Genomic DNA, 117,418 nt, shown 5'->3' with positions numbered 1-117,418 from the left:
ATGTTAAAACACTTAAAAGTTGTTTTAATAAGTTGGCAATAGCGTCACTAACTTTAAATGCTCCCAAGTGTGAATTTGGAAAAGCAGTGGTCACTTATCTGGGAAAACAAGTGGGTCAGGGATGTGTGAGACCTGTGGTTGCCAAAGTGGAGGCTATCTTACAGTTCCCTACCCCCAGCAATAAGCGTGAGTTGCGCCGATTTCTCGGAATGGCTGGGTACTATCGAGGGTTTTGCAGAAACTTCTCTGCAGTAGTTTCTCCACTCACTGATCTCTTGAGTAGTAGCCGAAAGTTCATCTGGGATTATGAATGTTCGCTAGCTTTTAGTGCAGTGAAAGACCTGTTGTGTAACGCACCTGTACTTCTAGCCCCCAACTTTGAAAAGTCATTCAAATTGCAAGTGGATGCCAGTGCCACAGGGGCAGGTGCAATGTTATTACAGGAAGATGAACATGGTATTGATCATCCGGTGTCCTATTTCTCGAAGTTTGGGTCCTATCAGAAGCAATATAGCACCATCGAGAAAGAAGCTCTTGCTCTTTTACTGGCACTTCAGCACTCTGATGTTTACAAAGGAGGTAGTGCAATCCCTCTTCTTGTGTACACCGATCACAACCCCTTAACTTTCCTAGCCCAGATATCTAACTCGAATCAACACTTGATGCGATGGGCATTATTTGTTCAGGAGTATAATCTCGACATTCGTCATATGAAGGGCTCTGAAAATTTGATTGCCGATGCGCTGTCCAGGACCGGTGGGACTGAAATTTAAGTGATGCACTTTTTTTTTTTTTCTCCAAGTCTGGGGGATAAAAGAAAAAACTTAGTGGTGGGGGTGTTACGTCCATAGGGACATAAGTGATTTTTTTTCTTTTGATTACATTAACCATTGGGTTTACTGTGTGTGTGTGTGTATGTGTGTAGTTTGTGATCTTGTTTCTTTCACTCCTCCTTCCTCTCTCTGCTTGCCAGGCTAATGAGTGCCACCTGACTCCTGTTTAGCTCATTAGCTGGAGTATAAAGGAACCTCCAAGAGCTGCAGTCCAGTGTGAGAGGCTGAGGCGTTCCATCCTTGCAACTGCCATCTTCTAGTTCCAGTGTTGGGATTTTAAGCTCTTGTTTAAACTCTTGTCTACTTAAGTGTTTGTTGATTGCTTCACCTATAGTGTTAAAGTGAAGTTATTGAGAGTTGCAGAGTGTCTGTCATTTTTAGTGTAACTGCTTAAGTGGAAGTGGAATATTTTTCTTGTAGGGAGGTGGATGTCATTTATTTTAGAAACTACCCTTTTTCTCCGGTTTTTGAGTTAGAGAGGAAGTCAGGGAAGTATCTCTGTGCTTTTTCTTTCTCTTTTTGTTTGGTAGGTAAGTTAACACTGAAAACCTTAGTAACTTTTTGTTTATTGTTTTGGCCTTTCCCCTCCTGAAGCCTTATATTTTTCCATTCTGTTAAATATAATACCTCTGGTTGTTTGCTCAAACTGTTGTTACTGAGCTTTCTTGTGTGTCAGCCCTGGAACTTGGAGACGGCAGTTCTCTCAGTCTCTCTCCACCGTTTATTTGTTACCCCCCTTTTCACCCCTAGATCTCTGTTTTTAAAGGGGTACGTAACAATTGTTCTAAGCTTACTTGAACATACTGGCGTTTTTAAAAATTAGGATAATCGTGTAGCACACGTTTCGCAAGTTTTACAAGTTTTACAAGTTTCCAGGAAGATGAAAACAAAGTTAATGTTTTTCAATCCAGGTTTAAAGTCTTTAATCAGACACACATTTTCGTTTGACGCGTTTGCCATTCTAAAACAAGAGTAATAAATTCAGTTAAAATTTGCTGAAACTCAAACTGCCAGCCACCTCAGACTAGGCCTACCTTGTGTTTAGATCACTTATTGTGGCAGGCCTCTATTAATACGTCGATTCATTTTTGCGGAATTTCACCGATATAAAGTTGGTTCGACGTTCTGCCTCGGACATCTTCAATAATTATTTAACGATTTAGCACAATGACAAGAAAAATACTGTGCTGTAATTGTTTTCAAACGTAGAAGAGAACACACCTTGTGTTTTAATGGTTTTAATCTGCCTTAAGGGATTATAACTGATAGACCTTTATAATGTAAAAGTGCAGGAAAGGGACTATCTGCAAAGCGCAAAACGGAGAGAAAAATTCCATCTAAATGCTTCACTTGTGAAATGTATAAATAATAAATGTCAAATCAAAGGGGTGTGTCTTATTATGTGTTCATAAAAGAACATTTAGCTGTTGGATTCATTCACATAACTGTAGCATAACAAAAGTTATTGAATTCAGAATTCAGAAGTTTAAATAAATTCATTTTGAATGCATTTTGTTTATAAATTTAAATGGGCGTGTCTTGTTATTTGTTCAAAGAACAATATTTACAGCAATCTTTTACTATCACATGTAAATCAGGATGCATACTAATGAATTAAATTTGAACCCACACCAGTGATGCGCGGGTCAATGTATTAATAACCCGCACCCAACCGACATTTTCAACTAACCCTCCGGCAACTCAGACCGCAAAAAAAGGAAAATAAAATATTGTACCCGACCCGCTTCCTGACTCGCATTTTTAAAATGTAGTAAATGCTCATCATATGGTCATTGGGCCATAGACGTAGGAACTAGGCAAAAAAAAAAAAAAAAAAATCCTTAATATATTCTAATTTTGTCAAGAATTATAAAAAAAAAATCGTCAATAAGCTCATCATTTGTTCTAAAATAGTCTATTTTTATGTTTCTGTTCAGCAGACATGAGGTTCGGGTTTCGCATTTCTCCATATACGCTCCGTTCACTCATTCCGTGGGGTCTCGCTCAACCCAGAATGGCCTGCTGCCTCCAAAATATGCAAGGAGACATTTAATTGTTTAGTAATAAACTTTGTGTTTTCTGTGTCGCTACAAAGATTAAGTTATACGATGCTGACTTGCCATGAATGCCAGAGAGAAATGCACATTATGGATAACATAATCAGAGATAGCCTATTTATTTTGGTTTTAATATTTTCGTTTAAAAGTAGACATTTCAAGCTTTCTGTAATAGATAGCCTTATATTTCTCAAATCTGTGAGGCACACGCTGAGTTTCGGCGCCCTCCAGGTCACATGCAAGTGATTATAAAATACGGGCAATTGATTGATAAAACATTGATCAAAATTAAGATACAATTTATAGAAAATGTACTCGGTTACTAACGTAACCTCGGTTCCCTGAAATACGGGAACGAGTACTGCGTCGAAGACGCATATGGGAAAAACCCCTTTTTTCTCCTGAACTGAAGCCTTATTCAATCACGCAGTGAAACTGCACAGCCATTGGATCGTGCAGTGCTATTAAAACAAACCAATGGCTTGGCAGCGGTGCTGCACGAACCTATGGCAGCGAAGCCCGCCAATATGGGCGGGGAATCTGGCTATATATTGGCCGCTTCGCCACAGGAATTCAGGTTACTTCGACTGAAGCAACGACTGAGTTGTGCAGCCTTTTTAGCATGGCAAGGAACGCAGTACTCGTTCCCGTATTTCAGGGAACCGAGGTTACGTTAGTAACCGAGTATGTTCCCTTTCAATACTTCTCTCGTACTGCGTCGAAGACGCATATGGGAACCCAGTTCAATCACGCCATGCTAAGAAGGGAGGACGACCAACGCAATCAAACTTGATTTGTTAAACCAAGATATAACAATAGCAACTAGGGGCAGAATAAGCTCAATGAGGTTACGTCTGGCCTAGCCTGATCATCCCGTGTTCGTATCGCCTCAGTAGCCAAGGGACCGAGTGCATACGAGTAGAGTTTGAGCCTTGGGCAAGAATGGCCAAGAGCATGCAAATGAGGAACAAGAAGGTGACCTTCACACAGAAAGTACCCTAGCATGAAGCGCCGGGACGTCTAGATTGTAAAATCTAGCAAATGTGGACGGCGAGCTCCAGCCAGCCGCCTCACAAATTTCTGTGATAGTCACACCACTAGACCATGCCCAAGACGAAGACACTGTTCTCGTCGAATGGGCTCTTACTCCAATTGGGCTTTGCAGGCCCAAAGAAGAGTAGGCTAGCTGGATTGCATCAAAAATCCACCTTGAAAGTCTTTGCTTAGAGACCGGTAACCCTCTGGTGCGGTTTCCAAAGCATATGAAGAGCTGTTCTGATCGTCTTATTGGCGCAGAACGCTCTATGTAGACTTTTAGGGCCCTCACTGGGCAAAGTAGATTCAGCCCTGGATCCTCCTCTGTGTTTTGTAACGCAGAGAGGGTGACCACTTGTGCTCTAAAGGGTGTGGAGAGCACCTTTGGCACATAGCCATGCCTCGGTTTCAGGACGACCCTCGAGTCGTTAGGCCCGAATTCTAGGCAATTAGGGCTTATCGAAAGTGCTTGCAAATCACCCACACGCTTAACAGACGCTAGTGCCAATAGCATAGCGCTCTTTAGCGACAGGGCTTTAAGGCCTATGGACTGTAGCGGTTCAAAAGGGGCCCCCTTCAGGGCTCTCAGCACCGTGGGCAGGTCCCAAGAAGGGACGGTGGGAGGGCAAGGCGGATGAAGCCGTCTGGCACCTCTCATAAATCGGACGACTAAGTCGTTTCTGCCCACCGACTGGCCTGCTATAAGGGCGTGTGACGCCGCTATAGTTGCTACATAGACCTTAAGCGTGGAGGGGGATCGTCCCTTCTCCAAGAGCTCTTGCAAAAATGACAGTATCACTGATACGTCACAAGAGGTCGGGCTTTCACCATGGTCTGAGCACCATGTGGAGAACACAGACCATTTGGAGGCATAGAGGCGTCGTGTAGACGGAGCTCTAGCCTGTGAAATTGTGTCTAGCACACGCTCAGGGAGTCCCGCGGGCTCCCGTCGAGCGACCAAAGGTGCAGAGACCACTTCTCTGGGTGTGGATGCCAAATCGTCCCGTCCGCCTGAGAAAGGAGGTCCCGTCTCAGGGGAACGGGCCATGGGGCTGCAGTCAGCATCTGCGACAGGTCGGCTATCCAGTGCTGATTTTCCCAGAATGGGGCTACAAGCAGAACCCTGCATCTCTGGTCCCTGACCCGCCTGATTACTTGGGGAATCAGAGGGACCGGAGGAAAAGCATAAAGAAGACGGTTGGGCCAGTCCTGGGACAACGCGTCCTTGATCTTGGAAAAATATATTGGGCAATGAGAGTTGTCTTTTGAGGCAAATAGGTCTATTTCCGCTCTGCCAAAGACATATTTATTTCTCCCATATCTTCTGAACTGTCTGCAGGTGGAGTCTCCACTCTTCTGAGGAGACTCCGCTTCTTGACAGCATATCCGCGCCCTTGTTCAGCTTGCCCGGAAGATGCACTGCTCTCAGGGACCCCAAATTGCTTTGGGTCCATTCCAGCAGTCGCGACGTTAGTCTGAAGAGACGCGTCGATGACAGCCCACCTTGGTGATTTATATAAGAGACCACCGTCATGCTGTCCAATCTGACCAGCACGTGGTGGCTCTTTGGGTCTGACAGGAAGCTCTGGCAGACTCGTTGAACTGCAATCATCTCGATGCAGTTGATGTGAAGCCTGCTCTCCTCTTTCGACCATTGGCCGAAAGCGGGTTTCCCTTCGCACAGCGCGCCCCAACCCTTGTTGGACGCGTCTGTGGAGATCACTTTCCTTCTGCAAACCATACCAAGTGGAGCACCCCGTTCCATCCATTGCATGTTCCTCCAAGGGGTCAGGGCCGAAATACAGTCCTGACTCACCTTGATATTCAAGCGTCCGTGACGCCATGCATGAGGTGGAACACGTGGTTTCAGCCAATATTGGAGGGGGCACATACGAAGCAGCCCGAGCTCCAGCACCGGCGATGCCGCTGCCATAAGACCCAGCAGCTTCTGGAATGTCTTTAGGGGTCGAGAAGCACCTATTTTGAAAGAGGCCGCAAGTCGCTGTAGAGCCGCAGCGCATACGAGGCGCCAGAGACAGCCCAAAGGGGAGGACCTTGTATTGGTAAGCCACGCCCTCGAAGGCAAATCTCAAGAACGGCCTGTGACGGGGGGCTATCTGGATGTGAAAGTAAGCGTCTTTCAGATCCAGCGAAAAGAACCAATCCCCTGAGCGTATTTGCGAGAGGATTTGTTTCAATGTGATCATTCTGAAGCGCCGTCTCATGAGGGCACGGTTCAGATGTCTTAAATCGAGGATGGGGCGCAGCCCGCCATCCTTCTTGGGAACTAGGAAGTAACGGCTGTAAAACCCTGAGTCGCGGTGTGCTGGGGGAACGATTTCTATAGCTCCCTTCACCAGCAGATTTTTCACTTCGGCACGAAGAACGTGAGCGTTCTCGTTGTGCACCGAAGTGGTGACCGCCCCGCGAAAGCGTGGTGGCCGTCGTGCGAACTGAAGGGAATAGCCGTGTTTTATTACTCCCATGACCCAATCTGATACCCCGGGAATGGCTTGCCATTGTGAGGCCCGGATGGACAGAGGTTGTATTAACTCGAGTGATTGACCGCCGTGGGGGGACATAGCACTCGTGAGTGTTGTGTGAGGAAAACTGCTCGTTTTGTGAAGGAGTGTGTTTTTTTTTTTTTTGCACTATAACAGCGCTTTGCTGTCTGGGCGCTAACAAGGGCCCATTGTTTGCAGCAGGAACAACTTCGTCGACATCTGGAGATGGACGGTAGAACACACGGGGCAGTTTGGGGGGTGGTCCGGCTGTGGCGAGACTTAGCCCCCTCCTCTTTCTTTCCTGTCGATCAGGATGACGGCGGCGGCGCAGGGTCCAGCACTATCTTGGGCCGGGGTCCCATGCGCTTAGGATGCTGATACCGTCTGGTGGCCGAGCGAGAACGGTGTCGAGGCTCGGGTTTCACCGGCTGGGCTGCGGTGGTAGCAGCTGGCGCTTGCTTAGGAGGCTGACGAATCGGCACCTGTCTGGGGCGACTGGCAGCAGATGAAGCGCGCTTCGGCAGGAAGTGTCGCATTGCCTGGGACGACTTCTGCGCCTCTGTGAAACGCTCGGCGAATCCCTCTATCGCCGGGCCAAAGAGGCCGCTGGGGGAGATCGGTGCGTCTAGGAACTGGGCTCTGTCAGCATCCTTGATCTCCGTAAGGTTGAGCCATAAGTGACGCTCCAGGACGACCAGGTTAGCCATCGAGCGCCCAATGGTGACGCTCCAGGACGACCAGGTTAGCCATCGAGCGCCCAATGGCCTGGGCGGTGCTCTTGGTAGCACGCAGCGCCAAGTCTGTTGCACTTCTCAGCTCCCTGAGCGTGGCGACATCTGGGCCAGACTCGTCGGTGGCGGCGAGAAGTTTGGCCTGGAAGACTTGCAGCACCGCCATAGAGTGGAGCGCCGCGGCTGCTTGCCCTGCCGATGAGTAGGCAAGCCCGGCGAGTGCCGACGTCGTACGGCAGGGTTTGGACGGATGGTTGGCCTTGGCTTTCCATCCAATAGCTGCTGGCGGGCAGAGATGCACGGCCACAGACTCGTCCAGCGGCGGCAGCCGTTCGTATCCTCTTTCATCAGCGCCGTCAATTGAGGTGAGGGCGGTTGAAGATGAAGTACGGAGGCGCGCTGAGTAGGGGGCACGCCACGATTTAGTGAGCTCGTCGTGGACCTCCGGGAAGAACGGAGCAGTTCGCTGACGAGGGGCTTGCTGGCCCCCCGGCAGAAACCATTCATCCAGACGGCTACGGGCTGGTTCCTCTGGAGGAGACCAATCCAGACCCAGCTCATCCACTGCCCTGGAGAGAACGCGGATAAGCTCGGCGTCCATCCCGAGTTTCGAGTGGTTTGGTTCAGATGACATCGAGGGGGCAGGGTCCGGCGAGCCCGACAGCTCCTCAGCATCTGAAGCGGCTAGAGACATGCTGTCCTCTAGCAGTTCCTCCTCAGTCCCTCCAAACAAAACCAGATCACTCGCGGCAGCAGAGGGACACTGGTCTGGCTGTACAAAGAGGACTGGGGAATCCCCTCTGGGTGGAGAAAACGAGGCACGCGGGGGCTGAGCCGGCGTGAGCTCGCTTTCATCCTGCTGCTTTAATCCTCTGCCCCGCCTTTTCTTCCTCGCCGGCTCGCGGGAGGAAGAAAAAGGGAGGGCGCGAGGAGCGAGATCGCTCTCTGAAAAGAAAGCGATTCGCGAGCGCAGAGAGGCGATATTCATGTTCTCGCAATGAGAACATGAATTCCCCGCGAGTGCTGTGTCAGCGTGGGGTTTCCCCAAGCACGCGACACACTCACTGTGCCCGTCATCAGCGTGCAAAGGGGCTCTGCACGAGCTGCAATGACGAGACGGCATTTGCAACAACGCTGTAGAAAAAGGATCTTTTAGAGAAATTTGCTCTTTCAATATATCTCACCGGATGGCCGCAGGGAAGCGATGTATCTGCGGTGGGGACCGGCAGTCGCGTTCCAGTGCGAGGCGTGTCAATGGCGAGCAGTTCAGCGGAGATCAGCGAAGCGATGTGACGTCGTCACTGAAGGAGAAATAATCTGAATTCCTGTGACGAATCGGCCAATATATAGCCAGATTCCCCGCCCATATTGGCGGGCTTTGGCGGGCTTCGCTGCCATAGGTTCGTGCAGTACCGCTGCCAAGCCATTGGTTTGTTTTAATAGCACTGCACGATCCAATGGCTGTGCAGTTTCACTGCGTGATTGAATAAGGCTTCAGTTCAGGAGAAAAAAGGTTTTTTTCCCATATGCGTCTTCGACGCAGTACGAGTGAAGTATTGAAAGGGAACGAAAATCTTTATCTTAACAATCTGATTTTCTACAAAAAAAACAAACATTTATTGTTATTATTATCATCATTATCATTATTATTATTATTAATATTGAAAAGAGCTGAGAATATTTTTTCAGGTTTATTGGGGGGATAAATTGAAAGAACAGCATTATTACATTTGTTACAGTCACATTTATTTGTTACATTTATATTATTTACATCAAGCTTTTGAATGGTATAGTATTGTATATTGTTACTGAAACTTCATAATGTTTCACTTGATTATACATTTAGTCAGGAATTATATTTTTGAAAAAGTCTAACTAGTAAAATGTTTACAGGTTATGTGAAAACTAGTACTACGAGTAGGCTATATACATAAATAAAAAGAGACTTAGTACTCACGTTTATGATCTCTGCTGAATAAAGCACTTCATCCTTTTTTTCTGAGGAAATCCATTTCTCAAATCCTCAACCACATCACATCTTTTCGGGGTTCATTATGTCTTATTCCTCTCATCGCGAAGCAAACAGTAAAATAAAATAAAAAACTTGAACAGTCTCGCTGCTTTTTCTTCTGTGTGTGTGTATTCAAGCCGCGCGCTTCAGTTTGAATCTGAATAGCGCGTTCAGCGCGGGGGCGTGATCACAGTAAATATAATGAAGGGAGACTTGAAAAACTAGACATCGCGTTGTTTTCATATGGATTACTTCATCACAGAATATCTGTTTTGGCAGCACTTGTTTAGTTTAAAATCAGACATGTCAAGCTTTCTATAGATATCTCTCTCATGTCTCTTCTTTGAGTATTCACGGAGTTACAGTTCATTTTAATGACGTGTTTGTACATTAGCCTACGATCACGCAGACAGCACACCTGGTTTGTTATCTTTATTTTAAAAGTGCACAAAGTTCTGTTGTTATTATGTCTGTATTCAAAAAAGTAGACCCTTTACAGATTCGATTGATGTATTAATCTTATCTGTACAATCAAAACTGAAAGTGTAATTTAAGTTCTTTTCGTGGAGAAAATGACTCATGACGCGTATATGCGTTAATCGACTCCAGAGGGTTAAAAAGAGTTTTCTATAAAACAAAACTTAATGAAGTCGTTAAAATCATGTTTTACCAAAAACAGGTCTTCACCTTTTCTCGTGCAGCTTTCATCTCTACGTGCAGACTGAGTCATCTTCGCACCAGTTATTCAGCCAATAAAGTGTAGGCCTATGTATTTCAAAATTGTGTCTAGTACTATATTAATTACAAAGGTTTATTCGCATCCAGGGGCGTGTCTAGGGGGAGGCTAGACACGGACTGTCCCTCTGATGATAAATAAACATTTAAAAGTTGATTGTTTTGTGCATATTTTTCCATCAGTAGCAGATGAGTCTGACCCAACAAAAATCCAGTTTGGCGCTGTTTGACAGTGTGCGCGCGCTTTAGGCTTAGGGGCTCAGAAAAAGTGCATCATGTGAGAATAGAACGCCAATGAAATGTTTACCTGGCAGAGCCTTAGAGCAGTGGCGTGTCCACAAGGGTGGCACAAATGAGCTTTGCCACTCCAGTTGCCACCCCAAAACAGCGTATGGGATCGAAGTGCATTGAGCGGAACATCGTGATTTTGACTGAAACAGGGTTTTTTGAAAGTCAGAGAATTCTGCGACTTGCGACTACGACTTTGAGGTCCAACGCTAAAGTGCCCTCGCGGTCCCGTCTGCCCCCTGTCCTCAATTTCTGCCGAGGGTAGTATATTAATATTTTTGGTTGTGGACGATAAAAATGTCTCCACGATCTGCTTTTGAAGAAATATTGTTGCATTGTGCCGCAGCGCACATTCTATCAGCTGCATTTCTGGCGCCACGGAATTATTATAATACATTAACATAAGTTAAAGCAGTTGCATCTGCTTTAAATCCTTACTATTTATTTAAAAGTTTAATTCGTGTGCTTTTCTGACGTTCGGTTCTTCTAAGCACAATCAAAGTGCGGCACGAAAACGAAAAAGCCCTTCAAACTGTGCCTGATTTCTAAGTTATGTTCTGTGCTAATACTGTCGAAACACACAAGGTTTATTTATAGACTAAGTTGGATATGTCTAAAATGAAAGTAAACCACTGAAAGAGGATGCATGTCTGTATGCATGCAGGTCTTAAAGGGACAGTAGGCTACATGCTGCCGTGTGAATTTAAGGGATAGTTCACCCTAAAATTTAATTTCTGTCATTGTTTGTACGACGCACCAGTTGCACCTCCTAAGGACGGCCCTTGCTGAATTATATGTTACTGATCACTTAACAAAGTCTGTGCCAATGGCGTTTGGATCTCTTTGGAGAAAGTAGTCTCTTTCTTTTTTTCAGGACGACAGGATGTGGTTCTCTGCTGTCTCCAGCTAAGCAAGAAATCCACTCCCACTTGCAGCATCACAAAAGTGCTCCTTTAAAGTTGGGGGGAAAAAACAGAATAAATTCACATCCATTTATCAAAGCTATTATCAACAAGTGAAATATCAGAGACAAGTATCACTTACAATACAATAATAGTTTACTCAAAACATTTACCCCTAAAATTCTGTCATCATTTTTTTTTATCTTCATGTGGTTCCAAACCTGTATGACATACATATTGTACATGGTGTCTGTGGAACGGCATGAGTATAAGTATAAGTGAGTAACAATTCAGGTGAACAATTTGTTTTAAGGGTTATTTCGTCCAAAAAATAAAAATGACGTCATCATTTATTTACCTGACTGATGGTCTCTTTGCATGAATGTGCATTCATGAGACTCTTTTAGCAAAGCAATTCAAGTTGTGAACAATCAAGATGAATAAAAACAAAATAAAATAGAATCTATATGCAGCACCTTTTTTCTCTGAGGCAAATACATCTGTTGCGCTCATTGCAACAGGAAGTGATCCCGTTCATAGGAAGTGATCCCGTTCATCTGTCATTTTGACTGTCATGGCAACCGAAGCTCCAGTCCAGAGTCACATTTTTATTAATCTTGATTTTTTTTTTTTTCAGAACTTGCGTGCAATTCAGAGTGAACTGAACTAATAGTGTTTCATGAACACACAGTCATGCACAGAGACCAACAATCAAGTCAGAATGTTTTTTAAGTATTATGAAAAAGTTCAGTACGTTTCTCACCAAACTCTATTGTATACCTGCAGAACACGTGGAATATACAACACATAATACATAAGACCACTCTGTTATAATTTGGCTTCTATTTTAACAGCTTGATGTTATTCGCCATAGACTGACATTATATAGACAAGCACATTTGGGACATTTTATTTAAATCTCCTTTTGTGGTCTGAGAAAGAAACATATGACATAAGACAAATTCAAGGGTGAGAAAATGTGAACTATCCCTTTAAAGAAAAGCATTTAACTCACTGTAAAAGTAAATATTTTGTTGTAAAAAGAAGTCCGTCTTACTGAAAGATTCCTGAATTCCATGCTGATCTCAATGAGCTGAGGCGGCGCTCTGTCTATCAAAATTAAAATGCATAAATGGGGCAGCAGATAAATAAATGACAGTACAAGCACACCAAAAAAAATCATATCTGATCTGTAGTTCATGCTACCCATGTGTCTCTTGTGAGAGCACAAATTCACTTTGAATGATGAACAATTTAACTCATGAAGTATATTGAGTTTGAGTATATTGAAAAGTTATTTACAAATATATACAAATGAATATATATGATAATATATCAGTTTACATTACATATGAAACAAACACATCATACATACACACACACACACACACACATACATATTATATATATAATATGTATGTGTGTGTGTGTGTGTGTGTGTGTGTGTGTGTGTGTGTGTGTGTGTGTGTGTGTGTGGAAAGATCACACCAATCCAATATATTGACACATCAAGGCACACAGCATTCAAATATCATTATTACATAATATTATTTTTTGAAATACCTTACTTTACAGTAAATTAAGTAAAACACTTACTTTCAGTGTTTTCCTTGTTAAACCCAACATCCCCCTCTGCTCCACTTCGAGTGAAAGAATCTAACGTCATCTCTCTGAGGATAGTGTAGAAGCGCACAACATATTACAGTTTTTTACAGACGCTAGGACACATTTCTCAATTCTTAGGTCACTATTGCAAAACTCTTCACACAGTGAGCACAAAAGAAGTCTATGTGGGCTAACTGAGGATCAATTATCATTGCTTTGGCACAAAATGCATTCAATGACCACATCTCTCAAATTTCATGAATTCTTTTCTCACTCAGACACAACAACTGCCAAAACTCTTTGTACGTACAGGCCAATTTGCACATGCTGTTTTCAAAACTCTTAAACTTATGTTCAAAACAATAACATAATACAAAACTGAATAATACAGCAATTTGCTATTTCTACAGTAATATTTTAATGAAATATATTTTAAATCTTAAAATTAAATGCTATAAAAACAATTGGACAGTTAGTAAATTAGCATTACTATTGTATCTGTATCAGTGGATAGTGTGTATACAAATTATTGTATTTTGGAATTTGCAAAAAAAAATTTTTTAAATAAAATACACAAAATAAAATATTGAGGGATTCATAGTAACATATATTGAATTATAAACAGAGATATGTCCTTGTTTTACACAAAAAAAATATTGTATAATGCTACATGTTGTTAGTGTTTTTTAGGTCATTGTTTTGTGGGTGACAAAGTGTGTTTGTCGGCTGTCAACCTTTGCTAGTGTTCTGGAAGAGTGAGTTGATTTGAGACCTGAATAAAGTGTTTTGATAGTTGTAGTGCATTTTGAATGTGAAATGAACTGCTTTGCCAAGCTGAAAGTTGGTTAGGAGAACTGTGTGAAGAGTTTTGCAAAAGTGACCTAAGTATTGAGAAATGTGTCCTAGCGTCTGTAAAAAACTGTAATAGCTTGGACCCAATTTTTCAACACTTAGTTCACTTTTTCAAAACTCTTCACATAGTGATCACAACTGCAGTCTGTGCGGGCTACACTTTGGATCATTTATCATTGCTTTGACAGAAGTTAAACTCTGCTATCAAAACCTAACATTCCTTTGTCAAAGTGTAACTCTGATGACAAAATGACACATACTTGCATCATATGCATACACTTTCAGATCAGGGGGAACACACTAGTCTACTTTATATAAAACACTGCAGTCTTTGATTTTCACTGTTTATTCAGAAGGCATATTTTCAGGAGGCACATTTTCAAACAACCAAAAAAAGCAAATAGGCCTGCTCAATATTGTACATTGTAGCACTGTACATTGCAGTAACATGAATTCAGATAAAGCAAAATATATATATATATATATATATATATATATATAAAACACTATACTGTAAACACAGAAAATCATGGCAATTGTGCATTCGTGGGCTCATGGATCCCGCCGTCTGTTGGCCTCATCGACATCGCAAGAGATGTCTTCTCCCGCTAGGCACCGGGGAAAATATCCCCTTGCATGTCGAAACCATCCATGGATTGCTGTCACCTGAATGTCACCACAGTTCCATTACCTGCAGAAGAGACATGCGGCGTGTGGGTGGACTCTCTGCCCAGCTTCCCTCACAGTCAGGCCATGGTTGATGACATGGTCCACCAAAGTTGCTCTTATATCATCAGAAATAGGGGTCCGTGCATGGCCTCTTCAAACCTCCTCCTCTTCCTCTTCCTCCTCCTCCTCTTCCTCTTCCTCTTCCTCCTCCCCCTCCTCTTCCTCTTGCTCTCCCTCCATCCATGCTTGCAAAGTTCTTGAAATGGCTAAACTGAGGGCTTTTTGTAGCTGGCTGATAGGTGTTCAGTTTTGCAAGTAAGTGCCTTCAGTTGTGTATTTGAGTGGTAGCAATTACCCGATGTGTTTTGTATTTTGGATACATGTGTTTTCCAAATGGCACTCTGAGATTTCATTTTTGAACGAAGTGTCTTATGTATGAAATAGAGTGTAGTATGCAGGACCAAATGTGTTGCATAAAGGAGTAAGTGTGTTGCAAAATTGCAACTAGAGTGCAAAGCATCGGTTTTGTTTAAGGTATGGGTACATGTGTTTGAGGTATGGTAACAAAAGCTTCAAGTTGTGTTACTTTAGTCTAAGCATGGGTCTATAGTGTTTAAGCAATGGGCAAAAACTGTAATAGCACTTTGTAAAGAATCCTGTATCGTACAGGAAGCCAGTGTAAATTAGTAAACACAGGATTAATATGCTCTCTCTTCTTAGTACCCTTTAAAAGCCTAGCCGCTGAATTCTGAATAAGTGAGGCGGGAGAGAGAGGCCTGACTCACACCCAGATACAATGCATTACAATAATCCAAACGAGATGACACAAAAGCATGCACAATTTTCTCCAAGTCATCAAAAGAAAGGATTGACTTCAACTTAGATATAGACCTAAGATGGTTAAAACGATTTTTAAAAAAGGCATTAATTTGTCGATGAAATTTGAGCTCTGAGTCAAAAATGACACCAAGGTTTTTCACTCTTGAAAGATTTTTCACAGGAAGTAACCCCAGGCAGTCAGTGACATCATCCACACATCCCTTTTTACCAAATAAAATAAACTCAGACTTGTTTTCATGCAGTTGAAGAGAATTATTAGCCAACCAACACTAAACCTCATCCAAACATTCATACAAAGACTCAATGGATAAATGATACTTGCGCTTCAATGGTAAATAAATTTGTAAATCATCAGCATATAAATGATAATGAATGCCATGTTTATCAAAAATTGATCCCAGAGGGAGCATCTAAAGGAAAAACAAAACCGGTCCCAGGATTGAACCCTGAGGAACTCCACACATGAGAGGGGCAACAGATGAAGAGTAACTCCCTAAACTGACTGAAAAAGTCCTATCTTTTAAATACGAAGAAAACCATTCTAAGGCCAAACCCTGAATGCCAACATGGTCTCTAAGGTGATCAACGAGAATCTTATGGTGAACTGTGTCAAATACTGTGGTAAGATCTAAAAGTAACAGAACAACACAACTTCCAGAATCAGGGCCATGAAGAATATCATTAGTGACCCTCAAAAGAGCTGACTCCGTACTATGGTCGGTTCTAAATCCTGACTGAAATCTATCCAAAATGTTGTTCTTAACCAAAAAATCATTAACCTGTGCATACACAATCTTCTCCAGTATCTTTGGAATAAAAGGCAATTTTGAAATGGGATGAAAATTATTCATATCAGATTAGTCTAAACCAGTTTTTTTAAGAAGGGGCTGGATAACTGCATGCTTTAAACTTGGTGGAACAACACCTAATGTCAAGCTACTATTCATAATAGTTAAAATGGGAGACCTGGTGGGCTTCATGTGCACAATTATTTCTTTGAGTTGTGGCAGACAGACAGGCGTAAAACAAGTCAATTGATTTGGAAGAGCAGAGGGTACAATAACATCCTTAGTTACAGATGAAATCTGGGATCTGATTCTAGCAGTCTTATCAATTAAAAATTTTAACAACTTTTCACATGTGTCAACAGAAGGAGAGAGTAATGGCATAAAAATAGGATGGAGTACAGTGTTTACAGTAGAAAAAAGCACTCTAGGATTATGGCAGTTCTTCGAAATAATACCACTCAAACAACTCTTCTAAATCTCATAAGAAACCCGTAGATTATCTTTAAGCCATATACTTACAGCCTTCCTGCACTCTTGCCTGAGAGCACGGGTAGGCTATTACTGTTCAACCAGGGCTGTGACTTGACCTTTTTTATTCCTAATTTCAAACTTCAAGTCTGAGTTTATTTTATTTGGTAAAAAGGGAAGTGTGGATGATGTCACTGACTGCCTGTGGTTACTTCCTGTGAAAAATCTTTCAAGACTAGATAAGCTTCAAGTCTCTTATGGCATCCTAAAAGAATGTTTGACAACTTATCAGAGAGCTGTTAAGGATGCAAAAGCCTACTATTTTTCTACAGTGATCTCTGAAAATGCGAATAGACTGAAAGTTTTGTTTAAGACAATTAATTCGGTTTTAAATCCAACAGAAAACATTGTTCTGGAAGCTTCAAAAGAGAACTGTGAATTATTTCTACACTCTTTTACTTATAAAATTGAGCAAATCAAATGTGGAATTATACATGTTCCATTTGATCAACCTCAAACTACTCCAGTTACCAGTTCTCTGACTAATTTCGAACTAGTTACATCAGAACAAACAGCAGACATAGTCGCTAAGCTGAAGTGTTATAAGCTATTCGCTGGATTCACTTCCTACATGTCTTTTTAAAGAAGTTTTTATGACACTTAATGCCAGTGTGACAGCTATAGTCAACAGCTCATTAGCAAGTGGCATTGTGCCCAGTTGCTTTAAACATGCAATTATACATCCCCTTTTGAAGAAAGCTTATCTGGATCCGGCAATACATGATAATTACAGACCGATCTCCAAATTGCCTTTTATGTCAAAGATTTTGGAGAGAGTCGTCTACTCTCAGCTCTACTCCTATTTAAATGCATTTAATATTTTGGATACATTTCAGTCTGGTTTCAGATGTTTGCACAGCACTGAATCTGCATTACTTAGGGTCACAAATGATATCTTATTATCTATGGATTCAGGTTCGCCAGTGGTCCTAGTTTTGTTAGATCTCAGTGCTGCGTTTGATACAGTTGATCATGATATTCTTCTGAAACGTTTAGAATGCATGGTGGGCATTCATGGGACAACCCTTCAGTGGTTTTCTTCCTATTTAAAAGAAAGGACTTTCTCTGTGAACATGGCCAATTTCTCTTCTGCTTCGTCTCAGTTAAAATGTGGTATAGACAAGAACCGTGCATCTAACAATGCATTAAATTGTTTTAAAGATACTTGCAATTAAATGAGAGCAAAATGGAAGTCCTGATTCTTGGATCGTCCTTGTCCAGTCAACCTGGACTAGTCGTCGAACTAGGCCCGTTAGCATCGAACATACAAGACCCTGTGAGGAACCTTGGAGTAATTTTTGACTCCTCCCTTCTTTTCAACAAGCAGATTAGTGCCGTTGTAAAAAGCAGTTTTTACCAATTGAGACAAATTGCTAAAATTAAATCTTTGCTTTCCCCTTCTAACTTGGAAATTGTAATCCATTCATTTATTACATCTAGGTTAGATTATTGTAATTCCCTGTACAGTGGCTTGCCCCAAAATGCATTATCTCGTTTACAACTTGTTCAGAATGCTGCAGCCAGACTGTTACTTGGATTAAGGAAAAGGGATCACATTACCCCAGCGCTGAGAAACTTACATTGGCTCCCGGTCAAATTTAGGGTGGATTTCAAAATTTAGATGTTTGTTTACAAAGCCTTATCTGGCCTCGGTCCCAAGTACATCAGTGATCTTTTACATCCTTACTCTCTGAATATAGCACTAAGGTCCAATGACCAACTGTTACTGACGGTTCCTCGCTGCCGCTATAAATCTAAGGGTGACCACGCTTTTTCGGTGAGGGGTCCGAAATTGTGGAATAGTCTTCCTCTCTATGTGAGGTCATCTTCATCTTTAGCCATTTTTAAGTCGTCCTTGAAGACATATCTGTTCTCTGTAGCCTTTGAATAGATTATAAATTATGTGTTGATGTTGATAGAATTATGTGTTGTTGTTTTTTAACTGTTTTTAAAAATTTTATTCATTTGTAAAGCACTTTGGCTCAACCTCTGTTGTTTTTAAATGTGCTATATAAATAAAGGTTGACTTGACTTGACTAATTTTCAAAGGAGCCACAAGATCTAAAATATCTGAACAAGTAGAGTTAAACTGATTGACCAACTGTTCAGGTTCCATACAAGGAGACTCAATCAAGGTAATTTAAGGAGAAACTCCAAAAGCTTCTGAAAAATTACTAGCGGTACAAGGAGTAAGAACACAAGAAGCAATAGAAGAAGAAACATTCATAATCTGAGTACTACATGGGAAAGTAGGGCTAAAAAAGACAGTCTTGTGGTCAGAAAAAAAAAATAGTGTCTGCAATTTTCATCCCACTAACTGAAAACCCCAAAGACAATACAAGGTCAAGTGTATGACCACGCTCATGTGTTGGACCAGAAACACACTCTAATAAATAAATAAAAAACTTACTAACATGGGGCTTTGAAGGGCTTAAATTGTTTAAATTTAACTAATTAAAAATCTGTTTCAACCATGGTAAACAGTTGATGTGTTGTGGGGTGTAATAGCGTTTATACACATAATCGCCATGAGGAAAAAAAATTAGAATGGGTTAACTTTCCACCGCTTTCCTACTTGGAGGCGCGACTACGGAGACCATAACATCTGAATATTTACTTTATATAGCTTAAGTCAACATTGGACATAAGGGAAATTTCCTGGCTTACTAATCTAAAATACGGGAAAATTTCAACATTCATCTTTCTGTTGCTATCCCTCTGCTGACAGCAAAATTCGTAATGTTACTAAAAAACTGCTGCATTAACTAAGGGATTTGTGAAGCTAGGGCTAACGTGACTTCGCTTACAGATTGGCATGAAATCGTGCTCTCACAACAACCACGCTATATTAAAAAGACCAACATAATGCTAAGGTTGCTTTCAAGTAAGCAAAACGATGTTTTGAAAACATATGTTTCACTGGAAGGGCAAGGGGTATCAACAGGACAACAGTACAGAGACTGACAGGTCCGATCGAAGGGCTAACGGGATATTTTACAGGAAAATACTAAAACGGGAAGACATCAGCAAAAGAGCTCAAATACGTGAGAACCCCGGGGGAAAAAATGGGAGGGTTTACAGCTACTAACTACACTTTTAGTGTTAATGTCTTGTTAATGCTGCCAACTTAAAAGCATATGAATTAGTAACGGAAGCATACCAGCAAATATTTAGGACCTTATCTAGTGAGTTCATGACCAACTTAATAGTGCTTGAACAGTTTAAGAAACTCTGTTCCTGCTTGTATTGCAACATATATAAATGAGCAGAAAGCTGACACAGCTGCTAAAGCTGCTGAGTTAGCTGATGATTATTTTGATGCATAAAAGTAGTTTTGTGCTGCCATTTTCATCTTTGAGCAACACTGGTACTTTTGTGCTTATTAAGGGAATTGGGTTAAATGTTTTGTCTGTTCCTTTACACAAAGTAATGTTATAATCTCAACTTGCTTATGGAGAGGTGGTGGTTGGTGTGCGGAATAAATAAATGAATAAAGGAATAAAATCAAGCATAAAAAATCCTAAACATACCACAACAAAGAAGAAATTACAAAACATTATCAAATGCTAGCGAGAAGATTTTACAGACAGAGGAAGGTCATTCCAAAGCCTTGGAGCAGCAACAGAAAAGGCCCAATCACCTTTGCATTTTAAACGAGATCAAGGAACCATCAGATATAATTGATCATTTGAACACAAAGACCTATTAGATTGATGCAAACTGATTAAATCTGAAATATACTCCGGTGCTAAACCATGCAAAGCTTTAAAAGCATTTAATAGCACTTTGTAAAGAATCCTGTATCGTACAGGAAGCCAGTGTAAATTAGTAAACACAGGATTAATATGCTCTCTCTTCTTAGTACTGTTTAAAAGCCTAGCCACTGAATTCTGAACAAGCTGTAGGCGGGAGAGAGAGGCCTGACTCACACCCAGATACAATGCATTACAATAATCCAAATGAGATTACACAAAAGCATGCACAATTTTCTCCAAGTCCTCAAAAGAAAGGATTGACTTCAACTAAGATACAGATCTAAGATGGTTAAAACTATTTTTAAAAAATGCATTAATTTGCAAATGAAATTTGAGATCTGAGTCAAAAATGACTCTTGAAACTCTTTTTCACTCTTGAAAGATTTTTCACAGGAAGTAACCCCAGGCAGTCAGTGATATCATCCACACATCCCTTTTTACCAAATAAAATAAACTCAGACTTGTTCTCATTCAGTTGAAGAGAATTATTAGCCAACCAACACTAAACCTCATCCAAACATTCATACAGAGACTCAATGGATAAATGATCCTTGCGCTTCAATGGTAAATAAATGTGTGAGTCATCAGCATACAAATGATAATGAATGCCATGTTTATCAAAAATTGATCCTAGAGGGAGCATCTAAAGGAAAAACAAGACCGGTCCCAGGATTGAACCCTGAGGAACACCACACATGAGAGGGGCAACAGATGAAGAGTAATTCTCTAAACTGACTGAAAAAGTCCTATCTTTTAAATGCGAAGAAAACCATTCTAAGGCTAAACCCTGAATGCCAACATGGTCTCTAAGGTAATCAATGAGAATCTTATGGTGAACTGTGTCAAATGCTGTGGTAAGATCTAAAAGTAACAGAACAACACAATTTCCAGAATCAGCGCCATGAAGAATATCATTAGTGACCCTCAAAAGAGCTGAATCCGGTTTGCTCTAAATCCTTACTGAAATCTATCCGAAATGTTGTTCTTAACCAAAAAATCATTAACCTGTGCATACACAATCTTCTCCAGTATCTTTGAAATAAAAGGCAATTTTAAAATGGGATGAAAATTATTCATATCAGATTAGTCTAAACCAGTTTTTTTTTAAGAAGGGGCTGGATAACTGCATGCTTTAAACTTGGTGGAACAACACCTAATGTCAAGCTACTATTCATAATAGTTCAAATGGGAGACCTGGTGGGCTTCATGTGCACAATTATTTCTTTGAGCTGTGGCAGACAGACAGGCGTAAAACAAGTCAATTGATTTGGAAGAGCAGAGGGTACAATAACATCCTTAGTTACAGACGAAATCTGGGATCTGATTCCAGCAGTCTTATCAATGAAATTTTTAACAACTTTTCACGTGTCAACAGAAGGAGAAAGTAATGGCATAAACATAGGATGGAGTACAGTGTTTACAGTAGAAAAAAGCACTCTAGGATTATGGCAGTTCTTCTAAATAATATCACTCAAACAACTCTTCTAAATCCCATAAGAAACCCGTAGATCATCTTTAAGCAATTTACTTACAGCCTACCTGCACTCTTGCCTGAGAGCACGGGTAGGCTATTACTGTTCAACCAGGGCTGTGACTTGACCTTTTTTATTCCTAATTTCCAAAGGAGCCACAAGATCTTAAATATCTGAACAAGTAGAGTTAAACTGATCATTTAGGCCATCCTTAAAAATACTTTGGTTTGCAGTCACACTAAAAATTTTTTAAAAGGGTCGGTAGGTAGGTCTATCTTTTTTTTCAAGTTTCAATGTAAAAAAAAAAAAAAAAAAAGTAAATATTGGTGGTGGTGATTACATAGGTATGTAAGGTACCTGTTTGATTTTAGAGACAAGTGTTCATTGAATTAAATTATACCCTGCTCCTCGCACTACTATTATATTCTGCCAGAGAGGACTGCAACTGCAATGCATCATCATTTGGATTACTGTGTTATTGCTCTGTGACACATCTGTAATAAATTGCTATGATTAAGTTTCATGTGTCTATCTGTTTTGTTTATCTTATAGACTGCATACTTTATGCACACACTCTATATTGGTTGATTTGTTCTTTATTAAAAATAAATAGAAAAATCAATGCAATACTTTTTTATTGCACAGTTACATGATTTGTGGGTTTTAAGTCTGATTTTCTATTCAGTTTAAAACACTTTATTGGCATAGTTTGTGTGTAAATTCCCAGGCATCAATCAGTTTCAAGCCAGAACCTGCCCACAACTGGCCCGCATGGGTTTCAAGTGGGCCGGATCTGGGCTAACACTATGTTGCTGTATGGTACCAAAGCATGTGACAAAAAAAATGGCGATCTTTAATCCAGTTCTTGGCCACGTCAGGACCATCATTCTTTGCGGCACTTGGGCAGATGGAAAAGTGATTGTTTGGCCTGGATCTGGGCCAGCAGACCTTTTTCTATGTGGGTGAGAGAGAAATAGTGCAAACTGCAAACACATGAGCTTCATCACTGTTTGTCACACTACTCCGTTCCCCTTTCAGGTTTGAACTGATGGTAAAACTAAGGACATTATTTAATCTCTTTACATTTATTTAGATAGATAAAGTTTGCGATTATGGAAAGTTATGGAAAGGGCCATTACATTTCTGACAAGTGCTCACGGCAGTGGCGTAGCCAGGGGAGGGGCCATGGGGGCACTGGCCCCTCCTGAAAACTGATTGGCCCCCCAGTGTGCCCCCACATTTCTACTGGTCTGTCACTCACAAATTCAAATTATAATCTTTCAGTTTAGTAAATAACTCATGATTGAGTCGCGATGGTTCTCAACGAGGACCAAGAATAGCGAGCTGCTGTTTTCCAACGAAAAAAGCACCTATTTTAAATAGCTTATGTTTTTCGATTAGCGAGTCGTTGCAGTGCAAGAAGTGTTTGGTACTAACGTTAACGTCTTTCGGTGTTAGACAGACCAGGTTCAATGAGGATGTTATCTCCTAGAGCAGACCACATGCAAAACATCGTTTTTTTACTGGTCAATTTTGAGATTTGGGGCTGTTTGTCTTCAGTAACATGTCTTCTTTCAGACTTGTGGTGAAAAAAAAAGTCCAAAATAACATATAGGTCTTTATTTTTCTACACCTTTAGTCTATTTGCGTCTGTAGATTCCTAATAAATTCAGTTGCCGTTCTAAATCACCATGGTGCTCCGCGATTGCTGTCTGCACCCTGGAAAGCTCTCTCTCTAGCTCTCTCTCCCTCCCTTCACAGAAGTTATTGACAAAACGTCATTTGATGACACCCAGAAACATTCTCAAAAAAATCATACATAATTATTTAATGCATGATTAAATAGCAAAATAAATAACTAATACTAAAATAACACTGGACTAATTAAGCTATTCTAAACTGTTTTATAGGATCCACATATTTTACATGTTAAACTAAAGCTACCTTTTTGAACAAGTAGCTTTCTAACAAAGTATGGCTATATGATATTTTTAAATCAATATGCTCAAGATTAATTAGCCTTGACATAAGTAGATTTTGTTTATTCATCAATGCAAATTTACTGCAACTGCTGCTATGCAAATTGAATGGGATGTGGATAATAAACAAAAAAAATTATGAAATTATATTAAATTTATATTAGTTTTATTAATTAATTAATTGTGTATTTATGTCTATGAATTATTAATGTTATTCTGCATTTATATAAATAAGGATATTATATATATATATATATATATATATAAGGCTATTATAAATAAATTATATTATTATTATTTGTGAGTTGTACACTATTCATACATTGGATTATTTTATTTATTACAGTTTTTCTTTCACTTTTGTAAAGTGAAAAGTTAATACAAATTGTATTTGATTTTTTTTTTTTATTTAGAGCAGTGAATAACTGCTATTAAAATATAATAGGGTATTACTGTTTATTACTGATTTTAAAGGTTACTGAACTCTTGAAATGATTTGGATATACAGTTCAAACAACACAAGATTGGCCCCTCTGTATTAATCGTGGCCCCTCTTGTGCCCCCCAGTTGAAAAAATCCTAGAATCGCCCCTGGCTCGCGGTGTTCAGCCAGTCACAATCCGCTGGGTCAGTTGGCCAATCAGAGCAGACCGCGCTTGTGTGTTTTTTTTTTTTTTTTTTTTACATTAAAGCATGTCAACATATTCTGTTACACAAAATAATGATGTTTAAAAAAGCATCACATGACCACTTTAAATATTTATTGTGGGATGAATACATACAGGATTTATATTTGGCTGACAAAAGTCACTGAAAAAAAGCACTTAAAAATGGAGAAAAAACATATAGTATAACACTACTTATAAGCCAGGTATTTGTGTCTGTGTAGCAATGATTGAAATTGATTAATTTTGATTGTTTAGTTATTTATGATTATTTACTTTCTTCTTTGAAGGCAGACTCTATATTTTGATTAATGACATTATTAAATGTAATCAAGACAATATAAAAACACCACAAAAAAAGGTTATGAAACAGACTTCAGATTCAAATCCTTTCACAATTTTGTCTAACAGAAATAATTAACAGTAATAATAATCATTATCCCCATAATCACATTCAGCAATAAAGTTCAGAATGATAATTAACAAGTATTATAGTCTTCTTAAATATAGAATTCTTCTCTCACACCTCCTTTATCAGAATCCCATAAGGACGAATGGACCTCTCCACGATCTCCTTCTCTTTAGCAGCAGAGGTGCCTTCAGGAATCTCGATCAGCCAGTAGTCCTTTCTGCCACACACTTTCCTCATCACTGGATTGATCCTGTTCTGCATTATGACTCTGTATCTCTTCCCGTTCTTTTTGGATGTAAATTCCTTGCTGTAGCCAGAAGCCTGTTTGATGTCATATGTTGAATAGATTCCTCTCCCGTACTGTTGTCTAGGACCTGCTGTGTAATGATATTTCATGATACCTGAAGCACCCTCAATGCTGGTTCCATGATAGGAGACAGGCCACTCGCCAGCCACTGAGTGACTCCTCCATCCATCCTTACCCAGCCAGGCGTTTCCATCAGGGTACTTGTTCAGGACTTTTAGAGCAAAACGGTACCATCCACGTGGGCGTTTATATTTCTCATTACCCCGCTTGCATACTGACTTGTCACGTAAACCTCTAAAATCACAATCAAAGCTTGGCTCGAAGAATTCATCCATGTTAACAAACATCTCTTTGCGCAGACTCATTTGCTTGAGAGTGCTTAATACATCAACTCTCACACCTAATGATGTCAAGATCTCTTGGCTTAACATGGCAGCTGTGATAAAATTGTAAATGTTGAGTTCAGGATTAGAATTCAGGGGTCCCTTTAATCCAGTGAGAGGCTTCAAAGTTGTTCCTGTTAGAGCAGAGAGCGCCTCCAGAACAAGATCTCTGTCCATTGTAGACATGGTTAGGGCAAGGTGCACACAACGTAGTAAATTAAAAGAGCTGTTTTCTGCTCGTCGTTTTGGTGAGAAACTGAGGGTTGCTCCTATATTTATATGAATCGAAAAGAGGAAGTGCATATTTGTGCTTTCGGCTTCGCAGACCATGGAAAGCAAAGTATTTATGCAAAAAAAATGACATTTAAATTTCCAGTCAATTTTTATTTCTAAATAACATGTCAGGGTGCAAGAATATAGATTTAGTTTAGTTAGTATAATTAAACTTTTATAACTCAAACTTTGCGGAGTCAATGCCTCAACACATCAGAGCTGGTTTGGCAGCACAAGAGGGACTTACAAGATATTAGGTAGGTGGTTTTAATGTTGTGGCTGATCAGTGTAATCCTTTGCTTCTTGTAAGTGACAGACATATGTGAACATTGAAACATTAAAATATTGCTCTACAACCACACCCTTAGTGTTACAAGAAAAAAAAAAAACAGGAAGAAATGAGATCTTTCCAAATAAAATCAAATACAAGTACACAAGGGTGAAGAAATAAAATAAATAATAATTTTAGTTAAGATTACTATGAAAAAAAACAGTAATAACATGTTTGCGATGGTTTAAAATGCCATTAAAAATTGGGTATTTCTATACAAAATGAAAACACTGTAAAAGAGGTTGTGGATTAATATTTTCATATCAAGCACTGATAGAATTGTATACGGTTTCCTGTCATTCATGGAAGGTAACCTTTATTTAGCTATATAGCGTGTTATACAACAAAGATTGTGTCAAAGCTTTACAGTGTTAGGCAGGAAAAATGTGTGCTAAAAATGCAAAAGGTAATCATTGCCAATATTTTGCATTTGGCTAAAATAATATGTTCTTTGTGTGGGTTTGCAAGTGTTTTGGTGGACTTTTAATAAGTTTTGTATATTATTCATCCTCTTCATATCGTTTCCAGTTTTCTTCAAACACATGAAGAGACAAACTGACCATAGGCAGGAACGTGTTATCTGGTGCCCTGACTTTACATTTTCTTAAAATAAGTTAAAGAAAGTTTGTAAGAATGTTCCCAGTGGTTCCAAATGGTACACGAGTTCTCTCTAGTGGTATGCAGAGGATTAACTGAATTAATGATTGTTACTTGCAGTTACATACAGACTGTTATTTATTTTTATTTTTTATCAAGTTATTTTTAGTTAAATTTTAAAAACTGTACTGAACTTAAACGTTAAAAAAAACTGTACTTAAATGTTAAATTAAAATATATTTCACCTAAAATTTTACTTTACTTAAATGTTAAGTACAGTACATTTTCATTTAATCTTTATTTAAATACAGTTTTTTAACATTTACTGTAAGTACAGTACAGTTTTTATTTAAATTTTAAGTACAATATATTTTAATGTAATGATTAAGGTTTTTTTTTTTAATGTTCAAACTGCCATGTATTTACAATGTTTAAAGTGGCTGACAATAATAAATATTCTTATTAGGAATAACCATTAGGACTTATGGGAGCCTTTGGTTTTATCTGATTGGAGGTTCTTGGCAAAGTAACAAGCTCAATAAAATCACACCTTTTTGAACTGCTTTAAGGACTGCTCCGCATGTGCATTTGCACTAATTGTTTAAGGTTCATTGAAAAAGAAAAACATTGTTTACACCCTTTGTAATAAAGATCTGTAAAGCTTTTTTAGATTTAACAAAACTGGAATACAGACAGACATTAAATATAAAAAAAGACTAAAACTGAATTAAGAATAATTTAAGGCTAAATATAATTTTTTTTTAAATATAAAACACAATTTAAAAAAAGTTATAAAACTTAACCTATTTCAAACATTGTTCAATATTATAATAGAACAAGTTATTAAGCAATTTTGAAACATTTATAGGCTGTATAAATGTCATTAATAATAATAATAAAACAGCATTAGTCGTTAGAAAATATCAATGTAATTTAAACAGTTTTAAACTGAACTGATTTAAGTACACATTTGAGAGAGTCACCACTGAAAGACTCTCTTTCATCTTGACAGTGCTTTTTATGCAGATGAGGTAGTTTACAGCAACTATCAAACTCCATATTCCACCCCTTTCAGCTTGATTGACTTCTCTGACATTAAAGAGATTCTCATCAAAGTGTTAGTCAAGGCAGAAGTCACTAGTGAAAGAGAACGATTCAGTTCAATCAACTTCTGTGGCATGTGGTAAAAATAAGCAAAAACTGAACTATTGTTTGTGGCTTCAGTGGATCCTGAGCTTGAAGACTTTGGAGAGAGGTGCTTTGGCACTGGAGTACATCAGGTATGAACCCTCTGCTGAGGTAAAGAACTCCCAGTCACTGCATCCAATAGTAGGCAACCGATGGACAGGAACAAAACCCTCATATCCCTGCCATCTATCAGGGACAAAAACAATAAAACTGAAGAAAAAAAACTATTTGCTGCAATATTCATTATAGTTTATAGCACTTATATACTGTAATCCTATCCTATATGGGAGCCCGTTTCTTCCTCAGAACAATAAATAAAAAAAATAAAAAGGTCACTTTTTATTAATTCTTAATTCACATTTTTTTCTTGCGATTCTGACTATATTTATTTTTGGCCTTTTTTTCCTTCCAAATTATGAGACAAAAAGCCGGAATTGTAAGCGATAAAGTCAGAATTGCAATATATAAACTCGCAGTTGTAAGAAAAAAATAAAAAAAAAATAAATAAATATATATATATAAAAATAAATAAATAAAACAATAGTATTGTTAATTATACTGTGATGAAAACACTAATAATAATAATAATAATAATAATAATAATAATAAACAGTTGTGAAATGTAAACTCAGAATTGTGAAAAAGCTTGTCAGATTTCTGTTTGCATATCTTGTCATTCTTGTAACTCAAGTGTAATAAATTAATTTTGAGGAAAAAAAGTTACAAATATTCCCTTTCTTTTAATCCAAGGTGAAAATGGCCTTCCATATTATCCTGATAATATTTAAGAAAATAACTATTGAACACCTTTTACAGATAAGTCTTATACTATAGGCTTACAGTAGTTGTTGTATATAAGAAAATATGATTTTTTTTATGTGATGCCATGACTTTTACAGTTTTACTTATCTCTTACATTTAAAGTGTGGAAGGAAGGATGGGATATATAAAAAAAGTTATATCGCTTTTTCCATGATTTACAATAGGAAGAGTTGACTCTAGTTCCCGAGGTCATAGCCTGTCTGCAAATTTTGTGCAGTTAAGAAATTTTAACAGAATATTAGATTTTACAAGTTGTGGAGTGTATTCCAGCCTTTACGCGTGGTGGTATCAACACAAATGTCTTTTTCTATAACCTTCCACAGAGCGGTTTACCCACCTGAAGTGCTGCAGCATTTACATTTAAAAGAAGTTGTGAGTTATGATCTGTGCATAATGTTTGAGCTCTCAATCATTACCTGTATATAACACTGTTCAAAGAGTAAGATGATCCATCGTAAGAGTTGGCTACGACTAAGAAGTGTTCATCTCCAACAGAAAAGAATTCCCAGTCCACCGCACTGCCATACATGAGGAAATCAGGTAAAAAAAAAAAAAAACATTAGATAAATATTGTTTCAACCCCCAAAAAACGTTTCTAGTTCTGGCCTTACCTGTATGTTACAATGTCTTGGAATTTGAGGAACATCTTGGTTGTCACATCAAGTGCATATATAGTTGAGTTGATGGTATAGAGGCTTGGTCCTCTCTCACACAGCATGTGTCCATTGGCAACAGCTAGGAAGACTCTGTTTCCAATCTGAAACATCTCCCAGTCTGTAGCCCCAAATGTCTACAGAAAAAAATTAAATCAAAAATATGCTGAGAAAGAAAAATAGATTTGGTCTGGTAATAATAATAAAAATAATACTTTTTCCAAAACACTCATGCTGCCATGACTTTTATCATTGGCTTTTTCGAGACAGAACGTCTCGGTTACATATGGTAACCCTCGTTCCCTGAAGGAGGGAACGGAGACGCCACGTCGGATGACCGATGAATATGGGATATCGCTTCGATAGACCAATCTACTTCGAGTGTAAACTAAACGAGCCAATGCACATTGGCATGCAATTATTGCATCCAGCTGCCACTGATCACTGCGTGAGTATAAGAGGGCAGCAGGTGCAATGCATACCAGTTTTTCGCTGAGGAGCCGAGCCGGGAACCCGGCAGCTCAGCGGCAGTACAGCAACCATGGCGACGGGACATGGCTTCTCCGTTCCCTCCTTCAGGGAACGAGGGTTACCATACGTAACCGAGACGTTCCATTTCAGTCGGTCACTCTCGACGCCACGTCGGATGACCGACGAATATGGGATCCCTATCAAAGCGCCGTGGGTGCTGCCCCTTCCAGTGCCCTGTGCGAGCCGCCTGTGCCCCTATTAGGTGTAGGCCGGGGCTCAGAACAAGTAGCTCCACTCACCATTGTCAAAGCACTACCTCACTGGGTGAGATTGGATAACACTGGGAAAACGTAACCGGTCCGCTTGGAGCCGGGACGCTGCGGAAGCCCCATCCTTCCCGAAGGAGGTCTCGGAGGCAAATACACATATAGCATCCGTTTAGGAGTATAAGGAGAAATTTGAAGTGATTAAAACCCTCTTGGGAAGGCAGAAGTCTGCCGGGGAAACACGGGCTCTAAGGCTATACCGTGGACTATACACATACGAGTACCGCTTAGGTCTCAATATGGAGCCCAGCCTTCCATTGTGTCTCACGGATTCATCATGAAGGCCTGGCGCCGGACGTTCCGCCATGTCCAGCTGCCTAGGGTGATGGAGGATCTCAACAGGGTCTACAGTACGGACACTCTGGAGCAGTTTTAGCAAGCCGACACTAACCGGGGCCTCTCAGTGCCACTACCCGTTTCAGGTGAGAACACAGGAGGATACCGGCTCTACACGAAGGCTAAAGAACCTAGCGAACGTGTTAGGGGTCGCCCAGCCCGCAGCTCTACAAATATCTGTCAGCGAGGCGCCACGAGGCAGCGCCCAGGAGGATGCAACACTTCTAGTTGAGTGAGCTCGCAACCTGAACGGGCAGGGCACATCCTGAGCCTGATAAGCCAGGGTTATGGCATCCACAATCCAGTGGGCCATCCTCTGCTTAGAGACGGCGTTCCCCTTCTGCCGGCCTCCGTAACAGACAAAGAGCTGGTCTGGAGTCCTGAAGCTTTGTGTCCGGTCCACGTAGCACCTTAATGCTCGAAAAGGACAAAGCAAAGCCAGGGCTGGGTCTGCCTCCTCCAGGGGCAGCGCTTGCAGGTTCACCACTTGGTCTTTGAAGGGTGTAGTGGGAACCTTGGGCATGTAGCCAGGCCGGGGCCTCAGGATTACCTGGAAGTCAGCCGGCCCGAACTCTAGGCACGAATCGTCGACCGAAAATGCATGCAGTTCCCCTACCCTCTTGATGGAGGCCAGTGCAAGCAGGAGCACAGTTTTCAATGGAAGAAACTTTAGCTCAACTGAATGCAAAGGCTCGAATGGGCCCTGCTGTAGTGATTTAAGCACTAGAGACAGGTCCCAAGAGGGTATACAGGGGGGCCGGGATGGATTTAACCTCCTGGCCCCTCTAAGGAACCTGATGATGAGGTCATGCTTACCCAAAGACTTCCCATTCACAGGGTCATGGTACGCAGCAATAGCGGCAACCTGGACTTTGAGGGTGGAGGGAGACAGCCTTCACTCCAACCCTTGCTGCAGAAAGGATAGCACGACCGCAATCGGGCATCTTCGGGGGTCTTCTCGGTGAGAAGAACACCACTCAACGAACAGGTTCCACTTCAAGGCATAGGCGTGTCTCGTAGACGGTGCTCTTGCTGAAGTGATGGTGTTAACTACCTCTTGGGGTAGGTCACCTAGAACCTCCGCGTCCCGTCCATGGACCAAACATGGAGTTTCCAAAGGTCTGGAAGTGGGTGCCAAATGGTGCCCCATCTCTGAGTCAGTAAATCCCTGACTCAGAGATGGGGCACCCTCTTGGCAAGAGGAACTGGCCAAGGAGGGGCTGTTGAGAGGAGCACTAGTTTGGGGAACCAGGTCCGAGTACGCCAATATGGCACTACTAGCAAGACTTGCTCCTCGTCCTCCCGGACTTTACACAATGTCTGTGCGAGAAGGCTCACTTGGGGAAACGCATACTTGCGTAGGTCCCGCGGCCAGCTGTGTGCCAGTGCGTCCATGCCGAGAGTTCCCTCGGTCAGGGAGTAGAAAACCTGGCAGTGAGAGGTTTCTGGAGCAGCAAACAGGTCTACCTGAGCGGCTCTGAACCGCCTCCAAATCAGCTGGACTGTCAGGGGATGGAGTCGCCATTCTCCCGGGAGCATTGCTCAAGACAGCTCGTCGGCTGTACGACTGAGCAGGCCTGGAATGTGAACGGCACGAAGTGACCTCAGAACCTTCTGACTCCAAAGGAGGAGGTGGCGGGCGAGTTCCGAGAAGCGACAAGAGCGCAGACCACCTTGGCGGTTGATGTACGCAACAGTCGCAGTGTTGTCCAATCGGACCAGCACAGGCTTGCCTCGTAAGAGACCTTTGAGACGGTTCAAGGCAAGGTGTGTTGCTAACAACTCTAGGCAATTGATGTGCCACTGCAGCTGCAGGCCCGTCCAAACCCCTGAGACTGCATGCCCGTTGTATGTGGCCCCCCAGGCGGTGGTGGAGGCATGCGTGTAAACCACAGCATGCCTGGAGATCTGCTCTAGAGGCACCCCTGCCCAGAGGAATGCAAGATCTGACCACGGAGTGAGGGTTTGGCGACAGGCCAGTGTAACTTGGACCCTGTGAGTGCCGCGCTTCCACGCCCACCTCGGGACTCGGCCATAAACCCAGTGCTGTAGCGGTCTCATATGTAATAGGCAGAGCGGTGTAAGTGCCACTGTGGCCACCATATGCCCCAGGAGCCTCTGAAAGAGTTTCAGTGGGACCGCTGTCCTGCTCTTGAACGTATTCAAGCAGGCTAGCACCGACCGCACACGATCCTCTGTGAGGCGTGCTGTCTGTTCGACCGAATCCAACTCCATACCGAGAAAAGAGATCCTCTGCAATGGCGAGAGTTTGCTCTTTTCCCAGCTGACCTGAAGGCCCAACAGGCTCAGGTGCCGGAGCACCATATCCCTGTGCTCGCACAACTGATCTCGAGACTGTGCTAGTATCAGCCAATCATCTAAGTAGTTGAGAATGCGAACACTCTGCTCTCTGAGAGGAACGTAAGCTGCCTCCATGACTTCCGTGAAGACACGGGGAGATTGGGACAGCCGGAAGGGCAGGACCTTGTACTGATATGCTAGTCCTTCGAACGCAAGCCGCAGAAAAGGTCTGTGGTGCGGAAGTATGGACACATGAAAGCACACGTCCTTGAGGTCGATCGCTGCAAACCAATCTTGGGGACGGACGCACCTGAAAATGCGTTTCTGTGTCAACATTTTGAACTGTAGCCGACGGAGGGCCCGATTCAAAACTCGCAAAACCAAGATCGGTCATAACCCACCGCTTTTCTTGGGTACAATGACGTATGGGCTGTAGAGCCCCGTCCTCATATCGGCTGGAGGGACCGGCTCTATCGCGGCCTTCGCCAGTAGGACTGCGATCTCCTTCCGCAAGACAGGGGCATCGGACGCTTTCACTGTAGTGTAGCGGACACCGCAGAGCTTGGGGGGAAGCCGGGCGATCTGAATCGCATAGCCGAGTCTGATGGTTCGCAGAATCCAGCAAGACGGGCTGGGTAGCGCTGACCAGGCGCCTAAGAACCGTACAAGCGGGACCAGCGGAACCACAGCCGTAGCCGCAGTGGGGCAGCGCGGTGGAACACAGGGACCCAACTCGGGCGGCTTGTGAGCAGGCCGGAGTGTGGTGCGAGTGTGGGGTGCAGGGCTCACCTGGTTCCACAGGTTGGCAGAGGGTGCGTGAGTAGGGCCTTTGTTGACGCTCTCGAACCGCCCGCTGCTATCATCTGGCAAAGGAGGAGGATGAGTGAGGTCCGGTGCTTGGCCGTCCGCAACTCTCCGTGCCCTCCTGGGACCCAGAGAGGGAGGAATCTACTCTCCTGTCGAGATTTCCAGATTCTCCGCCTGGCCCTCCTCCAGGGGAGGGAGAGGTGCCTTCACCATCCCCCAGAAAGCAGCTACCTCTCTCTGGGTCACCCGTCCCAGGGCCTCTTGTTCTTCTGCTCACCGCCAAGTTTGACGGGGGCCAGGATGGGAGGGGCAGCCTACCTGCGCCCAGCTCAACGGCACCACTTGGAGGCTGCTGCAGATGCGACGCGTGAACAGGGGCGGATGCAGGGGGCTGCCCTCGGCGACGAGCAGGCTGGGGCACTGCAGCCGGCGGGTGGGTGGAGATAGCAGCAGCTGCCCGCCGGGGCAGGATGTGTCGGATCGCCTCAGTCTGCTTCTGGGCAGCCGAGACTTGCAACACGACAGGGGTAGTGCAACCTGAAGTGTGCAATCCACTCGACACAGGAACGACCGCTGCTGAAGCGCCGTCTCGCCAACACACAAAGCTTCCGAGAGCGTGCTGAACTCGTAGTTCACAGCAGACACAGTTGAGCAGAGCGATACTAACGCTCGGCTCCGAAGCGAAAAGCTGGTATGCAGTGCATTGCAGTGTGCAATCCACTCAGCCTGAGACTTGCAACACAACAGGGGTAGTGCAACCTGAAGTGTGCAATCCACTCGACACAGGAACGACCGTCGCTGAAGCGCCGTCTCGCCAACACACGAAGCTTCCGAGAGCGTGCTGAACTCGTAGTTCACAGCAGACACAGTTGAGCAGAGCGATACTAACGCTCGGCTCCGAAGCGAAAAGCTGGTATGCATTGCACCTGCTGCCCTCTTATACTCACGCAGTGATCAGCGGCAGCTGGATGCGTTTAGTTTACACTCGAAGTAGATTGGTCTATCGAAGCGATATCCCATATTCGTCGGTCATCCGACGTGGCGTCGAGAGTGACCGACTGAAAGGGAAGGCTGCTTACACCATTTCTTATAATTATATGCTGAACCTCAGAAGTTTTTCTATACTAGGTTAAGAAAGTTGTAGTATCTGACACATTTATGGGAAACACAGTCTTGTTGAATTGACACTGACTGCATCCAAAAATTCATGGGATCCATATCACATCACTGTCATATATGACTTTGATTTTGTTAGATAATGTAACATCATCTAAATGATTGATACTAACAAATAAAAAAAAAAAAACTCTTCTTGTTGTTTTTTTCTCCTGTAAAACACATCTGCACATGGGGAAATTCCCATCTTAAACGGCTGACAACATCACAAGCAACAGGTCTGCCTTGTTAAGTCGTTGACTTTGGATCAGTGATTTCGAGAAAATTCAACAATGATTGAAAATGTTTGACATTTTTATGGACTTGAATGAAAGCAGCCATTACTTTTTTCATCTGACTATAAACATAAAATATTCCAAAGAAAATATGACATTACCACCTTATCTTGTCTGTGAAACCAAAAAAAAAAAAAAAAATCCTAGCTGTTATTTTACATACAAAGAAAATTATGAATGTACTACAGTACCAAAATCAAGAGGTAGAAAATCTGAATGTGAGAACTTGTCTTATAAACATTCATATTTGTAAGTTGAAATTTACACTTATAGCTCTGATGTAAAAAAAAAAAAAAAAAAGCAGATTCTTTCAATTTGCACACACAGACAATGATCAAAACACCTGTGTTTTGAATTGTAAGTTTTAGATTAATAGTTACAAATGAGTGCAATGACATTCACACAAAGAAAATGGCATACACAAATGTTTATGACATATACATTCATAAGAATTATATTGCAAGTAAATAAAGTGGAAAATCATTACAAAATTACAAAACAATGAATGATGGACTCATGTAGGAGAGATTCAACCTCTTAAGTTTAGCTACTGATTTATCTCCATAGAAAATGGATGTTGACTAATATTATCAATTTGAAAATCTAATTGTTTTGACTACTTTTATTCATTTTAATGCTTGAAATATTTATTTTGGAGTGTCACCCCAAACAACAAGTTTCTAAGCTTTTCTTGGTTAAATGGAAGAAAGAACTGTTCCTTTAAATGATATTTATCAGAAATCATCTTCCCAAACCCAATACACATAAATAGACATAGACTATAGCCTATCTTATCTTTCCTTTAAAGTAAAACTGTCTGATGTGTTAATTCGTTAAACAAGTAAAATCAATTGTAGTTATGAATGAAACGTTTGTGACAACTGGATTTCAAGCAATAAATCTCTTCAGTAGCAGTTCAGGGTCTTTCACAAGAGATAAAGCTATACTTAAAAAACAACATCAATACTGCAGATGCCCCAAAGTTGATTCTGTTAGAACAGGTGTCAGATAAATTAAAAATAAAATGTTGCTACTGGTAAACACCAACATGAGTCCATCATTCATCGTTTTTTAATTTTGGATTTTCCACTTTTTTTTACCTGCAATATAATTATTACTCTGCAACTGAGGATAGAAACGTACCCCATTTACACCAGTGTTTCCGTTCAAAGTAAATAAGTTCTAGATGATCATCATGATTCAGAATGATCCATTTGATTTTAAGCCATCAGAAAGTACCAGTGCCTTGTGTCCATCACGAGCATGTTGAAATGTCATGCTTTCTAAACTCACCCTTATAGTCTGAAAAAGCTGAAAAGCTCCACCAAGCCAGATGTAGATGGATGAATCTGTTTGGGTGGAGGTGCCATCAAATGCATTGGCCACTGCTAGGAAGTGGTAGGGTCCTACGGTGAAAAACTCCCAGTCATAAGCTCCTGATGTCGAGATGGTTTGGTTCACCTCAAACGTCTTGGTGCCTGGGTTCCACTTATAAACAATGCTGTCAATGTTGTGATTGCCAGTCTCTAAAAGGGGTGACAGGAACATAAGTATTATAAAATAATAATAAATGTGTCTACTGGCACCTATTTTAGGAGCAGTAACAAAATGAAATGCTGATAAAAATGTATGAACTCCATCAGAGGCTCCAAATTTATCAGTCCATACACTACCATTCTAAAGTGTTATTTTTTATGTACTTGAAATAAGTATCTTATGCTAAGAGTGTATTTATTTGACCACAAATATAGTAAAAAGTAGTTTTTGAGGGAAAAATTTTTTATTGTACCGATTTAATAACAAGATATAAATTAGTTTTTGAGAAAAAAAAGTTAAAATTGCAAGATATAGACTCATGCAGTTTCGCTTTTATCTCACAATATATATTTTCACTATATATATATGTATATATATATATTTTTTTTTTTTTATTATTTTTTTTTTTTACATCTCAGATTTTTTTCCATCAGGAATCTGATTTTACATATCACAATTACTTTTTATTCCACTTATGAAATAAAAAAGGTAATTGTGAGTTTATGTCACAATTTTACATTTATTCAGAATTACCAGATAAAAAGTCACAATTAACTTTATTTATAAAAAAAAATCCATTGCAGAAATGGGCTTCCATAGAATTATGTGGTCTAAACTCAGAATTTAGAGGAAAAAAAGTCAGAATTGTGATATAAAAATGCAAAATTGTGAGATGGAAGTTTGGAATTGTGAGACAGAAAGTCAGACTAAAGAAGTTAGAGTTTATATCTCACACTTTCAACAATATTCTTTCATTGTATGGCAAACATATCTTCAAATGTTAAATATTTTGTGATGAACAGATCAAGGAAAGTCATAGGGGCTTGGAAAGACATTACGCTGAGTATGAATTTATATTTTTTCGGTCAACATTTATGGAGTGGGGTGAACTGAGAACCATTTAACAGCATTCTAGGACCGTTATGTATGAGCCTAGTCAGGCACTGATGAATCACTTGGTTCGGCCCCAGTACATCATTGTTGGACCAACCTGTTCTGTGATTAGCCACAGCTAAAAAAGCTTCATTATTAATATGAAAGGCCTCCCAGTCACGAGCACTGTGCGTCTCCAGGGTCTGATAACACACAAACTTCAGCCTCTTATTACTCCACCGATAGATCACAGATAGCTCTCGCTCTCCGTCCACTGGACCCACGGAGTTCGACACCGCCAAGAACATCTGGCACACATACAACACACACAGTGATAAATGAGCCTGATACAGACAAACAGAGATAGAGTTACACTTATCAGTCAGCCCATCATTTGGCTATCAGGAATCCAGCTCGCTAAATTTAGACCCATGTGAAGATCAGGTGGTAGATATACTGCTTAGTATGAGTCATAATTTCACTCAGGTGAAGAGTTTAGTGATGCCTTAACTGATATCAATACAAACTCTGTGATATAATGATGATGATAAAAGTCATAAAGGGCTGCAGGTTTCAACAAAGAACCTTTATTACTTCCTGTTCTTTATAATTCAAGATCTGTGTGATATAATTAAGACTAAACAATTCCACTGCAGACAGACAGGTGTGTAAAAATAATTCATTCAGAGAAAGGGAAAGCATCAGACTTTAAATGAATTTCTGTGATTGACTACACTAGTGATTTAAAGTTATTGCATATGTTTGTACTGAGCGTAAGAAAGACCACATCAAACACACCTGGCTGTTTTAGACTTTGACAACATTATGGTCTTTCCTCACCTTCCTCCCTATAGTGAACTGTTTCCATGCCTGGGCTTTAAAGGTGCTGATGTTCTGGTAGAGGTGGAATTGGCCGTGGTTCCAGCGGTAGATGGCAGAGCCTGGTTTGTTAGCCTGATGAGCCATAGCAGCAAACAGCCCAACAGAGGGGATCTGGAAAAGCTCAATGTCCAGAGTCTCTGAGGTGGTGTAGAGGTCCTGGTAATCGTCTACGTAGTGTAGTCTGTCTTTCTCTGTAGATTGAATAGCATTAAAAAGAGTCATTCAAACAAATGGCAAAATTCAAACAAAAAGCTGTCAAAAGGGCATAACCAGGAGTTTTTTATGGTAATCATAATACCAATCATACCAAAATACCAATCATCACCATTGACACAGTACTTTTTGGTAAAGGAACTGATCCAATATGAGTATGGTTATAAATAATTATAAGATATGAATATTGCATGTTAAAGGTAAATATAACATGACTTTTGCTAAATTAAAATGGCAGACTCTAGCAAACCTAGTTTGTGTGTGATTGTTTAGAATGGTACAGAAACTATATCATAGAGCTCTATGTACAGTATAAAGTACTGAAACAGTATGTATAAAGATATCTAAATATCCAACGTTATTCTCATACAAACAGTAAACTCACATAAAGCCAAATATATTATATAGTATGTATAAGTACATATAAATATACGTGTGTCTGTGTGTGTATGTATGTTCGTATATATATATATATGTGACTATAATATTAAGAAATTTGATTTGACTTGACAGGTCATAATCATAAAAGTTAAAAATAAAGCACTTTTACATATTAATAATAAAAAAAAAAATCTATTGTGTTTTTTTTTTTTTTTTTTTTACAAATTGATATTTAGTTTCCTACCTTGCAACATAGAGTGCCAGTATGCACCATCACATAGGAAAAGACCTCTTTTAAGAGTATCAAACCAGAGTTGTCCCAGTTCTGCCGCAGTGCACGGTGGTTTAGACCCCAGAGTCACACGGACCTCCGTCTCTGAACATTAAAAGGAGAGTGCAAACATAGTGAACAAATATGCATTTGTTAAAAGTAATATTTATTTTTGAATTGCATTAAATTATATTGTATTTTATGAATTTTGTGATTAATTGATTAGTAATATGGATATGAAACAAGTGCTTCAGTGTTTCATTACAGACGAAACAATATGTCTAATGAGCTCAGGCTGTGAGGGTGTTGAAGTATTAACCAGATCAAGTTGCCATTAGCTAATTTAAATTGTCAATACAAATGATAAAACACTGCATTGTTTGTCATGCCAGAGATGTATGCCAGCGTAAACCCACACTCACTTGATCACTGACAGCTCTCACTGCAAGCGGCAGAAGCTCTGTTTTCCTTTCAGAGCTAAACAAGTGTCAGATGTTTAGTTTGGGACCATAACTCAATCCGGCCACAGGTGATGTGTCAGTGATGTGGTCTTTCACAACACAGATCTGTACTTTTCTTCAAAATGTTTTCCATGGCTCCAGTCATGATAGAAAATCATTTTTGTAATGGTTCATTGTAAATCAATGTTAAGATTGGCAACGTTGATATTTCTAACCAACTTATTTTCTCAGTTTTGTTTTATTATGGCATTTAAGCTGCAGTTGGTAACTTTTGAGTCTCTAGCGGTAATAAACAGAACTGCTTGCATGTTGCGGAAGAACATTGTAGCCGGAGCTACTTCTCTCTGTTTATGCCTATGAAGAATCACAAAGGTACTGGGTTACTCCGCTGAGGTACCCCCGAAGCAATCTAAATAGTCCGAATATTGCACTGTCAAGACATAGTTTTGTCCTGTGGTGGTAAGTATGACTTTTATTATTCAGGTGATTGCCTCAAAAACTTCTGTGCCTATATCTGAGTAGCCATTAGCAAAGATGGAAGCAAGAAGGTTACATACTTCAGAGTTTGTCTGCTCCAACTGAATAACTGCCTTCGAAAATGAGAATGTGCACGGATGGATTTCTCCAGGTATTACAGACTACAGATTATAACAAGTGAGTGTCCAAAATTATTTTTGTGTTCATTTTGACCATAGTTGCATCATTTAAAACCAGAAAACAAATATCCTTTTGTTGAATGGCATGCTCGGTGTGCTTGTGCCATCAGATAGCATTTGATTTTATACATTTTTATTTAATGCTATTTACATTTATGCATTTGGTAGGCACTTTTATTCAAAGTGATTTACATTGCATTTAGCATTGCCCTCTCTCTCAAACCCATGACCTTAGCATTGCTGTTTAAGCTACATGAAGGCTATTTAATCCATTCATGTGGATTAGGTATCTGAAAACTTCTGATGGCCGATATATTTTTGCATCTAATGGGAATAGTTCTTGATATAGTTTATCTCCCAAATATGCAAATTGCCTTCCATGCAAAATATACAGAGGAAAGAGGAGGAGACAGAATATTTATATTCAGCTCTCCCAGGTTCACAGACTTTACGAAACCCTGGCCTAAACTTTGATTTAATTTCATTCATATATGCAATGACATGGTTTAAAACGTGTAATGTTTTTTATTAGCATTTACTAGTCTAAAGACTTGACTATGACCATTGTTTTCCTCAAAAATAGTTAAATATGTAAAGTGACATAAGTAACGACAGCATAAGTTTCAACTGATACTCTTGGATATGCTTTACTTTCTTTCCAAACTACAGATAAATGTGTAGATGCTTTAAATGAGAACACACACACACTGATGACAAAGAGATGTCATCTATACAGTAGATGTTCAGTGACAGGGCTGCAGTTCCCTAAACATTCTCCACATTATTGTGGCATTTACAGCTTCTATTGTAACAGCAGTCCTTCAGCTGAGCTCATTGCCTGACCACTGAAATGGTTTGCTCTTGCCATACAAAAACAGTTTTTTTTAAATACCACCAAAGGAATTTATTTTGGTAATCTTCTGGTAAACTCTTTTTGATATAGGCATTTTTCATTTTCTCATTTCTTTTGCATTGGTATCTAATGTAATTGCCTTTGTGGTATGAAAATGGGAGAATTTAATCCCCAGGGATGTTGCGGGGTTTGGGAACAGTTTTCCACTTTTCCATTTTAGAGACCAAGCTGTGAATTAGTGTGACAACATGGATTTGTGTGGCACAGATAAAATTTTTTTGTAAGCATTCATTTCTTCTATCAAAGGGATGGTTCACCCAAAAAAAATGAATTTCTGTCATCATTTACTTACCCTCAAGTTGTTCCAAAAACAAAATATATTTTGGAGAATGTTGGTAACGCAACAGTTTCTGTTCCCTCTTGACTTTTTTCCATACTTTAGAAGTCAGTGGGGACCAGCAATTGTTTGATTACCAACATTTTTCAACATATCTTCTATGTTCAGGTTTGGGGGGGAAAATGATGAGTAAATGATGACATAACTTTTATTTTTGGGTGAACTATCCCTTTAAGTGACATTTTGGTGGTCTATGTGACGGCATGCCTACCATGTTTTTGAAAATGAAAATGAAATATCAATTTTTACCAATATTGTGACTGTCATTTCCACAATAATAAACAGTTGCCCCTAATACATTTTTATAAAGTGGCTACCAAGGACACTGCATGTCAACAAAAACAAATTTTCAAGAGAAATATAACACAAGATGAGTGAGAAAACAATAACAAATCTTGTTTTTTCTTTTCACATGACATTTCCAATTGACTTATAATTTTGTAATTTGTAACAAGTGTGATTGGGTGTGATTCGGATAAATACAATTCTAGCTGTAAAAGTAGTCTCACCCAAAACCTTTAAAATGTTTAATTAAAAAATATTTAAAATACAATTTTCATAATAATTTTCAGCACAATTGTGAATGAAATGGGGGAAAATAGTTCAGGTTGAGGATTTACGGTTTCATTCAAGATCTTTAAAGTCCAGACTTGATCTAATCTGAAGAATTTTATTATGGAGGAAGTCACATTTTCTTATTGTCTACTGAAAGAGAGATACCAGGACTCAGTGATTTAAAGAGTAACAGTTTGTTGTCATGCAACACAGAGAACGCAAATCAGTATTATTCAGCTATTGCATTAAAAAAAAACCTGTTTATTAGAGAGCAAATAATCAGGGTTATGTGCGGTATCTCACCTGTACAGGGTTTCCATGGCACTACGGTCACACTTTCTGTCAATGGCAGAAGCAGCAGAAACAACTGCAGTGCAAGTAGGGTGGATAAGGATGGCACCAAGCTATGCTGTCCTTCCATTAGATGTTGATTTGGCAATAAAAATGTCCTTACAAACTTTTGAGTGGCCACAAAAAAAAAAAGCCCAAAACACAATTCAGAAAGTTGTCTGCTGGTAGAGATGCTTTATGTCCTGTATTCTTTGTTCCTTGAACTGTCCAGAATAGAGTCTGTCCCTCATTGTTTAATTTGAATAAAAAATTTAGTTTAACACAAATGGACCCTTAGCTACTTAATAAAGTTCTTAATAAAACACACAAATAGGTGTGGTTTGCACTAGGTAATAACTCAACACAAAATACAAACTAAATAAAAATTAATGTTTTTCTGTACTACTTCTCAGGAAAGTTCTTCCTTATCCACTTAAATGCTAATAATGAACAAACAGTTCAAACTAGACGGAGCCAAAATACTCAGAAAAGCTGTAATCAAAGTCCCGAACATCCACAAGCCAGTGCTTTCCCCTCTTCTTCCCTTCTGTTCATGTTCGCAGAGACGTCCAGAACGCAGCGGCTAATTCACCTGTGAGCTGCAGGGTCAAATGAGCATGCTAACAGATCACAACTTCAACTGAGAGCTCAAGGGGAAAAAGCCATGTAGTTAGAGAGACATTCAAATGAAACCGTGTCAACACGAGAGGAGGGGCTCAGAAGGAGGTACAGAGGCTAAGAGAAAGGCAGACAGACAGAAAGGGAGAGATTTCCTGCAGTCCTAATCTCAGTATTTCATTGCTTCATAACACTCTCTCCACCCCCCCCCCCCCCCCCCCCCCCTCTCTCTCTCTGTTTTATTTTCTGCCTCTGGGTGGAGTCCATCTCTGTATCCTGATCTTGTTCTCAGTCTCACTTAGTATTTATTTTATATGTGTGTGTGTGTTGACCTTTGCAAAACTTGCTGTAGTGCAAAACTTGGTGCTAGTGGCCATTGCTATGCAGTTGTTAAGGTGTTATGACTGAATTATAAGGCATTGCTCTGCAGTTGCTAGGGTGTTTGAGAAGGTTGCTAGGTGGTCACCTATTAGTCTAAGTTAAAAGAGCCCAACCCAACATGATATTCTGGTCTGTAGATAATATATGTATACATATAATATATATATATATACATTAAATTCTATGGGATTTTCATGTTTCACCTTTTCTCAACAAGCTGCATAATTTGAGGTATCACTCATCTTTGTTACATCCCACAGCCTAGTTTTCCCAGCAGTTGTTTTCGGTCTTTCCCTCTTCTGGTACATCTTGGGATGCTCAACCCACTAACGTTAATAGCTAAATGATGTGGGTTTGACTAATTAGTGAGGCAGGTATTACAGCTCGGGCTCGTCAACACATAAATTACACCCTACAAATAGGCTAAGCTGTGTGTTAAATGCTAATAGTCTACTTAATAGTTACTTGCTCTATAGTTTAGATACCTTACCTGCATGAGAAATATTGATGCTTGCCTTAGCAATTTTTAACAAAGTGCAACAGAACACTCAAGACAGAACATCTAATAGTTTGTGAGCTAATCTCAACAACATTGCAGGCTAAAGACCAGCATGCAGTTCACCTGACTCCCATTTACATTTGTCACTTAAAGCCTTTTTCAAATCAAAGCTGGCAAAAAAAAATAAATAAAAATAAATAAAAAACAAGTAGGAATATTAGGGATGTTAAAGGGGGAGGAACACAACAATTGAAATTCCTTTGTGAGCCTTTGACAAACAGTTCACTTGTAATGTAGTGGATATTAAAGCGCTCTGCTACCAGTTCATGAACTCCTGACACAATCGTGCATATTTATTGCAGATAGGCTAATGAAATTTTGATCCCATTAGAGGAAAATCCATAACAGACTTCCAAGACAGCCCTTTATCATAAAATGGTGTTTTAGTGTATATGTTCTCATACTTCAACTTGTGCTAATTCATACTTTTGATGACTCTGTTTTGGAAGACTCTGACTGTTTTGTTTTTTCCACCCCAGTTTGATATTTCACAATATTTGACCAATTATTTTAAGTTACATCTTAAATTTTTCATATTTTCATGACCAAATTGTCAAATTGATATTTGACAACATTTGACAAAGTTTTAAAAGATAATTTTACATTTGTTATAGCCATATTGTCAGCCCCAATATCTGATGTTTGACAATATATGACTAGATGTTTTGAAAGATACATTGATGCCAAATCATTTCCCCCAATATTTAATATTCAACAGTATTTCAACAAAAAAAAAAAATTAAAGATACATTTGTTATCATTACACTAATAATAAATAAATTTTCACACCCACTTTAATATTTGCCAAAAAAATAAATAAATAAATAATAATAATAATAAGTTTTAATGTCCAAATTGCCATACCAATATTTAATATTGTCAATATTTGACAAAGTTATATTTTTATCTACCTAATGGCACAAAACGTACATTTAGAAACGTGATAGAAAGAGGTGTGTGTCATATTCGTTCTTCTTTGAAAGTTGTTATGGTCTCATGTCTGACCCTGAGGCTGAGCTGTGCTTTGAGCTCCATTTATGTTCCATTATCAGCGCTGTGTGTGAAGTAGGGGTGCTCCGATCACGATCGGCCGATCGTTAATGCGCATCTCGTCAGTAAAGCCGGTTATTTAATCAGCGGTTAATTCCATCAGGTGCGTGATTTCACATAGAGCAGCTGTTACTACACAGAGCCGTTGTTAACTGAGAAGATGGGCCAATAAACGCTGAAAATTAACGTGATTTGCGCATCTTCTCTATTAACAACGGCTCTGTGTAGTAACAGCTGCTCTATGAGAAATCAGGCACCTGATGGAATTAACCGCTGATTAGAAAACTGAAAACTGAAAACTGACGAGATGCGCATAACGATCGGCCGATCGTGATCGGAGCACCCCTAGTGTGAAGTATCAGACATGTTTAGACAGGGAAACTCATCAACTAACTGCAGGGTTTGCGTTCTCATTAATGAGATTCCAGAAATTACAAATATGTTTGATAGGATTGCGGACAGAAGAGATAAAACATAAATAATAAATATAACCATGTATACAGTAGTTATAGCAAAATATTGGCAAAATTTCTTTAAAAAATTCTATATAAAATTATGGTTTCCCTTTCAAATTTTTAATTTACACTGAACAAAATTATAAACGCAACACTTTTGTTTTTGCCCCCATTTTTCATGAGCTGAACTCAAAGATCTAAGACTTTTTCTATGTACACAAAAGGCCTTTTTCTCTCAAATATTGTTTACAAATTTGTCTAAATCTGTGTTAGTGAGCACTTCTTCTTCGCTGAAATAATCCATCCTCCTCACAAAAAGACCTTTGCAGAAGGCTCCTGTTCCTGTGGCTCAGTGGTAGAGCATTGCGTTAGCAGTGCAAAAGGTTGTGGGTTTGGTTCCAAGGGGAACACATGTTAGGTTAAAAAAAAAATAAAAAAAATAATAAATGTTAGCTTTGGATAAAGGCATCTGACAAATGTAAATGATTATTCCACAGGTGTACCTTAGGCTGGCCACAATTAAAGGCCACTCTGAAATAGGGATGCACCGAATCCAGATTTTTTGGGTTCGGCCGAATACAGAATCCACTGTTTAAGATTCGTCCGAATCCGAAACCAAATACTGAATCCTACTCGCATCCTTATTCCATTAACACAGTAAAACACATTAATGAAGTAAACAATGTCCACAGTAGTGTATTTTTCATTTTATTTTAAGTGTTAAAAAAAGATTAGGCATCATTATGCCAACATGACATGTGGGAAAAAATATTTTGACAATTACCATAAGCCTATGCTTACCCAAGTACAAACCAAAACCTTTCAATAAAAGTGCAACAATGCAAAAAAGAAAGTGATTTTCTTTTCTTTTTTAAACCAGAATATTTTTGGTGATTTAACTGAAGTTAATGTTATTGAACATTTACTCAAACATGGATAGTAGGCAGTTTTCTTTTATAACAGTAGGCTAGGCTACGATTAGAACAGAAGCCAAATATTAAGAAAAATACTAAGAAAAATATTACGGAAGATCACACACATCTCCTGCATCATAATTAAATTAACGTAAAACCTCTAACCTTTCCCATGAAATGAGAGTTTCCTTTAAAAAAAAACAAGACGCTCTGCATTAATGGGTGACAGCCGGTTGCGAGTGTGGGAACGAATGTCCCCAGCAGTAGGCAACTGAAAAGTCTTTCACTGGGCACAGAGGTTGGTGGCACACAGAGGTTGATCTTTGCCGTTTTTGCCTGCTGAGGAAATCGTTGCTGGTTTGTCTTCCCCCACTGAAGAGGGTTCTCTCTAAGAGGAATCAAAGGCTCACTGAAAAAAAAACGCTTATTTCCACGTCAGCACCCAATGTGACTGGCTCTGTATTGCTACAGAACGGTCCTCATGTAAACACCATCACATAATCAATGACCATAAAAATCTAAGGTTCTGCCGAAACCGAACCCTGTCAAAAAGCACAGTATTCGGCCGAATCCGAATCCGAATTCTGGACTCAGTGCATCCCTACTCTGAAATGTGCAGTTTTACTTTATTTGGGGGTTTGGGGGAGCTGACCCTAACCCTAACTGGTCAGAAAACCAGTCAGTATCTGGTGTGACCACCATTTGCCTAGAGTTGATCATTCGCATAGAGTTGATTAGGTTGTTGTTGTGGCCTGTGGAATCTCTTCAATGGTTGTGCGAAGTTGCTGGATATTGTCATGAACTGGAACACGCTGTCGTATACGCCGATTCAGAGCTCCCAAACATGCTCAATGCTCAGTGAAGAGAATTCCTCTCCAAAGTGCCAGACGCCATCAAATGTGAGCATTTGCCCACTCAAGTCAGTTACAGTTACAAACTGCAGTCAGGTCGAGACCCCGACGAGGATGACGAGCATGCGGATGAGCTTCCCTGAGACGGTTTCTGACAGTTTGTGCAGAAATTCTTTGGTTATGCAAACTGATTGTTGCAGCAGCTGTCCAGGTGGATGGTCTCAGATGATCTCGGAGGTGAAGATGCTGGATGTGGAGGTCCTGGGTTGGTGTTTACACGTGGTCTGCAGTTGGGAGGTCAGCTGGATGTACTGCCAAATTCTCTGAAATGCCTTTGGGACGGCTTATGGTAGAGAAATTAAAATTAAATTCACGGGCAACAGCTCTGGTGGATATTCCTGCAGTCAGCATGCCAAATGTTTGATCCCTCAAAACTTGCGACATCTGTGGCATTGTGCTGTGTGATAAAACTTCACATTTTAGAGTGGCCTTTCATGGTGGCCATCCTAAGGCACACCTGTGCAATAATCATGCTGTCTAATCGGCATCTTGATATGCCACACCTGTGAGGTGGATGGATCAACTCGGCAAAGGAGAAGTGCTCACTAACACAGATTTAGACAGAATTGTGAACAATATTTGAGAGAAATAGGCATTTTGTGTGCATAGAAAAAGGTCTTAGATCCTTGAGTTCAGCTCATGAAAAATGGGGGCAAAAACAAAAGTGTTGCATTTATAATTTTGTTCAGTGCAGTTTTATTTTTTTATGTGAATAATTAATATTTCATGTATAATTTTTAATTATATATTTTTTTTGTATTATTTTTTTTTTTGTTAGTTTTAAGCCTATCATTGTTCATTTTAACTTAGTTTAGATCTGAAGAAAGCAGATGTGGGAATAGGTGTGTGTGTGTGTGTGTGTGAGCCGATCAGAGGCATAGCTGGTTTGTCAGCGATGACAGCAAACTCATCATATTTGACATTCAATTTCAGTAATGTGTGGGAGGTGATCGCCATAGTCCTGTAAATAAAGGCAACCTGCGGTCTGTAGTATGCAGATGGTGAATCAGATACACATGGAAGCAGCTGTCCTATAATGAGCCCCATCAGCTGATATGGCATTAAGAAAAACAAGAGTTAATCCAGTCTTTGATGCGGTCAGATTCTGCAAATCCTGATTGAGCTTTGCCAAATCAAACACATTTGATGTCTACCTCTATTTAACTGGAAAGTTGTTAAGTGAACACATGCGTTGCCATTCGTTTGGGGTCAATATTTTTATTTCTTTTATATTATTTATTTATTTTAATAAAATAATAGTTGTATTCAGTAATGTCGCATTGATAAAAAATGTACAAATAATACAATTATAATGTTTTAAATGATGTCAATGTCTTTTTTTTCTATTCATCAAAGAATTCTGAAACAAAAAATGTAAATGTTATTTATTCCTGTGATGCAAGCTGAATTTTCACCATTACTCCAGTCTTCAGTGTCACATGAAAAAAACAATTTTATACATACATACATATACATATATATATATATATATATATATATATATATATATATATATATAGTAATGAAATATAGTAATGATGGTGAAAATTCAGCTTGCATCACAGGAATAAATAACTATTTAAAATATACTAAAATAAAAAATCATTTTAAATTGTAAAAATATTACATATTATTGTTTACTATTTTGATTAATTTAAATACACACAGCCTTGGTGAGCATTCTTTCAAAATAAAAATAAATCTTATAAGCCTTTGAAAATTAAAAGTTAAATGGTTAAAACAGTTTTAATATACTGCTTTGTGGACAAAAAAAATGGCAGGTCAAATTATTTTAATTTTTTGTCAAAGCAAACTAAACTGAAATTAAATTATTAAAAAAGGAATTTTACTAATTCGCAGCTTACTCCACTCTACCCGTCTACACTTCAGTTTTTTCCCCACATATTTGACACATCAGATGTGTACTGGAAACAATAACAGATTTGTACTTATTGTTATAAAAATAACAGGAGGGGTTCATAAACCACAAACATTTATTGATTTTATTAGCTTAACAATCCTTAAGAACAGATGGAAGGCAAAAAACACAGAATTTAAAGATTCTTTAATTAAAGTAATGGTGGTGTCTGATGGGGCTGGACAATTCCAGCTTGTTACTACTAAATCTAAAAACCTCCATAAAAGCAAAAAGTGAAATTGAAGAAAACCACTGACCTATCTGTGCATCACCAAATTTCAAAACATTTTCATATTAAATGTGATCAAATGTTTTTTTATAAGAACATTTATTGAATTTACATCCATAGACAAAATCTTTTTTTCTTATTCCTAATCTGTTCATAAAAAAGTAAGTCGATGTGATAGTCTCAGTCACTGCCTCACAATGCATTTTATTAGAATGAGGCATTAAAGCATGCATCGGCATACTGTCAGCAAACCAAAGCTGCATTCCATTGCTTAACTCATGGGTCTATGGACAGGTAACAGGCATGACAAAGAAACCGGCAGCCCAAAACGGCTGTGAATAACAGTTTCGTGAACTTCTTCAGTGACTAATGCTTGGCTCTCTTTAGAACACTGTCCGGTGAATGTATAATGTTTTGCCTTTTTCTTCAAAACCCATTTGTCCAATGCATCCACCCAATAACAGGAGAGGGGAAAACTGGGATGAGAGTATGAAAGCCTGGATGGGAATAAAGTGCTCATTCTTGTGGAGGTAGGGGGGATAGTACACTACAACACTCAGCACAGACACTCTTCTCTTCCTTCAGGAGTCTGAATCCTTGTAAATGTCAATCCTCACTCTCCTGGAGTGTGAGAGTGTGTCTGTACACAGGAGAGTCAGAGGTCCAGAGATTTGCGCACGATCTGCTTAGCTAGTTGGTTGAACTGCTCTCTGTCCTCACGCCACATCTTCGAGGCGTCCACGTTTGCTCCGCTCTCATCGTTGGGCTCTGTTGGAGTAGATGATATTTACAATTATTTAAAGACAAGCATGCACAGGACGCAAATTATACAAGGCATTAAAACGTTCCAATTCTAGGATTTACTACCACACTAGTTCTCAAAAATTCATCAGTCACAGTGATCAGACTCTATATTAGTTTTGTTGTTAAAAAGCCAAAATAGTTTTTAGGCAGAACATGGAACATGTTAATGATGTCAACATCATTTTAGGATCCAATGTGGACAGGGTGATAAAGAAAATCAGACATGAACATCTTTACTTTTGCCATGCTGGGTAATTCCACCACATAGCATTATAGAAATAAAATATCTAGACTGCCTTAGTGCAATAAAAAAAAGAAAAAAGAAAACAGACACTAGAAAAGTAGGATAAACAGCCATTTATAAATTAAAAGTAAATGTTTTAATTGTGGTATATTATATATATATATATATATATATATATATATATATATATATATATATATATATATATATATATATATATATATATATATATTATACCACATTCGATTTCTTCAGATCTAAACTAAGTTAAAATGAACAATGTTAGGCTTAAAGCAAACAAAAAAGTTATATAGTAAAATATTATTCCAATACCTGCTATTGATTTTACTATATTTTAATATGGATTTTATTCTTATGTAAAGCTGAATTTGAGCAAAAATTACTCCAGTCTTCAGTGACACATGATCCTTCAGAAATCATTCTAATATGCTAGTTTGGTGCTCAAAATGTATTTTTATTATTAATTTTGAAGGAAAAAAAATGCATTTACTTTAATGCATCCTTGCTAAATTAAAGTATTAAAGGGGTCATATGATGTTGCTAAAAAGAGCATTATTTTGTGCATTATTTTGGGCGTAAAGCAATGTGTTAACGTGGTTAAGGTTCAAAAACGCATTATTTTCCAAATACTCTATCATTATTTTTAATCTTTGCAACTTTATGGATCTTCTGTATGCACAAACAGCTTTTAACACTTCAAAGACAAAGGAAAACATGAAACTGCATGATATGACCCCTTTAATTTCTTAAAAAAAATATACAAATATATATTTTATAATTAAAATCTAATAAAAGTCTTACAGACCCCAAACTTTGAAAAACTAAATAGACTAACTGCATTTTCCCCATTTCAGAGAGAAAATTATTAATAAACAATAATAAAATCCAACTGTTACAATATAATATTGATGCTTTTTGATTCCAGGAGCCACTTTTAGTCAAGCAGGATCAAGACAGCACAGTTTTGGGACAGTTCAGTGATGATGAAGTGTATGGCGACTGACCAGCGAGCATGCTGACCACAGACAGCAGGATCTTCTCCACGCTCTGCACGGGACTCCACCTCTCAGCGCTGCTCTCATAGCCCATGGGGTCGTCACCAGGAGCGTGCAGGATTGAGATACACACACGGCCGTCTGGGTAGACTGCAGAAAACACACCATAAAGGCTTTTTATAAAGTTCTGCAATAGTAATGTTAATTTCTTTTCATTTACCCTTAACACATTTTTACTGTCTGTTTTAATTGCCGGTTGACTGAATACATTTGAATAAACTTAGGATTTGATTATATATGCATTCTTAATGCGTCTCTTAAGTCGAGATCGGGAATGAACTGGCTGGTTCAGTTCACTGCATTTCATCCCACATACTGAACTACTCTCCCAATAAGTTAAAAAAGGCCAAAATTGGATTAGAAACATTTGACTCAGCCATAACGAACAGATGTTGGGGTCCTTAAAGTATCAAAAGAACATACTGATTAATCTGCGAAGTCAATTAATCAATTAAAGTGTTAGTTCCATTAGTTCCATGAGCACTGAGCCGTGATTGGTTCCCTTCTAAAGACACACAAAGCAATCAAGTAATCCTTTGGAAGAGGGAGTGTATGGGACACAACTTTATTAACTCTGGATCGAGGGCTGAATGACCCCACCCCCGCATGATATCAGCCACCCAACAGCACGGCTGATGTTATCTCCACAACGGAGAACAGTGATCAGAATCTGAAGCGTCCAGCTCTGATAACCGCCTCCAGAGCCCCGGCACCATCAGAGGACTCTAGGCTGCTCTGCTGCTATCTGTGGCCTGCAGGAAGACCTTTATCTGGGCCCACTTCCCTGAGCACCGTGTCCACACATCCACCAGCAGATCGTAAAGACACTTTAGGACTCTGATTCTTAGTCTAAGCTCCTCTATGTCTAATGACTAGAAATGCATTAGAAAAGGGTTCCTGCTAGGGAAAAAATGACATTGCGATATTTTATTTTTCTGCGATATATATTGCGATATGAAATCTAATCTTATTTTTTTTTTTACAAACAAAAATGGGGTGAGCACACTTACATTATCATTTTAAATGATTTAAACATTGACACCATCGTGTCAATTGATCAATATGAGTGAAGGAGAGAGAGCAAGACAGCACTCGTGTTGTTTGAAGACGGCTCTCTCTCTCTATGATGATTAAGCTGTGCAATTAATCCACGAATCACATTCGTTAAGGGCCGGGGAGCAGCCTGACTGTACAGTAAATGAATAACAGATCAACTACGACAGCCTACATCGCACATCCTGCGATGTGACAATCATGGATTCGTACATCGCGATATCGATGCTTAAACGACACATCGTGCAGCCCTAGTTCCTGCTCCTGGAGGCTCCCCTAACACTGCAAATCATAAAGTGGATAGTTTCATCTGCAGAGTGATTGTTAAATATCCAATATATGCACAGCAGGTTTTGTGCACTACAAAATGATAATTTTTAATTTTATTATTATGCTCACCGAGGCTGCATATATTGGATCAAAAATACAGCTTAAAATAGTATTTTTTGTGACATATTATTATGATTAAAAAGAAAAAGTTTTCTTTTTTCATAACTTATATAATTTTTTTATCTAAATATGTAAGAGGGAAAAGCAGAATTTTCCACATCATTACTCCAGTCTTCAGTGTCAAGTGATCCTTCAAAAATCATTCCAATATGCTGATTTGTTGCTCAAGAAGCATTTTTATTATTATCAATGTTGAAAACAGTTGTGCTGCTTAATATTTCTGTCGAAACTATTATACTTTTCAGTATTTTTAATGAATAGAAAGTTGAAAAGAACAGCATTTTTATGCACACACACACACACACATATATATATATATATATATATATATATATATATATGGTAAGTCTATAATATAATATGATGTCATTTTTAACTAATATCCCTAATTGTTTTAAATTAAACATTTCAAGCATTTATTTTGGGGAAAAACTAAAAGTAGACTTAAAATGTAGAGACTGTTTAATGTGCACCCCAAAAGCTGTCATTTCCTTTTCGGTGTTGCTTTATTTGATTTCTATATAATAACTTGCAGGGTTTACAACGATTTGAATTAATTGTGAAAATATTGGTGTTTTTAATGCATGTTATAAGCGTAACAACTGGAAACACTGAATTATGAACACTCTATATTATCCAATTATTATACTAATTACTTATAAAATAATAAAACAATATATCATCTAAATATGAATATCTTGCATAACTGCATCAAGAAACTTGACATTACAATAGGTTAAAATATAAATCAATTAGAGTACATCATAGCAGTCTAACATTCATGTGCCACCTCACACACACACACACACACACACACAGTGTGAATGCCGAATGTTTGAAGCACTCACTGTTTGGATGAAACATGTCACAGGTGAACTTCATCTTGGGAGGGCTGAGGGGGTAATCTGAAGGGAAACTGAGGATGGCAGGGAACACACCGCCCTCAAAACATGTGTCCTCTGGTCCCCTACAATAAGAAAACAAGGAAAAATAATGAAAGCATTAGCATACAACCTCTTAAATCATTTGTAGCATTTTATGCTTTTATGAATCTCTGTGCTGCAACAAAAAGCTAATAATGAAACAAAGTAATCAAAAGCATTCCAGGAGTGACTCTCAAACCCCTCTTACAAGGGGTTATAAAGCTGGATAAGTTATTATTGTATTACCCACAAATCCTAAGCACTTAGAGTTTTATTACAACATTTTTAAAGCACATTAAAGACTTAAATAATGATTCACTCCAAACAGTTTTTCACAATATAATAAAATCTTTAGCATCAGGAATTATATGAACCTACATGGGAGTTGCACAGGAAGTTTCTCAGACATTGAAATAACTTCTGTTCGAAGTATATATCTGGATTATACACAAACGTCAGTCTAAATGCATCTATTTATAAGTATAACTGGAATATGATTTGCAGCCTTTAGCATAAAAAAATTAAATTCCTGTACACTTCATCTTAATCATTAAATCACAGAAATTCATCCAGCACGGACAGCCGTGGCAGAACTTCATGGAATCATCTCACATGTAAATTTCTTTCTTTTTACTTGCCATATCCAGCTGTCTATCAAATTCTGTTTCTATGGGCAGATATTGAATGATAATGAACGTACTAGGGACACTGTTCCTTATTTTGCTTGGCTCTTAGTTTCACTTAAAAACTTATCGGTTAAAACCACTGATCAAACCACCAGTTTGCATTACCGGAGGTCAAATTGTTTGGTCTTAACTGATTTTAGATATCACCACTCAAATGTCCCTTCGACTGTGAATGAATAAAAAGAAAAGAAAGCTGCAAATTGCAGAACCGTATAAAGTGACAGCAAAAACTTCCCCGTGAGAAATATGTTCCCTTTTTAATATAAAAAAGGTGTTCTATTGGATTCTAAGCTTAGAATATGAATGGTTTTGAGGCTTTGCAGACAATATTGTAACTTTTGTAAGAATTGTGCAAAGAAAAATCTAGAATTCTAAGAAACAAAATGCAAGCCCAGAGTTGTGAGATATAACCTCAGATTTCAAACTTTTCGCAAGATAAAAAAAGTGGAGGAATCAGTCAGAAAGAAGAAGAAATGCTCACTAAACAGTCTTTTTTACAGTCGATGGGTAATACTTACATAATAAGAGCCTCCCATTCAAAGAAATTCTCTTCGTTTACAGGCCCTGTAGGGATTAAATAAGTCTCATTAAATAATTACCTTCTTATACAGACAAATCAGTGCATGGCATAAGTAAAATTACTATTGAGAATAATCTACTGTAAAACCAGGTCAATGGAGCAGTTCATTAACTGCCCTAACTCTTACCTGCTACAATCCCCTCTGGAGGGTTGAGGGTTAGTTCTGGAAAGAAAGAAATGCGTTGGACAACTGTATCCATAAAATTGTTCAACAGAAATATGTAACGTTTTATAAGGAAAGACAAGCATTACACTAGAGTAGAGAAACATAACGACGAGTGTATAGAAATTAAATATGAACACGAATTAGGAGTTACACAGTCAGTTTTAGTGTGTTTGGTGACACTTCTGTTAATTTACTGACTGAAATCGTTGTAATAATTCACTCTGCCAGCATATGTTTGGGAAGTTCTGGAAGTATCTACAGCTGCCAGACTGTTGTTACCAAAAATAGTGTAAAATACACCATTCACAAGCACCAGCATTGCACGGCATTAGAGTGACATGACTTACGTTTGTATTCAGCCATGAGTCTTTTTAAAGCTGTTCCAGCCATTGTACAGCCTGCTCTAAATAGAAGTTGCTTTGGCACGATGGGTGACGACAACTGACCATAGACTGACACGACGAGAAATCTTGTTCTTCCGGGACAAAGCGAGTAAAGAACTTCGCGAGCGGAAAAATTTCCACTCGAGCTTCACTTCCGCCTGACGTCACTTGATACGTCACATGCTTTTATTTTGCCTTAATTTTTTCCACCGAAACTGATCATTTAAAAATAATAAATTGATTAATTTTATTTCAGAAAAATAATTTGTTGAGCTGAAAACCGGATTGCAATAAAACTATCTGAATTACTGAATTACAATATTTATTGATAAAAAATATACATAATGCTTATTTAATATTAATTATTTGTAATTGTAATAATATGCATGTATTTATTTATTTATTTATTTTATATTTTTATGTATGCTGCTTGGATTTGTGTTTAACCGTTATAATATCTGTTATTATTTGAAGAAGTTTAATACAAGTTTAAAAAAAAAAAAAAATCAAAACTATTATTGTGATTATATTTCTCTAATGAAAAACAAAATATGAAGATTCATTTTTATTTTAGTCTAATCTTTAAACTCTTTAAATAACTAGCACAATAAATGTTTAATAAATGTTTATTAAGTGTATTTAATATTTATTTGTTTTTCTGTGTAAATAGAGTTTAATAAAGTTAGTTTTTAATCCAACAATATTGTTTGGTTTTAAGAATTTGAAGATTGATAATTTATTAATTAAATATTTACATAATTACATTGATGATGATGATGATGATGATGATTATTATTATTATTATTATTATTATTATTATTATTATACAAGAATAAATAAATGTGCACTTGCTATTTGGTCGTGTACTAGAGTGGAATGACTAGGCATTAGTACACTTACATATATGTAGTAAGAGCCACACTGACCTCTAGCGGAAGCGTCTGAGAAGTGCAGAACTGTTTCAATGGCAACCATCACAGAGTTGAAAACCGGTGAGCTAATTCTTACAAAGTGAAAAATTGCATCATGCCGTTGGGCCAAGGTTATGATTATTTTGCGTGTTTGTTTTTTATAACAAATCTACAGCCGTCAGGTTTGTTATTAATGATGTTAGATGTTTAAACTTAACCACCAAGTCTCTCCACAGTTGTGTATTCTATTTGTGTGCAGCTTTGCCCAACTCACTTTCGCTCTCTGGCTTTCAAATTAACGATCTGTAGCTTTGCGAGAGACGCTGGAGGCCCGTGGGGTGCTCGGGCAGCTGAAGGCGAGGATCCGGGCGGAGGTGTTCCGCGCGCTGGACGATGAGAGCGCGCCGCGCCCGCCGCTGTCCCACGAGAACCTGCTGATCAATGAACTGATCCGAGAATACCTGGAGTTCAACAAGTATCGATACACTGCATCTGTGCTGACCGCAGGTGCTCTATTACACCTAACAACTCAAATATATTATAAAAGCAAACGTTTGAAGGTTAAATTGTTTAAAACAATGGATCTCAGAAGCAGGTCAGCCTGAAGTTCCCCTAGATCGGGAGTTCGTGGCCAGTGAGCTCAATGTCGCAGAAGATTCATGTGCCAAAGCAGTGTAAGTATAATTTGTGACAAGTACAAGTTTTTACTGATTGAGAACATGAGAGAAGGATTGAACATTTATTGCACGAGGCACAACGATGAAGACAGCCCAGGGTCACTGTGGCCCACTAACACTTAACCAAATATAGATATCAAATATATGAACTATTATATTATATGCTTTCAGCCTGGTTTTAACTACAACCAGCAAGGAATGTTGATGCAATATTATGAAGACTTTTAAAAAATGTAATAAGAGGCTTTTAAATCCATTTTGGGAGACACAAGTGTAGGCAGTGAAGTGATTTAAGGGCTGAATGTGATTCTTCAGTCTGGTACGAGGAAGCACTCTTGCTGCTGCATTCGTAACTCATTGTAAGTGTTGGATATAGCTATCTTGTAAGTCAGCCAAAACTCTGCTCAAGCAGTCGAGTCAAGATGTAACTTCAGCACGAAGGAGTTTCTTGATCCTAGAAACTAAAAAAAACTAAAATGAACTAAAAAGCTGCTTGATCAGAGCAATCTCTGTTGTATTTTTTTTAACCTGAATAATCACTCTTAGCACTTTATCTAAACTTAAAGGGATATTTCAACCCAAAATTCTGTCATCATTTACTCAGCCTTTGACCCTTTTTTTCTGTGAAATATAAAAAGACATATTTAGGAGGAATGTCCAAGCTGCTCTTTTCCATGCAGTGAAAGTGAATGGTGACCAGGTTCTTTCAAGCTCTAAAAACAGATTTTATTTATATATATATATATATATATATATATTGTTTAATGTTTTTTAGGCCATTGTTGTATGGACTGCTCACTCATTTCCTTAGCAGTAAAGGAGGGCACAAAGGAAAGCTCTTCCTAAGGTGCTCAGCAGCAGTGTCTTCACAAGAACCACATGGCCATCGTAATGCAGAGTCATAACACTGAGGTAAAAAAGAGCTTCAGTGCAAAGCTTAACAAAAACAAATTTTAATTTGAAAACCTTGCATCTCATTCAGTGGTTTCTGTTGTTTTTCCAGCTCTGCACCTATCTCAAGAGGAAGTCATATGATCACAATTAAAACTAAACCAAAAAAAACCCCAAAATATTCTGTCCAGCTTACTCTGGGTATAGAAACTGAATGTATTTTATTTTATACTTTGATGTTACTTTTTTTTACTCCTAGTAAGTTTTATGAATAAAACCATTTTGATTGTTCTTCTAAAATGTGCAAGCAATGCAGTATATTACAATATATAGTCAGAGTCCTCATGTAAAAGACTCTTAGGATACTATTTATTCATAGGGGAAAAACATCTGAGACAACGTCCATTTGTAGGTTTTATTTCACCAATGCCAGTACATAATTCTTTTCACAGGTGTATCCGACTGGTTTCTGAACTTAAGATAGATAAGTTAAACAATCAAAAAGCAATTACAAAGAAGAATCCAAAACAAACAGTAAACTTACATCTATACAAAGCCACAACACTATATGAATGAATCCAGAGCAGTAAACAAGGAGTGAACTGATTGCTGCTCTGAAGCAACCCTTCTTAAAGGCCCTTAATTGGAGTCAGAATCGGGTGAAGCTGTCAACAGTGGGTGGAGCTACAATCACTATGTCATGGGTTTTTCAACACCTGGTGATTTATCCCCTTTCACCGAATTATGTCCTCCTCATTGGGGTTTCCTAAATTCCCCACGGATCTCTGGCCGTGGTGGTGGCCTAGCTACAGTTTTTAAAAATATATTCAAATGCAAAATCCTTCCTGTAAAAAACTACCCCTAAGTTCAAGTGTTTATACTTGCAAATTGTCTGCAAACACCCCTGTTATGTGCACTGGTCTACAGATCACCTAAAGCTACTGGCTGCTTCATACATGATTTCTCTGACCTTCTGTCTGCCTTGGCCATTCAGTCTGACAAGATGCTGATTCTTGGTGATTTTAATATTCATGTCTGTTGCCCAACTAAGCCGATGGTGAATGAATTTTTTGCATTACTCGATTCTTTTAACCTCACTCAATCAGTTTGTGGTTCTACTCATATCAAGCGACACACATTGGACCTGTCTGTTCTGTCATCAGGGATATCAGTCGACAAACTTGATATCACTAATGTTGCTATCTACGATCACTTTCTGATTGAATTTGAATTTTCTAGCTACAGTCCTCCCTCTGTCCCTCCTACTTCTTACGTTTTAGCTCGTTCATTTAACTCCGCTACAGCTTCTCTTTTCTCAAATTCTTTTAAGTTTGCTCTCCCTCCCTCCCTCTCTGCTGACTTGCCATCATGCACTAATATTGATGAGCTTGTCTCTAGTTTTAACCTGTCTTGTACTAATACATTGGATCAGATAGCCCCTGTAAAATGAAAACGAGTAAAGTCAAACACTTTAACACCTTGGGTGGATAGTTCCATACAAGTTTTCCGTCAAGCCTGTAGACAGGCTGAACGGAAATGGAAAAAAAGATAAGCTTCAGGTCTCTTATGACATATTTCTGCAACATCTGAAAGCATATCAAGTCACTGTTAAAAAGGCAAAAGCTAATTATTTCAGTGAACTTATTAACTCACAGGCTAATAGACCCAAAGTTCTTTTTAAAGCTATCGATACATTTTTAAATCCAGCTAATACAGTTGATACATCATTAACTTGTGATGAGTTTTCTGATCATTTTATCCGAAAGATTGACCTTATCAGATCTAGCATCACAACCCAGGGTTGCATCTCAGTTACATCTTGCAGTCCTACCAGCTTTCTCCAGCATTTCACTCTTCTGTCTTCCCCTGAGTTGTCTGAGATAGTTTCTCATCTTAAGCCTTCTTGCTGCCCTTCTGATATTATTCCCTCTCGTCTCTTTTAAGAGGTCTTTGATGTCCTTTCTCCAATTGTGTTAGCTATAGTTAACTGTTCCTTATACACTAGTGTTATTCCATCTGGTTTTAAGCACGCAGTAGTACAACCACTATTGAAAAAAAAAACAATCTTGACCCTAATGATCCTGGAAATTTCAGACCTATTTCTAAATTATTGTTTATTTCTAAAATCCTGGAAAAAAAGCAGTTTTTAAGCAGATCTCCTCTTTCTTGACTAATTTTAACATATTGGATAAATTCCAATCTGGTTTCAGAGCTCTACACCGCACAGAATCTGCACTACTTAAAGTTTATAATGACATTCTTCTTACCATTGACTCTGGATCAAGTGCATTACTTATACTCCTTGACCTTAGCGCTGCCTTCGACACTATTGATCATGGTATTCTTATTGATCGCCTGGAAAATAGTGTCGGACTACAGGGCCCTGTCTTACACTGGTTTAAATCATACCTGACAGAGAAAACATTCTCTGTTAAACTGGGTGCTAAATCATCCCCACCAGTGGAGATTAAATATGGTGTACCTCAAGGATCAGTTCTTGGTCCCCTGCTATTCTCCCTATACATGCTGCCCCTTGGCTCCATCCTTGAAAAGCACAACTTAAGATACAATTGGTATGCTGATGATACATTATTGTATTTGCCCATTTCCCCTGGTTGTACTTCAGATATCGAAACTATTTTTAGCTGCTTGGAAGACATTAAATCATGGATGGCAGAAATTTTCCTCCAGTTGAATACCAAAAAAACAGAGATTATTTTATTTGGATCCACCACCACTTCAAAACACTGGAGTAATGCCCTTCGCCCTTGGTCATCTAACTTGCAGAATTCGGTCGGGAATCTAGGTGTCATTTTTGATAGTTCTCTTAATTTTAATAAACAAGTTAGCTCTGTTGTTAAAGGTACTTTTTATCAGCTTAGAACAGTAGCTAAGCTGAAGCACTTTTTATCCAAGAAAGATCTTGAAACAGTAATTAATGCTTTTGTTTCCTCATGCTTAGACTACTGTAATTCTCTGTACACAGGTCTAACCAAACATAATTTAAATAGACTTCAGGTAGTCCAGAATGCTGCTGCAAGACTCCTCACAGGCACCAAAAAGTGTGAGCACATTACCCCAGTTTTAGCTGAGCTCCACTGGTTACCAGTGAAATTCAGAATTGATTTTAAAATCTTACTTTTACGTTTTTAAAGCTCTAAAAGGTCAAGCCCCTTTGTATATTTCTGAGCTTTTGTCTACTTACTCTGCCGCCTGACCATTCAGGTCTACAACCCAACAGATACTTGCTATCCCCAAGACACGTTTTAAAACCAGAGGGGACAGAGCTTTTTCTGTAACAGATCCTACTAAACTCTGGAACTCCCTCCCGCTTCATATTAAGTCCTGTAATATTTCAGTGTTCAATAATAATAAGTATTCAATTATTTAAGTGGATTCAAGGAGTCTCATTTTTATGTATTGTCAAGGCATATTGTTTCTGCCTTCCCTGTTTTAACTTGTAAAGCACTTTGGGTCAACTGTTGTTTGGTTAAATGTGCTATACAAATAAAATGACTTGACTTGACCTCATATATATTTAATTTAAATAGTCTTGACATCCAGTTAACTGATTTTGAATTATATATGTTTGTATCCTCTGCTTTTAAAATATGTTATGTGCACTATTAAATTTACATGTGCCGTAAAATAGCAGTAGCTTTATTTTTTCGTGCAACTGTTTAATTTATGTCAACAATGATAAAGTATGCAAATTATGGTAATTCCCACAGTCTGAATTGATGAAGTTACGCCAATCTTAAGATAAGTGCTTCGATTGTTTATCTTAAATGGCAAAAATTACAAAATCAAGCCTGGATTTTTGGCTAGCTTCTGAAGTCAGTCTTTCTGGTGAAGGCCCAGGTCCTTGAACTCTGAGTGGGATGCGTGGGATGAAGTAGAATTTCATTCGTCATTATAAGTATTAATAGGCTGAATTGCAAATAGGTAGCCTAATTCTAATACAGGCAATGATTATCCATCATTACATTTTTATATTTATGTAGCCTACACAATAATATTCTTTTACACTGTAATTCTTTTGTTTTTAATACCTGGCATGTTTGTGTGATGCACATCCCTGTGTGTACACTTCATCTACAGTGATATCATTGACTTGATTGCAAATAAATGCACAGACTATTTAAACTGAACAGAGATGACATAACTGAATTCAATGATGAACTGCCTTTAACTATCATTTTGCATTATTGACACACTGTTTTCCAAATGAATGTTGTTCAGTGCTTTGACGCAATGTATTTTGTTTAAAGCACTATATAAATAAAGGTGATGATGATGATGATGATGTATTAAGCAAAGTCAACGCACTCTACCAACACACTCTTTAATTAACAAAAAAATATTGCTGCATTGACTTTAGACTTTAGACTTTAGACCAGGTTTGAGTTGGTCTATGGCTCAATCTATTTTCAACTCCTAAAAATAGTAATGCGCCTGAACGCACTTCTTTTTTGACCAGCACACCCATGAGGGCAAATGCATTTGCTAATTGAACGATGTGGTGCTGGACGGGAAAATGTGAACAGTGCCGGACTGAAACTAGCAAACACACTTGCGCTGCGCCTTGCGTCGCATTGCGTCGGGTGTATTATAGGGCCCTGAATTTTGAATCTGTCTAGAAATGACATTTGAACTACACTTTCTTACTTGAGCTGTTCTCATGTCAGTCCTTGAACTGTCTAATGAATTGTCCGTTTCTAAACAAAGCACTTTATAAAGAGGACATGTTATAATTAATCTTGCTTTAGTTTCCTAGTACTTCTCATTGAGAATCTCAATTGTGTTGATACATGTTTGGTTTTCTTTCACCTTAAATCAGCCAAGCTCACAAACACTGTCAACATCATCCATTGCCAACTTCTTAAAATACCCTTATTTTCCTTTAAAGTTAAGTCACTTCATACTCACTCAATACTTCAACTGATATTTTGCCCAGAATATGATCACAGATCAAGGGTAATAAAGCATTTTGTTGAAAGGTTGATGTTGAAGGTTTCCCAGAGCATTGTCATGGTACATTTTCTTTCAGTAAAAGGTTATCATCAACAGATAGATCATGTGAAACAAATATTAGCTTGTTCTCCTGCTGCTAAGTTAGAACTGCGTTCCAATGAGGACAAATATATCCAAACACATGTGACCCTCTAAAATAATGTGTACTTATATATCTACTCAGGATTTTTATGAGAACTGAATATGCATGTAGATAAATTAAAGATAGAGACATTTTGTTCTTCTTTCACTATGCATTTAATTTCCTGTTTTTGCATGTCCATGATTAAAGTGCCCCCATTATTGGTTATGAAAGGTTTTTGGGAGTCAGGCTGACATGCTTGCAAGGTCAAAAACACTTTCATTGTCTTATAATATGTATTTATTTTGACTTGATCAACAACTCCCAAACGATTCACTCAACGATTCATTTTTTTAAACCCCTCCTTTGCATGATGCTAATCAGTGGTGATTGATCTAATTAGTCTAATTTTCATTTAATCATGCCTGTAAAACCTGATAAAGCAGTGTTTGTGAGCAGTGCTGCTATGTGTACAGCATTACCAGGGAAACCTCTGTTTCTCCGCTCCAAAAGCGGCACCTAGTGGCAAAGAATGAATTAGCTTTTTCATTCAGACTAAAGCGAAAAGACCAACAAGTAGACAGGCAATATGCTAGTGTTTCATGTTGAGGTCGACATGGAACGGCTTGGGATTCGTTTTAAAAACAACTCCTTTTAATGATTCAGGGCCGACTCTTTCTTTTGAGAGACAATAACATTATACACGGTGCACTTTCAGATTTAAAACTTCGCAGGATGTTTTTCATTCAATTAGAGCTGTGTTACACACCACGTGAAAGGTAATTTCCAAAAATCCATAGTAGGGGCGCTTTAAGCAAAGCCACTGTGCTTGTGACACTGTAAGAGGTAGGCCTACCATACTGAACACACATTGTAGTAAGATTTTGTCTAGTAAGGTGTTGAAATTCTCTTGCTAATGTAGGCTATTCTTAATACTCCAGTTACTCTGAACGGCTTCACTCCAAATGAGTGTTTTTGGATGTTTCTTAGGAAACTATCTAGCCTGTGCTTCACTCAGCTTTAATCTAGCACATATTTCCCGTTCCCTCCTCTCCTGTCAGGACTAATTCCTGAGATAGTGTACTTCTACTAAGGGAACAACTTATATTTTAGACATTCAGTAGGACTTGTGCATTTCAAGATATAGGCCTACAATATCTTTGTGAGCATTGTTATTATTCATTGATAATCTTCCCCATAGTTTTCAAATCTCCTTTAAATAAAAAAATATTAAATTCAAGACTTTACACCAGGTTTAACGTCACTTATTATTTCTTGCATGTCTCATAACAACCAAGGTTGAAAATGCACATATCTGAAATCTTTGACTGAGATTTTCAGAATATTTTTAGAACGATTGAGTCATTGAGGAATTTTTTCATTAAGGAAAAAGGCAGCTTGGACATATCTCAAAATATCTACTTTGGTTGTCAAAGAAATTACCAGTAAGGTTAAATGATGAAATCATTTTTATTTTGATAAACTGAAAAGTTCATAACACTGTTAATAACATGTCCTTAAAAAAAGTAATTTATATAAAATCTAATCATGTGATGCATGCGGGAACTACTGGGAATAGTTTTTGACAGTACATAAATATGACAGTATTGTATTGTAAAATTACATATAATTCGTAATTACATATAATTACATTTAAAGTTTTTCACTGTATACACTGACAGAAATTGGTGTAGGGTTTTCTTTGAAACAGTTCTCACTCAGAAATTGCTAGATTTTTTAAAGTAGAAATACTGAAATATTATTTTATTGTAAAATGATCTTTATATACATATTTGAAAAATTATTTGATTTTATACGGTACATTATAGTTAATAATTAACAGGTTTTTAATGTAGCATTATAGCATCAAAATATATATATATATATGTACTGTGTTCAATATTACTGTCTCTGATACAAACTGCGTTATTCTCTGTAGTGCAAAGCAGCAATCTATTAAACAAACATTTATGTTCCTATTTTTACAGCACCATACATCATGGGCAGGTGCAATACCTCACATTCCTTAATTGGTGTTAGTCTTTGTTGGAATGAGTGTCCGTAGCAACTCTGACATTTATTGTTGGTGAGCAAACAGTCAAAATATATCCCAATGAACACCTATTTGTCTTAACAAAGACACCGCTGTTGTACCATATTTAGTCACTCGGTCCAAGTCTTTTTGTGTACCCTTCTAAACACAGAATACAGCCGAGATTCCAGGCAGACCCCAGTGTCCTTATATGGCACAACAGAGACCTAGTAGGGTCGTGCATCTCTGCCTCTCTCTCGCAGCCTCTCACTTTCACTACACATCCCCATCCTCCATCCGTCTCCAAGACACTCTCTCTACCTCCCTTCATTCCCTTCGCACATCCAGGAGAGCTTGATGCTGACCAGTGACAGAGGCGCTTCTTTCCCTGCAAGCTTTGTTTTCTCCCCCATCTCTCTTTTGGAGTGGAGCAAGGCCTCAGAGCATACCAGCCTTGGTCCCGTTCCCTGGAAACATCACAGACTCGATTTACTGGATGCAATAGGAGGTTGTCCTTATATAGGAAGTTCCATTAGATACCAGGAGCCTGCTGTGGGAATTGAGGGGACGGAATGTGATGTGCGTAATGATAAGGGTCCTAAACAGGATCTCAGGGGATTTGCCTCGACCAGATGTAGCATGTATTCTTTCTTATTTGGGTTCTTTTTGTATCTTTCCTCTGTTCTGCATATTAAGGATTCCTTGTGTATTCCCTGATATTCCTGGTCCCCATTCACTTTCGCTGTATGGAAGAGAGAAGTGGGAACATACTGCAAAATGTCTCCTTCGGGGGCTCACAATTTAACTTTATAAGTGAACCATCCCTTTAAAGCTGACACTTTTCCATATTCCGGATTCAGCGACAAATTCCTGGGTTCTGCTACTAAAGCATTATGAAAATCCTTCAATAAAAATATTAATGACTGCATTTTAATGTACAACGTGTGTATCATAAATTATTTAAAAAAAAAATAGTGTATAAATATGAAATGATATTTATACACTATTTTTTTTTTTTTTTTTTTTTTTTACAAAGAGACAACATGACGAACATGCTTGTAGATATGAAATATAAAACTCAGTGTGTGAAGAAAACAGAAAAGAAAAAAAAATAAGGTAAATATCACCTGTGAGCATGTTTCCCAATACATCTTTGATTTTGTCAAATTATGAAGAAGTGTGTAAATATCAGACATCTTTAATTATGTATTAAGGAAAAAATAAAATGCTAGCTATGAAATTTGCCAAGTCAAATGAATATTTTTTTTTCCAAACTGTCAACTACTGTCAACTGTCTCTTGAAGCAAAAACGAAGGATTATGAAATATAATAGGAACTGTGCAGTAATGAATTCCTGTTAACTTTCATTTTCCACTTTTATCTTTACCGACTTCTGAAAACGAAGCACTTGCTGTAGTGGTATTCTTGCAACATTTTAAAGGATGCTCGCGAGGAGACTGTAGATCACCTGAACTGTCAAAACTTGCTGACCAATCACATTGCAAATCGACTGTTCGGCCCCGCCCACCGACCCGCTTCACAGTTTAAATGATGTTCTCATGCTTTTCTGTCTAATTTGGACTGTTCGTCTTTGGAGTACCTCACTGTCACAGGACTCTCCAAATCCTAACTTTCCAAATCGCGGCAAGTTTTCATCAGCCTTGTGAGTATGCATCTATATTAATTTTTTAACTATTTATTTATTTATGTATTGGTAATAAAAAGTGTTACATTCTAATCTTTTAGTTTTGCACGCGTGACCCACGGAGGCTCAGATATGTAAATAATTGTGAAAGTATGCCATTATGTTGATTATACAGTGTCATGTGTGCGCAATAATTGCAGAGCTGTGTGAGAAAACTGTAATCTTTCACTGAATATTGAAACCTGAAGCTGTCAACGTTCAGTTGCTTTGAAAGTGTTTGACAGCTGTTCATTAAGTTATTTTATGTTGCCATTAAAGTAATATTTTCCCCAAATGGAAATTCTGTAAACGTTTAGCCTACTTACCCTCATTTTAATCCAAATGTTCAAATTTCTTACGTGAAAGATTAAAGGACACGATTGTCTGGATGCTAGTGGCTTAACAGTCTTAGTCACCATTCGCTTTCATTGCATCTGCTTTCCATAGAGTAAAAGTGAATGGTGACCGTCATTCTGCCTAACATATTCTTTGCTCCGTTGGTTTGGAACAGCATGAGGATGAGAAAATGATGACATAATATTTTTTTTATTTAATAAACAGAATTAAATTATCTTTGTACTTTGTTGGACAGAACAAAAGCTTTCAACAAATCACGCATCTCTGACCTTCTAGTCAAAACATCATCATAAAGTATCCCACGAGCTGTTAAGATAGAAAGCATGTCATTCTATCTGCCCTTTCGTGCAAAAGTTTGACTTCAGCGGAGTCTGTCATAGGAAATGGTTAAGGAAAGTGAGTAGAATGAGAGAAGCAGAGAGCCTGACAAACCAAAGTGTTTCCTGTTCTCCAAATATGGTTGTCAATGCAGCTTTCTGCTGCACGTTGTGGTGAAGAGAAGAGTGTCAACTGACTGTCCTCTCCATTTCCCATTGTAGTGATGACATGCATAGACAACTAAGCGTAGACACTAGTGTGAGAAAGTCTAGACAAAAAGATCAAGAGTAAAGTGCAGGGGAAGTAAAGTCAGTATATCATCATTTATCAATTAATGACATGATCAGTAGCATTTAAAGTTCCTTATGACGCTTTCTGCAGACTCACCCCATGTCTTTCCAAACATTTTTGGCTTTCTTTTTCTTGTGGAATTTTTTTGAGAATGATCTGACAGCATTTTTAGTCAAATTAAAGCAAGTAAACTGCCAAGCTTCAAAAAGGATGCAAAATGCATCTTTAAAAATATTATAAAAGTGGCCCATACAACCCATTTTCCCAATCTTTGATCTTTGTGTTGCTGAGATTCAGCTTTTGTGTTCCAAAGAAAAACACATTGGGTTCAGAACTAGATGCAAAAATAAATAATAACTGAAATGTAATTTATGAGTAGCTGTGTAAATCTTAACTATTTTAATATTTTTGCGACATTTCTGACAGCTTTTTCGGAATATCTTTCATAATGACGGTAAAAGGTGTGTGCATGAGGCAGAAGTTCATTTTAATCAGGCTTGGTAGAAAAGGGAACTTTAACAGTTTTATTGGTAAGATTAGAAGACCTAGCAAGCTCTTCAATAGTGAATTAGTTTAGCTGTGTTTTCGACTTTATCACATTTGTGGGATATCTTTAGGCTGCTTACCTGATTGTTCCTCTAATGATTTAACACAATTCTGCATCACCTGACAGACTCCTTCTGGAACTGTTGTTGATTTCTTAGAATTGGTAGCTGGACTAATGTCTAATAGTTTAAACCACTTTAATCACAGATTCAGCTTGTTTTGGTGAAAGAATGTATTTATGGTCATTAATGACTAAATAAAGCTTATTGCAACTGATCTATGAAGCATTATATTCAGTATATACTGCTATAGCATCAGCTTTAAAGCTTGAGCTGTTGACCTTGTATGAACGTTCATCTCAATAAAATTGTTAACAGAAGAAACTGAAATGACACAGCTGCTCACGAGAAAAAGAAAACTATATGGCTGGAATAAGAAAAAGAGGAGGAGGAGGAGTAGAGAAGAGAGGAGAAAACCTTTCACAGGACCAGGGGTCACAAAAATCCATCCGCACAAAACATGGTCACATGATCTTCTTGGCTTCAGGCCCACTTGAACACAGGCCAAGGCTCATTCGTGCTAACTTTTACATCTGCCATGTTAAAAAATGCTGAATTTCTTTGAAATAAAACCCAGCCTCTGCTTATTTAGGTTGGATTTCGGATAGTATATGTTTGTGGAGTGAAACTGCTGATCCATAAAAATCTTGGGTAGAAACTCAATGGTTTTCGAGTACTGAAATGAAAGGACTTCCCAAAGAAAGGGTTATAAATCTACGTACATGACACAGGAAATTCCCTCATTTAATTAAATCTGGTTATCATAGAAAAATGTTGTTTGTTTGTCTCGCCTCCAAACGATCATAGGGCATTTAAACTACCATTTTCCATCCATCGGGCGATTTTAGCATGATTTTGTCGTCCTATTGACAAAAGAATGCAGATACCTAATCTTGGTTGAAAAATTAGCATTTACAGATTCATGTTTTCGAGATGCTCAATATTTTAACCCGTCAGAATTTCAGCATGTTAAATTCATCTAGTCTTCTTTCTACAACACAGACTCTGAAGAATTAAGGCAGACAGCAACAAGAAGTTTCAGTCATTCTCCATGGTCACATGAGCAAGTGCAACACTTTGGTTTTAGATATTATGCAAATTTCTGCTTGAGGTAAACTAGGTAAATTCCCAGCAAACAGCCTGTCCTGCCTGCTTGATACAATTTTATCATTTAAAATACAATTTTAATTTTAACTTATGTTAGGTAAGTAGGTGGGAAAAATGTTTTCGCTGAGCCGTTAAACCATACAATATACTAACAATGGATAGTTATACATTTCAGAGGAAATTGGTTCATATATAAGTCGTAGCTTTGGAATTGTTTCGCCAAATTGCTTTTTAAGCTCTGTGGCTGCACGAAGCTGCACCTGCTGTTTGCAAACTTTACTGTACTTGAAAATACTTGTGTAAACGTCCCTATATCAGCCCACCAGAGGAAGAGGAGGGTGGGGGAAAGTGGCAGGAAAATCAGACCCCTCCAGTCTCTGACTGTCCCTGCCTAATGTTATCATTTTGGAGTAAACTGCGAGTCTGGCTGGAGACATACTATTCCCTATTAGGGCTTTGTTTGGGAGTTCATTTGCTTCTGCTGTTTAGGTCGACAGAGCGTCCACTAACTCAAAGGCAGCCTTATATGGTCATCACAGCACGGGACCACAGCTGAACTCTAAAAGAAACAAGAAAAACAGCATTTGCTGTTGAGATTATCACATGATTATATATGTTTTGCCTAACATTCTTTATATTTCCCAAGCATTTTTCTCATCCTTTCATCTAAACTGGTGACAATAGTGCGCCCCATGTGACCCGTGCAGTGTTTGTCAGGGAACATTGTGGTTTGATTAGCGAACTTTGCAGAAGCTATAATTTAGTTTTAGTCAATTGCATACACACCCTAAATTCAGTATTCCATTGATATTAAGCCTTGAACAATGGGAGAGACCCCAGTGTGTGTGTATATGTGTGTATTTAAAAACCCCAATGGTAATGATTTTTCTTCTTCTTCTTTTTTTTTCTTTTTTATTAAATAGGTAAACGGTTTAAATGGATTTAGGGGAATAATGAGAAAGAAAAAAAAAGAACAGTAATAGACAATAATTGTTTTTTATTTATTTTAAATGTTTGCAAATAATATTTTTATTTCAAAATATGCTCCCATTCAGTCTAATTCATATGCCTAAAATGTCAAAAATGCTAAACCTAAATCGGCTTCTTGTATCTAATATTGGGGGCAACAATTTGACCATCAAAATGTATGAAAGTAAAATAAAAAAAATGATCAAATACCAAATATTTGAGGGAAAATTTGGGAGACCGCAGTGTCTATGGTGTTAAAATGCATAGTTTTCAACCTTTAGAAACTTTTTATTTAATTAAAGTCTATTGCACAGATCCAGTTTTGTGGCCAATAATGTTTTTAATTCATTATGGGAATGCTGAAAGGTCATGCAGATCAGTTAATTTTATTGACAAAAAACATTGTTTAAAAAACTGTTTTTCTCTTAAATTTGTAGTTGTCATAACCCAGCACCAAGATGACGGAAAAGACCCTGAGTGAGGACGAGAAATTCCTTTTCACGGACAGAGACCTCATTAACAGCACTATCGCCCAGGCAGATTGGTCAGCCAAAAAGCTAGTATGGGTCCCCTCTGAGAAACATGGTTTTGAGTCGGCCAGCATCAAAGAGGAACGTGGCGATGAGGTACTGGTGGAGCTGGCGGACAATGGAAAGAAAATCACTGTCAACAAAGATGACATCCAGAAGATGAACCCACCCAAGTTCAGCAAGGTGGAGGATATGGCAGAACTGACCTGCCTTAATGAAGCATCTGTTCTCCATAACCTGAGGGAAAGATACTACTCCGGACTCATCTATGTGAGTATGCCACAGAGTGTTTAAATTATATCTGACATAAAATAACAAGTTAATAAATAATAACAAATGTGCAATTTATACAGCTTAATTAGGGTCAATGACATGCATTTTTGGTCAGAAACTGTTGATTTCTTCAAAAATGCTTTAAAACGCAAAATAATTTGAATACATCTTTTCTATGATGAGCATGTTTCAAATTTAAGAATTAAAAAGTCAAGGTCAATTGTCAAGGTGATATGTCCAGATATCATAAAAGACTGATTGAAAGGATGAAATACTTGTAATTAAACCCGTAATAAAAAAAAAGCAAAAGCAGTTTTGTTATTACTAATATAATAATAATAAAAAAAAAAAACTTAAAAAAGGTTACCAAAAATGTAATGCTATTTAATAATTTGATATTTGTATAATAAAAATAATAATAATAAAGGTTTTATTTTTTTGTACACTAGTATTTATTCAGCACGAAAGGAAAATATGTTTTTACATTTAACTTCATTGCACCATGACATTTTTAAAAGTCATTAAATTCAAACTTTTTTTCAAAATCAAATGAAACCAAGATAAATGGGAAGAGTACATTTTTAAGAACTTGATCTTTTTTTTATCTTGGATGCTCATATTTGTCATTGACCCCCTGCTAACATTACATACTACAGTGCATAACATATTATTATCAGCAAATGCATAACATTTATAAATAACTCTGTTGTGGCCAAACCAATGCAAAAAGAAGCAAAAAATACACTGACGGCCATTTAGCTTAAATGACGATGATTTGCAGGTACTAAAGCTTAAGGAAGAGGAACTATACATTTCCCAAGAGTGAGGGGTAATAAGCTGTAACATCCACAGGCCACCAAACTATGTTTGCACTCTGATAACAAAACATAAATTTAAAAAAGTTTTGCTCTAAGGATTTGGGAACAGGAGTCTTCCATATGGAATATGCATCACCTAAGCTTTCAAATATAATAAGTTAAAATATACAGACTCAAGCCAAACTTTTTTCAACTTATATTTTACGACATTGTACGACTCGTTACTGTGCTGCCCTGTCTCCTTGTTGTTCTTTACTTGATGGATTATATACATATAATACATACATATACAGTGGAAAACCGAGATGTTATCTTTCTTCAGACTTACTCCGGGCTGTTTTGCGTGGTGGTGAACCCCTATAAAATGCTGCCAATCTACTCTGAGAAGATCATTGAAATGTACAAAGGCAAAAAGCGCCATGAGGTTCCTCCCCATATCTACTCCATCTCGGACAACGCCTACAGGAACATGATGCAAGGTGAGACCTGGTCTGCTGGATGTTGAAACACTCACTCATATCTTGCTTACAAGATCTGAATGTTTGGATTTTACAATAGCCATTGTCTTTGAAACGTCAAACTCAAGTGGATCCAAAAGGCATTTTATTTCACTAATTGGCAACAGAACAGTGTAGAATCTCCATACACCAGTGAGCTCTTTGAATGTCATCCGTATTTGTTGAAATGAAGTGTGTGTATTAGCAGGTCAGTCAGTGGTGTGAGGGACGCATACACACATGCCTCAGAAGGTCACACATCTAATGCCATCTCAAACACTTTGAAACTTTTTTACCAATTTAAACAGCTAGTGTTACCCACAGAGGTTTGAAGCTGTATAATAGAGTGAAATTAGGTGCTAAATAAAAAGAAGAACCAGAAGATATTTTACACCTCAGTGAAGTTGTTGTTTTGCTAATGAACTTGATACATTAGCTACATTAGCTCATGTTATGAAGAAAAGTTAAGCACTGAAGCTGAACAAACCTTTCTGCAAAGTTTGCATGGGAAAATCTCAGAAACTGTTATCTTATGTGAAACATGCAAAAAATTGCTTTCATAAAGCATAAGTAGGAAGATGCCTTGTCACGCTGTTCGTCAAGAGTAATTCTGCTCAGTTCACTTCTTATTAAACTGTTTACATTAGACAAGACATATAGCACAAATGTAGTCCAATAGCACCTAAACATCTAATGACAAGACATCTTTAACATGCTTTGAGGGATTCCTACAGTAGCTTCTGTATATCCTGAACCATTGAAGTTGATGACGAGTAAAAACATGATCAGCCATGAGCATCAGTGTTCACATTCCTGCTCGGGTTTACACTGATTTCCCTTTGAAATCCAGCACAGTTTTCATGCTTGACCGAGTGGTGTAGCCTCGTCGTAATTTAAAACATCAGGATTCCATACAGGATCGAATGGAAAGGAATATATCTTACAATATATTCATTGTTGAATGTATTTGACTTTTTGCTTTTCATCAAACAGTCTGCAGTTTCCCCGTCGGTGTGTTTAAACTTGGTTTTCTGCGTCCTGAATGCCTCGATTTGTGCCTTAATTAGGAAGAAACAAGGGAACAGACTTCATGTTGTATGTGGAAACCTGCCCAGCTTAAGTCATATCCAAAATGAGCAGCAGTCATTCATTGTGTTTACAACAGAAGACGTTCTATAGTACTTGAGCAGAACAGGCGAGCTCACATTCAGCTGATTAGCTGGTTGGGCTTTCGGCCAGCCTCCAGGACCATATATAAGAACCAAGCTCTGTTTGAATTTAAAGTGCAAATTCATTGGCTTGGAATTGTTCGGAGAGGAACATATTTTGTTTGACTTGATCAACTACTTATTTAATAAATATCCAATAAATATGTTTTTTTATTTTGATGCCGCCTTCTGGACAATCATTGGCGTATGGTTGATATTAAAAACCTTACATGGAGCCAAGATCATCTGAGAAGGTATTCTAATTTTAGCAGCATGAATCAACGACTGTCCCATTGCTGAACTCAGTAAGAATTGTGTTGCATCTCTCAAGAGAAGAGTGGAGTCAGTTTCTTTTCCAGCAAATCAAATTGTTGCACTGCAAATGAAAGATTATTAGATTATGTGCATTATTGGATGCAGTAATAACAATGGTATTTCTTCACATACCAGTTCAGTTTCTGTCAAGACCTCCCCCCCAATCCACCTCCAGGCTTTAAAGCAGCCTTTATGTGTTTCATTATGTTCAAAAATGACAAAGGTATACTATCTTGTCATTTCCATGAGCACCATCTTAAAAGTTTCCTTGGGCCCCTGTAATGTCTGTCATTTCTTTCTACAGATCGAGAGGACCAGTCTATTCTTTGCACGTGAGTTCTTTTCATTGTTTTTTAAACATATTATTATTAAAGCACTGCTTCTCAAAAAGGACTCGCAGTAGGCTTCAGGAATAATTAAAAGTGTTAAATTGGTCAAATAAATAAAATAATTAAAATAAAATAAAATAAAAATACATACAATCAAGCCACATTTGTTCTATTTGAAGAACATCTAGTTCTTGAAATTATTGGAATCACGAAATTAATCATGGTTAGTTAAATATATCAATACTTCCAAAAAAGAAAAGGTTTTAAAACAACCAGCTTTGTCATAAATACAAAGGTAATGTCTTAAATAGCTAAAAACACCATTACAAATAGAGATATGTATAAAGAGAAGACCTGGCAACCCTGTTTGAGGCGCATTGAGAATCAAGAATTGTGTTAACATCACTGTCTTGTAATGTTCAAAATGTTCATTTTTTTAAAAACACATAGCATTGTAATCACATTTTAGAAGGCAGATGAAGCCAAAAGATGTTATTCAGTGTTATCTGACAGTGGTTAATGCCATGTCATCCATGTCGGTTTACTGTTTACATTCCTGAAAAAAAGTTACATTCTGACAAATTTAGACTAATGAAAAACACTTCAAGTCCCTTCTAATATAATATTTAACAGTTAAAAAGATGACAGTAACCAAATCATGAGTAGTAGACATAATTTAAAACTAATAGAGTCCTTCTTCTAGGACATGTTTTTCAAAAAGTCCTCAGCAGTGGGAACAAGGCAGATGAACCCTGAGGGTCATGTCTCTTCAGAATCGGCCTACTCACAGGAAATGTGCCCCCCGTCCTGATTCTAAATCCAGATCAAGCATGCTGGCTTCATTTATGTTTGCTTTTGAGTCATTACTGGGGATGTGGATTGCATCTGTGCAAGCACCATTACAAAACATGGCCTGTCCTGAAAAAAATAATAATAATGCAAAAATAACTGTTGCTGAAGACATATTTTGATGTTCACGGGCAATATAATTGTTTTATGTCTATGCTATAATAAAACAGCTGTGAAATATGGGGAGGTGTTGAAATAAAACGGTGTTGATTTGATGTGTCAGTGTGGGAGGCACCCATAGATACTGTCTGCAAACTTCCTCTGAATGTGGAATAGGAAATTGAAGCCATTTAAACTGCTCTGGGGCAACCGTTGCTAGGGCACAGAATTCCCTAATGACATCAGGATGTTTCTGTATGGCTTCAACTCTCTCATGAAGTCGTTTGTTTTTTTTTTGTTTTTTTTTAAGCTGTCTCAAAGAGATTTTGGGAGATTGGGAATGACCACCCAAAGAGTATTATTAAAAAATGGACTGTTAAAACCACATGGATTGTTAAAAACCACTGATCTGAAGCCTCTTTGAAAAACCAGCATGTGTTTTCCCATACATCTTTATTTAATGTGATGTATGGGAATGGTCCAATACTTTAATCACCACTTGGCAACAGCAATCATAATCATGATAAATTTTACTATACTGTGTCATAAATGGTCAACAACTGTGAACTGATCTGAGGGCATCCTGCTCCTGCCAAAGAACCAGGCCTTCGGCTGCAGCAGGGCCTGTGGATCCCAGACTCAGTTTTCCTAATATGGAAATGTCAGCATGATTGTTCAGTAGTATCTCTTTTGTATCATAGAAGGCGATAATGCTCTGTAACCCCTTGCAACAAAGTAAATTATATATGATAATCCAAAATATTTGTAATAAAATTAACTTTTATTTGGCAAGGATGTATTACATAGATCGTAACTGACAGCGCAGACATTTCAATTGTTAAAAATTAAAACCTTTTTCAAATAAATGCTATTCTTTTGAAGTTTCCATTAATCAGAGAAATCACAATTTCCGCAAAAATATTCAGCAGCAAAAATTTTCTCAACTTTAATAATACGGAAACTTTTTTTGAGCAGAAAATCATTATATTAGAATGATTTCTGAAGGATCATGTGACACTGAAGACTGGAGTAATGCTGAGAGTTCAGCTTTGCATCACAGGAATAATTTAATTTTCAAAAAGCAGATAACAGTTAGTTTACATTTTAGTAATATTTCACAATATTACTGTTTTCCTGTATATTTTAATGCAGGCTTAGTGAGTCTTATTTTCAGTGACTTATTTCAAAAACATTTTACAACTTTACATAGGTCAAATGTCAGATTACAGTTATTTAAAAAAAAAAATCTCGTGTACTGATTTTTATGACACATGCACTGATTAATGTGCCATTTCATTAACACAAAAACAAAACCTAAAACCTAGACTCACTTTAAACCGTGATGCCTTGCAGACACTGGTATTTCAATCATTGGTATTACTGAATAATAGAAAACACAGTTTTGTCATTCAGTGTTGTGTTCTTCCTAGTGGTGAATCAGGTGCTGGGAAGACAGAAAACACCAAGAAAGTCATCCAGTATTTGGCTGTAGTGGCCTCGTCCCACAAAGGCAAGAAAGAATCAAGTGCTGTAAGTACAGTCAAAAAAAAAACTTTTTCAGTTTGATAACCGCTCAAGCAAATACTTATTGGTTCAGTCATCAGTTTTTGCCCTTGCTTTGATCCGATTCCTTTAAATTAGGGTGCAAAGGTCAAACTGTGAACAGATAAGAAAACTCCTTTCAGTCTTATGTTTGATATCATATCCCATTTAGCACAAGTTTATGCTGGCTCTGATTTTGCCTGATACCAACATAATATTTTACATGCTTTATTATATATTATAGATTATATGCTGCTGAGCCATTTGTATCCCAAGGAAATCGAGACTTCTGCATATGCTAAAGGAAAAACCAGTGAATGCAACAGAATGTTCTTAGTTAACACTTATCTAATGACAATGTCCTTAATGAATTTCCTTTAAATAGCAACATACAGGACAACAGTTTGCCTATGTGAGTAAAAAGGATTGTACAGAACTCCTTCTTGTGTGGGTTTGAGAGTCTGCATGCTTGAGTTTCTCACTGAGAGTGACATTAGACAAGTCTTACATGGAGGGACCGTAGACAAATAATGTACCAAAGAGCCCCAGTGTTCGCATGATAAAAAAAAAAAAAAGATTAGATACAAATAACAAAATCAAGATTACGCCGTTAGATCACGTGTGTGCCATTCCCCCATCTGAGATGTAGTTAACATTTTCTTTACCAGAGCGGACGCCTGGCAATGAAACAGTCTGTCTGAGCACAGTGTGTGTGTGCATGCCAATGTAGAGCCTTTTGAATTGATGATTTCATATCCTTTTTTGTTTCACCTATTAATCTACCACAGGTTAATGTGCATCATCTGTCAAGCTCATATGTGTGTGCATTAGGAATATAAATACCACTTCAGTGTAGATCTGTGTTAATGTGTACGACACATGAGCAATGCATGGAAACCAAAAAATATGCACACATTATAGCTGTTTTTATGACATTTTATGCAGATCTGCCATGCATATGAGCTTAAAAGGGATGCCCATAATAGTTATGTTCTTGGTTCCTAAAGTAGTTTTGTTACACTTGAATGCACTACTTTGAAATTTACTAAACACTTTTTCTGACATCCTTTTTTTTATCATGTAAGAATAACATATTTATTTTTATTTTGTTTTGTTTATTTATTTATTTTTCAGTTAAACTTAAATAAGGTTAATTGTATGCGAGTGAGAGAGAACATCAGAGTATGTAAGTGGAGTGAATCATCAATTACTTTCAGTCAGACTCCACTCCGGGTTTTTAATTTCCCTCTTGTCGTTCGATCTCCACTGACTGGTATGAGAAACCTCAGAGTTTGCATCCAATAATTTTTTCCTACTGTATTCTTTCATTATGTTTTTTAACTTCATGAATGCTGTTAAAACAGCGATCCATTAGCATGATCATATGAGCGTTCAAAAGTTTTAATAGACTACTGATCTGAAAGATGAGATTTTAGTTTAATGTAAAACGAACACTTATGGCACATTTACACGACAATAATGCACTAAAAAGTTTTTCCTTTGCATTTTTGAAAATTTAGTTTGTTTCACTGTCGTCTGTACATAAAAAATGTTCACACAGATCAGCGAAAATGACTATAAAATTTTTACAATGCATGCCAGCACAGTAGTTGTAGATTCAATTTGTAAAGAAACAAGACGCAGCTGTGTTTCAAAAGTTAGCATTTTCAAGCCCATAAAAACAAAAGTTTTACAGTTTTAGTTGAAAACATTGTCGTGTAAACGTCCCTTTAGTCCACATTTAGAAGTCTACACTCATATTTACCCTTTGTCATTCATTTTTACCAAACATTTTAGACTTTTCTTTTGAAAGTGAAAGTTAAAGGGTTAGTTCACCCAGAAATGAAAATTATGTCATTAATAACTCACCCTCATGTCGTTCCAAACCTGTAAGACCCCCGTTCATCTTCCGAACACAGTTTAAGATATTTTAGATTTAGTCCCAGAGCTTTCTGTCTCTCCATTGAAAATCTATGTACGGTATACTGTCCATGTCCAGAAAGTTAATAAAAACATCTTCAAAGTAGTCCATGTGACATCAGAGGGTCAGTTGGAATTTAATACAATTGAGAATTGAAAAATACATTTTGGTCCAAAAATAGCAAAAACTATGACTTTATTCAGCATTGTCTTCTCTTCCGTGTCTGTTGTGAGAGAGTTCAAAACAAAGCAGTTTGTGATATCCGGTTCTCGAATGAATCACTCCAATACGCATTAATCCACAAATGACTTAAGCTGTTCACTTTTTTAATGTGGATGACACTCCCTCTTAAAACAAACCAATATCCCGGAGTAATTCATTTACTCAAACAGTACACTGACTGAACTGCTGTGAAGAGAGAACTGAAGATGAACACCAAGCCGAGCCAGATAACAAATGAAAGATTGACTCGTGCTTGAGTCAAGTACCGGTTGCGTCGGTTTTCGGATCACCAGTAGTGATGGGAAGTTCGGTTCTTTTTCGCGAACCGGTTCTTTCAGACAGTTTGATTCAATAAACCAGTTGAAGAAAACGGAAAACAGAATCAGTTCAGAATCAATCACAAAAATAATCAGTTTGGTTCAAACACGCTGTGTGTCAGTTTGCTTCACGCTGAATCACACATGCGCAGTATCATCAGCTCAATTCAATTCAATTCAATTCAAGTTTATTTGTATAGCGCTTTTTACAAAACAAATCGTTACAAAGCAACTTTACAGAAAATTATGTTTCTACAATATTTAGTAGTAGCTAGTAGTTTGTGCACATTTGACAGGATTTTAGAAAAACTAAAAAATAATAATAATACAAGACGTAGTCAGCTAGACGATGAACTATCAATATTATTAATTAAGTTATTATATGATTAAGTCACACATTTAGGAATAATTGTTAGTTCTGTTTGTTCATTCAGGGTTAGCATCATCTGAGGTCCTCTGAGGGTCAGCATCATCTCTTCTCAGGTGTTCTGGATCCAGACTGGAGCTTGTGTAAATCCTAGTTACCACGGGATGTGAATCCCGTGGCAAAACATAGAAACAAAATACAGACATCATTAGCATAGCTGCTGATCCAACAAAGTAAAATTAGTTTAACCCAAGCTAATGAATAAAAATGCACCTTTGATCAGATGCAACTACACTCACAATTTAAAAGATACATTATTTGAATGCTTGGCGAAAGAGATGTGTTTTTAATCTAGATTTAAACAGAGAGAGTGTGTCTGAACCCCGAACATTATCAGGAAGGCTATTCCAGAGTTTGGGAGCCAAATGTGAGAAGGCTCTACCTCCTTTAGTGGACTTTGCTATCCTAGGAACTACCAAAAGTCCAGCGTTTTGTGACCTTAGCTCCTCGGTTCTCGAATCAGACGCGTCCAACAGAAACGGTTCTTGACTCGAGAATGAGTTAATCTTTCGTCGTTATCTGGCTCGGCTCTGTGTTCATCTTCAGTTCTCTCTTCAGAGAGAATAATGCTTATTGGAGAAGTGAACCATTTTAAATGATTCAGTTCGATTTGGTGAACTGGTTCAAGAAGATCCGGTTACTTCGAATGATTTGTTCACGAACCGGATATCACTACACTGCAGTGAATACGCTCACAACAGACCCGGAAGAGAAGACAATGCTGAATAGTTTTTGCTATTTTTGGACTAAAATTTATTTTCAATGTTTCAAAAAATTCCAACTGACCCTCTGATGTCTCATGGACTACTTTGAAGATGTTTTTATTACCTTTCTGGACATAGGCAGTATACCGTACATCACTTTCAATGGAGGGACGGAAAGCTCTCACACTAAATCTAAAATTTCTTAAACTGTGTTCTGAAGAAGAACTGGAGGTCTTAGGGGTTTGGAATGAGGGTAAGTTATTAATGACATAATTTTAATATTTGGGTGAACTCTCCCTTTAAAGTGAAGTGACGTGTGGCCAAGTACTGTGACCCATACTCGGAATTTGTGCCATCCAAGTGCACACACAAAGTAGTGAAAACACACACACACACACACACACATCATGAACACACACCTGGAGCAGTAGGCAACCATGTGCTGCGGCGCCCGGGAATCAGTTGGCGGTTCAGTGCCTTGCTCAATGGTCTCACCTCAGTTGTGGTATTGCGGGTGGAAGAGAGCGCTGGTCATTCATACCCCCCACCAACAATCCCTGCTGGACTTGAGACTCGAATCACAAAATTTGGGTTACAAGTCTGACTCACTAACTCTAAGAAGTCTCGTTACCGGCATGGATTAAAGGTGGGGGGAGTGAATGTACAGTGCTCTCTCCAACCTTCAATACCACGGCTGAGGTGCCCTTGAGCAAGGCACAAATCCACAACTGCTCCCCAGGTGTTGCAGCAAAAATAGCTGCCCACTGATTTGGGTGTGTTCACTTTGTGTGTATGTGCTGTGTGTGTGGATGGGATAAATGCAGAACTCTAATTCCGAGTCTGAGTTGCCATACTTGGCCACGTCACAATCACTTTAATCACTATGGGTAATTAACTTGTTGTATTCGCTATGGAGTGCAAGAGAAAACACTGATATTTCCAAAATTGTGACAGTTGTGACTTTCCAAAATAAGACATCTCTGCTCCCCATTCCTCTTCCACTCCACTCCGCTCACATACTATGAATGCAATTTCATAGGTCAGTGAAGCTGTCATCTGTTAGCTGATATGCTTTGCCCTGAGAACGCAGAGAAAAGCTGTTGAATTCAGCCAAGTGCTTAATGAATGTTAATACAGTCTTACATTCTGCCAACTCTGTCCTCTTTCTTCCCAACAATCTCTCTGTCAACAGTCTCTCTGTCTCCATTCTAAATGTTGCTTCTTCTCCTTTTTTTCTAGTTTACTTTATTTTTCTTTGTCAGTGTCTGAAGCTATCAGCGATCTTCTTTCCTTCTCAGCAGCAAGTTATCTCTGGTAGATATCTTCTTTTTATAGATATTTTCTTTTTTTGATGCTCAGTAAGAAAGTAATTGAGAGTCTGTGTTATCGTCGAAAGCTTTTTCTTCCACGATTAAGTCTAAAAATGAGAATCTAATTATGTGATCACATGACACCAGAGACTTTGTATTGCAAAGGCAACATTGTGCTCTCTAATGACTCTGTGTTTCATCCCACTGAGTAACTTTTATCTTGTTAAGTGAACGCTTTAAGATCTATAATTGAGATCCATTTCATTATCCCCATTAATATGTCCTCTCTCCACATGCTAAGTATGACCTCAACCACTCCTTTTGATATCCTTGTATAAGGTGGACATGCTTGGCAGGGCTTCTCATTGCTTGAAATTTGGCAGCAAATAGAGGCACTCTTTTGATCTAAGGGGATTATCCCCATCTAAATGGACATGACCTAATTTTTTTGCGCACTGTTTATGATACTTGCATCTTAAGTATTGCTTCAGGCTTTTGAAACACACATAAAGAAACTTTTTTTTTTTTACATTTATTAAACTTCGCAAATTTGTCCTGACAAACATTTATAAAGTTGCATTTTTTTTTTCAGTTTTCTGGCATGTCCCATTCTCCTTTTTTCCTCCTTGACTTGTTTTCTATATTATTATTCACATTACTCTCTAACCTTGGTACTGTAGGGTGAGCTAGAAAAGCAACTACTGCAGGCCAATCCAATTCTAGAGGCCTTTGGTAATGCCAAGACCATCAAGAATGACAACTCTTCCCGATTCGTAAGTTTTCAAATGCTTAATGATATCAGATGTTACAAGAAACATCAAGACTGTAACTAATGCATGGTTTCCCAATAATTTCTTCACAGGGCAAATTCATCCGCATTAACTTTGATGTGACAGGTTTCATAGTTGGAGCCAACATAGAGACCTGTATCCTTGAAGACTTAACATAAGCCATATACAGATGCAGCACAATCTCACATCTCGAATTAGATTATCAATTTAAACATTTTACCTATGCAGAGTTTAAGCCTTAATGACCCAACCACTTAAGATCTTTTGGAGAAATCTCGTTGTATCCGACAAGCAAAAACTGAAAGAGCTTTCCACATCTTCTACTACATGGTAGCTGGAGTAAATGACAAATTACGTGGTAGGTGGAGACACTCAGTATATGAAAACATATTCTAATATGGTGACCATTTTTGACTGGATGTTTACCTTATGAGAAATTTGTAAATGCAGTGATGTCCTTGCATAAACGGCACTGTTGTAATTTTTATTCTCTTCTTGTAGAGGAGCTTTTGCTTGAAAACTTCAACAACTACCGTTTCCTCTCGGCTGGCCACGTCCAGATTCCAGGCAACCAAGATGATGAAATGTATGAGGAAACAATGGAGGCCATGGATATCATGGGCTTTACTGTCGAAGAAAGAACGGGTATTAAATGCAATTAAATATACATATGGTGTCCTTAAAAAAGAGACATTTTCTACTCATTATGAGTTTTGAGTACTTTAGTAAAATAATTAATATTAATAAATTTTTTCAGATGTCCTCAAAGTTGTCTCAACTGTGCTTCAGTTGGGTAACATTGAGTTCAAGAAAGAGAGGAACCAGGAACAGGCTACCATGCCAGACAATACAGGTCAGAAACTTAATGAAAAGACTTCTCAGGCTAATATGAACCAATACAGATTGAAATGACAGCTGAAATGTGTCTCATTCTCAGCTGCTCAGAAAGTTTGCCATCTCCAAGGCATTAATGTGACAGACTTCACTAGAGCCATTCTGACGCCACGAATTAAAGTCGGTCGTGAGGTTGTGCAAAAGGCCCAAACCAAAGAACAGGTGAAGAGACTGTATAGTTGTGCTGCAAGTGTAAAGATATGGAACATGTGTAATGTCGCTCATATCTGTGATGAAACTGAAAAACCCCTGCATGAATGTCTTTATGGGAATACGTACAGTATTACCAATAAGATACTTTTCTCCCAACAGGCTGATTTTGCCATTGAAGCTTTAGCTAAAGCCATGTATGAACGTTTGTTCCGTTGGATCCTTCAAAGAGTTAATAAGGCACTAGACAAGACGAAACGTCAGGGTGCCTCATTCCTGGGGATCTTGGACATTGCTGGCTTTGAGATCTTTGAGGTTTGGAAAAACTGAAAGAAAGTAATTACATTTAGTTTAAAAAAAAGATTAAGGGTAATGGCATTTACTGTTTTTCTCTTTCAGGACAATTCTTTTGAGCAGCTCTGCATCAACTACACCAACGAGAAGCTTCAGCAGCTGTTCAACCACACCATGTTCATCCTGGAGCAAGAAGAGTACCAGCGTGAAGGCATCGAATGGAACTTCATCGACTTTGGCCTGGATTTGCAACCTTGCATTGAGCTTATTGAAAGGCCGGTAAGTTTGAGTGTGTGTACAGTAGATTTGCAGGAATATAACGAATCTTGTTCTTTGAAGTTTTGAACTAATCACTAACTTCTTCCAGCAGAAAGCTTTAAGGTGATCAGTGTCTTTTGATTCAGTAAATGTATCATAATTGCTGTAACACACACTTTTAATGGTAGTTTTACAAGCAATGATGTCTTATTGTTACAGAATGTAATATCTCTCACTTTCCTGAAACTCCTCCACAGAACAATCCTCCAGGCATCCTGGCTCTGTTGGATGAAGAGTGTTGGTTTCCAAAGGCAACAGATGTCTCCTTCGTGGAGAAACTTTGCAACACTCACGTTAATCATACTAAGTTTGCTAAACCAAAGCAACTGAAGGACAAAACAGAATTCTCTGTGCTTCACTATGCTGGACGGGTAAGTTCTCATTTGAAGGAAAGATTGATTTATTGATTTACATGTAGAGATTACTGTGATCCAGACAATAATAAGCCAAGGAATACAGTTTCTGGAGCATGTTCAGAACTCATAACTGGCCTGCAAGATACTGTGTGGAAAAAATTCAGATGTGCAAAGTTCATTCTTAGTGAATTGTTTGCTCTGTGTTGAATATCATGAGCCAAACCTACCCTTTCTCAATTAGGTGGACTACAATGCCATAGCATGGCTGACCAAGAACATGGACCCTTTAAATGACAATGTTACAGCACTGCTGAATAATTCCTCCAATCCATTTATACAAGATCTGTGGAAGGATGGTCAGTATTAGCTATACATGGATCTAATTTCTCAAACACTACATTTACAGATCAAAATTGTTGCAAAACCAGTCAGTTGAAACCACTGATCAATGTTCATAGTTGGTGTCACAAAAATAAACATGATTTACAAGTTCCCACCTTTTTTGTTTGGTCAATATTGCAAATTGTAATTGAGATAATAATAATGGCTGACATCTAACTTTCTTTATTTCTCAGCTGACCGTGTGGTTGGATTGGAAACCATTGCCAAGATGTCAGACAGCCTTGCACCTGGTTCCTCTAAGACAAAGAAGGGCATGTTCCGTACTGTGGGCCAGCTTTACAAAGAGTCTTTGGCCAAACTAATGACCACACTGCACAACACGCAGCCAAACTTTGTCCGCTGCATTATACCTAACCATGAGAAACGGGTACGTCACTGCTGCATCCCATGTTAAAATCAGTGGGACCATTGCTGTTGGCTGGGCATTAAGTTTATTTTCACTCAAGTTTTGTATCATTCTATATGCATGTTGAAGGTACTTTTTTCACCTTCAGGCAGGAAAGCTGGATGCACACCTGGTGCTCGAACAGCTGAGATGTAATGGTGTCCTGGAGGGTATTCGTATCTGCCGACAAGGATTTCCCAACAGAATTGTCTTCCAAGAGTTCAGACAGCGGTGGGTAGCTTTATTTTTTCAGTTTGAGCTTTTCATTTAACAAGACTAACTGTCTTATTGGCTTTTTCTAACTGCATATCAAGTGTAACAATATACAAAATTCTGAATTCCAGAATCATTTCAAAACTCCAGTTTGCAGTTGATTACAAGTGTGATTACATATGTTGTGCCAAATATACATGGTAAAGGGTTTTCAGTCGTAATGCTATTCTCTTCGTTTTACCTTGACATACAGATATGAGATCTTGGCACCAAGTGCTATTCCAAAGGGTTTCATGGATGGCAAGCAGGCCTGCTGTCTGATGGTAAGATGTTATCCAATTAAATCTTGTTAAAGATGTCATTGAACAAAAACATCTAAAAACTTACACTTGCAAGTCACATTTATATATAGTCCCAATAATGTAAATGTAAAAACTTGTATCTAATTGTGGCATCCATGGTTTATTTAAAAAAAAAAATGCTGAACCATGCTTTCACCTATAATTCCTTCATACAATTAGAGACATGTATAATCAAAGCCAATTGAAACTGATATTGTACGTGCTTCTTTCTCATACCTAACCCTCTCTGTAGATCAAGCACCTGGATTTGGACCCAAACCTGTACCGAATTGGTCAGAGTAAAATCTTCTTCCGCACAGGAGTCTTGGCCCAGCTTGAAGAGGAGCGTGACCTTAAGATCACAGTCATCATCATTGCCTTCCAGGCACAAGCCAGGGGATTCCTTGCTAGAAAGTGGGTAGAGTTTATAAATACAGTATTTTTAAAAATAGGAATTTGCAATTTGAGTTATTCTTAATTAAAACAATGTGCAGGGCTTTTGCTAAGAGGCAGCAACAACTAACAGCCATGAAGGTGATCCAGAGGAACTGTGCTGCTTATCTGAAACTCAGGAACTGGCAGTGGTGGAGACTCTTCACCAAGGTGAAACTTTTCTACATTTCTGTTGAATAATATGATTATAAACAAAGTTTAATAGTTTATGTAGCTGGTTGAGAATGGTACAAAAATTGTGTCTCCACACAGATGGGAAATCAAAAATTACCTGTATTACAGTGTATGATGTAGCTGTCCATCAGTGTAAACAATGTGCAAAGTAATTAAACCAAAAAGTACACGATTTATAAAGTTATTGGCTTCTAAAGTAAGGAGTCGACTCTGAATCGCTGAAACGAGTCGTTATAGATTTCAAATCTTTTGCCCATCTCCATGTAAGTCACTAGAACACTTTGCATAATAATCTCTGCCTACCGTCTTGGGGGAAACGGAACTCTGAGCTGCCCCACCCCCCACACAGACGCTCTGGTTGGTGTGATAGCATCATGTCGAGGAGACAGTGTGTTTTTAATTGTAAAGGCAAGTTTGTTTTATTTTCACTGCCAAAGAATGAAGATCAGGAGAACCAATGGCTAAAATTCATTTTTACCACATTACCAGAGCAGTACAACAAATCCGTTTTGTGTTCACAACATTTCACTGATGACTGCTTTTCTAATCTCGGTGAGTACACGGCGGGATTTTCAAAGCGTTTGGCCATAAAAGAGGGTTCATTACCAACTTTATTTAGACCAACGAGCATCTCCGAATCACAATGCGAAGTATGATTATGAAGTTGTGTGTCTATTTTCTTCCGAGCGTCTTATCAGCATGTGTGCTGTCTGCAGCCTATCTGCGCTGATCTTCATTTACCAAAACGTCATTAAAATGAAGTGTAACTCCGTGAATATTCAACGAAGAGACATGAGAGAGATATCTATAGAAAGCTTGACATGTCTACTTTAAAACTAAACAAGTGCTGCCAAAAACAGATATTCTGTGATAAAGTAATCCATATGATAACAACGCGATGTCTATTTTTCATGTCTCCCTTCGTTATATCGAATGTGACCACGCCCCCGCGCTGAACGCGCTATTCAGATTCAAACTGAAGCGCGGCTTGAATACACCCATACAGAAGAAAAAGCAGCGAGACTGTTCAAGTTTTTTATTTTACTGTTTGCTTCGCGGTGAGAGGAATAATACATAATTCACCCCAAACAGATGCTAACGCATTTTTTACCGTGAAGGTGTGTGCGGAACAACCAATCAAACCTATGTTAGTTGACCAATCAGAACACAGTATGCTACCGAAAGGTGGGGTTTAAGGAAACTGAATCTTTTGAACAGCTTCACGCGAACCGTTTGGGGATCTCTGAGAATTGAGGTAATTTTAAAATGATATTTTGACAAAATGACAATGTTTTTTAACCTTGGATGGATTTAAACCTAATGTACAGGACTTATAAACAGTGATAGGAAGCTTAGAATTTTTATCTTACTGGCTCTTTAAGGGTTTCTGTTAGTATTAATCTAAACATGTTTCCATTAATCCCCACAGGTGAAGCCTCTCCTCCAGGTGACACGCCAAGAAGAGGAGATGAGCCTGAAGGACGAGGAGCTCCAAAGGGCTAAAGAATCTGCACAAAAATTTGAGATAGAGCTAAAAGACATTTCAGTGAAACACACACAGGTATGACGAAATCCTGACATTGTCTTCCTGCATTCAAAAGCAAGGAGGACAAACACTGAATATAAATGATATAATCCTTCCATCCGTAGCTTATGGATGAAAGGAACCAGCTCCAGGAGAAGCTGCAGGCTGAGACAGAGCTCTACGCTGAGGCAGAGGAAATGAGAGTACGGTTAGCTGCCAAGAAACAAGAACTTGAAGAGATCTTGCATGAGATGGAGGCCAGGTTGGAGGAGGAGGAGGATCGTGGTGCAGCCCTACAAATGGAAAAGAAGAAAATGCATGATCAGATCAAAGTATGTTTTCATTTAATGATTTTCATTCACAGGCAACAAACACTTTTTCAAATTCAGTCCTTATATCTATTTAAATGATGCTATTTAGTTCATGGCACTATCTTGTCTCTAAATGAACGTTCTCAGGATCTTGAGGAACATCTTGAGGAGGAAGAGGATGCTCGTCAGAAGTTGCAACTGGAGAAGGTTACCTGTGAAGCCAAGATCAAGAAGTTAGAGGATGATATCCTGGTGATGGACGACCAAAACAACAAATTACAGAAGGTTTCATTTCAACTTTTTTAAAGATGACGTATTTTGGTAACAATCAGAGAGTTCAATTTGAAGTGCTATATCTGCAGGAGAGGAAGCTTCTAGAAGAAAGGATAGCAGATTTTAGCTCAAACCTAGCTGAAGAAGAAGAAAAATCCAAAAACCTGACAAAGCTGAAGAATAAGCATGAGTCAATGATCTCCGAACTGGAGGGTTTGTCCATTATTTACTTCTGATACATGATGATAATGTTAGTTTGGAAATTCAGTTAATTCAGTCACAAGTTATCATATTTTTTTTTATAATCTGCAGTGCGCTTGAAAAAAGAGGAAAAGACTCGACAGGAGCTGGAAAAAGCCAAGAGAAAGTTAGAGGGTGAATCAAATGATCTTCAGGAGCAGATTGCTGACCTCCAAGCTCAGATTGCTGATCTGAAAGCCCAGCTGGCTAAAAAAGATGAGGAACTTCAGGCTGCGCTGGCAAGGTTAACAGATCTTTAATATAAAATGTAAAATGGATGATTTTTGACAAATATTTTAGAAAAGAAGCTAAATTGAAGATACTTTCGTGTCACAATTCACACAGAAACCTACAGTAACCTTTGTGATCTCTCTCCATTTCTGTTTCAGATTGGAGGATGAGACAGCTCAGAAAAACAATGCATTGAAGAAGATCAGAGAACTGGAGGGACACATCTCAGATCTTCAGGAGGACGTAGAATCAGAGCGGGCTGCCCGGAACAAGGCTGAAAAAACCAAGAGGGACTTGGGAGAAGAGCTCGAAGCTCTCAAATCAGAGCTGGAGGACACATTGGACACCACAGCTACTCAGCAGGAGCTCAGGTGTGTGTAGATACAAAGATCTACATTTTATTATGATGTGCATTGTACTGATTTAATATAGTAAACACTGAGAGAGGCTTTACTAGACACCTTTGACCTGATCGTCAGGATGCATATTTTTTAGGGCCAAACGTGAGCAGGAGGTCACACTTTTGAAGAAAGCCATGGAGGAGGAGAGCTGTGTCCATGAGGCTCAAGTGCAGGAGATGAGACAGAAACATACCCAAGCTTTGGAGGAGCTTACAGAGCAGCTGGAGCAGTCCAAGAGAGTAGGCAACCATATCCAGTATCAACGTTATTTCTGTTCATATGTTTAATTTTCTGAAGATCTCCAAGTGCTGATGTAAAATATATATGAAATTCTTCTTAGGTGAAGTCAAGCCTGGAGAAAGCCAAGCAAGCTCTGGAGAAGGAAACATCAGAGCTCCACGTGGAGATCCGTTCTCTTACTCAGAGCAAACAGGATGTGGAATACAAGAGGAAGAAGGTGGAAGGACAGCTTGCTGACCTGCAGTCTCGTTTCAATGACACCGAGAGGCAGAAAGCCGAGCTGGGGGATCGGGTTTCTAAAATCACTGTGAGTGATGGTGGATTATGTATTATTAGATATAATTATGCCACAGTTGGGAGAACCTACAACATGTTTGTTACTTCAAAAATCTTTGAGGAAACTGTATTTAACACGCAGTTCTTGCCCTGGCAGGTGGAACTAGAGAGTGTTACCAACCTTCTTAATGAAGCAGAGGGGAAGAACATAAAACTTAGCAAGGATGTGGCTAGCTTAACTTCTCAAGTTCAAGATACACAGGTTTGTGCAATGTTATGTAGTGTTCATTGATTTACAGCCTCAAAACAGAAGCATCATTTAGCAACGTGAACTGGATTTGAGTTGTTGGCCGACTTGCATTTTGACATTTTTAGGAGTTGCTGGCTGAAGAGACGAGACAAAAGCTCCAGTTCTCCACCAAACTACGTCAAATGGAGGATGACCGTAATGCCCTTCAGGAGCAGCTTGAGGAAGAATCGGAAGCAAAGAGGAATGTGGAGAGACATGTTTCCACACTGAACATTCAGGTAAGGTTAACAATAAGATGAATAATCTGTGATCTTGCAACATTAAAACCTTAATATTGACATCGTGACTATCCCTTGTGTCCACAGCTCTCGGACTACAAGAAGAAGCTGGAAGAGGTGTCGGGTAACGTAGAACTTTTAGAGGAAGGTAAGAAGCGGCTGCATAGAGACCTGGAGGCAGCTAATACTCAGTTTGAGGAGAAGGCAGCAGCCTATGACAAGCTTGAGAAGACCAAGAACAGACTGCAGCAGGAGCTTGAGGATACACTCATGGATTTGGACAACCAGAGACAGCTGGTGTCCAACCTTGAGAAGAAACAGAAGAAGTTTGATCAGGTTTCTGATGATTTCTCAAAATATTACACACTGGATCGATGAGTTTTGGATGTGGGTGTATCTTCACTTCTGCTGTTTCCTTTCAGATGCTTGCTGAAGAGAAGAGCATCTCTAATAAGTATGCAGATGAGCGAGATCGTGCAGAGGCTGAGGCCAGAGAGAAGGAGACCAAAACACTGTCTTTAGCTAGAGCTCTAGAAGAAGCCCAAGAAGCTCGTGGGGAGCTTGAAAGAGCCAATAAAGCCCTTCGTGCTGAAATGGAGGACTTGGTCAGCTCCAAAGATGATGTGGGCAAAAGCGTAAGTTCAAATAGTGTAGAGCAAACCACAAAAACAAAATGTCAATCATAAACAAACCTTCCATCAGGTCATTAAAGTCAGAAACATTTCACTAAAGTAATTTTCTAATTTTAGGTGCATGAGCTTGAGAAGTCCAAACGTGGCTTGGAGGCTCAGGTAGAAGAGATGAAGACTCAATTGGAAGAGCTGGAGGATGAATTACAAGCTGCAGAGGATGCCAAACTGCGTCTGGAAGTCAACATGCAGGCTCTGAAGGCCCAGTTTGAGCGAGATCTCCAGGGCAGAGATGAGCAAGGGGAGGAGAAGAAGAGGCAGTTGGTCAAGCAGGTGCAGTATTGCTTCTTCACTCAAACTGTGACATCCACAACCATGTGTATATATGGGTTACGATAAACATTTGAACTAATAGGTGCGTGAGCTGGAAACTGAACTTGAAGATGAGCGTAAGCAAAGAACTCTAATAGCTGCTTCCAAGAAGAAACTGGAGGGAGACATAAAAGACCTTGAGGGCCAGGTCGAGACATCTAACAAGGGACGTGAGGAGGCGATCAAGCAGCTCCGCAAGCTCCAGGTGAAAACAACATTTTATAACTGGATGAATTCACTGAACTCCAATTATAAATGTAATACTTTTAGTAATTGTGTTGGTGTGTTTTTATAACTTAGGCTCAAATGAAAGACTTTCAAAGAGAGCTTGATGAGGCTCAAGCTGCCAGGGAGGAAGTTTTATCCAGCGCCAAGGAGAATGAGAGGAAGGCCAAGACTCTAGAGGCTGAACTTCTACAGCTGCATGAGGTGAGGCTACTATCAATAACATACTGAGGCAGTTTGTCCCGAAAAGAGGTGTGTATGTATATTGTTTCCAAAATAGTACAATTCTGTCTTATATGAATTGGGTAAATTAGGACTCACAGAACCCCTATGGGTTCATGATGGAACTGCAGGGGTTTGATAGCGATAGAAATACAAATACAAATACAGGATTACGTTTACAATGTATTTTGAAAAATAAATTGATATAGATATTGTAATTGATATTTATGAAATGTATTATGTTTATAGGAATGCTTGCATTACCTAACCTAAACTCTTAAGTAATCTTAATTCTTAAAAGACTGAGTGCTTACTTGTCTCACCTTTATTAGTAAAGAATTCATTTAATTCTCTTAAAATGTAGGACTTGGCTGCAACTGAGAGGGCTAAAAAGCAAGCTGAAGCTGAGAGAGATGAATTGGCTGATGAGCTGGCCAGCCATGCATCTGGAAAGTGAGTATGACAAATAAAATATCATAGAAATATTTGTATCCTGCAGAATTCATTATAATCCTCTGATAGATTGACTTCCGTTGGAACATGTGGTTCACTGTTACAATTAATGGTAGACATAATTTATTATGACTGTTTGTATGGGAGTGTAGTATGTAAAATATCTCGCTTTAAGACATGCCAGCACAGCTTGTGTACCGCAAATTACAGCAAAAATGTGCTATAAGCTAATATGTGGTTTGACTGAACCTCAAAGGTCTGCACTGGCCGATGAGAAGAGACGGCTGGAAGCAAAGATCCAACAGCTGGAGGAAGAGCTGGAGGAGGAGCAGGGCAATATGGAGATGCTTAATGACAAGCTGAGGAAGAGTGCCCAGCAGGTACAGATTTTATATGGAGCCATGACCATTTGTGGCAAATATCAAGAAAATTCTAAAAGAATTTGATTTAAAACATATAAATCTCGTATTAAATTAAGGTATACAGTTTGTAGCCATAAAAACACTCATCAATGGAAATGGCATTACGGAGACAGAACTTTGTAATTTGTATGAAAACCATGTCATTTTCTCAAAAGTTTTCTCCATCCTTCAGGTTGACCAACTTACCAACGAGCTCCAGGCCGAACGCACCACATCCCAAAAGAACGAGAGTGCCCGACAGTTGATGGAGAGGCAGAATAAAGAGCTGAAAGCTAAACTCCAGGAGATGGAGAACCAAGTCAAATCCAAATTTAAGTCCTCCATCACTGCTCTTGAGGCCAAAGTGGCACAATTAGAGGAACAACTTGATCAGGAGAGCAGGCGAGTCTTTTACTATAGCAAAGGATTTCGATTCCCAAGGAGTGGCATGGGGGACCAGAAAAAAAAGATAACAGAAATTAAAAAAGATGTCACAAATCATATTATCCAAGAAATATTGCCCAAGTTTTTGCTAGATAAAAATATGCATTCATCCCTCCCTCATTCATACATAATTTGTTCATGTGTTTGTTCTTAGCTTGCTCGATGGTAGTGGAATAATTTTCTTTAAATCATTTTTAAAAATTGCTATACAAATTTAATTTCAAATGTCTCTTTTGTGTTGTGATACTACAGGTAGGTATAATTATTTTTTATAAGATTTTAATTTTAATTTTTAAAATATAAATGTTTTCCAGCTAATATTTAATAATTAATTTTAAACAAGTACAATAATAAACACAAAGCCCTTTTTATTAAAAAATTATAATGTTGAACTACTTTTATCATATAAAAATATTCACTTAATACTACACCAAATAAACCAATTCACGACTCATATACAAGTAAATACATTCATATTCTTTCAAAATACTTCTGTTTCAAATTAATTAATAAAACTTGCTATCCAAAAAAACAGTTTTAACATTAATAATAAGACATATTGCTGAGTGGCAAATCAGCATTAGAATGATTTCTGAAGGATTTTGTGATACTAAAGACTGGAGTAATGATATTAATCATATTTTATAGTATTTCTGTTTTTACTGTATTTTTTTTATCAAATAAATGCAGCTTTGGTTAGCATAAGAAATGTATTTTTATATATATATATATATATATATATATATATATATATATATATATTACTGACCTCAACATTTTGTATGGTAGATTATGCACTGTAGATCTCATAACAGCCAACTGAATAGTCAATAAAGCTTTTTAAAACACATGATTTTATGTCACAGAAGACGTGATGCTATCATTTCATCCTGTTTGATGGAGTTCGGTTGTGACAGATGTTTCTTTCTAATGCAGAGAAAAGCAGAACACAGCAAAGACGGTTCGCCAGAAGGATAAGAAACTAAAGGAGTTGATGACCCAAGTGGAAGATGAACGAAAACAAGCAGAACAATATAAAGACCAGGTAACCAATAAAGCAGCTACTCTTTCATACTCTTTCTGCTCTTTTTTCTATATTTCTCATACAAAGTTTAGGGATCATACCTAAATTCAGAAGGAAAGAGATCATGTAACTGACCATACTAAAATGTAGTTTGCACCTGGCCTGAGCAGTGTTTCTCTTTCACAGGCAGATAAGGCGAACACGCGTGTCAAACAGCTGAAGAGGCAGTTGGAAGAGAGCGAGGAGGAGTCCCAGCGAATCACTGCGGCCCGCAGGAAGCTTCAGAGAGAGCTGGACGAGGCCACAGAGACCAATGATGCCATGAGTCGTGAGGTCTCTTCCCTCAAGAGCAAACTCAGGTGCGCATAACGCTCCCAAGACCTGGTTCAGCACCCCAGAAAGTCCTGAAATCTTTGGGCAATAACTACTAGCTGCTAATAACTGGCTTTTGAGCTTTGAGCAAATTCTCAGCACTTGTTAACGCAGCCCAGATACCTTCCCTTTATAAACTGCAAACGGAAGATGGTCTATCTCTGTTGCAGAGGCAATCCTGAACCCACACAGTGACTAGGCAGGTACCTCTGTGCTCAAAAGTTGACACAGAAAATGTTCTTCTCACAAATATTTCCTTTCACTTGTCACACATATATTTCTTGCATGTGAGAGTGAAATTGATTACATAGACTTAGGTTTAGCACAAAAGGTATGCGTATTTTATACAAAAAAATCCTGTCAACATTTACTCATTTTAGTTTTGTTCATCTTCAAAACACAATTGATGACAATAATAAAAAAATAAAAAAACACTTATGTCCCTTCACTGAAGCTCAACCGAACTTGCTTGAAGAGTGACAAACATATTTATAAACTGAAATCAGTTCAATGTTTCTTCAGAAGACTTGGAATAAACCACTCAATTCATATAGTTTAATTACATTTTATAGCATGACAGAAACACTTTATTGACCAATCAACTTCCATGACCATAACTATCCATTTTAGACATAGTCTATATATTAGCTATTCAGTGTTTATCAGTGCTTCCATCATTAATGATTGCTCCACTAAATCCTAACTGAATATGCTTGATGGAGAGCTCATTCTTGCACAACTAGACTTCATTTTAATATTTATAATCTTATATTTGACAATATTTCCCTATTCCCTCTCAAAGCATGGTTCTGTTATCTGAACCAACCTCATTTAGCCTGTTTACAGTTCACAAATGACGTTTTAACGATGCCTTTAGCCTCTTACAAATCTGATGTCTATTGCTTTTCAATGTAAAGGATGCTTGTGGCTGAATTCTGGTGACATACTGTACACATTAGGATGCTGGTGTGATTTAAAGCTGTGTATTTCAGATGCACATTTGTACTGCGAGGACTCCACACCAATCATTCATCATTGAAACAAAAGCAGAAAGTTATTTGACTGTAGTTTTATCATGTATTTCATATTTCTCACTTTTATATTACTACGTTTTGGTATAGGATACTCTTAATAATACAGTGTTTCTCAAACTTGGGTCTTCGGCCAAACAGTGAGAAAGTGAGAATTATTTTTTTTTTAATTACAATTAGTGTGCCTTAAGGAACACAACATGCACCATCTTCCCATTGCTTACTTATAATGAGAAGTGCAACACAAAATACATATCTTTAAGGGCTCCCGGCAGTTTTTTTATGAAAAAAAGTTTTTTATTAAATAATCTTTTTTTATTACATGGTGAAATATTACAAAAATAAAAGAAATGTTTTATTTTGTTTTATTTCTTTGTTTTTAATTATTTATTTTTTCAATTAAATAATTGGCCAAATTATGCAGCCCTACAAACAAGAACCTGGTATTTTTTTACAATCATATTTTTGCACAATTTTTTTACTGAAAAGTTTTAATTGTTATTATTTATCCAAACTGTGCAGCCCAAGGTAACATTGTCGTCTGACAGTAAAAGAGGTCTCTGGTTTGTGTCCCAGCTGAGCGAGGATGCCAGGAGGAAGAATGCCAAATTGAACATGTTGGGAAAATTTTTCCATACAATTGCTGATTGGTAAATCACACTTCAGGATTGTGACTACTAGTTCACTTAAAGTTCTGCAATGAATTTTTTTATTAACTTCACTTAAAATGTCTTATTTATTGTAGGCTTTGCAAACAGTTTGGGATTATGGAAGGTTTCTTTAGTTTAAAATGGTTTTAAAAATTAAGATCCTATTTAAGGGCTAACACAAATGTACCAGGTACCAAGCAACCTGCAGGGAGAGTCTATGTGATTTTATGCTAAGATCTGTTATATCGTTTCAGACGAGGCAACGAGCCATCATCTTTCAGCAGTACACCGAGGCGCACAGGTGGTGGCAGACGGGGAATGATTGACAGCTCTGACACTGCAGAGGATGATGCGGACATGCAGGGTGACTACAATGGAACCAGATCTAATGAATAGATGCCTCTCACCATAAAGACCTTCTTATCAAAGAACTACAATTCAATTTTACAATGGTCATTATTTAGATCATAATCATGTTTTGTTTGACTGCAACAAAGCACTGCTGTTTGGCCAGTCATGATTTTATAGTTTATTATTATTATTATTATTATTATTTCATTTACAACAACCCTCAATTTTTATTTTGTGGCTGCAGATCTGCTCATATTCCAGTAAAGAATCATGAGACCTGCTAGACCTAGTATTTGCCCTCACTCAGGTCTTGGGTAAAAGACATCTGTCGTTAAATGGCTGTTCACTGTTTTTTAGTGCATAACTGTCCCTAAATATACTGCACTTTCTCATTTATTTGGTATATATTCCTATATTACATACAGCTTGGACATTTTCTGATAAAATTTGTGGAGCAATTCTGGAGGACACTCCATTATTATTATTAGATTATTATTATTTTTTGTAGTTTTTTTTTTTTTTTTTTGCTACACCAATAACTAGTGTGTCATGATGTCAAGTTTACTTAATTTTCATTCCCATAGATACACCAAGTAAATGTGATTAAGATGTAGTAGACAGCCGCCTCAAGAAAGTGTCCTAAATATAAATTTTATCAGTGAAGGTGTGTCATGCCAGAAACATATTTATAAAACTTGCAAAACATTACTTCCTTTTTATACAGTCAGGTGCCTTGGAAATCTCTGTAATTTTCTAAAGTGTTCCTTCTGAATGTTTAGTATTATATAAAACAAGACTTTTTTTTACAGACAAATACTGTGGAATTAATTTCATTCTCCTACAAATATTTTAATATTTTAAATGAACACACTAAAAGCAATTTAAATCTAACCTGTCAAATAGATGTCTATTGACAGAAAATGCCTGTAAGAGAACTTTGAAGTTATATATATAATTTTATTTTTCCATTTATTTCACTTTTTCACAATTTACAGTATGTTGGGAATGGCATGTCTTTGGATTTATTCACTTTATCTATTCATTTGTGAAACCACATGCACATGAAATAAAGTCTGGGGAAAAAAACACTTTTTGTGTCTTTAAATCATTTTTACATGGTAATATGCAAATCAAAATAATTAGTTTGGTGAGACCCAGACAGCAAGCAGTTTCGGCCCAGAACCGGCCCACACTCATGGATTTCACGTGGGCCGGATCTGGGCCAACCCTATGTTGGTGTCTGGGGATTTTTCATCTTAAAGCACGCAATCAATCCTTAAGAACCCCTTTAAATAAAACTAACTAAAACAAGTTTAAATGATTTGTTTGTATTTGTTTATTTGGAACAAAAATAAAATCATTACTTGCACGCCAAAAAGCATGCTCAAAAGCAGTAAAGGTGTTTTTCAAAACACGATTAGATTTGATTACGATTAATGATGCATCAATGCATCACAATGATGTCATACATCCTGTACGTATATTAGGGGTGGGAATCTTCAGGCACTTCAGGATCCGATTCCGATTCTGGGAGTCATGATCCAATTCCAGAATTCTTCTTGATCTACATTTTTTCCCCAATTAATTCTTCTGCTGTGCAAACACATCTTTACAACTTTACATCCTAATCAAAATTGCAGTTATATGCGTTTTGTTTATAGTTGGAATCTCTATGTCAGTACTGTCATCATTTAAAAAATAGGGGTGTGAATCTTTTCAAAATTAAATTCAATTACGATTATCATTATCAGCTCAATATCACGATGCGTCACATTCTCAGTTTTCAATATTACTGCACATGGCAAAATTTTCATATAGCCTACATTTTTTATCAATTTATTTTGCGCTAAATTAACATTTTATTATTATTTTTATATAAGCACAGCAGGTTCAATTCAATTCAAGTTTATTTGTATTGCGCTTTTTACGGTACAAATCATTACAAAGCAACTTTACAGAAAATTACGTTTCTATGATATTTAGTAGTAGCTTATAAGTGGTGACTGTCAGTTTGTGTGCATATGACAGGATTTTTCAGAAAAAATAATACAAGACAAAACAAAGTAAAATGAATTAGTTTAACCCAAGATAAACAATAAGAATGTGCATTTGATCAGATGCAACCACAGTCAAGAGATGCATTATTCGTCTGCTTGGCGAAAGAGATGAGTTTTTAATCCAGATTTAAACAGAGAGAGGATGTCTGAAACCGAACATTATCAGGAAGGCTATTCCAGACTTTGGGAGCCAAGTGTGAAAAAGCTCTACCTCCTTTAGTGGATTTTGCTGTCCTAGGATCTACCAAAAGGGAGCGTGATGGATTGTAACATGACAGAAGACTAGTTAGGTACGCAGGAGCTAAACCATTTAGGGCCTTATAGGTAAGTAATGATAATTTGTAACTGATACGGAACTTAATAGGTAGCCAGTACAGAGACTGTAAAATTGGGGTAATATAATCATATTTTCTTGACCTCGTAAGGACTCTAGCTGCTGCATTTTGGACTACCTGTAGCTTGTTTATTGACGAAGCAGGACAACCACCTAGAAGTGCATTACAATAGTCCAGTCTAGAGGTCATGAATGCATCAACTAACTTTTCTGCATCAGAAACAGGTAACATGTTTCGTAGCTTGGCAATGTTTCTAAGATGGAAGAATGCAGTTTTGGGAAATATGATTTTCAAAAGACAAGTTGCTGTCTAATATAACATTTTTGACAGTAGAGGAAGTAACAGTACATTCATCTAGTTGCAAATTGTAGTCTACAAGATTCTGTGTACTGTTTTTTGGTCCAATAATTAATATCTCTGTCTTATCCGAATTTAATAGGAGAAAAGTATTGGTCATCCAAACTTTTACATTTTTAACACAGCTTAGATAATTTAGAAGTTTCATCTGGTCTCGTTGAGATATAAGGCTGAGTATCATAAGCATAACAGTGGAAACTAATCCCGTATTTTCTAATAATATTACCAAGGGGCAACATGTATATTAAAAATAGAAAGGGACCAAGGATGAATACTTGTGGCACTCCATATTTTACTGGTGATAAATGAGATGACTCCCCATTTAAATAAACAAAATGGTAGCAATCCAGACAGGTAGGATCTAAACCATCTTAGAGCCTGCCCTTGAATACCTGTACAGTTTTGTAATCTATCTATGAGTATGTCATGATCTATGGTGTCGAACGCAGCACTAAGATCAAATAAAATTAGAAATCAGATGCAGCCTTGTTCTGACGCAAGGAGCAGGTCATTTGTAATTTTAACAAGAGCAGTTTCTGTGCTATGGTGGGGCCTGAAACCTGACTGAAATTCTCCATACAGATCTTTTTTTTTTTTTCTTTTTGAAGGAAGGAGCTCAATTGAGCAGACACAACTTTTTCTAAAATTTTAGACATAAATGGAAAATTTGAAATAGGCCTATAATTTGCCAGTTCACTAGGGTCTAGTTTTGGTTTCTTAATAAGAGACTTGATAACCGCCAGATTAAATTGTTTTGGGATGTGACCTAAAGATAACGACGAGTTAATAATATTGAGAAGCAGTTCTTTGGCTACAGGTAACAACTCTTTCAGTAATTTAGTGGGTACAGGATCTAATAAACACGTTGTTGGTTTAGATACAGTGATAAGTTTATGTAGCTCTTCCTGTCCTATAGCCATGATGGTTATTTTTTAAAACAATTACTTATTTAAAATGTGTTCTTTAAGTGTCCAAAGGTTTACAGTTTTTTTTTTTTTCCTCAGCATTATTACTGTTTGATTATGATGAGATCATCGACAGTGACAGCTTTTAACAGGCTGCATTCACACTAATGCATATAATCTTATCCGCAAGAGGGAAGAATTTCTTAGCTGTTCTTGGAAATCAACATACTGTATCTCCACATGCTGTTACTAAACAGATGGTTGTAGTCATTCTTCAGGAAACTGAATGCACGTTCAATAACTAACTTTTTTGTCTTTACATTGTATAACACTATATCTAGCTATGACCTTTACCTCGTTTATTTCCAGTAACCTAGCTGGAACTTCTTATACTACAAACAAAACGGCAGGTCTGTCAGTCACTGCCATCCAAAAATCAATACTTGTAGTTTCATATTATGGGGAAGACCTTTACTCACATCAGAGTACAAATGTACACACTCATACACCCTTATACATGCAATCCCTCTGACACAGCACAAAACCATGTTTTTCATGGTGGAATACACCACCTGACTAACACTAAATTACAGAATTTGGACTGTCTGTCCTGCCTTCAGTGTTTCAGCACTCTTACCTTGCATTCGTATAGTAGCAGTTAGTACTGATAATGTCACCAGGAGCATTGTGGATTATTACCATGTCTGGGATATGTGTAGTTATTCAGAGTTCAGGTACGTAAGTTATAAATGTTCTATTTAATTGTATTCGGATTTCCATTTAATGCATTTTATATCACATTTAGTGTATTTATATTTACCCAAAATTAAGATTTCTTTTTAAATAAAGCAATAATTTTTATATTTTATGTATTTTTATGTCATGTAAATACTTAGTTAAGTGAAATTGAAAGGCTGGAATATACTACACTAAAATGAAACAATAGGCATCAAATACTCGCTGATACTGACACTGTAAAGGGTTAACTTAGAGAGTAAAACTGAGATGTATAAAAGACTAAGAATCACACACTACCAGACATTTAAGATGTTCTGAAAAGAACAAACTCAAGCAGAAACATGCTTAAACTATGATCAGCTAAGAATATCATATATATATTACATATATTTTTGGTGTCTTCTGACGTGATGGAATCATGGTCTAAAGCTAAAAATCTGTGCTGTGCTCATCACATGCTATGCAGTTCAGTTTTCCCTGAAACCACCGGCGGCGCCAGGGGGGGTCTTGGGGGGTCTCAAGACCCTGCCAAAAAATGCCTTGACCCCCCATTTGACCCCCCAGCCTCTTCCTGATTAAAAAATATATATATTCGGGATAAAGATCCAAAAATGTTTCTCTTCAAACTACGCAGAACAATAATAAATAATAATTATTTCGACATTTATTCATACACTGAACCGAGAACCGTTTCTGTCGGACGCGTCCGATTCGAGAACCGATGAGCTGATGATACTGCGCATGCGTGATTCAGCGTGAAGCAGACTGACACAGAGCGCATCTGAACTGAACTGATTCTTTTGGTGATTGATTCTGAACTGATTCTTTGCTAATGTTATAAGCGCGGGTAAACCAAAGGCTTGAATGAAGGGCAATCATCGCCAATGACAACGGCATTACATCGAGCGCAAAAGAACCGGTGAACCATTTTTTTTCAGCTGGTTTATTTGATCGAATTGTCCGAAAGAACCGGTTCACTTGAGCACCTGCTCCTTTGCCCCTTAAGTGCCCTTTTGTCAAAGCAAAATTTCCTCAATTTTTTTGTTGTAATAACATAAACTTTTGTGAATGCCTGCCCACGCCCAATCATAATATTATTACAATTTATTAATAATAATTTTGCCGTAAATAAAATGACCAACATGATGACAGTTCACCTGACTACGACCTCATCCAACCAGGAAGATTCCTCATGCTGCACGCGCATTTTTTAATTGCTAGAGGATATTTTCAACACCATGGCAGCTGGTAAGTGGTGTTTCATTCTCAGCGAAGTGATTTTGGTGTTTATTTACTTATTATTATTTAACAAGAACGATGTGATGTGAGAACATGCAGATACGTTGTTTATATTGCTGTGTGTAGCCTGTAGTGTAGAGTAACACTAGCGTGCTGTTTGAGGGAGAAAAGTTTCACAGGCATCGAGGGGTCTGGTCTTTTTTATGTTATTTGACTAAACTTTTATTATATTACAGTACTTATTTATTTTTAACACGTAAAAATAATTATCACCCCACTGGTAAGGCTTATTCAGATTTTCTCATTCTCTGAATTATCATTATAAAAATAAAAACAATTCAGAAATGAATTAAAATATAATTATATTTTAAATGTGATGCAAATATTTTTTCTACAAAAGCAACAGTGTTTACAACAGCAAGACCACTTTAGCCTGTAAACTCAATAATATCTCTCTGGAAATAAATGTAAAAAAATCAATGTCAATAAAAATGCCTGATATGAAAATGCAGTGTGAAGGATATGAATAACAAATGTAGCCTGTCATTTGTTTACATTGCAAAGGTGTTTTTGTTGTTTAGTAGCAGAAATATGCAGTTATTAGCCATGTCCACTGTATTTTTTGTTGGTTTTCATGAGACCCCCCTTGAAAAGACCAGGACCCCCCCATTGCCCCCCCAATCAAAATTGTCTGGAGCCGCCACTGCCTGAAACATGTAAATTCCTGACTTCTCAAAATCTATGTAGAAATTCTTGATACAGATATTTTTTTTGCAGGAAGGAGCTCAATTGAGCAGACACAACTTTTTCTAAAATTTTAGACATAAATGGAAGATTTGAAATAGGCCTATAATTTGCCAGTTCACTAGGATCTAGTTTTGGTTTCTTAATAAGAGGCTTAATAACCACCAGCTTAAATTGTTTTGAGACGTGACCTAAAGATAACGACGAGTTAATAATATTGAGAAGTGGTTCTTTTGCTACAGGTAACAACTCTTTCAGTAATTTAGTGGGTACAGGATCTAATAAACATGTTGTTGGTTTAGATACAGTGATAAGTTTTTTAGCTCTCCCTGTCCTATGGTTGTAAAGTACTGCAGTTTATCTCTGGGTGCGATGGATGAAACTGAAGTGTTAGATGCAGTAGAATCTACATTCGCTATTGTATTTCTAATGTTATCTATTTTATCAGTGAAGAAATTCATAAAGTCATTTCTATTAAACGTTGGTGGAATATTTGAATCAGGTGGCATCTGGTTATTTGTTCATTTAGCCACTGTGCTAAATAAAAACCTTGGATTGTTTTGGTTATTTTCAATGAGTTTGTGGATATGCTCGGCCCTTGCAGTTTTTAGAGCCTGTTTATAGCTGGACATACTGTTTTTCCACGCAATTCTAAAAACGTCCAAGTTAGTTTTTCTCCATTTGCGTTCAACACCAGTCCAGTCTGTGCTGAAAAGCTACTGTCAATCAAACTATCCTGGGATATCCTGATGTCACACAGACAGGCATCTGAGATTGCCTCGATTTGAGAAATATTTTAATAGATAAAAAAAAAACACTGGGTGTTTTTTTTATCATTATAGGGTATTTGTATACACACATTTCAGTTCAAATAACTTGTAATACTGCATGTAGCATCTGATGACCCCTTTAAATATGTGAATTCTGACTGCCTAAATCTGCAGACTGGCTCTGACTGCCCACACTATCACTGATGTGTCCAGATTGCATATTGAGCCAAAAATTTGTGACATGTAGCATTTTCCAGCCTTTAGTGAGACCAACAATCCTAGATGAATTGATCGTTGCCTGGTTTCACCCAGCATGCATACAAGTTAACTGGACTACAAACTCAACCTTAGCAGTGTTTGCAAATTTCAAAAGACATCAGAGACATGCAACATGTTTAATACTTAAATTCAGTTACACAGTGTCACATATACTTTTGTCACATATATAGCCCTTAGAGAGATAAAGAATACCTCAACTACCCCAAAACCTTCTGTTGCTTGACTATAACTGCACATGCATAATTAATGTGTCTTACGTAATTATATATTTTGGTTACAGAAGTTCATCTGAGGAACATGGAGCATTTTATAACGGCTGTTACACACTTAGAAGATTTAAACCCAGGAATAAGTCCACTGGCTTTAGTGACAAGTCTAAACAAAATTGCAGACAGGAGTGTCAATGTCACACTTGACTTTATGGGATCATCTAACAATGACGATGATATTCACTGCAGAAATGACAGTTTTATCACAGAGCAGCTGAATACAAACCACAATCTCTCCCATTTCTTGAAAAAACTCATTCATCATTTCATAACGGATGATCACGAAGAGAGGGGAGTTGTTCTGACTCCCGATGGCACAACAGTTGCTCTTGCTCCTCTCCTTTTAGGACTTCAATATGGGCTACAGGCTAACAAGGACAGTAACCAACCTCATGGTTTCTACCTACTCTCACTGGCCAAGTACTTAGCCACGTCACTTCTGCAGTTTGAGAATGCTACTCCATCTGAGCGATTCAGCCTGGATGGTTGTTGGGACAGTGTATCTGCTCCCATGGTTTTTACTCTTTCAGGCATGCCATCCTTGGCCACTGATGCTCTGGTCCATGGCGGAATGGATGGAGCCATACTTGGGAAGCATCTTTCTGTTGTTAACTGCTCTGAAGTGAATTTAAGCACACTACTGAAGAGCTACTATTTAAGGACTGTGGAAGAGTTAGATCATGTCTCAGATACTCACCTGAGGGGCCGCTATCGCAGAAAGAATTTTAAAAAGATCACAAATTCATCACTGCTCCAAGAGAAGGTAGCAGAAGCACTACATGGTCATCCACAGAAAGGAAACCTTGTGGTTGAGAGTCTAATAGAAAAAGGAATTAAAGAGTTTATGCTACGTTATATGGGTAAGTGTAGTTACGTCCAGTTGGTCCAATAAAATGTATGTTTAAATGCTGGTGTTACACCTACAATTGCCATGCTTACCCTCCTTCAGAGTGTCCTGCCATCATTCCAAGATGTATGTGGGGAGCAGCACTGCCCCGGGTTCCTCTCAGCCCTCTGTCTCCACCACTGCCATTTCTGTATATTCACCACACAGAGATTCCTAGCAAACCATGTCGAAATCTTCAGATGTGTTCCAAAAATATGAGGGCGATGCAACATTTCCACCAGAAGGGGCGGGGTTGGTTTGACATCGGCTACAGGTAACATCTGCTTCTGCATGATTCCGTCACAAACATATGTTCTGTTTTTCTTAACCTAGTGTGCTGCCTACAAAGGCGGCCATCGTAGTGGGAAAGCTCTTCCAAACAGTAGGTGTTCTTAGTGGAGAAAGCAGTGCCAGAATGCATTTGCAATGTAGGCTTTTTTTAAAAGAACGTTTATAAAACTAAACATATATTTAGAAATACTGAGAAATTATATTTAAGCCATAATAGTGTATATCAAAATCAGAGTATGCAAAGAAATCAGACATAAAATGTCAAATACTTCAAAGAAGAACTGACCTACTTTGTGGTTTTTGTACAAACATTTACAACCATATTTTCCCCCAGTTTATATTTGTATCTTTTTTCTTTGAGTAGAATGCATGCGAAAGTCAGAATCATTTGTAAGTATTAGAGTATTTGTATGTTGCTGTCTCTCCCAGCTTTGTTGTTGGATCGGATGGCTACATCTACGAAGGTCGAGGCTGGACGTCAGTAGGGGCTCATACTAAAGGACGGAATACTGTTGGGTATGGTGTTGCTTTCATTGGTAACTACACTGCTCATTTACCATCCCAATATGACATGGAGCTATTGCACCATCATCTGGTCAAATGTGGAGTGAGCAATGGATTTCTGCAGAAGAATTTTACCATTTTGGGACACAGACAAGTAGTAGCAACCACGAAGTGTCCAGGGGATTCACTGTATTCTGAGATAACAACCTGGGAGCACTATAAAGTACGTAGGATGTTATACTCAGAAATGTAGAAGTTTAATGCTGGAAATACTTGTCATCCTAACTGACACATCAATCTGTGTCTGTACCGTGTTATTCACAGGATACGGATCCTTTTCGGTAACAGTGTGGACATCTGCTGACACTGACATGACAATGCAAGACAGCTGTAATGACCACAACAATGAAACTCACCAATTAACATGACAAATACTCTTATTTTTAAATATAATTTAAAAGTTAAAAGGTTGCCACTTAGATGTACGATTATCAGCATAAAACAGAACATTAGCATTACTTTGTACATTGGTTGGGAGTCTGTATGAAACACTGAAATGTTATTATACTATATGTAAGTGAGAATTACATGTGCCAAAATAAACAAAGTGATCTCTAATCTTACATCTTGAATTTTATACGTGTCAGTTTAAAATGAAGGAAAGGTTGACAAGATTGCTTTAGTCTTTACCACAACAGGAAGTGGTTTTCACAGCAAGCTTCAGAGTGAACAGGACGTCCTGCTGTTGTGACAGGAAATGTAACCGTCACTGTACAAAACAAGCAGGTATTTAGTATAAACTGTCAACTCTGTTCAAATTTAATTAACAAAATTGAATCTTGATCATGTTGCGCTATGATATTCATAAGTATTTTACCAGTCACAACCCTACCAATTCAGTTCAAACTCAAATAGAATGTATACAAATAAGAACAAAACATGATCAAATTAAAGATTATGCTCTCTAGAGTTTCCACTAATAAAAAAAGAACATAGAAAAGAACACAGCACTATAATTTTGTACTAGTTGGGTCAGTCGGGGATATATCCTCATCTCTCAGTCTTCCTTCAACCTGTAAACCTAACCTGATATCCCCACCCACAAACTGACTGGCTTCCTGGATACTGGACGACAAGTACGCACCGGAAAAAAAAAAGCCTCACACCTAGAAGAGCTGAGGGACACAGAGGTTGCATCATTTCAAACAAGCCAATAGGTGAAGTGAGCGGAAGATGATGAGATTCGAAGCACTCATATTTGAAGATACAAGACGTTTAAAGACCTCTAGAACTGGTAAGTGGTGAGGAAACCATACCCTTTGAGAAGCTACAAGACAATACAGACTTTGCATTCTATAAAAAAAAACATCCAGAAATTTGGGTCACAGAGAAGGAATCAAATGGGTACGAACAAAGATCCAAGTGCTGAGCAATCAGCACCACAGATTGAGGAAGACATGGAACTGTCTCCTGAGCAGAACAGTCCAGTTGATCAAGACCCACGACAAGCAGAGGATGGCAAGCTACTCAACACATACAAGTGGCACACGGGGCCCAAGAATGAGATGGTGACAACAGGGACTATTGAGAAGCTAGAGAAAGGGGCTTCAAACAAATGGAATAAAATGCAGAGTTGGCGCAAAGCTCTGAGTGAAGACACAGGGGAAAAGTGCTCGACTGCAACTCGGGGAAATGAAAGCCCATCCAAACCGGACAAGCCGGCGACTTCAAGGAAAAACCCTTTCCGCAGAGCTGTTTCAGAGCCACCAGGGTCCCTCTTATCTTCGGTCCTGCCCTCCTCCTCTGCGTCTGGGTCCTCCAGCGCACAGGTATCTGGATCCACTGGTCAGGACACACCGCAGAAGGGTAAAATAAGGAAGTACCTCCAAACGGTCTCACAGAAGTTCAAGAGACAGCGTCTACAGAGTACTGCCATTCCAGATCATGGTAAGAGCTTTATATCTAATGCTAAATATTCTACAAAACATAAGCTTGAATAATGTTGAAACCATTATGAAGGCGTATTGGTCCCTAGAAGACCAATAAAGTGTAGACTTACTTTCTAAAATATTGTTCATGCAGATGCCACTAAATGGATCTAAGAGATGGAACAATAAACAAATTATGGAATCTACAGAAATATTTTTTTTTGTACCTAACTGACCTCAACATGTCATTGGATATTGATAGGATTAATATTAACTGCTATAATTACTTTAACTAATTAAGCCCTTAAGATATTAAAATTGGATTCCAAATTCCTTTTAGCATATAGTAGGTTTTGTCTTTGCAGCTTATAGGCTTTTTAAATTAAAGCACTGCATGTAAACTCTTTTACATTTTACGAGAAGACAAAGACAAGTGCAATCCTGAGAATGTGGTCCAAGAGCATCTTCGCCTCTCCTGGGCCCCTCCACAAGACGTTCCTGTTTGGGACATTAGCAACTGCTTTCTTCAAGATGGACAAATCCTTATCTCACGTGATGAGGAGGTAATATACAACACACACATTCAACAATGCCAACAGATGAGACATTATACTATGCCGATTAAGGTATTGGATGTATGCCCTCAAATTGACTTTGAAGCATCAGTCAGGTTTGTTTGGAAATGCTATCTGATTTTAGGTTAAATCATGCTGCCCTTTATATCGTTATCTTTTGAATTTATTTCAGCCTTTGATGAGGGTACAGAACCGGGCCAGCAGTTGTCTCTTCAGCTTGAGCCTCCAGAACATCAGTGGAAGTCATACTGGTCAGTATCAAAGAGTTTGGCTTTACGATGAAGCCAGACTTGAAAATGACCAAATGTCATCTAAAGTGCCATCTGCAAACAAAGAACAACTTTCTGATCCACTTTTATTTTTAACTAACTGGCCTCGTAAGAACAAATGTGTGCATTATCTTGTGAAGATCATTGGGGGGAGTGTTGCAGTACACTTGAATGAAGTGACGGCCTAAAGCTCGCTGTTTCCTGAAAGTTTAAAAGCTGGAGATGACTTAAAGAGATGAGAGAGATTATCTATCTCTATCTAGCCAGCGACTGCCTGAAAATAACTAAAGTGAAGCTAGATAACTTATTCACAGAGGAAATAGCTGACGTGGTTATGTGTGCGTGTGCTTGTAAAATTGCTTCCTTTGAGTGTCTGAAGATATAATCTTAACATCTGGGTGTTCCATACCAGAGGACGACTGAGACTGATGGGGTGTGCTGTCTAGTTCACTCAAAATAAGCATGCAGGACCTTTAGACTAAAAACAATAAAAACATGAAAGGGCATTTATGAGTCTAATGCTCTGAAAGGGAAAAAACTGATTCTAAGGTACTCCAAAGCATGGGTTTTAGGCGTTGGATTGTATGTGGAGGGGCACTAGGTAAGCAAAATCATTTTCAATTTGCCTACTTAAATGATTCAGACCAATCATTTTGCTGGAGAGTTTGCATGTGAAATGTAATCAGCATTAAAACAAATCTGAGGAGATGGCAGAATCCAGTTAACTGAGTTTATACTGATCTTAATTTTCAATTAATTCAGTTTTTTTAGCTAAGCACAAAGATATATTGTGAGTAATTTTCAAATACAATGTAGCTGAGTGTAGTTATTTGTAGGTTAACTTACCAATTTCTCTGCATCCGTAAATATCAAATGGCATTTTGATCTGGTAATTTAGAAGATCATATAAGACATCTACCTTCCTAAGTTTGAAACTAAGTACATTGTGATTGAACATAGAGAAACGTAAGTCAAGTTTTGTAAAAGTCTTGTATTTCATGGCTTCAGAGACGTCATACAATGTAAAAACTCCTAAAAAGAAACTGTTGACTATACCCTGACGGACATGGTTACTTAAGGCATCCTTCAATTTTTCCCAATTTAACACAGGCTATATATGGGAAATGTTGTTGAAAGGAGTTGAATCAACCCATACTTTTCCCTTTTTTTTCTTTTCTTTTTTAATTATGAGCTTTTAATGCCAGGTCGTGCATCACAACTGGCACTGGCGGACGTTTAATGAATGCTAGCTTTATTTCTATTTCCAGTAGTTGCTGAAAGAATTCAATTTGTTGTAATTTTTCAGGTTGCACTTTTGCACATTTTTTTTCCAAGTTAGCCTACTTCATGTGCTTTGAAAACGAATGATAAAGTGCAAAGTATCAGACATTGTCAGACACAAGACGTTAATAGACTACCTGACAAATATGACAACTTTTTACAGCTGCTGCTTTTGTAATCATGTTGTCCAAAGATAGAAACCACATGCTTTGCATAATAATGCTTGTCTGGTCTCCAGCTTTCATAAAGGCACATGGATGAAAAAGTAAATGCTATTTAAAGTTTAATAAGCCCCTAGATTTCTGTTCTGTTCTGTATTAACTGCATTAACATTACATTTTCTGTTAAACTGGTAATTATTGATATGATGCACATAGAAGGAAGGAAATGACTATGCTTCCTGTCATGGTTTCAGAATCTGCGATTGCATTGAGATTATTTTTCTCTTCTGAGGTATTTTATCCCACCAGAACAAAATAAACAGGAAGACATGCATACATACATTTGATCATTTGAGCTTAAATTATCGATAAATGCATTATGGAACATTTTTCAGGAGAAAAGGGACAGACCACCTTCAGTGCTCACTACAGACAAAAGGGAACTACTGTGGCATCAAAGTTATACTCTAATATAAAAAAAGTGTTTTCTTTCTCTCTTTAGAGCTAAATCCAGATCCTGTTGCTCCCCAGAGTGGTACCAAAATAAAAGGGCATGATGGTGGCGTCAGAGTTAGTATAAATTAATACTTCTAAGAAATCTGTCCAATCTGAAACTGCCGCTGAACAAAATTCATGCATACATATATGTATTTTCCCATGACAATCCTTTTCTCTCATTTTCATGCTAGAATTTGATCAAGCGACGCTTGCAGGGTGATGATAAAAGGAAAAGCAACACACAGCTCAATACTGCAGGACTAAGTGTTGCTGGAAGGTAGAGGATCAATTTTATAATATAGAAAACTGATCTTACTCTTTAGTACCGATTAATGTCAACTGGAACAAACATATCATCTGATGGTTTTATATGATATGCCGTTTACCAGTATGTCACACTTTTTGTCAAGGTATGGTTCCAGAGAATCTTTATCCATTCCAGTCAGTGCGGCAAAAAGCCTGGATCTTAGTGAAGACCAGACTACTGTCATCAGGCCAGTTCACAGCTCGATTCTAGGGGAGAAGTACTGTTTTCAGGTAAACATCGCTGTTGCATATTAAAGTACACCCTTTGTTTCAATTTTGCGATCTTTATATCCATCCATAATCCAAACCAATTATTTATTTTCTGGGCATTTCATTGTGTTTAATCATAAAAGGTCATCAGCTCAGAGAATAACCACTGCTTTGGGTGCAGTTCAGCTGCAGAAAGAGACCGCTGGATTGAAGACTTGCGTCGTGCTGCTCATCCAAATAAGGTACTGAAAGGTACTCAAAATACGTCATTAATTTTGTACTTGTTACAAATAATGATAATGTCTTATACTGTCTACCTTCAGGACAACTGTGAACGTACTGAGTACTCACTAAGCCTTTGGGTTAATGAAGCAAAAGACCTTCCCCCAAAGAAGCGATATTTTTGTGAGGTTCACATTGATGGTACGTTGTATGCTCGTACCAGTAGCCGGGCCGTTGGGAAGTCCGTCCAACGCTCCAGCCAAGCAGTAGAAGGGGGATCTGGAGCAGCTGGCACAGGACATGGTGGTGGTGCTTCAGGAGGTTGCCAGCTATTCTGGGGCGAATTTTTTGAACTTGAAAACTTGCCCCCTGTCAACCAGATCACCCTGCACCTCTTTAAAGACGAAGACCCTAAAAAGAAAATGCATTCCAAGGATGACTCTACTCTGCATCCTATAGGAAGTGTGGCTCTCAATCTGGCAGAAATAAAAGGACGGGCCTTTCAAGAAAAGTGGTATTCCATCGTTCCCTACAAGCCCCCAGGAACAGGTATAACAAAGGACCAAATTGGACTGCAAGCTTCAATTCGGGTCAAGGCCAAATTCAAGATCCTGAAAATTCTGCCTATTGAGCGGTACAAGGAATTTGCAGAGTATATCACAGTGAATTATGTGGATATGTGCAGTAGCCTGGAACCCCTTCTTAATGTAAGGGAGAAAGAAGAACTTGCAGGAGCACTTGTTCATGTGCTCCAGAGCATTGGGAAGGCTAAGGTAAGTGGCAACAGCAGTAAATTTAGGAAAAGACATTAGCTCTTTGGATCTCTGAATGGTTTTTGAATGTGCAGGAGTTCCTGATTGATCTCGGTAGTGCAGAAGTTCAGCGCTTAGGAGTAAATGAGGCTTTGATTTTCAGAGAGAATACACTGGCCACAAAGGCTATTGATGAATATATGAAATTGGTGGGCCAGAAGTATCTAATTGACACACTTGGTAAGGACTATTCTACTGCAACCCTTGTTATAAAACTGAATGTGCTATCTTATTTACCTCTAACCTCCTGTTTGACCCTCTTTACCACAGGTGACTTCATAGCCAGACTGTACAGTGGAGGAGAGAGCTGTGAGGTAGACCCACAGAAATGCTCTGCCTCTGATTTACCAATCAACCAGAGATATCTAAAGGAGACATGTGCAGAAGTTGTAAAGAGAATATCTGACATGCAAGAGTAAGTTAACCTAAATGAACACACTACCAAAAACATATTTGAAAACAAAGTTCAAATACAAAGTATTTTCTGTAGAAAACACATTGTAGTTGACCGAATTATTGTAATATACTATCCATAATAGTAAAAATATATACTACGTCCACTTAACTCCTAAAGGGTGTCATTAGTTTTCAATTGGGAATTTATTTTTAAATGATCAATTCTTTCCCTTTTATGAACAGCTCATTCCCTGCAGAGCTGAATGAGATTTTTTCCAGCTGGTTATCAGAATGTGAAGAAAGAGGTCAAACAGACATTGGACACCGTCTCATATCAGCATCTCTGTTTCTTCGATTTTTATGCCCAGCGATCCTCAGTCCATCACTTTTCGGCCTCACCCAAGCCTACCCAGAGCCAAACACCCTTCGCACTCTCACTCTTACAGCCAAGGTCATTCAAAACCTTGCAAACTTCACCCTGTAAGTCCTGTCTGTAAAGCCATATTTACTGTAGCGTTTTAGTCCTTTATTTTCTTATTACCGATTCATCTTGTAGTTAACTTGCATCAAGTCTATAGAATGTTTTTTATATATATCCCAATGGAATTAAAAAGTGATTGGCAACAACCATTCTGTCTCAATATTCCCCAGGTTTGGCGAAAAAGAAGAGTACATGTTTTTCATGAATGAGTTTCTAGAACAACACTGGGAGCCAATGCGAGGATTCTTACAGAAAGTATCTGATCCAGACAGTGAAATTGCCATGGCTCGATTTGATGGCTATGTAGACCTGCCCCTTCGTCTAGCAGTCCTACACAAACTCCTGGTCGATATTATTTCTGTAATGAAACAGGTAACATAAAACATCAAGGCTCATCTGAGCAAGTCCTCTGCTGTCATATTTGATCAGAAGACTATGATGTGCTCATGGGTAAAATTAGATCTTTTTTTACAGGACCGAATAGACAATCTACATCACTTGCCTTTAATCCTGAACCAAATCACAGAGTTCCTTGGCCAGGAAGCGCAACGGATCCCAGTTAGCAGGTATGGTTATATAGCAAATATAAACAAAACTCTCCAAGGGGGCTCAAAGAGAAGCTGTATCAAGCTTTAAAATCAATTAAAATATTAACACACCTCTCACCTTTGTCTCCATTCTTGCGGAAACAGCGTTCATGGATCACTGAAGCCTACATATTTACCTCCAAAGGATCTCCCCAAGTACAGTCCATTACAAAACTCCATGCAGCAGCTTCCCATAGATTCCAAACAAGGCACAGAACGTCAGCGGAAGCAGGTGCAGCGGGCTTTTAGTGTCCCCAACAGACCATCACGGAATCAGCGGCAACCAGTCAAAAGGCAGACAAGCAAAGAAGAGCTGCCCACGCAGTGCCAGGACGACAATCAAGATCAAGATCCCTGTTTGGAGATTTCATCCCCTAGCAATGTGAGTAAGACAACGCCAATGATGGGCTTTCAAACACATATTTCCTTTGATTGGTATTTTCTGTTTGTGTGTAGGCCATAAAATCCAAAGCCCCAGCAGCAAAAGTACTCTGGATCAAACAAAACAACAGCAACGAGGCCTATCAAAACAAAGGGCAAGAGACAGAGGAGACAAGCATATTAGACAGGGTGGGTCTATTGTGCATACTCTAAAAGCATTTGGTTTCAGGACCATCAAGTGTATAATAAAGCACAATAGTATGTTTTTTTAATAACAGTCTCATGAAAAACTCCATACTGTTACCATACTGATATAAGTTAAACTATTTTACCACTACTTCAATCTTTTCTCAGAAATAACTTGTGTAATAAATTATGGAAATTGTGTAATAAAATGCCACATTATGTTGACCAAGTTTTGGTGTCTCATAGCATGTGCAAGAGTTGGCTGAGCTGCGTTTAGGTGTGGAGCAGGTGACCGAGCGCGAACTGGAGATGGCTAAGCGGTTAGAAGACTTCATAGTCCTGACCCAAGATCAGAATACACAGCTACAGGCAGAGGTTAAGGATCTTCGCAATCTGCTAGCTATCCGGGAGGAACAGCTAGCAAGCGCAACTTTCAGGTAATTTTGAGTTAAAGGAAGTCAAATGTTTTCATTTGTAAATACTCAAAGGACTTCAGGGATCATTTATCTTTCTCTTACTTGTTTGTGCAGACTGGGTGTAATAGAAGAAGAGAGAGAGGAAGACGAAAGAAAGCTGAATGTAGCTGTGGCTGCAGTAGAACGGATGAATGTTTTGGTGAGTTACATGGTTTTCTCCTCTGTTCTACTTTTACAAATGCATTATCATTAATACGGGTTTGTACATACAATATGGCTAAGCTAACACTTGCATTTGTGTCTGATAACAGGAGGAGCAGTTTGCTGGTTTATTACAAAGATGTGCACCAACTCTATGCAGTTGATGCCGATGGCATAAGAAATACTTACATCAATACCTGATGCAAGACAGGAAGTGTGTTACATAGTGCCATTTTGCAATGCTATTAGCTTTTGTCAGATTTCTTTTATTCATTGGTAACACTTACAACGCTTACATAGCTATCTGCCTATCACAATTAAAACAACTCCATTATAACTGCAACTCTATGGATCTGCAAAAAGACCTTTCTCACCATTTTGTTGATTTTCACAAATAAAATGTGCATTAATAAACCAAGCTGATTCATCGCTGTTGTTCTTTTACCTGTAATTGTTGTAAATGTAACTCCAATTGGGCAAACTCAAAGCACTGGATAACATAAAATTAATAGCTACTGAGTCGATAACAAATGTGTGTCAAAGATAAAGAAAATATCAAATGTATTTTGATGTGCATGCATATAGTAGTCCTTTAAAATGTAGTCTTTGTATTCATGTTGGTTTCGTATGGTAAGTTTGTGAACTTATTTACCATTTTAACAAAAATTATGTTGATGACTCTAAAAACGTAATGTGGTATTACTATCACCAAACTATTCCTTATTAATTGATACACATGAATGCATATAAAATCATTGTTTTCAAAAATGTTTCATATATATTTATCAGGATAAAGAGTATTTTTTTTACAAATATCTTGAAATATTAACTCATAAATCATAGTTAGCTACATTTTAGGGTGGTAGTATAACATGATATACATAATTTTGAACTGGTGTATATCTTAATGATTATCAGAGCAAAGCACCGAAGTTCCCTTTCATAGGTCACTTCAATGCTGTGGTGACGTCACCGTATGGGAACACCCCTCAGTGTGACGAATGTCTGAAGCCCTATACTATCCCGCCAATCCTATTGGCCAAATAGCGCTTGGCATCACCCCACGCATGCGTACGCCTCATATACCTGGGCGCCGCGCGCTATTTCGCTCAGATTTCATTCCTTCAGCGAAGCTAATCATCTGTGCCCTAGGAATCATCTCATGTTCTCAGCAGTTTCTACGAGCAGTGTTAACTCCTCTTCACGGACGCGATGAATTTTTGCAAATGTAAGGATCCATGTACCAGGTTCATCACGAAGGGAGACTCCCATGAAAGGTGTGTAGTGTGCTTAGTCTTACATCACGCAGGCAGCGCTTAGCGGTCTTTCTTCTTGTCCCCACTGTGATGGCCTGCGGCTTAGAGTACTGCGCTCGAGGGTAGAAGTGTTTTCTAATGTCGCCCCCGCGTCTAACATCCGCCATGTCACTTCTGCGGCTGCCGGCACCGCGCGAGGTGATAGCTTGGGGAGACACAAGTGACATGGATTATGAGGACAGCGCTGCGCTGGAATTTTCTCCACGCCGCTCGCTCTCCCCTACCCTGGTGCAGGAAAAGAGCTTTGTCGAACCAGTCGTTTTCTCAAACGAGGATTTACAGCACACCCCAGAGTCATGTGATGCTATCTCCTTCGGTTGTGGACGTTACGACAAAATTTTATCCACCGCGGCCTCGGGGTCTGAGTACTTCACGGCTGACGCTAGCCCTCTCCCTCCTAGTGGACAGGAGAAGCATGTTTCCCCCTCCTGCAGTGAGCTGTTGGATGTGGTTTCTCGCGCGGTGGGTAAACTGGGACTGGATTGGGAGGTTGAGAAGGCCGAGGCCCAACCTTCATCCAAGCTGGACGACTGTTTCCTAACCAGTCATACACCTGTGCAGCCCCGAAGGCCCTTGCCTTTTTTCCCAGACTTCCACCAGAAGGTTTCGAGGTCCTGGAAACAGCCGTACTCAGCGCCATTTCTGACATGGCGAACCATGGCTATGCAGCGATGCCTCTGGTGGAAGAGACGGCTGCTTCGCTCCACTCTATGGCGGTCCTTCAGGCCTACCAAGCGGAGCTCTTAAAGGAACTCGATGAAGGGGAGGGTATCACACCCGAGGCCGTGAAAGAGCTACGGCGAGCAATGGATTTGGCCCTACGCACTACCAAACAT

The 117,418-nt window shown here is 38.3% G+C and overlaps 6 protein-coding genes and 1 long non-coding RNA gene across 10 annotated transcripts; 4 read left to right on the top strand and 3 right to left on the bottom strand.

Annotated features, from left to right (window-relative positions):
- Positions 1 to 10,946: 10,946 nt before the first annotated feature.
- Positions 10,947 to 12,767, bottom strand: LOC128016144 (uncharacterized). The gene is made up of 3 exons (XR_008184078.1): positions 12,693 to 12,767; positions 12,154 to 12,206; positions 10,947 to 11,145 (listed from the first exon to the last, which is right to left on the bottom strand). It is a non-coding gene; the product is annotated as an uncharacterized LOC128016144 (long non-coding RNA).
- Positions 12,768 to 27,672: 14,905 nt separating this feature from the next.
- Positions 27,673 to 38,788, bottom strand: LOC128016143 (thrombospondin-type laminin G domain and EAR repeat-containing protein-like). The gene is made up of 6 exons (XM_052600579.1): positions 38,156 to 38,788; positions 37,434 to 37,623; positions 36,200 to 36,432; positions 29,173 to 29,351; positions 28,978 to 29,079; positions 27,673 to 27,925 (listed from the first exon to the last, which is right to left on the bottom strand). The coding sequence occupies exons 1-6, from the start codon at positions 38,417 to 38,419 to the stop codon at positions 27,772 to 27,774; spliced, it is 1,122 nt and encodes a 373-aa protein (XP_052456539.1). The 5' UTR covers positions 38,420 to 38,788; the 3' UTR covers positions 27,673 to 27,771.
- A 10,390-nt stretch (positions 38,789 to 49,178) lies between these two features.
- LOC128016142 (ubiquitin-conjugating enzyme E2 G2) lies at positions 49,179 to 55,840 on the bottom strand. The gene is made up of 6 exons (XM_052600578.1): positions 55,679 to 55,840; positions 55,293 to 55,328; positions 55,104 to 55,149; positions 53,825 to 53,943; positions 51,423 to 51,563; positions 49,179 to 50,117 (listed from the first exon to the last, which is right to left on the bottom strand). Exons 1-6 carry the CDS (start codon positions 55,719 to 55,721, stop codon positions 50,005 to 50,007), a joined length of 498 nt encoding a protein of 165 aa, XP_052456538.1. The 5' UTR covers positions 55,722 to 55,840; the 3' UTR covers positions 49,179 to 50,004.
- A 754-nt stretch (positions 55,841 to 56,594) lies between these two features.
- Positions 56,595 to 58,493, top strand: LOC128016141 (centrosomal protein 20-like). Of its 2 annotated transcripts, none has more exons than XM_052600577.1 (5): positions 56,595 to 56,706; positions 56,935 to 57,132; positions 57,218 to 57,299; positions 58,078 to 58,214; positions 58,306 to 58,493. In XM_052600577.1, exons 1-4 carry the CDS (start codon positions 56,679 to 56,681, stop codon positions 58,205 to 58,207), a joined length of 438 nt encoding a protein of 145 aa, XP_052456537.1. In that variant the 5' UTR covers positions 56,595 to 56,678; the 3' UTR covers positions 58,208 to 58,214; positions 58,306 to 58,493. The 2 variants fall into 2 exon arrangements, with proteins under 2 accessions (XP_052456537.1, XP_052456536.1); XM_052600576.1 differs by having other exon boundaries at positions 57,215 to 57,299.
- An 8,330-nt stretch (positions 58,494 to 66,823) lies between these two features.
- On the top strand, positions 66,824 to 98,070 carry LOC128016113 (myosin-11). Of its 2 annotated transcripts, XM_052600505.1 has the most exons (42): positions 66,824 to 66,983; positions 71,089 to 71,451; positions 72,595 to 72,751; positions 74,597 to 74,624; positions 77,000 to 77,099; positions 77,497 to 77,523; positions 82,693 to 82,785; positions 82,875 to 82,938; positions 83,063 to 83,161; positions 83,305 to 83,448; positions 83,561 to 83,656; positions 83,741 to 83,859; positions 84,010 to 84,162; positions 84,247 to 84,420; positions 84,657 to 84,830; positions 85,057 to 85,171; positions 85,391 to 85,584; positions 85,712 to 85,833; positions 86,069 to 86,138; positions 86,410 to 86,570; positions 86,651 to 86,759; positions 88,213 to 88,344; positions 88,434 to 88,640; positions 88,767 to 88,904; positions 88,982 to 89,105; positions 89,205 to 89,376; positions 89,522 to 89,734; positions 89,859 to 90,003; positions 90,105 to 90,311; positions 90,438 to 90,542; positions 90,656 to 90,808; positions 90,896 to 91,144; positions 91,231 to 91,443; positions 91,558 to 91,770; positions 91,853 to 92,014; positions 92,110 to 92,238; positions 92,621 to 92,709; positions 92,966 to 93,089; positions 93,304 to 93,512; positions 94,491 to 94,599; positions 94,765 to 94,937; positions 96,886 to 98,070. In XM_052600505.1, the coding sequence occupies exons 2-42, from the start codon at positions 71,110 to 71,112 to the stop codon at positions 97,025 to 97,027; spliced, it is 5,949 nt and encodes a 1,982-aa protein (XP_052456465.1). In that variant the 5' UTR covers positions 66,824 to 66,983; positions 71,089 to 71,109; the 3' UTR covers positions 97,028 to 98,070. The 2 variants fall into 2 exon arrangements, with proteins under 2 accessions (XP_052456465.1, XP_052456467.1); XM_052600507.1 differs by lacking the exon at positions 77,497 to 77,523.
- A 3,159-nt stretch (positions 98,071 to 101,229) lies between these two features.
- On the top strand, positions 101,230 to 106,974 carry LOC128016127 (N-acetylmuramoyl-L-alanine amidase). The gene is made up of 5 exons (XM_052600540.1): positions 101,230 to 101,370; positions 104,687 to 105,535; positions 105,625 to 105,835; positions 106,282 to 106,579; positions 106,681 to 106,974. Exons 1-5 carry the CDS (start codon positions 101,307 to 101,309, stop codon positions 106,699 to 106,701), a joined length of 1,443 nt encoding a protein of 480 aa, XP_052456500.1. The 5' UTR covers positions 101,230 to 101,306; the 3' UTR covers positions 106,702 to 106,974.
- A 514-nt stretch (positions 106,975 to 107,488) lies between these two features.
- LOC128016116 (disabled homolog 2-interacting protein) lies at positions 107,489 to 115,684 on the top strand. 2 transcript variants are annotated; one of them, XM_052600511.1, is made up of 18 exons: positions 107,489 to 108,303; positions 108,708 to 108,847; positions 109,032 to 109,110; positions 111,073 to 111,140; positions 111,260 to 111,345; positions 111,479 to 111,605; positions 111,728 to 111,826; positions 111,908 to 112,579; positions 112,654 to 112,798; positions 112,889 to 113,033; positions 113,258 to 113,494; positions 113,666 to 113,867; positions 113,970 to 114,061; positions 114,188 to 114,464; positions 114,539 to 114,652; positions 114,896 to 115,086; positions 115,180 to 115,264; positions 115,377 to 115,684. In XM_052600511.1, exons 1-18 carry the CDS (start codon positions 107,757 to 107,759, stop codon positions 115,428 to 115,430), a joined length of 3,360 nt encoding a protein of 1,119 aa, XP_052456471.1. In that variant the 5' UTR covers positions 107,489 to 107,756; the 3' UTR covers positions 115,431 to 115,684. The 2 variants fall into 2 exon arrangements, with proteins under 2 accessions (XP_052456471.1, XP_052456472.1); XM_052600512.1 differs by lacking the exons at positions 107,489 to 108,303; positions 108,708 to 108,847; positions 109,032 to 109,110 and adding an exon at positions 109,171 to 109,729.
- The last annotated feature ends 1,734 nt before the right edge of the window (positions 115,685 to 117,418 follow it).

The sequence above is a fragment of the Carassius gibelio genome, chromosome A6, assembly GCF_023724105.1.
Source record: "Carassius gibelio isolate Cgi1373 ecotype wild population from Czech Republic chromosome A6, carGib1.2-hapl.c, whole genome shotgun sequence".
Classification (NCBI taxonomy): domain Eukaryota; kingdom Metazoa; phylum Chordata; class Actinopteri; order Cypriniformes; family Cyprinidae; genus Carassius; species Carassius gibelio.
Note: the sequence above shows the minus strand (reverse complement) of the source record. Positions and strands in the feature narration are given on the sequence as shown.

Excerpts from the sequence above, each read along its gene's own strand:
- LOC128016143 (XM_052600579.1), bottom strand. The coding sequence starts at position 38,419 with ATGACTCTTTTTAATGCTATTCAATCTACAGAGAAAGACAGACTACAC. Across the intron at positions 29,352-36,199 it reads AGCTTTTTCAGACTATAAGG|ACATTTGGGGCTACAGACTG; the intron begins GTGAGTTTAGAA and ends TTTTTTCTGTAG. Across the intron at positions 27,926-28,977 it reads TTGAACAGTGTTATATACAG|ATGGCAGGGATATGAGGGTT; the intron begins GTAATGATTGAG and ends TGTCCCTGATAG.
- LOC128016142 (XM_052600578.1), bottom strand. The coding sequence starts at position 55,721 with ATGGCTGGAACAGCTTTAAAAAGACTCATGGCTGAATACAAAC. Across the intron at positions 55,329-55,678 it reads ACTCATGGCTGAATACAAAC|AACTAACCCTCAACCCTCCA; the intron begins GTAAGTCATGTC and ends CTTTCTTTCCAG. Across the intron at positions 51,564-53,824 it reads TGACATGTTTCATCCAAACA|TCTACCCAGACGGCCGTGTG; the intron begins GTGAGTGCTTCA and ends TGTTTTCTGCAG.
- LOC128016141 (XM_052600576.1), top strand. The coding sequence starts at position 56,679 with ATGGCAACCATCACAGAGTTGAAAACCG. Across the intron at positions 56,707-56,934 it reads CATCACAGAGTTGAAAACCG|CTTTGCGAGAGACGCTGGAG; the intron begins GTGAGCTAATTC and ends AACGATCTGTAG. Across the intron at positions 57,300-58,077 it reads GATTCATGTGCCAAAGCAGT|GCCATTGTTGTATGGACTGC; the intron begins GTAAGTATAATT and ends AATGTTTTTTAG.
- LOC128016113 (XM_052600505.1), top strand. The coding sequence starts at position 71,110 with ATGACGGAAAAGACCCTGAGTGAGGACGAGAAATTCCTTTTCACGGAC. Across the intron at positions 93,513-94,490 it reads CAACTTGATCAGGAGAGCAG|AGAAAAGCAGAACACAGCAA; the intron begins GCGAGTCTTTTA and ends TTTCTAATGCAG. Across the intron at positions 94,600-94,764 it reads CAGAACAATATAAAGACCAG|GCAGATAAGGCGAACACGCG; the intron begins GTAACCAATAAA and ends TCTCTTTCACAG.
- LOC128016127 (XM_052600540.1), top strand. The coding sequence starts at position 101,307 with ATGTCACCAGGAGCATTGTGGATTATTACCATGTCTGGGATATGTGTA. Across the intron at positions 105,536-105,624 it reads GTTTATGCTACGTTATATGG|AGTGTCCTGCCATCATTCCA; the intron begins GTAAGTGTAGTT and ends ACCCTCCTTCAG. Across the intron at positions 106,580-106,680 it reads CAACCTGGGAGCACTATAAA|GATACGGATCCTTTTCGGTA; the intron begins GTACGTAGGATG and ends TGTTATTCACAG.
- LOC128016116 (XM_052600511.1), top strand. The coding sequence starts at position 107,757 with ATGGGTACGAACAAAGATCCAAGTGCTGAGCAATCAGCACCACAGATT. Across the intron at positions 113,868-113,969 it reads TTATTTCTGTAATGAAACAG|GACCGAATAGACAATCTACA; the intron begins GTAACATAAAAC and ends CTTTTTTTACAG. Across the intron at positions 115,265-115,376 it reads TAGAACGGATGAATGTTTTG|GAGGAGCAGTTTGCTGGTTT; the intron begins GTGAGTTACATG and ends GTCTGATAACAG.